The sequence below is a fragment of the Arvicola amphibius genome, chromosome 18, assembly GCF_903992535.2.
Source record: "Arvicola amphibius chromosome 18, mArvAmp1.2, whole genome shotgun sequence".
Taxonomy (NCBI): domain Eukaryota; kingdom Metazoa; phylum Chordata; class Mammalia; order Rodentia; family Cricetidae; genus Arvicola; species Arvicola amphibius.
Window position 1 is genome coordinate 2,657,249 of NC_052064.1, and position 144,179 is coordinate 2,801,427.

The window sequence follows — 144,179 nt, forward strand, 5'->3', positions numbered from 1 at the left end:
GGCTTCTAAAAGATAACAACCAAACATGACAAAAATAAGAATTAAGTGGATTAAACAAGAAACACCACAGTGAGGCTGGACAAAACAACCCAACAGAAGAAAATAGGCTCCAAGAGCAGGCTCAAGAATCAAAGACCTGTTGTGGAAAATTGCTTTAACCATATAAAAGTATGCTACATTTGTTTATGCTGCATTTGTTTAATTATATAAATATGTTATGCTGTTTCACCTTGCCTGCCTAAGGCACTTGACTGGTCTAATAAAAAGCTAAATGGCCAATAGCTAGGAAGTAGAGGGACAGAAGAGGGGTTGGAAGAGTTGGCTGGGAGAAAGAACAAGTAGAAGAAGAAAGAAAGGGAGAGAGAGAGAGAGAGAGAGAGAGAGAGAGAGAGAGAGAGAGAGAGAGAGAGAGAGAGAGAGAGAGAGAGAGAGAGAGAGGGAGGGAGGAGGGAGGGAGGGAGGGAGGGAGGGAGGGAGGGAGGGAGGGAGGGAGGAGAGGAGAGGAGAGAGGAGGGAGAAAGAGGGAGGATGGACACTAGGGCTAGCCAGCCAGGCAGTCATTAGGCAGCCAAATATGGAGGGAGCAGTGAAAGCAGTACATACAGATCAAATTTAAGGTAGAAAGCCCCAAGGTAAAATATAGACGAAGAGAAACAGGTTAAAATAAGTTATAATAGCTAGCAAGAAATAAGCAAACACTAAGTCTGAACATGCATAACTAATAATAAATCTACTTGTTATGATTTTGGAGCTGGTTGGTGACCCAAAAGAAAGTTTGCCAGAGAGATCCACTGGTTCACACACTCAGGAGTCCCATAAAAATATTAAGCTAAAATCTATAATATGTATGTAGAGTACATGGCAAAGAACCCTGTAGGCCCTGTGCTTGCTGCATTAGTCTCTGTGAGCTCATAAGAGCCTTGCTTAGTTGATTCAGAGTGGCCTGTTCTCCTGGTGTCCTCCATCTCCTCTGGGTCTAACAATCTTTCTACCTCCTCTTCAACAGGGTTTCCTGAACCCTTACAGAAGGAATCTGATGGAAACATAGCTATGTGTTTCAAGAACTCTCTCTTTCTCTGTGTAATGTCTGACTGTGGGTCTCTGCAACTCTTCCCATCTGCTTCAGGAGGAAGCTCCTCTGATGATGACTGAATATGATACTAATTTATGAGTATAGAAGAATATCATTATGAGTAATTTTATTTATATGTATATGTTTTTATAAATATAAACATATGTTTTTATATACATATGTACACATACACACACACACACACACATATAGTGTTTGGTTATTGTCCCTTTTTCTTGGACACCCAAGCAATCATTCTCATGGACTGGGCTTTGAGTCTAATCAGACATTGGTTTGTGCCACCAATACCCCAGCATATTTTATAGGCAAAACAGAATTTAGCTGAAAGGTTTTGAGGCTAGGTTTGTTTCTATGTATCTCTTTTGGTAGCCTGCAGAGTGTTCCCACACCAATGGTACTAGAATGTAGGAGTAAAGGTTTTATGTAGGCACCAGCTCAACTTATCTATGTTCAGCGAGTTGTGTGGTTGTTGTCCTCAGCAATGGTGCCTTGCTGTCAATTTGTGGGGGCAACTTATTGTCTTAGCAACAGTCTGGGTTGTTTGTGAATTTCCATGGGATCCTTTTGACTAACATCTCAATTAGATGAAATCAAGTCTGGATACTGGAAGCTTCATTTGTCGACAAAGGATGGCCAATTGGTGTTCTGTCGCTGTCATTATTTGGAAACTTCATTAGGGTTGCCTTTATGTATCATAGGAAGTTTACATTTCACTAAGTTTTTATACCAACCCTCAGATGTTCTTTAGCTCTTGCTGTCTCCTCCCTCCCTCCCTCAATCCCACTTCCGCTCTGCCTTCCTACTTTACCATACCCTCCCTGCCCCAATCCAGACGATCCACAAAATCTATTCAATTTTCCCCTCCCAGGGAGATCCATGTGCTCTCTGACTGCCAGTCCCTCTCTTCCTCTATGTGTAACCTTCTGGGTCTATGGATTGTAGCTTGATTATTATTTATTTAATGATTAACATCCAGATATCCGTGAATATATACCATATTTATATTTCTGCGTCGGAATTAGTCACTCAGGATGCTTTATTCTACTTCCACCCATTTGTTTGAATTTTTTATGATGTCATATTTTTTAAACAGCTGATTAATAGTCCACTGTACAAATGTACCACATTTTCTTTATTCATTCTTCTGTTGAGGGACAGCTAGGTTGCTCTCAATTTCTAGCCATTATGAATAGAGCAGATATGAATAGGGTTCAGCATGTGTCCGTGTGGCAGGATGAAGTTCCTTTGAATATATACTCCAGAGAGGTATAGTTGATCTTGAGGGAGATACACCCACATCTTTTTGAGAAACTACCTAGGCTGCATTTTAAAGCATATGCACATGACACTAAGAGAAAGCCTCAGTCAAACACAAGGCACTGTTTGCATGTAGTATAAAAAAGAAGCTGGAAAGTTGATATGAGCTCAAAGAAAGAAAGGCTTTGACTAGGAGGCTTTCCATAATACTCAATTTTATTAATAAGTCAAAAACAGTGTGTATTAAAATGGAGAGAAACATAGTTCCGGTTCTATATTAAGCATGTCAATCTAGATTTCAAGGGGTTGACTGAATTTCATCAACAATTTTTAGGGGAAGCTCAACAAAGACAAGAAAACAGGGGGAAAGAGATAAAACACCCTTTCAACCAAAAACTAGCAATGATTCAGAAAAAAAGAACTCCCCAACTAGAGATTCAGACAGGGAATATACAGAGTTCCAGATGGCCAATTTCAACTTAAAGATTCAGGAATATCCTCTTTCTGTGTCTCTGTCTTTTTCTCTTATAAAGCTTTAAGTAAGTTAACGGTTATGTGTTTGACTGCATTTCTAAATGTCTTGAATCACATATGACCTCTGAATTATATGCATCTGGATGAAGATGTTACCCAGCACGTACATTATGCAGCTTTCTATAACTACAAAACACATCTGTGATAACAAACTTCCAAAGGGAGAGGGCTTATCTTGACATATGGGTTTGGATAGATTGATTCCACTGTTTTAACTCTGAGGCAAGGCATCATGCTGGAAGCACATGGGAAAACGAATCCACTCACCTCTTATGCCATGCATTAAAGAAAACAAGAAAGGGCCATATCCACACAAGCCTCTTCTAAAGGACACCCTCATGACCTAAGGACCCCAACTTCTCCAAGATTCTACCACCTGTTTTCTAGCTACCCTTGGACAAAGAAATTTATACATGGGTCTTTGGAGGACTTTCAACAGCTAAACTATAACAATAGCTAAAGGGTGATAATTGATTGAAGAGAAAATGATGAAGCATTTGTTTTGGGCAAGGTGATCTAGGGGGTTGGATTCCCATAAGGGGCTTGCAGGCAGGCAGGTTTTTATATCATACTGTAGAAGAACATGTAGATAGGGAAATCTCAAAATCTCAGACAAGTAAAGCCAACAAGACAGAGCACTGGAAACAGGAAGGAAGCTCCCGTACACGGATACCTAAGTTCTAACACAAAATGAGTTCAGTCAACAGGGTTGTAAAATTTTAAAAATTTAAATTTATTAGGATGTATTAGTAGCACAGTTACACAGAGTAGACTTCAGGGATTCACCAATGATGGTCACCAATATGTGCTTCTTCGTGGTTTTTAAACCCTATTTTTCATCATTCAAATTTATTCAGATAATCGTTGAATTTCATACATAGCTTCACAATCTGGGTCTGACAGGTCTTCCATTAGTAAAAATGAATGGAAACATACATTTCATGAAAGGCACATAAAATAATCTAAACTAACACGGGAGGAATTTCGATAACCTCAAATTTCTTTACATTGCAAATAAGAAAACCATTTCCCCCAAAGTAAACCACGTGAATGCAATTCATGATTCTCCATACACTTACGTGTGCACAAATGTCAACAAGAAGACTAAGGAAATGGTAACATCTGAGCCAAGTGCGAAACAGCACGCTGGCATGGTCTATAGAAAGACTTAACTTTATAGGATGAGTCAAACAGGGGAATGAACTGGGCAATGTTTCTCGTTTTGCCAACACAAGGGCACATAGACACACTGTAAACGATTCAAAGAAAAATGGCACTAACGAAGTTTTCAATATGTAGCTCTTATGTAACACATATGTAAGCACACACATACACACTCACTGATCTTGTTAAATACTACTATTCAATTTCTAAGTATAATTGTCCTCTTAATGGCAGAAACCACAGTATAGCTTTAAATGAATATGAATTCCAGCGAGTGGAAGGAATTTGGAAATCTAAGGGAAATGAAGCAATTTTTGACATAAAGTGATAAACTTGAAACTAGTGAATTAAAAAGCTTGTATGCTATCAGTAATGGAGGGTTTTCTGGTTAGCTTCCAAACAAGGAACTATCATGTATGCTTAAATATGAGGGATTTGCCAAAGAAAATGCATAAATGAATGTCTCAAAATTCACATACTAAAAATTTTTACCCACAAAAAAATGTTTTTACCACTCACCTAAACTTTGTCATAAATAAACTATTGTTATTTAAGGGCATAAAATTAATCTGGCATCACCCAAAAGCAATGCAGAAATGCCATCCGGATACTAAGGTTCAACTGAAACAATGAGGTGGACTAAAATCGAAGTGTTTTTAAGTCTACGATCCTGTATCTTCAAAATTCTCAACCTGTAGCTTCTTCAGACAAATTTAAGGTAGAATCGTAACATCATGCATCCTGTAAAGAAAATGTCAATGCACACGATGCTTACTTAACCAATACAAAGGCAGTGTGCTAACTTCAGTAAGAACATCCCCGTGAAACACGGAACCTTTAGAGAACAACTCGTGGTATTAAAATAGTCTGTGCAATGTTTGTACAAATAACATTTTATGAATACAAGTATACATATAATCAAGGAAAGGGCCGTGACATTTCCTAATATTAATTATGGTACCTTAAATTTATAGGACACGAACGTAAATAAAGCAGTTTAAAACTGGCAAACACAGAGCTATTCTGTCATTCAGTACAAGGTACTTAATATATATGTTATTTCCAAAGCCATCACACTGGAATCGTAAGTTGCCACTCTTACAACCTAAACATAATATGGGAAATCAAAAGATATAAATACATCTTACATTTGCATATTTACACTTACACAGAAGCCATCAGTTACACTAGAGCCCAGTTTCAACATCATTCCTCCCTTTGACATTGCAGGACCCTCTTTCCCCTTTGAGAAAGGTCCTGGTCCTTCCAGATAAAGACACAAAACAGAACAACTTTGGTCATGACCAGGATGCATCTGCAGTACACTACATTCTGTGTGGCTGGGAGACTCTAGTCTAGAGAGATCCATATATAAGTACTCATTTGGTTTGAAAATGCTTTTGACTACCAACTGCGGAACTTAGAAGAGACCGCAGTCTTTTAGGTTATTCTTTATGATGACGTCTGTTACAGCGTCAAACACAAACTGCACGTTCTTAGTATCCGTGGCACAGGTGAAGTGGGTGTAGATTTCCTTTGTGTCCTTTCGTTTATTGAGGTCTTCAAACTGACACTGGATATACGCAGCTGCCTCTTCATAGGTGTTTGATCCTGAGATGGAGAAAAGAAGTATGCAAAAAGTTACAGTGGTATAGGGTGAAGTAAAGTGAGCTTTAAAACACGGGCCAGTTTTCTGCATATAAAATATAGGGACTCCATAACTCCACTTAACCCTCTAGAACAAAATGATTTTTTTTTTCCAATTGAAAAACACCTGGGTAAACTCCTCTTCACAAGTCATCTTTAACCTTAAGAACTCCTTTACATGGTAGTCTATGTTTCTGCTTAAGTTTCCAAGAGCCAGACCCCTTTCTACCATCTACATCCCCACGCTGGAGAATTCAAACCACCGAACCCTAATGGTGGCTTAGTATTATTGTGCTAATCCACCAGTGAATCGGCAATGCCAGCTGAATGCTTTCCTCCTCCCCTTCATATTTATTCATTAATTATCATTCTGTCATCATTTTTTATTCAAAACCTATATAATGTCTCTAATATGGTAAATGATATGAAGTTACCAAAAAAAAAAAAAGAAAAAGAAAAAGAAAAAAATGATGGCCTACTCCTACTTTTAGCTCAGGGGCTGGAGACTGTCTCTGAGCAAGAACAATTCAGAAAGGGCCTGGCAGAATCTGGGGATAAGCACACAAATACTCTGATTCAGAAATTCCAGTTGTTAGGTGTAGGTTCTGTAGAACTTTGTGATGGTCAAAGAAGTTCTCCAAGAATGCTAGCAGAACACGGCCTTCTACTAGAGGAAATAGGGACTGCAGAGAGAAATTTGGGCTGACAACATAATTTTGCCCAGTTAAGAATATATACGACTATGAAAGGAGAGTTTGCAAAAGGAATACAGGGCTGCAGACGGACTTTGGTGAAACGGCAGCTCTCAACGATAGGAGAGGAAGCGCATTGCAAGGCAGCAGAGGCAGGAAGCACCCAAGTGGCTGGCAGGGCCACTCAGGCTTTATCCATACAAAGCCATAACCATAAGATCCAGGCACTGATGCTGCGCCAGAGACAACTGAGCCATTTACAGAGCAAGTAAGTAGTGCAGATTTGAAATTATAATCTTAGCCTTTGGGAGATCAAATCATTATGTGATAGTCAGTGTTTATCAAAGACACTTCCTTTCTGCATCCAACGAGACTCTAATTAAAATCAGTTTGACTGGTGCAGCTCTGCAGACATTGCATGAAGCACTGGGTCGGAAGTTGGACGCTGTGGCTGCACCGAGCTCTTGTTCTTGTCAGAACGGGGTTCCCCAAGTACAAACACCAATAGGCTATCCAATGTCAGCTGTGTGAAGACACCCACTCAACACTCACCATCAACCCACTCACTGCAATGCTAACTCAGATTTTATTTAGACTTTAAGAAGTTCATGAGAATTTTTTGTTCTTTCAAATAGACTGAAGCAAAGGTTAAAATATTTATATTTAGAGTTCATACAAACTAATGGCAGTTCTGTTTTTTTTTGAAGAGAAAGGGGCCCTCATTTAAATATATATAATATATATTTAATTATATCATATTAATATATATTATATAATATATACATACACATATATGAAAACTGATTTACTTTGCTTGTACTTGAAGGCTGGAACAGCATGAGTGGGTAAGCATTTCTCTTCTCGGCACTCAGTTTTTGGTTTGGAAACAGGTTCTCAGATCCCCTGGTCTGTCTCTGGACTTACTTTGGAGCCCAAGATGGCCTTGAAGTGCCGATCTTCCTGCTTCACCTTCCAAGTCTGGGGCTTACAAGTGTCAACACCAGACTCATGTTCAATGGCAGCTCGGAATGTGCTCCAAGAAACTAAACCAAATTTCAATCAACACTTTATCCCAATTCCTGATCTTACAGATGAGGCACTGGAACCTAGAAAAGGTATCTGCCTTGTTCAAGATTGTGGATTGAATTTTGTAAAAGCTGGGTCTTCTCTTCAAATCTGCTCTGTTCTTGGAGCTCATTGGCCAGCGCATCAAAACTAGAACGAGCTGCCCTACTGGCTCCTCTTCCCTGGTCTGCTTAAGTCATGTCCATGAGGCTGGGTGACTACTATTGTTCGTCATGGGCTTATTAGCATGTGTGTGTGTTTGCCATGAGATAGCGAACAGAGGCAGATCTTTTCTTTGCTCATCCAATCTGTCATCAGCATATTGTATGAGCAAGTCAGTTGTTAAATTCATAAAGACATGGAGTCATCTTAGGAAATCACCAAAAAGCTTTTCCAGAAAATGGACAAAAGAAAGCTCATCCACATCTTCAGGAAGTATTTGTGTTCAGTTTGGAAAATACTATGTCCTCCAGTGTAAGAATTAGTAAGCCAATAAAATCAAGCCAACAACTGAAAATCATGCCTTCAAGGAAGATTCGCTTAGATACACATGATTTGCTAAGTTTATCCAAGAGTCCAATACCTGCATATTCCGGGTAGCATATTGTGAGGGGGCTCTTTTTGATTTTTTCTTCAAAGAGGTCCTTCTTGTTTAGAAAAAGGATAATGGATGTGTCTGTAAACCACTTGTTGTTACATATACTGTCAAACAACTTCATGCTTTCATGCATTCGATTCTGGAACATAAAAAAAATCATTTTCATGAACAGTGAAGGCTTTCAGGAAAATTGTTTTTATTTAATTAACATTTTTCCTTCAGTTTTCATACTGACCACAGTCTCCCATCACTCTCCTCCTGTTCCCCCCTCCCCCACACTCCAACTAGCCCCCTCTCCATCCACCTCCTCCTCCTTCTCCACTCAGAAAGGAGCAGGCCTCCCAAGTGCTTGAACACAGAACAGATAACATGGCACACCAAGTTGAGATAGGACCAAGCTCCTCCCCTTGTGTCAAGGTTTGCCAAGGTTATCCAGGATGGGGAACAGGTTCCCAAAAGCCAGCTAAGTGCCAGGGATGGGTTCTCATCTCCCTGCTAGGAGCCCCACTAACAGACCAAGCTACACAACTGTCACACACATGCAGAGGGCCTAGGTCGGTTCCATGCAGGCTCCCTAACTGTTGGTCCAAAGTCAATGTGCTTCCAGGAGTTCAGGTCAGCTGTCTATGTCGGCTCCTCTGACATGACCTTGACCCCCCTGGCTCCTACAATCCCTTCTCCCTTTTCTTAGTAGGGCTCCAGAGCTCGGCCCAGCATTATTTGTCTTAGTCAGAACCTGGAAACAATCTAGATGCCCCTCAATTGAAGAATGGATGTGGAAAATGGGGTACATGACACAATGGAGTATTACTCAGTGGTAAACATCAGTGACCTCATGAAATTTGCAGGCAAATGTATGGAACTAGAAAAGAATCATGAGGTAACCCAGACTCAGAAAGACAAACACAGTGTGTACTCACTCATAAGTACATATTAAGAGTAAGGTATAGGATAACCAGCCTACAATCCACAGCCCCAGAGAGGCTAGATAACACGAGAGGTTAGCTACAGGTTGCATGGATTTCACTGGGATGCAGAAATAGAAGAGACCTCCCAGGTAAACAGGGGTGGGGGCAGCGGATGGGAACTTGAGGAAGCAGGTAATGCGGGCTGGGTGTGAGGTGGATTGGGGGCTGGAAGAAGGGAGAGTAATGAAAGAGACATCTTGATAGGGCAGGGCATTTCGGGGTTAGGGAGAAGCCTGGTGCCAGGAAGGCTCCAGGGAATCCACAAGGACCCAGCTAAGACCCCTAGCACTAGTGGAGAGGGTACCTGAACTGGCCTTCCCCTGTAATCAGATTGGTGACTGTCCTAATTATAATCATAGAACCATCACTCAGTAACCGATGGAAGCAGATGCCGAGATGCACAGTCAGGCACTGGGGAACGGTTTTAAAAAGAACAAACGTTGCACCAGACCAGATCTTTGCAGCTGAAAACCATTCAACACCCTGAAGGACGTCCCAGCTGTTATCTCAACTCCAATTTTGTCTTACCCTGCTCTGTCTGAGTCACTTGGGCTGATTTCAAACTCAAGCAAAGAAAGCCTTAACCAGTTTATTCCCTGTGCTGAGACGGAGGCTGGCTCTGAGTGAAAGCTATTACCTCCTAATGGGAAACGAATCTCTCTTCTTTCCTACAAGCAACAACAATTTTCTAGAAGCCAGCAGGAGACCCTACACAACCAGGCCTGTGACAATGATCAAGTAGACTAGGGTTTGACCCAGACAGTGGAATGATGCATACCCCCCTCCCCTTGACTTCTGGCTTTTTCATCCTCATTTAGAATCCAAGAGCTTTTCTCACTATCCAACAAGCATCTAGGATGCTGAGACCCTGTTCTTCCGGTAAGGCTGTACTGAAGGAATAGCTTCCACTTCTTCCAGGCCAGTCACCTTCTAATTAGACTACAGAGATGACTGGTGGCCTGGTCCAGTTGACTGAGGCCACTATCCAGTCAGGTCTCCTGATCAAGAACTCATAATCATTCCATAGTCATACATTTTTGTCATTCCTACACAAGCACAACTTGGATTTTCGATAAGCTGAGTGTCTCGGCATCACATAATCACCGCTGGCTCAGTGCCCACTGTGTAATGTCTTATGCCTGAGGTCCTGCTGCTGCAGCATGTTGCAACCAAGGGGTGTTCATGTCAGAACCCATCAAAGAAATGTCACTGTCGTACAGATCACCTAGGCTGAAGAGGCAGGTGGACGCTTTGGAGAGTAATTATTAACTTGAGCAAACTGGAATCCAAGTAGGTCAACACTGTGGATATGAGCAAAGACGACTTCCAGTTTTGTTTGCTACCCTCTGAGGGGCTGAGTTCAAAGAGGACACTGCCGTATTTTACAGCGTAGGAATGAAAAAACGGATACGTGATGCTGTATTTTCCCTCCTGGGCAACAGCTGTTTGTACCTGAAAATCCTGAAATCTCCCCGAAATTTTCTTTGTATTTAAGGGCCAGAATTTTAAATCTGTATCCACAAATGCTTCCCCAGGTGAACGATACATTTATAAGATGCTATTTGAAAATTATTATTCTATAAATTATGAAGGGTAGCATACATCAAAACAACAAGCTATCAGAGTAACTCGGGAGAAAGTGTGAGCCTGAAGGGGATGCAGGAAATGCACGTGTGTGTGGTGTGTGTGTGTGTGTGTGTGGTGTGTGTGTGTGTATGTGTGTGTGTGTGTGTGTGTATGTGTGTGTGGTGTGGTGTGTGTGTCTGTGTGTGTGTGTGTGTGTCTGTGGTGTGTGTGTGTGTGTATGTGTGTGTGTGTGTGTGTGTGTGTGTGTGTCTGTGTGTGTGTGTGTGTCTGTGTGTGTGTGTGTGTGGTCTGTGTGTGTGTCTGTGTGTGTGGTGTCGTTGTGTGTGTGTGTGTCTGTGTGTGTGTGTGTGTCTGTGTGTGTGTGTGTGTGTGTCTGTGTGTGTGTGTGTGTGGTGTGTGTGGTGTCTGTCTGTGTGTGTGTGGGTGTGTGTGTGTGTCTGTGTGTGTGTGTGTGTGTGTGTGTGTGTGTATGGGTGTGTGTGTGTATGTGTGTATGTGTGTGTGTGTGTGGTGTGTGTATGTGTGTGTGTGTGTGTGTATGTGTGGTGTGTGTGTATGTGTGTGTGTGTGTATGTGTGTGTGTGTGTGTATGTGTGTGTGTGTGTATGTGTGTGTGTGTGGGTATGTGTGTGTGTGTGTATGTGTGTGTGTGTGTGTGTATGTGTGTGTATGTGTGTGTGTGTGTGTGTGTGTGTGGTGTGGGCACCTATGCCTCCCTGGCATCGGCATCTCTACCCTCCAGGCTGAAGCAGAGAAGCCACAGCAAACAGCCTGAACTTTCAAATACTTCCTCCCTAAGCCAGGATTTCTCAGAAAAGTCCTTGGCAACAGCCGCCGCTCCTGGCGTTTCATGTCGCGCCCGGGAAGCGCTTCTACTTGCCATTTCTTCGTCCTCAGCTAGAACCAGGTCGTAGTCACTCAGCGCCACGCAGAAGATGATGGCGGTCACGCCCTCGAAGCAGTGGATCCACTTCTTCCGTTCTGACCTCTGACCTCCCACATCGAACATTCTGCAAGAGGAAGATTTATGACTCGACACCACAGTCAATGTTCAAAAGCCCCGACAAGTTCTGCAACGCCAACAGAAATGCTCCGCATAGCTTGGAGACTGTGGGACGGGAAGAAAGGGACAGAGTAGGAGGGGAAAAATGTTACCAATTTGTTTTCTCAAAGGCCCGGGGTGGGGGGGGGGTTTAAAAGTTATTTTTTAAAATGAATTCTTTGATTGCAGCAAGGGTAACTCTAAACAAAATGAAAATACTCTTAACAAACAACACATATGGGCCCTTGATGTGTCTCAGAAGCCTGAGTTCAAGCCTTCGGTCCCTTCCACATGCACTCTGTGGCATGTGTGTATGTGTGAGTTCATGCACACACACACACACACACACATACGTACACACACATATACATACAAATGGTGAAAAATTAAAATTAATTCTTTAAAAGCACAGACATCCATTAACAAACATGAAAGCAGTTTGGATATCAAACCATCAACAGATTAATGGACCTCACTGCTTGTAAACACTGACAGTGACATGAAGCAGTGGAGGAAGCCAGAGACCAAAGAAAGCACACTCGGCTTGCCAGTTCCAAGCAAGAGAGTCAAAGGACAGGGCTCCCTGTTTGCCCTGAGAATTGAGTTCTGGCAGGGCAGAAGGCAGGATGTTGGAACGACAGGGAAACCATCTCAGTAAGAGGGTTATGAGACAAAGTAATTTTAGAAAATGACCAAGAGGTTTGTATAAATTATAGACTAAAATGAGAGAGAAGGGCGGGGGAGAGGTGACGGACTAATAAAATAAGAATTCCTCAATAATTATATAATATATAACCACGGACAACTGGAGGTTAGTGTACACGGTTCTGGCACAATCAAACAATATGATGCCAATGACCTTTTCTTCCTGTTCCTGGCAAGTATACGAAGTTAAGCCAAAGTTTAAATTTGCATAGACTACATTATACAGCCTAGAAATAGCCACTTATATAATGGAAACACTGTGTAAACAGGCACATTTTAAAGGCCCCATTTATCTCAATGGCGCACTAATTAAAACCACTCCTAGTTAATGCCCCACAGAGCAGCGGTGGCCTAAAACCAAATCTGAATCCGTCCTCCAGTGCCGTCATTTTTGTCGCCTTGGTTTATCTGGAAGCTGCTCGTTAACGTTTGCTATAGCAGAACGATCCTACCACAGCAGACATCAGGGCGGACCGGCTAGAAAGAGAACAGAGGGCAGAGGGGTAAGATGCAACCCACTGTAACGGAGGACAAAGGGAGAACCGATTTAATTGATTAACATTAATACAAGAATACAATCCGTAAACAATTTTACCATAAGCTTAGATAGTTTTTTTTTCACACAGCATGCCTCGCCCATCCATCTGGAACAACCCATCCCTTCCTCCACATTCTCTGCGCTGCTCTGCCCACTCCGTGACTCAGTCACTTACTAGTGCTTCTGTGTTACTGATGTGGTTGAGGTCTAGAGATGGCTGACTTAGTGTCCTTAATCAGCCTGGAGGGCTACAACCAAAGCTAGGGTTTCTCAGACAAAAGATGAAAATATCCTCGTGATGTCACCACAGCTTTTAGTTGAGCCTGACAGCCTGCTCTGCAAACTCAGGTCTGCCCCTGCCGTCCAACAACCTAATCATTCCTGCTCTCTGGAGAATACTGAGTGGTACGAAAGGAAGCACCAATAAAGGGGGCTACTGTAACACATATCTACAGATGTGAAAATGAGAAGGGGCTTGGAACTGGATACAAGAGGAGCATCTTGAAGTGTCCTGAAGCACCTCACATAAAAAGAAACAACCAGATTTTCTTGCAATATAGACAACACAATTAATTTTATTTTAAATTCAGTTGAAAGCAAAAAATCCCGGAGTTTCTACAGTCTTAGAGAATGCATAGACTGTGGTGAACAGCATGCAGATACCAAACTGCTTAGAAACAGTTTTAATGAGTTCTCGGAGGAAAGGGAAAAGCCCACTGTGGGGAAGGTGATGCTGTAATAGACTAGCAGAAGTGGCTGCGTAGCTTATCTGCATCAGTCTCTAAGTAGTGGACTTGCCTTCCTATAGGAACACAACAGCAGAAAAGCAAACTTGAGGAATGAACTCCAAGCCAAAAGGGAGTCCCCTCCCCCACACAGGAAAGAGCGACATATGACCGCACAGTTGGCGGAGGTATAAGCCAAGGTGTGCCTTGAATTGCCAGCAGCTACCAGACACTAAAATCAGGTCAAGAATATTCTTCCCTGGAGCCTTGAGAAAGAGCACAATCTCCCAACACACTGATTTCAGTTCTAACCTGAAGAACTGGAAGAACATGGATGTTTACTTGTTCATGAACCCATTTTTGGTCAATTTGCATGGCAACCCTAGGGAGTGAAAATATTATTTGCAAAGAATATTCTTTACTCGTAAGCTCTATTTTCTGCCTTAGCAATTGCCATCTCCTAAAAATTAAATATCTGCTTTTTTATCTGCCTTTTTTTCCTTAAACAGTTTAAAAGCAAACACTGTCTCTCTTTGCTTGTTTATGTCCCCAACATTTGATACACAAAGAACTCTATAAATACTTACTACTAAATAAGTAACCATGCCTATTGAATACTTTTCAACATTTTCAAGAAACAATAGACTAATGTTGTGTTTAAGATTTGGAAATACTTTCTATATCAGGGGAATGTTAAAACCAAAGAGATTTCATTATAATGTGACAGTCAGGTAATTTTAGTACAGAAGAAACCTCCTCAGTTTCTTTAACTTATGAATTATAAATGAATGATGGTCCTTCATCTATTGGTCATAAAGTGGAAAATTCACTGTACACCAGTGCTTCCCAAGTAGCATCAGTCAGAAACAACAATCGGGAGATGCTGAAGTCACTGGTCAGAGACTGTGTTTTCAGAAAGAACTTGAAAGTCAAGGAGCAACAATAGTTGTGACAGATTTTGTTTAAATTAATAATGATTTAAAGAGCTCAATGAAGATAATAACCAGATTAACTATTTTTACTACTCTTTTCAAATTCCATATAAATCAGAGTATTCAGAAATGTCATAATTATTTATTCATAAAATGTTAATTATTAATGTAATTCTTTAATATATTGTTTCTCAAAATTTGAGTATCTATTTAAACAATAAAAATTCCTCATAAAATCTGTTCTCCTTTATATGAAAAGGCTGTTAACAACTAGAGAATCAGGTTGAATTTCTTAGGTATTTTTGTAATGTAAAATTGAAGGAAATGTGTCCTGAGACACACCCCCTTAGCCTTTGAAATCATCTAGTACCAAGTGGCCAAGCCTGACCAGTACAAAATTAGCTAACCGTATATGACTATCAAGCTCATTAAGAGAACAGTGTGTCCCCAAATCGATTACACATTTATATTATAGAAAGGAAATGGCAGGTTTTCTTAAGTCATGTCAATTTTATGACAGAAAGGATACATGAAATCCATATCTGGAAATAGATAACCAGAGCTGCTCAATTCACTCATTAGACAAAGACCCTGACCATAAAAGCCCAGTTATATAGATAGATAATTAAACTCTATGAAATTCTCTCATAACTCATCTTCTATTTGCTAAGCCAATCACATAAAAATATGAAATCTATTTCATTTACTAGTTAGAGTCAGACAAAGAATTGTAACAGGAAATATACAGAGCATTACTGAGAGATTACCACAGACAATGGTTTGTAGTAGATTTATTCTAAATACATTTCTGCCCTAGTCCATTTCAGGCCCATTTAACACAGAAAAAGAAAAGTTAAAAGCATATATAAGCAATCATTATGATTTACAACCTCAAATCCAAAAGAAGAGCATTTACCTAGTGTTAGAGTAACCTGTGTTTATCTCTACGTCATTATATTAAAAGTGAAACTCAGCACATCCTATAACACTGTTGCTCAAGGGTCCTCGCCCATGGAGAAAAAATGGCTTCCTGGGAGGATCATGGTGACAGCCAACCTCATCAAATCCTAGAGTCTATTTGATGTTGAAATAACAACTTTGACAAAGCTAGAAACACACGCCCTGGTAGCAAACATGTAAGACTATCCTGAACAAAGTTAAAGTGCTTTCATACGGCCAGACTATCTTACAACCCTAATAATACAATGACATGCGCCACCATCACTTGTCATATTGGTGGAGTTTTATCTTTACTTAATTATTTTCAAAAGAAAAAAAAAGACTCATTTTCTTATTGCACTTCCGATTAAAGGCAACATGCTAATATTCAAGCATCTCATTGGGGTTTACCCAGCTACTTAATGGAGTAATCACTGTCCAAATTCCTTCTGATTTAACTGACATGCTTTCCAATTCCTCCTTAGACCACCCCAGCTAACAATCAGCCTTTTCCTCACCAAAATACACTTTCTTAGTCCATGATCACTAAAACTAGAAAAACTAGTGGGGTGACAGGACACCCTTTTAAATCCAGAACTGCAAAAGGCAGAGATGCAGGCGTATCACTATGAATTTGAGACTCACCACAGTGAGCTCTAGCCAGCCAGGGCTACAAGCTGAGACCCTGTCTCTAAAACAAAGCAGAAAAACAACAACAACAAAAAAAGAACAAACAAAACCTAAGTAGGCAAAATTTTTGAAAAATCAGACTTGAAGATGTTTTGTAGTTAGGCAAATACGTTTTAAGTCTTCAAACAATAAACATTTTATGATTAAATATCATCACATAGTTTTAACACAAATGGATATGTCTGTTGTGGGAGTCCCCTCTGTGTGCTGTGATTACAATTAGTGAATAAAGAAACTGTTTTGGCCTGTTGATAGGGCAGAACTTAGGTAGGCTGGGAAAACTGGACTGAATGCTAGGAGAAGGAAGGCGGAGAGATGCAATGGAGCCCCTGCCGCCGGATATAGACCTGCTGAAACTTTGCTGGTAGGCCACAACCTTGTGGTGATATACAGATGAATAGAAATGGGTTAAATTAAGATGTAAGAGTTAGCCAATAAGAAGTTAGAGCTAATGGGCCAAGCAGTGATTTAATTAATATGGATTCTGTATGATTATATCAGATGTAAGCTAGCTGGGTGGCTGGGAAACAAAAAGCAGACCCCCTGCAACGTATGTCCCTAGACCAGACACTGCATATGGCTACTTAATAACCTACAAATTTATCAGGAAGGCTACACAGCAAGAGATTCAGTAGGTAGGAAAAATATATCCACTATGAGGTGCAAAAAAAAAAAAAAAGAACGGAAGTGGAAACAATAAGAGTGAATTCAAAACCATTCCTACTAAATAAAATTTGTATTGAAGACAAACAGTCTACACCTCCACTTAAGACAGTAGGGAAATGGCCCCTCTTTCGAGGTAGAGGAGATTATGGGACATTAGAAATGAACTGATGTTCTTTGGGAATCACTGATAACTCAGTGACATTGACATGAGCAGGTACACTTCACTTAAAGCACACACACACGCACAAGGAGAGAGAGAGAGAGAGAGAGAGAGAGAGAGGGGGGGGAGGGGGTGGTGATGGTGAGAGATGATAGGTTTTTGTTGGCCTGGAGTATTCGTGGAGAGAGAGAGAGATTAGAGGAGGTATCATGTCGAGAAGAGAGAAGAGAGATCTGACGAGAGCCTGGCGGATGCTGTCGACGTTCTGAGCCCGGGCTAGCCCGCGGGCCGTAGGTGGGATCTCATTCGGAAGGCTAGGGTAGGATGTGACGGGAGGGGAGGACTACGGGTCGATGGATGTGGAGCGGGCTGCGGAGAGTGGAATAGGAGAGGGGCGAGGGGCTGAGCTAGGAAAGAGGAAGGGCCGCTCGAGGAGGAGCGCTCGGAGACAGAGCGAGGATAGAGAGAGAGGCAGGCTGAGGTGCTCCAGCTCCCCAGCTGGAGCACTGAGCCTTCATTAGGCAGTGAACTGACAATGGTTTGCTTTGCTAACAAATCTCCAACTGACAATCTCCGTGACAAAATTTCTTTAAACAAATCTGTTCCGTTGTCCTTATCATTTGAGAGAGTTGAAGCTACCTGAAGTACTCTAACACATGATTCATAGTAAAGCTTTCTTTTGAATGACAATCTTAACCCAGTGCATTTTACAGGCAAAGCAAAACAAAACAGAAGATAATTTCAATGACAACATAAACTAGCCCCTTTCAAACTGATGTGGACAGGGCTGTTGAACAGATGATACAGCAGTTGCGGCTAGCTTTGCCTTTTGTTCCTCTGTGCCTTCAACTTTTCAGATACTGTGACGATGGTGTAGAAGAAAAGCTAAGGGAATATATATATATATATATATATATATATATATATATATATATATATATATATGGAGAGAGAGAGAGAGAGAGAGAGAGAGAGAGAGAGAGAGAGAGAGAGAGAGTTTTTAAACAATCTTATGCCGGGCGGTGGTGGCGCACGCCTTTAATCCCAGCACTCGGGAGGCAGAGGCAGGCGGATCTCTGTGAATTCGAGGCCAGCCTGGTCTACAAGAGCTAGTTCCAGGACAGGCTCTAAAAAAGCTGCAGAGAAACCCTGTCTCGAAACCCCCCCCCCCCAAAAAAAGAACAATCTTATTTTCCATACCAATTCCAGTTCTCTCTCCCTCCGATCTTCCTGCTATCCCACTTTCTTTCCAGCCCTCCCCCATCCACACCTTAGAGAGGCTGAAGCCTGCATGGGGAGTCAAGAAAGTCTGTCACATCACTTGAGGCAGGACGAAGGCCCGCCCTCCCCCCTGTACCTAGGCTGAGCAAGGGATGAACTTTAAAGAGCCAGTTCATGCACAAAGGATAAATACTGGTTCCAGTGCTAGTGGCCACACAAACTGCCCAAGCCACACAACTGCCATGCACATTCAGAGGGCCTACATGGGTCCTATGTAGGTTCCCCAGCTGTCAATACAGAGTCAGTAAGCTCCCAGTAGCTCAGATCAGCTGTTTCTGTGGCTTTCCCTATCATGGTCTTGGCCCCATTGCTCATCATATCATTCTTCCCTCTCTATGTCCGGATACCAGGAGTCCGTACCAGTGCTTATGTGTGAATCTTTGCATCTGCTTTCATCAGTTGTTACTAGATGAAGGTTCTATGATGACAATTAAGGTAGTCATCAATCTCATTACAAGGGAAGGACACTTAAGGTACCCTCCCCACTATTGCTTAGATTCTTAGTGGAGGTTAGCCTTGTGGATTCTTGGGAATTTTCCTAGTGCCAGATTTCCTCTCGCTAGCCCCATTATGGCTCTCTATATCAAGATATCTCTTTTCTTGTACTCCTTCTTGGTTCTTCTCCCAACTTGACCTTCCTGATCCCTCTTGTTCTCCTCCTGGCTCCCTTTATCCCCCCCACTCCCCTACCAGCCTTCTTACTCCCCCCATGCTGCCAATTTACTAAAGAAATCTTGTCTATTTCCTCTTCCCAGGAAGGGGAATGTTGTGGGATAATGCTCTTGTACACTGTAAAGATTTGTCACTCATATTGGTTTAATAAAACACTGACTGGCCATTAGCTAGGCAGGAAGTATGGGTAAGGTAACAGACTAAAAGAATTCTCAGAAGAAGAAAGGCAGAGAGTCAGTCACCAGCCAGATGCAGAGGAAGCAAGATGAGAATGACTCACTGAGAAAAGGTACCAAGCCATGTGGCTAAACATAGACAAGAGTTATGGGTTAAAGTTGTAAGAGATAACTAATAATAAGCCTGAGCTAATAGGCGAAACATTTTATAATTAATATAATCCTCTGTGTGTTTCTTTGTGACTGAATGGTTGTGGAACTAAGCAGAACAAAACTTCTCCCTACAGAGGGATCCAAGTATGTCTTTCATTGAGTTCTCCTTGTTTCCTGTATTCTCTAGGGTTGTGGACTGAAGGATGGTAATTCTTTACATTATGTCTAATATCCACTTATGAATGAGTACATACCATGTTTGTCATTTTGGGTATGGGTTACCTCACTTGGATTTTTTTCTAGTTCCATCCATTTGTCTGAAAATTTAAAGATGCTATTTTTTCAACAACTGAGTAGTACTCCATTGTGCTAATGTACTACATTAACTTTATCCATTCTTTGGTTGAGGAGCACCTAGGTTGTTTCCAGGTTCTGGCTATTATGAATGATGCTTCTATGAACATAGTTGAGCAAATGTTCTTGTAGTATCAATGTGGATCCTTTGGGTATATGCCCAAGAGTGGTATTGCTGGGTCTTGAGATAGATTGATTCCCATTTTTTTGAGAAACCATCATACTGATTTCTAAAGTAGCTGTATATGTTTGTACTTTCACCAGCAATAAAGGAGTATTTTGCTTACTCCACATCTAATAAGCTTTTATTAGTGTTTTTGATCTTAGTCATACTGACAGGGGTAAGATGGTATCTCAGAGCTGTTTTGATTTGCATTGCCTTGATAGCTAAGGATGTTGAGTAGCTCCTTAAGTACCTTTTAGCCATTTGAGATTTTTTTTGTTGATAATTCTCTATTTAGATATATACTCCATTTTTAAGTTGAATTAGTTGATATTTTGATGTGTAGCTTCTTGGGTTCTTAGTATATTTTGGAAATCAGCCCTCTGTCAGGTGTGTGGTTGAAAATTATTTTCCCATTCTGTAGGTACCCATTTTATCTTGTTTACTCTGTCCTTTGCCTTACAGAAGCATCTCAGTTTCAGGAGGTCCTGTTTTTTAATTGTTGATCTCAGTTTCTGTGCTACTGGTGTTGTATTCAGAAAGTGATCTTCTGTGTCAGTGCATTCAAGGCTACATCCCACTTTCTCTACTATTAGTTTCAGTGTGGGAGGATTTATATTGAGGTCTTTGATCTATTTGGACTTGAGTTTTGTGCATGGGATAAAATATGAATCTCTTTGCATTCTTCTACATGCTGATATCCAGTTATGCCAGCACCATTTTTTGAAAATGGTTTCTTTTTTCCATTGTATAATTTTAGCTTCTTTGTCGGAAATCAGGTGTTCATAGGTATGTGGATTCATAACAGGCTCTTTGATTCGATTCCATCAGTTCACTTGTCTGTTTTTGCATCAATACCAAGCTATTTTCACTACAATAGTTCTATAGTAGCGCTTGAAGCCACAAACAACATAAAATATCTTGTTGTAACTCTAAACAAACAAATGAAAGACCTGTATGATAAGAACTTCTAAGTATTTAAAAAATATTGAAGAAGATATCAGAAAATGAAAAGATCTCCCTTGCTCTTGGATAGGTAGTATCAACATAGTAAAAATGGCAATCTTATAAAAAGCAATTCAATGCAATCCCCATCAAAATCACAGCACAATTCTTCACAGACCTTGAAAGAATAATACTCTACTTCATATGGAAAAAGAAGAAAACTCAGGATAGTCAAAGCAATCCTGTATAATAAAGGGTATATATATTTTAATCATGTACAGTTTGAATTTATATAAAGCAAACATAAAGCACTAAAAATAACCTGGAAAAGAAAATGTGTAATGCAAAACATAGTGTATGAATATCATGACAGTTTTCATAAGGAGGACTCATTATCAACTTCATCTCTAATCACTTCTGTAGTGACTAGTGGGGTCTTCTCAGTCTGAGTCATGGGATCTGTAGCGTCCCATGGGAGCATGAAGGCACCTGGATGGACTTACACATGAATACAGCTGCAGTGTCCCTAAACCTATCCTACTCACACTGGTTTAAGGAAACAACCAAAGGAAACCCCCGCCTGCTGAACCAAGGAAAATGATCCAAAACCCACGCAACACATTTAATTCCAGCCTTGTATCCTTTCTCTGGAGTTACTAATTAGCTGTTATGTATACGGTCTAGGGAACATGGCATTTAATACAGTCTGAGTAATCTACCGTCAGGTTTATGTGACGGGGGGCCCAGAAAGCTGTCCAAAGGTTTTATATCAGGATCCTTGCCTCTGGACACAGAACTGACACTTGGGGAATGTGCTATTTTAAATGAAATTGAATCATAAGGCGTGCGGTATTGAAAAACAATTTCCTCCAGTTCCTGCATAGAGCTTCAAAATACAGAAACGTGATATGAAGGAGGGAAGACTAATAATGAAAACCATAAACAAGTATATAATTATTTTAAACATCAAGTAACAGCACAGTGGTCTTGGGTTTCTATGAAAACACAGGCAGTTTGTTTCAGTAAAAGATTCTGTAGCCAAGTTATTGTTTTCAGGCATACATATTTATATGAAATAAGCAGCCTTGTTTCCTTTGATTCTATCGTCATTACCTAAGTGACAGTAAGGTGGACAAAATGAGGAGCAGCAAGGTGCATGCACAGTTGTTCTGACTGGGAAGGCAGTGGCTTAGCAAGTCGGGCAATACAGCAAAGAAATGGGGAATAAAAAATAAACATAAAAACTCCAGCAGCAGGTATCGACAAGGGAACACTGGATAAAAGAAACAAGCAAGGAGGCTTTAGGGCTGGAGGTGGACTGGCAAATTAAAATTTGGGTTTGGCTGTGATTCAATCCCTGTCTTTCTCATGTTTTTGGAAAGTATTATTTATTGGAAGAAGAGAGATACAGTTTTGTGAATGTCTATATGATGATTCATTGCCTTCCTCTGAAACTGGCTCATTCCAAGGAAGGAGTTGGGAGGAACATCCCCCACTCCCTTTCACTGCTAGTGCCCCATTGTGTGCCGCTCTTCATGCGCAGTAGTTCACACCCGAAGCAAACATTGCCCTCCACCAGACTTCAAATATCAGTTTGCTTCATGAATTTTTTCAGGAGAAAATTAAAAGGCACCTTTGTGCGGTGATATTTTGTTTCTGATCTAACAAATAAAGCCTGAAGACCAGAGTGCGAAGCGAGCCACTAGTTAGCCATAGAGGCCAGGCGGTGGTGTCAAACACCTTTAATCCCACCACTTGGGAGACAGAGGCAGATGGATCTCTGTGAGTTCAAGGCCACCCTGGGCTACACAAGATTGAAACATCCTAAATGAGAAATGGAGCCAGGTGGTGATGGCTCACACCTTTAATCCCAGCACTGGGAAGGTGGAGATGAGAAGGGATATGACTTGCTAGAGAGGGGAATGTAAGGCAGGAGGAAACAGGAGCTCAGTGCACTCAGTCTAAGAATTCAGTTTGAGGATTTTATGGACACAGGATCTTACCCACCCTGGGTCTAGATTTGGTAAAGGTAAAAGTCTCTCTAGTATCTGGCTTTTTTACTTCTCTGATCTTTCAGCATTGATCCCCTAATATCTGATTCAAAAATTTTAAGTAATAAGACGAATTAGAATTCACACAACACCTTTCTTGAAACGTGTTTTTCCAAGTAAGGACATATTCTATAACTAAAGCTTCCCATTTTACCTAAAGACAGACCGTGATGCTCTCATCAGACATATGCTTATATCTTAAAGACACATCTTCTGTTTAGTCAAAACAGCCAGACACTATTACGGTTTGTGCACTGGAAAAATAGTGGGCAAAGGGCACTTATCTGGTTATTTTTCCTTAAATAAAAGTTAAAATATTCTTCCGAAAAATGTTGTTCTCATTCATTTCCATACAATTATTTTGTCTAATCTTCTGAAAAAAATTTCCCAACAGTAAAAATGTCATAAACATTTATTACTTTGCCTTTTGTTTCCAAAGCAATGCATTTTATAACCCAGCTCATAAACAATATATTTGGAAGTTACTCACTTAAAATGAAGATCTTTAAAAGTGAAATGGGTCTCCACAATTCCTGTTGTTTTCACTCTGGTTCTCAGGACGTCCTGCTGAGTTGGGATGTAATTTGGCTGTGCTATTCTGTCCAAGTCATTCAAGTAACTGAAAACAAATACCAACCGCATTGTCAAGAGGGACGAGAGCCAAATAAGGGTGCTCAAAACAAAAACTACAGCAGAGTCTAATTATGCAGCATTCTGAAGTCTTCAAGGGTCTTCATGAGCATATAAAACAACCAGTTTAAGCCTCTATATCACATAGTTACCCACAAATTTTTTAGTGCCTGTTCAAATTTGTTTTCCAGTTATAGAAATTCAAAGGAAAGTGGCTTAAGAATGCCTAGACTGAAAACCATCATGAGCTATTTCTTGAAATTCTTACTTACACATTTTGTATAACGCCATGCTTGGGTCTATACGTTGCCCTCCGTTGAAGACTTCACAGGTCTTAATTGTGGAGGCGGTGGTAAGCAAGCTCAGCAAAGGCTGGGAGGGATGTTCTTTCCTCCTAGCCTTCTATTTCAGTGTTCTGTTCTCTGACTCAATGGCTCTACAAACATCGAGTCCCCCCAAACAACATAGGCTCTTGTCAGTGGCCTTACTTGCCCATCACAATGAAAGAATAAGACACCACTGTTAAAGGTGCCACACACTTCAGCTTAAGACATAGAAAAAGCAAGTTAGAAGAGTTTCTCCCTGAAGACAAGTGTTAACGTCCCAGAGGTGCTGTGCAGCTGCTAGGGGAGAGAAGACATCACAGGGCTGGTGAACCCTATGAATCAAACATCCAAGCTGCCAAACAAGACGTCCCCATCTTTCAACAGTGGCGCCACTCTCCTAGGGGTAATCAACTGCCGTCTGATTTTATTTGAGACCTGCTTCACAGTTGAGAATCTCACTAACAACCTTTGTCTGGGGGAGTCGTAGGCCCAACTATAGTTACTAAAGTGATATAACAGAAAGCTACTTTCTAAATATCTATGTTTATGCGCACGAACAAAAGCTACTCTCAGTCTTAACCAGAGAAGCCTCTTTTTACAGTAATTGATGGTGAACATTGAGACTCGTGGATGACTAATGAAGAGAGGAAGAGATGTCTGAGGGCTCAAACCTAAACAAGACACTGACACCACCCTCTTTAAGGCACAGAGAACTTAGGAAGAGGAGGAGGGTGTATGAGAGCCAGATCAGTCTTCTGAGAAAAGCAGAGTGAGTTTTTGAAATTTCAGTGACATTCTTGGAGGTAAACTGGAGAAAACCCTGTTCTATACAGTTCTAATTAGAGATTAAACATGAACGACGCTTTTTGGAAACATGAGTAATAGAAGCATTGCTACCACACACACACACACACACACACACACACACACACACACACACGACAGAGAAAGCATTCAAATACTGTCACTCAGGAACCATGAGTATAAGAACGTGCCAGGCAGTTCTCGAGAACAAATGACCTGGAGATAGATTTGTTAGCACAAGATGATTCATTAAAGTTGAGTTTTGAGTTTAAGCTGTGGCTACTTACTATGCTGCAGAATCATTCAGCTGGTACTCCCGGGATCTGTTGAAGCAGGCTTGCACACCGCTGTCTTTCCACAATCTCTTTATGACTCCGGCAAGCTCTGCCGTCATAAAGCCTTCTTCTGCAGCCCCAGCAAGCACGAAGAGTTGGCGAGCGTCATCCTGCACATTTGACAGAAGAAGAGGTGTTAGAGTTAAAAGATACAAATGGAGAGATGAGCAAGAAGAAAAACGCAATTGTGAATTTTCTTCTTGGTTTTTATTAAGGGCCATGGCTTTTCTCTATCTAAAGCACCACTTGCAAAGTTGGCTTATGCAAAATAAAATTATAAGCTTGTGTTACAAGCCTCTGCTTTACGGTACAGGTCGCAGCTATTAAAGCACCGGGAGCAATAAGAATAACTTCACGACATGTGAAAAGACCTTCTCTATCCACTGACAGAATGTTGCAGACTAAAGCTCATTTAAAACAAAAAAGATGGTTGATTCAGAAAGTCATTCTTCTCCAAAGTCTTTTAATCAAAGAAGCACAGCATCATTAAAGACTATCTAAAGCACAATCTAATTAAGTGTTAGCATTTTGATACAGTTTACAGATGCAAAATATTGTCAGGGCAGAGAGACATCAACGTGGAGAAAGCAACAATGGTTTCACAGAATAGTCTGAGGATTCTCACTATGTACACATATTGATAATCAGGAAGAGAGAAGCTAGAAGCACGGTCTGTTAACCCAGGCATTGGGAAAGACATCTGGAAGCTTTGGAGTAGATACACCCACAATCCATGTGAGGACAACACACACCAAGCTCTAAGCGAAAGAAGAGTGGATATAAAGGTGGCCTGGTTCTGCATTGGAGATGAAGCTGCTAACAGTTACTGAACCACAAATAACCAACCACTCGTAGTCACCGTGGCCAAAGAGAAACAGGGGAGGAGCCTCTGGGTGTGATCCAGGCTGCCTTACACAGCCATGTGCCAGGCGACATGAGCTTCCACTCCAAGTGCACTTAATTCGCACTGAGTCTCCCACATCTGGGCTGTAGTGTAGCACATCTTTACTAAGACCCGACACATATTCAAGTTCTGAGCTCTGAGTGTGGGTAGTAATTACCATCCCTGGTAGCAGAGTGGAGATTTAGGTAGAAGCAGTCTAAAAGAGAAACCTTGGTGTCACAAGTTACGACTTTATTCGGGTTATTTTTAGCTTTAGATGTGTGCTTTTGTTTAGTTGGGGGGGGGGGGAACACTGCTGTTCCCCAGGGCCATTCTTCCAAGCTCCAGCTGGCTCTCCAATCTTCAGGTTGAAGGTATGTGAAAAGCATGTACTGGGGAGGCACAGAGGCTTTAATATTTTGTTATTCTTATCATTATTATATGCAAAATGCTGTATAAAATCTATTAGCATATATGATCAAGTTCTTATTAACAGTAACCTAGAAATGATTTAATGCACACAGGTAAGATTTCTCTAGATTACATGTAAATATACCTTTTGGCTTTTCTAAAGTAGGTTTTTACTACACAGTCCAGACTAGCACTGAACTTGTGATGCTCCTGCCTCAGTGCCAAGTGCTGATATTATAGCAGGGGACCACCACATCTGGAAGCCAAATTATAAATAAACTTGATCACCTTCAGATTTTGGTATTTGCTGGGCTTCCTTGAACTAATCACCCACCACTACTGGGGGATGGAAGCATTGCAGTTGAGTCTTACAGACGGATGACGAAGTATGAGGAAGAAAAGTGTCTCAAGACAGGCTTGAGGAACAGACAAGCTGACGATACAAACTCATCCTACCACTACTACTTCAGGAAACATTTTCTTTTCAGCTGGAACTCATCATAGAAACTAATTAAGTTTCTCAGCATGGGAACACGTTATTCAAGCATATGTTTCCTTCCTTAGTAAACCACAAGAGAAATGCGCGAAAGTCAGCAACACGTACATGTCCTTCGTAAAGCTGTCCCCCAGACTGCAGCCACTCTTGGTACCTTTGACCTAGCTCCAGAAGCAATAAGGCCACCACCTTCCACGTAATAATCTATGCACAAACAACCTGCCATTTTTATTTACCGAACCACAGAAAACATAATTTTGTTTAGAAAAATACTTAAGTAGTTTTTAAAAAAATGCACTCCATTATGCAATCTCTTGTCAATGATTGTGAAGTTTTGGCAGAAGAGAACAAGACCCTCTAGGCTAGATCATCGGGTTGGGCCCCTTTCTTGCATACTTTCTAGGAAGAGGCCCTAAAGAAAACACGTAAGGCACTTTGGACGCTGTATTTATAAACTGCACTTCCCTCCCGAGGCACTCAAATGTCTCTTCCTTTTTTAGACTGCACACGTCAGTGAGACCACGCGATCCCTTTCTTTCCATGTCTGCCTTATTCGACTTAAGACGGAATGCTCCAAGTCAGAGGAAAATGTTGGCTAAATGTACAGAGGTAGAAAATTAAAATGTGCCCCCCCCCCGGAGGAAATGAAGTGGGTGAAGCAACAGGAAGAGTGTTCTTCAAAGGAAAAGCAGCAAAAAGCAGTTTGAGGTTAGGTAGTACAAGGAGCAATTGCACAGCACCTAAAGTAAACATTAAAGCTGCATTTTATTAGAATTATGCTAATTAAGCTCATTTTAGCCACTCTCCTAAATGTGAGATGATGGACATCTTAACTTTGCTTTCCTGTAGTAACTATGCTATTATCTTCTTCACAAAATGTCAAGGAGCAACTGGAAGCCTGGCACGGTGTGATGGTGGACAGCTGTGGTCCTGGTACTCAGGATGCTGATACAGGAGCATCTCAAGTACTAGGCCAGCCTGGGTAGCATAGTGAGTGCAAAGTGAGTCTAAACGACAGTGAAACGCTGTCACAGAAAAAGCTCATGGGATCTGAGCAAATGCTCTACTGAAAGATGTCTACCTAACCTCCTGTGCTGCACAAACCAAGGTGATTTGCCTCAAGTACCACGGCCCAGTAATCACATAGATCAGTACAGAAACAATCAGTAAGTCCTTATTGTCTGAAATAATTGCCTAGAAATATAAAATATTTGTCTAAAAAAAAAAGTCCTTTTCTTCTCTAAAACAAGAAAACAAAACCGTAGGATGATGACAGTGTTTATATTCCACTCTGGAACAAGGTATTTGCGAAATGTACATAAAACAAAAGTCAAAATCATTTGGAGACATCAACAGGAACACATGCGGTAAGAGATAAAAGGCACAGTGACCACAGAAGAGAGGACTGGAGTGAGTTAAGCCTGAAGCAGTTTGCAGGAGCCTGCAATGGTATTAAAAGCAAAGAAGGGCTGGAGGGCACAGCTCAGAGTTAGACTTAGTTTGATTTCCAGCCTACCTACCGTCTCCAGACCAAGCCACTCTCCACATACGAGACAGCATGGCTAGCAGCATGTGGGGTACAGATAATGTGTATCATGCCCACACACATACAAATAAATATACATTTTTTTTTAATTTTTCTTTTTAAAGACAGAATGGAAGTAAGCCAATTAAAATGTGACCTGAGAGTGTGAATCCTAGCTCATAACTGAGCTTTGGAGTTCCTAAAGAAGCCACTTCAGTACTGTACTAGGGAGACGGCACAAGCTTACCCAGGGGTAGCTAGACACTGGGCTGGGCTGTGCCTTTTATCTGAAACTATCTCATTCTCGAAAAGATTCAGAAGCCTCTATCCAGGATGGGGAAGTCTTTGAAGTACCAGGATGGTTGACTTTTGACATGCTAAGGTCACAAAAGGCACAAAAAGAGTATATTTCCTATTGGGTACAGAGCAGAAACAATGCATTTTTCAGGGCCAAATACATCGGGATTTGTTCAGAAGCTCAAACACTCTTTAGTAGTCAAAGCAATCAAATATGAAATCCCCAGGGGAGGCTTTTAAAGCAATGGCTAGATGAGTAATCATGACAGAGAAGACAAAATGCCAGTAATCTTTGCACAGAAAGCATAAAAAGACCCATCGAAAATACAAAGGAAATAATATGATAAACTAGATGAAAAACAGTGAGAGCGCTGAACTGAAGCTTATAAGGATAACTTTCGGCTGTCAGGTCTGACATATGAATGGACATCCCTTGTCCCAGAGCTTACATCATTTATAATATTTGTCAGTGATATTGGAAATCACACAATGATAGCTTATGTTTAACCTACTACATTCCTATAAATATGTGGCTATATATATAGCATATATATACTACATGTATGTACACACACATATATACAAATAATATATATAAACAATACACATATAAATATATATACAAGCAATACACATATACACAAAGAATAATAAATATTCATAAATAAATAATAAATAAAAGTTATGAAGAATCTTAATTGGACAAACAAAGAATTTGACGCACTGTGGCTCAGTGGCAACCTCAGATGATTAAGGGTTGCTTTAAGGAGCATGAAACTAAATTTATTTTTTCTACAATCAGAAGTAAGAATGACAAAAAAAAAATCGTTAGTCATTTTCTTTTGCCATAGTATATAAAAGGGTAAATTTTTAGGTAAGTCTAAAAAAAAATAAAAAATAAGTTAATTTTAATTCCATTTAAGATTGCAAAATTTTTTGCTAAATTTCAGTGAATTTATGAAGTATCATAAGCTTCATTGCATTAAGAAAGGAAATTACTGATATTGCCAGAGATAGTTTTATGTATGTTTATGACAATAAATATATCCAAATTCATAAAAATAAAATATACTGTCATTTTTGCTTTTCATGTGGATGTTCAGCAGTCAACAGAAACCCAGAAAGACATGATAATTAATAGCAAACTGAGACAAGGAAATAGCCTATGCTGGAAGAGCACATCACACTTCCAATTTTCCTGTCCTCCTCAGATGGGAACACATAAAACCTCGAGCTCCTCACCTCTCTGCTCTAACATCAAGTGGAACACTGCTGTGAATGCCTCCGGTGCTCATCTAGCAGGCCCAGTGAGGAAAAAATGCCTCAGGGACATTTGTGAAGAAATGAGATTCAGAAAGAGTGGAAATTACTGGCTATTAAAAACTTACAGTATGTAGAACAGTCTGAATTTAATACAAGCCAGGAAGATAAAAATACCAACATAAACTTGTATGATAGTGAAAGGAGTGCTTGTCTACAAACACTGATAGATAACAAGTTCTAAACAGGAAAGTACACACACACCTTATTCTATTCGTAATGGTGGCTAATAAGTAATGAATAGTGAAGCACAGATATGACATATTCTGTTCACCCAACAGAAAGTTCCAGAGGGACTAAGGAACAAACAAAGATACTGAAATTCACTGCCTTGCAGAACCTTTAAAGGGGGTATAAATATTTGGTAACTCTTTGGTCAACTGAAGATGTTCTAAATAAAACATAGCAGAAATAATACTGTAGAAAGTTTTAATAATGAAAAATACCCAACAATGAGATGAAGGATAATAAACAAAATATGAGAAACTAGTTACTAATTACTACTGGGGAACAAAAGGCTAATGCAAATGTACTTACAAACCAGCAAACAGTGGGTAAGCAAACAGGGCACAAGCCGCAACAGAAAATAATACATAATAAGTAAGGGTGTGAAAAACCATACTCCTGAAAGAATTTGAATTACACTGAGCTAGGACTCACTAACCACAAATCAGGCAATTCCCTTAACTTTGGCTGCCTAGGGTAAGAAGAAAATGTGTACTCAGACTGCTGTCAAGGTGAACTGCTAAACAGTCCTCAACAGCTCTCTTGCAAATCAGGCAGACAGACATAGAGTAACCAACAAGCTGATGAAAACAAACCACACCAGAATTCAGGAGAAAAGTGACCATCTTCTAAGGACAAACTGAGGCTGGTCGGGAAGATGCTTAGTGGACCTTGGGCAGGCTCGGGATTCCTCATAGCATAAGGCATGAGTGAAATTATTAGCTGTGTAATAATCCTTCATAATAATAAACATCCTAGAATACATACATAATAATATAAATAATAATAAAATCCTATATAATAATAAAGCTGTAATAATAAGTTTAGATTCGTTTCCAATTTATTTCAGATCTAATACTACTAGAAAAATAAAGTCCAACGATATATAAATTAAAACATCCTATCTTTAAAGCTAACTTAGCAAACATTCTCTGCCAATCACTATGAACCCATATAAACATGCTTTCTGGCTGTTCTAACTAGAGTAACAAGGGCCTATCATATGTTAACAGTTCTACGCAATGCTTCCTACCACATAATAATCTAAATTATCAATACTTCAGTATGTATAGATGGACCACCCTCACTCTGACAAAGATATAAAGAGACAGCAGCCATCAATTTAACTGTACTATGTCGATCTTGAGAATTATTTGCTGTGGAATATTCCTTCTGAACACTTTGAATATGTATTACTTTCAAGGGTTAATAAAGACCTGACTGGCCTATAGCTGGGAAGGAAGAGATTGGGCGGGAGACCCAGATTAAGAGGATGCTGGGAAGAAGAAAGGCAGAGTCTGGAGTAGCAAGCATACACAAAGAAAAGCAAGATGGAATGGGCATGCCATACTGAGGAACGGTTCCAAGCCATGGGAGAAAAGCATAGATAAATATGGGCTAAATTAAAATATAATAGGTAGCTAGAACAAGCCTGAGCTATTGGCAGAGCATTTATAATTAATCTTCAGCCTCTATGTATTTATTTGGGAGCTGTTGGTGGGAAAGAAACATCCACCAACCATTATTTTTATTTTTCACAAGTAAAATATATAATGTGAGGTGTGGCCACATCAATCTGAACACGCCTGACCTTGCCTACAAGAGCCAATGCATATACTCGGTACAAACCTGCTGATTGTAGAAATTACCATACATTGGTCATAACTTCTGAAAAGTCTATTCCTTTTCTCCTCACTCCTCAAGAAGCAAACTGCGTATTAAGATATAACCTCAACGCAGATGGGGGAAATCTCACAGGGCCCCACTCCTAGAGGAGGAGTGATAAGCAATGGACAATGGCTGAGGGAGGGCGGGATCATCTCCCATAAGGACAGCCCTCTTCCCCCATGTTATAGACGGATACATATTATCTATATAATAAATATAGGTTTATTCACTTATGTATATATGTAACGACATGGTTAAGAAAGGAGGCCTGAATTAGGGAGGGAGGGAGGGAAGGAGGGTGAAGAAAGGGAAATTATGTAATTATATTTTAAACAATTATTTAATTAAAAAGATATACTCCCCACAAAAACGACCGGGCTCTTTCAGTGTTTGTTTAGTTTCCACAGAATTAGAGAACATTAATTCTCAATACCTTTGGAACAGAAATGCATATTGGTCTTAATGTTTGATAAATGAATGGGGCAGTGTGACTGAAACCTACTAGGTGCCAATCCATCTGTGAAGCAAAGTAAACTGTGAATCTGTCAACAATATCAGTACAAGTATAGATATCAAAATCAACAATTCATTGAGATCTGTTATGTCCAAGGCATGTTATAAACAATCAGTACTTATTTTATCTTTCTTAAAATCCTATGAGGTAGATATTCTTATTTTTTCCTGTTCCAATATAATAAAACATGATCAGAAGAATTGAGTAACATAAAAATTGGTGGCTTGTCTGGGAAAGAAACAAAACTGTATCAGCAGAAGGAAAGAAGGGTCTATACTCAACAACCAACAGACTGTTAAAAGTGGTATTCCTGTGTCATTGGTGAATGGACTGGTTACTCAATGAATGGCAGGCAGGCAGGAGACAAATCATATGGCATATTTAGATCCTATTTAATAGGAAACACCACAAGTAGGTGGATACAAACATGTAGCACAGAAAAACCATGGTATTATAGAACTTGTAATTTTTAGATTGAGAAGATGGGTCAGTCAGGAAGTGCCTATACACAAGCATGTGTACCTAGCTCGGGTCTCCATCACTCAGGTAAGAAGCCAGGCATGGCATCTCTAATCCTAGTTTGGGGAAGACTGAGATAGGAGGATTCCTGGAACTCTCTGGGTAGCCAACCAGGCTGATTTAATAAACTCCAGGTTCACTGGGAGTTTCTGTACCAAAAAAAAAAAAAAAAATTAAAGTGAGAGCAATTGAGACAAAAGAGGATGTGGACTTCGAGGATGTGGACTTCTTTTTGGACACAAAATGCATAGGAACACATATAGTTACACACACACACACACACACACACACACGGGAACACACACACACATACACACACACACACTCAAGTTTAAGACCATCATTAGATCTACATTGGATCTGATGTCATTCTAGGATACACGAGACCCTGGCAAAACAAGAACAGCAGTAATCAGAGTGATTGGGAATATTGTCTATATATCAAGAGCAAGACAGAAGTGTTAGAATTAATTGCTAACAAACAAACAAACAAAAAAAAGCCAAGCAAGCAAACAGAAAACTTTTGTAAGGAGAAAATATTTACAACAGATGAAGGGTGAATGTCTCTAATATTGAAAGAAATCCGTTGCAAAAACAACCAATTTAACAAAAATTAAGAATATTTAGAGGAATCCATGATGGAAATGCAGATAAAATATTATAAAACATTCTCATCTTTGATCAGATGCCAGAGAAAAATGAAAAGGTGACCCTGATAATCTTCCCCATTTGTAAGCTGTTCAAAATTAGAACACTGGTAAAACTTAAGTCAGTGTGGCCCTCAGAAAACAGGCACTGACGAAGGCTTGCTACTGAAGAGTATCCACCATGCCTTCACGTGTGAAGCAGATCTGTGGTCCTTAGCAGAACTAAACGCCTATTTTTCTTTCACCTTATAACACTCACAGGGATGGTTACTTCTGAAAAGAGAATTTTCAAAGTGCCTTTGCATATACTATTCCTTGCTTGTAGAGTGCCTTTTTCTTCGTTTTTCTCTATAAACCTCTGACTCAGGGTACAATATTCAGCTCAGGTGTGTCGTCCTCATGGGTGGCTCTATTTAATTCATCTTTATATCCCTAAGAGCAGGTGTAAGGGCCTTGCAGTGGTTTAAATTCTATGCAGACGCAAGGCACCCTGAAATACAGGACAGCTAGAAGGGCAATAGACCCAGGGAGAACACACCCTGCGTGTGAAGCAGTAACCAAGGCAGGCTGTGAGCATCAGAGATAATGGACGGAGAGCAGAAAGGAACAGCTGCTGGGTGCAGTAGGGAGCTGAGAAGAGTGGAGGCACACACAGGTCCCAAAGCCACGGGAGAGCAGTTAGCCATAAACCAGAGCTAAGGCTAAGCCAACAAAAAGCGTATAAAAAAAGAGTTTGGAAAAAAAGAGAGAATTCCTGCAGAGAAACACATGAAAATCAAATGCCTTCTCATGAAGTTGCCTGCATTGTCCCTACATGCTCTCCCCGCACAGGTTTGAAGCATCTTTTCTTGCAGCCATGGGAAGATCTGCTTCACAGTGCAGTGAGTGTGGGCTGTTGCTGAGTTTGGTTTGGTTTTCGAAGATGAGGTTTCTCTTTGCAGCCCAGGTTGGTCTGGAACTTACCATGTAGGTTTCTGAGCTCAAACACATGACAATCCTCCTGCCTCAGTTTTCCCAAGTGTTAGAAGCATGAGACACTAGAACTCACTTACATAAATGAATTTGCCAAGTTTTCAATTGTCATAATTGGAATTGGTATAAAGTATGACTTCTGTTTACTTTTCCTCCTTAATCTCTGTGTGGATTCCATCTGTGCTGATCTTTTAAACAGAGATTAAAAAGTTACTGTTGCTGATACTTCCAAGAACATTTCAAAATAATTTTTAATAATTTATAATATTCCTCTAAATTTTCTTTCCTGAAATAAGATTTGATAATATTTAGAATATCTTATCTCATCTACTAATCATTCACTCTGTAATATACGCATTTATCATTTATTCCACTAACAAATGTCCTGAATGTACTAAATAAATGAAAAATACATTATTTAAAATTATCATGACCAAAGCCCCCAAATTGTTCCTTTGCTCTCTAGATTTCTTTGCTAGTAGAATAGCAAAGTAGTAGATATCTGCTACTTTGCTTACTTCCAGCCACACACCTTCATTTCCTTCCACTCTACCCTAAACCACTACTAACAATTGCTTTCTTTTTTCTTTGATACTTGACTTCCATATTTAGTTTTGATTATCATATATGTGAAACTAGACAGTACTTTTTCATCTGTCGTAATATTGTTAGGTTCATCCATGGGGCAAAAATGGCAGACTTTCCATTCAGTGGTACATGGACAAAAGACAAGCAACAATCCTGAAATAGACAGATGAAGCCTCAAATGGAGAGAAAGAAGGAGAAAAATGTGCCCTGTGGAATGGCCCAGGCTCTTTTCCACCAAACCAAAAGCACATTGGGGTTCAAAGGAGGGAGTCCAGCCCAGCACCTGGACCAACACTGAGCCTACTGCCCTCAGAGCCTGTGGCGATCCTGCCATGTAACCTCCTGCCTTTCCCGCTTCTCTACCAGGCACTGCCTTGTCTGCTGAAGTCCCGTTGAGCTCTGAAACTGTGATTCATGTCTTTAAACAGACAGTATTTTCCTATTCCAAAGATAAACAAACTCAGAGCAATCCCATTTACTCAAGGTTCAGTTATCATTGTTTTAGTCTAGGCCCAAGAACAAATAACTAGATCATTTCAGTGCTCAAATGTCTTGTTTTCTTGCTGTGTAGCCCAGGCTAACCCACTACTCACAGTGTGGTCCAGCTTGGTGTCATTGCAGCAATCCTCCTGCCTCAGCCTCTCCCATGCTAGACCTAAATATCTAAACTCATGGGTCAAAAGAAATCTTCCGTCTTTTTAAGCTAATTATCTCTGGGATTTTATTATGGTGGCAGCAGATGAGTGCTGGACACAGAGGCATCTAAATGTTATGGTCTGGAATAACAGGGTGGCAAATGTCCATGTGCTAAATGTGTAGCCCCTGGCTCATGGGTTATTGAGAGACGTCTTGGATCAGCAGTGGGGTGGGTTATAACATCATCAGTAAGTTAAACTGTTGGCAACTTCAGAAGTCAACGGGCAATTAGAACTGGGGCCTGGCTGGTGGATTCAGGTCACATCCTGTCCCTGGCCCTTTCTGTCTCTATCTACTTCCTGTCTACCATGATGTGATCCACTGTTCCATCTCACACTCCTGAAACATCATGCTATTTCAGCCTGCCCTTAAGACCACAGCCACAGAACCAGCCAACCACAAACTGAAACCTTTGATGATGTGAGCAAAAAGCAAGTTGTCTCCACTTTACGTGGGTTTGCTCAGGTGTTTTGTAGGATTGGCAAAAAGTTCTTAAGACTCTAATGAACCCATTATGTAGAAAATACTTCAGTGATTTCTGGACTGTCCAGATAAGCCAGTAGAAACAGCAGCAAGGCAGAAGAGTACACATCTGTGCTCTTCTCCTTGTACTGACTTCCAAGGCTCCTGATTCACACCTGTCCTCTTGACTTCTTATATAAAGCATCCCCAGTAGCTATCTGGCCTTAGTTATGTAGCTACAGCACTATCCCTATAGGGGATGAACTATATTATATAGGCCCATATTCCTGCATTGTCTGGTGGTCAGAGAACTCTGAGTGAGCCACAAGGCACAATTTGCACCTATCACACAGAAGGTGGTCGCCTAACCTTTTGACAGTGAAACAACCTGATGCCATCCAAAGCAAGTGGTCAGAATATGCTAATGTTATTCTGCTCCTTCTATTGCAGTTTAGAAGGTCACCTGAGGAAGAGGTGTTTTTCTATGTGACAAAATGGGCATGTGCATGGCCGTGAAGAAACAAGCATAGCTATACACATGACCTAAGTTTTTCTCCTAGCCACCTAGGAAACAGAATGCTAATGAATTTTCCCCTCAATTTACGTTTTGAAACAAAAGCTGTTTGGATAATAAATGCAGGTTATTTTCAGGATGTGAATTCGGGATTTCTAGAAGGATCACTGAAACTTCCTCCCTCAATAGTTGTGTGAGTTGTGTACTCATTCCCAGACTTCCACTCTGGTATAAGAAATGGGTTATGTCCAGGCTGGTCCCAGACATAATGGTGCCCAACATGGGGCCTAAACCCAACACCCTGAGATTCAGGGTCTCATGCTCTACAGTCAAGATACTCCTCAGACAAGCTCCAACAAAGCCACTGACTTACTGCCCGAGCAGAGTCTCCGAAGTCTATCTTCAACCTCCCCATGGCCCTGATGATGGCAATGATGGACTGGATGGTGTTACTGTAGACCACCGCCTTGTACTGTTTACACTCTTCTTCTGAGTAACCAGCTTCATGGATGATTCTGAAGAGAGCAGAGGAAAACAGGCTTACTTCCTGTACAGAAGTCACTCAGAGATGTGCAAACATGTCTAACGCCTCCGTCTACTTACTTCATTTGCTTCACAATCGTACTTTTCCCGGATTCACCAGCACCTGGAAAATAAAATAAGGATTTTCTCATTCAGTATCATCACTTAAGTATCTCCAGCTCCCAGTACACACACACACACACACGCACACACACACGCATGTGCAACACCCTCTGTGTCACTTATATTGAATCTTGTATTATATTACAGCAAGATACAAAGCAGAAACCATGGAGGATGAAGAAGTACAAAGACCAAAGGTATAAGGTGCATCTCACAGTCAGTAGGAAGTGATCTCAGAACCAACTTCCTTCCATCCTGACCTCTTTCTTCCCATTCCTTCCTGTGGTGCTAGAGATCAATCCCTGGGCCTCACATATTCAAGGCAAGAAAATGCTCTACACTAAACAATGCCTAGCCCTGTATTCAGGATTTTGCTAAGTAAGTAGATTTTAGCCATTCTTACCACTGGAGGAAAAATGGGTAATTGTGTGAAATGATTAATGTTAATTTTTTCATAACAGTAACCACTTTACTATATAGAGATCTCTTAATAGTATGTTGTACATCTTAATATATTATAAAACAATAAGTTATAAAATTAACTTTGCTTCCAAGCATAAGAATTCTCAAATTTAAGTCTATTTTTCTATTACTTCATAATATTCCTGTCAATGTCAATACACTCGGCTAAAAAAAAAATGTTCCTGGTATTGTATATTCTCTAAAACATTAAAAGTATTCAGTCTTTTGTAGGCAGAGACTGATCATTCATTCCCAGCTACATACCTGAAATAATCACAAAAATTGTATTAATAAAAACACTGCTTGGCCAATAATTAGGTGTAATGCTAGCTAGCTCTTATATCTTAAATTAACCCATTTATATTAATCTGTGCATCACCATGTGGCTGTGGCATATGGAGTAAAGTTCCTAGTCATTTGTCTCCTCCAGCAGCTATATGGCTTCTCACTGACTCTGCCTACTTTCTTCTCTATCTTGGCTTGGAATTCCCACCTTACTCTATTCTGTTCTTTGATTGGCCCAAAGCAGGTTCTTTATTCTTTATATTAATAATAGTATACAGAAGGGAATCTCACATCAGTCTTTGGCTGGGCATGGTAGCTCACAGTTATAAGCCTACATTTCTGAGGCTGAGTCAGAAGAATGACACTGTTTAAAGTGACCCTTGTCTACCTAGTGAGTTTCAAGGTAGCTAGTGAACCTCTATATCACAAAACCAAAACTATGAAAATAAAAATAAATCAGCTCTGATGGAAAACTGTAGTATTATAAATTGTTTTGATCATGATTTTCCACATTGGTAGGTATTTTAACTGTTGAACAAATATCTTAACAGTAACTTTTGGATACTTGGAAGTAGAAGGACACTGGTATAAGAAGCCACTTGAGGGACTGGAGTGATGGCTCAGTGGTTAGAAGCACTTGCTGATCTTACAGACACCCAGGTTTTGTTCCCAGTACCCACATTGGACAGCTAACAACCACTTCTAATTCTACTTCCAGGGGATTCAACATTTTCTTCTTGTCTCTGCAGGCACAGGGCATGCATGTGGAACATATTCATACATGTAGGTGAAAGACTCATATACACAAAATAAAAATAGATATTTAAAAAAATCCAGAGAGCATGGATTAGCAATTAGGAGCACTCCCAGGTTTGACTTTCAGCACACACATTGCAGATCACAAAAATCCTAACTCCAGTGCCAGGAGATTTGGTGCCCTTTTCCGATACACACAGGTCACAAGCACATACATGGTATACATACATACATACAAGAAGAACATTCATGTAAATAAAATAAATAAATCTGGAATAAGGAAGAAGAGGAGAAGGGGAGGGGGAAAGGGATAACAAATGAGGGGGCTAGAGAATGAGGAAGGGGAGGGAGGAGGAGATTTAGAGGATGAGGGGAGGGATGGAGGATCAGGAAGGGGATGGAGGAAGGAGCATCTATGTCCATGATAGCCACAGTCTCCAGAAGCTGTAGAGACGGCTCAGCAATTAAGAGAACTTGTTGGTCTTGCTTAAGACCCTGGATCTTAGCACCCACATGGTGACTTTACAGCCATCCATAACTACAGTTCCAGGAGATTTGACACAGTCTTCAGACCTCTATGGGTATCAGGCACACACATGGTGCATATACATATATGTAGGCAAAACACTCATGCACACAAAACAGAATTTAAAAATCCAGAACAAAATTAAAGAAGCTACATGAGAAAATTTTAAAGAGTAAATGTCAATAGTAAGGGCTCTGCACTGCCTGCCAATCACCGTTGCTAAAGACTAGCACATGGCCAACGTGCCCGGCTAATGCTAGGCCACAAGGTTATGCCAGACAATGCTTTTTCCATCTTCCTTTCTCAGAGGTCACAAACCCAGGAACCACTCTCCAACCTGCCCCCCCCCCAACCTGCCCACTTGCTACCTGAAAAAGGTTTTCTTAGGAGCCAAACCCTAGCTTTATGTGGTACTACCACATAAATACTAGCAAGGAAACGGGGTCCCCCTTCATCCTCATCCCACGCAGCAGGAGCTGCCCTTACTATCTTACACTAGACCAATTACACTTTCTATGTGCTGGGAACATCTGAGCACAGGACACAGGGATATCTGGCAACTTCACACATGTGTGCCCTCTTTGGCATAACCACGTGTACAGAAGAACTTAGTTCCTGTTTGAGAAAGAGCCTGGGTCATGTGGTTTTGTGAACCTCATTCTCCTGTTTCCCTACTGTTGTCCCCATGGTGTCTTCTGCTCGGCATTACTGAAGAGCATAGGCAGGAGAATGCCCAGGGCTAATCCCATTACAATTCTTCAGACACTATCTCCCCCGCCCCACACCCACCAGCCCTGTTCTGCTTCCTCTGGCCATCTGTGATCTTCTATCAACCACACTTATCTTCTCTGCCAGCCCCGCCAGAGTTCCACAGGTGATACGCGCTGCCTTTCTGCATCTGAGTCTACTGGGATTCTCAGCACCTGTCACCACAGTCAGCCAACCAGAAGGCAAGAAAGCTGTTATGTTGAAGACTTTAGAACTCACAGATGCTAAACTTCAGCACTGCCTGTGTCTTTTCCTCCTGTAGCGACTGACAGGCATAGAACACGCGTGTGCGCGCACACACACACACACACACACACACACACACACACACACACACGGCATCTGAAAATAAGCTGTAGTTAAATGACCTGTTTGAAACAGCTCAGGAAGAAACTGCCTAAGTTTACTAAGTGGTATTCAAGCAAACCTCATGTCAAATAGAAAAGCAGGCATTGAATAAACAATAGGGCTATTCTTTCTCTACAGACAGTCTTTGAATCTTTCGTGGCATCTGCCCATAAAAAACAATTCCAAGATAAACAAGCCATCATTTGCTATCAGTGACAGTGGCTTGGCTCTGTGAAAGGCACAATTGCAGGCCTTGTGGCTCACACATTTCTCTGAACCAGGGCTGGGTCCCCTGGGAGGTACAGGGTAGGCAGTCCCCAGGAAGGCAGTCTCTAATTCTGCATTTCTAGAATAGTGCAGCCGCTGAGAGCAGTGTGCCATGCCGTGATAGAACATGTCAAAACATAGGGTCCAACAGGACAGAGGGCAAGCCCACAGGTCCCCTCGTCTGTGCTGTTAGTGAGTCCGTTCCGAGCTAGAGAAGTCAGTGAGGTGTGACATCCTTGCAGAGGAGAAATCAGGGGACTGATGAGGTTGTACTCAGCCGACTCTGTACACACAGATTAGGACTTACTTTTGCTTGTTTTGTTTCGTTTTGTCTTTCAAGATAGGGTTTCTCTGGGTAGCGTTGGCTGTCCTGGAACTCACTCTGTAGACCAGGCTGGGCTCAACTCAGAGATCCTCCTGCCTCTACCTACCAAGTATGTGCCACCACTACCTGGATATAACTTTCAAACCTTACAGTGGAGGGAATTATTTTAATGCTAAGATCATCTCGAAATTCTAAATCATTTTTTCACACTCTCTGAAAATAATTGGTGACAGGGGGTACTTGGCTTTATTCTGTAAGGAGCACTCAGCCTGTTGTTCCTGTTGACATCAGCGCAGGGTTGAAGGGTAGAAGCAGCCGTCTTATTAACTGGGCATCTCCTCTTTCCACTGGTGACAAAATCTCTGGACAACAGATATCTAGAGGCAGAAACCCTGAAAACTGCTTTAACCCTTAGCAATGTATGCAGTTAGCTTTCAATTCTTGCTTCCATGCTGAGACAATACTAGCCTGAAAATTATAAATCCTTCCTGTTGCGGTGTCAGCATTCCAAAGAGTGGATATCCTGCCTCCTAACATCACGAAAGAAACAGTTTAAAGGTTGTTCTCTATAAACCTCAGTCAGAACAGTCGCGTTTAAGAGGCCAACAGGAAGCAACGTTAAAAATCAAACATGAAAACCTGTAAAGTGACAGAAGGAAAAGCCTGCTGTCCCCAGAAGTACTCCGCCAGGAGGCTATTACTATCCACTTACATCTCGAGTGAGACAAGAAAAAACAGTTGTGCAGACTCCACCAAGTGCTGCTTCAAGGAGAACATGAAAGGCTCACGTACAACATATCGGACAGAAAAGTATCAGGTGTGAAAGCATTTGGGTCATAGGCCCAGAAGCTCAAGGTTACTCTGGTCACGATGATATGAGGCTTGAGAGGAGACGGAAGGGGCAGTGACTCCTAGGGGACTGAGGATATGTACAGACACGCATAGGTCATGATGGGCCTGCAGAGCTCAAAGTGGAGGCACTGAGGGGAAGCCTCCCCTTCCCCTGGGCCTCCTTTTAGAAGGAAATGACTGGCAGAACATTGCATCTCTGAGAGCCCATGCTGGGCGCAGCATGTGTGTGAAGTGGAGCTTAGCAGAAACAGATGCTAGAGGAGCGGCAGGGACAATGTAGGAGCCCCAGGACACAGAGGGAGGGCCTTGCAGTGCGAGGTGCCACCAACATGGCAGCCCATCAGTGGGGCCACTGAGAATACACTGAGGACAGCTAGGGTGAGGGAGGGCAGTGAATGGAAAAACCTAAGCAAATGTGGGAAGTCCGTAGTCATTAACTACGCGACCCAAATTCCTTGAACATAAGTCCCTCGACTTCAGAAAACAAGTTGTTTGGTTTTGTTTATTTTTAAGGTTTAAGAGAGAGTCCAGGCTGGGCCTCCAACTCACTTGTAGCTCAAAGTTCTGATCCTCCTGCCTCTGCCTGTGGAGGTCTGAGTTCATTGGCACGCACCACCAAGCCTAACTTTATGTTTCTGGGATGGAAGCCAGGTACTGATCCAGCAATGGAACCAAGGGCTTCATGCTGAGTGATACCCCCAATCCAGCACCTTAGCAGAAAGTCATTTGCCCAACTCTGTTTGGAGCCATAATTCTCTGCTGCAGGTTGTAGGCCACCAGCAGCAGCAGCTGATCAGATGTTACCATGGGGATCTTGTCAGGTCACCGCAGTGCACGCCAGCCCAGTTTATGGAGTTCCTGCTTATATCAAATTTAACTTCTTGATTTACCTTGCGTAAAAGTAAACTAATGCTCACGTTAAAGTGGAATGCGGCTCCACCACGCAGCACCTAGGGATGGTCTGTTTCGGGGTGCTGAGGTGTGAAGAGATGGATATAGAAACACCTTTGCCTTTAAGATCAAAGTAAACAAAGCAGAACGCAATGGCAGCAATAAGTGAAGCATCAGGGGCTGCTGCTTCTCTTAAAGGCAAGGAGAAAAGATTCCCCTGCCTCCTTTCTGTAGAGAATTTATTTTAGAAATATTACAATTAGAACTATTCTCTCTTTGAAATACTCACAGATACTCTCTGTCTGTCTGTCTCTCACCCTCCCTGCCTCCCTCCCTCCTTCCCTCCCTCCCTCCCTCCCTCCCTCCCTCCCTCCCTCCTTCCCTCCCTCCCTCCCTCCCTCCCTCCCTCCTTCTCTCTTTCTCCCTCCTTCTCTCTTTCTCCCTCCTTCTCTCTTTCTCCCTCCCCCCTCCCTCCTTCTCTCTCTCCCTCTGTCTCCCCCCTCTCTTCCTCTCTCATACGAAACATGAACACTTGAGGAGATCGTGCTCCCAATCCCACAGTTTCAGTAGGAAGGCAGCTGCCTATTTTCCTCCTGTCCCATGGACAGATGTTGTTTCCCCCTCTAGACAGAGGCTGCTGAGCTAACACAGAGGGTCGCTGCCCTCACAGTTAGGAGGGATTGTGTGCAAATGGACGAAGGCCTGAAGACTCGGTTACGCATCCTCAAACACGCATCCTCAGCTTGGCTATACAATATCTTAGCAGACTCTATAATACACATTGCCTATCACTTTAATGGTTATTCAATAATAAACATACTCTAGTACATAGGGAAGGTTTCTGGGCTGGGTGATTTTGTTATTAATTGTAATTCCTCAACAGCTGAAATAATCTATAATCTTTTCTACTTTGTAATAAGAGCTCCAAATGTATTTAACTTATATTTACAATGTGCCTGATAATCTAGGATAGAAGGATAATTTGATGACTGTAACCCCAAAAGCTTAAGACACCAAAGGAATCCAATTTCTTCAATTAATATAAAATTATTCACCATGAAGAACAAGTATACAGGAAGCAAAATCATCCTGGCCCTGAGTCATCCGCAGGCTCACTACGGCACTAGTCTTATGGTTAAGATTGTCTATGAATCCAACTGAAGTAGTTTGAGAACACATGATGATGATGTGCATGCCCGTGTGCGTGTGTGTGCGCGCACGCACACTCCATGCACTTATGTGTGTACTTGAAATCTGTTGGCAGCAGATTTTAAATATCTTCAGCACAAAAAAATAACAGTAGGTATACAGTGATGGATATGACAATTTGATTGATTTAAGCACACATACACACATATACTCAACATAGCATTATACACTGTAAGCGTACATCTTTGCATCTATTTCAAACATACATGTATATTGCATGTCAAAAAGAGGGAGAAAGTGTTCCTACTAACACCTCAACCTTGGAGCTCCAGCCTCTAGAACTGTGAAAGAATAGTGTATGGTCAAAAAAAGAAAGAGTCGATGTGCTGGCTAGGGAAGCACAGAGAGAGAGGATAACATTAAGGAGAACTATGCAGCACTCTGCCCATTCCGGGCATCGCTGTGAAACACACCACAGGCAGGCCAGACAAACTATGGTGAAGAAGAATGGAGGACCAGATGCTACAAGCATCCTCCTGCAAGTGTCTGCAGGGAGTTTTAATCTAGCGGTTCTTTTTGGACAGCAATAATAACAGCTTATCCTATCCCATTCTGAGTCACTTTAATGGTTCCATGAGAGACAAACAATACCAAGGTCTCTGTCACAGTTTGTGGTTATATTTTCTTGAATTTGAATTTGAAACCTGCACTGCTGATGCTGAGACATGCACAGGCACCCCGTATATGGTGGTTCTGTCGAACTTGCCCATATTGGGTTTTATGGTCTACGTTGATGAGGACGACTGACCAGGTCTCTTCCTAATTGGGGTACCATATCTCATTACAAATGGTTGTGAGCCACCATGTGACTGCTGGGAATTGAATTCAGGACCTTGGGAAGAACAGGCAGTGCTCTTAACCACTGAGCCATCTCTAGCCCTTATATTTTCTTAGCAAGCATCAAATGCTGTGCACTGTAGTTGGTTTAGTTGTCAATTACCTATCCACCAACCTCCAAAGATGGGATTATGTATTTTGAGCTGGACCAGTGTATACTACTAGGACTGAACCTAAAACTCTTTAGGTTTGCAGGTCTTATACGAAGTAGTCCAACAAATGTCTACATGCAACCAAGAAAAATAATCTTTCTTGATACAGGAATATCTCCCTCCCCAGGATATTAGGTCCCCATTCCCTTGACATTAAGATTAGCTCCAAATATCAAGGTACTAAAAGGGTGGTGTAAAATTGAACACACTAAAATCACTTTGTATGATCAAATGGTGGCAGAAACAAGCATAAAAGAACAGAGCCAAAAGAGTCCCAAGAAGTTGAGAGAATGAAAAGAATCACTTATCTGCTCTGCTTATGCTTTGGGAGATGGGGCGGGGGAGGCTGGATGCTAAGACAGGTCACCTACAGCCTACACCAGCCTCACACTCCCTAGAGAGTCATAGCTAGGCTTGAACCCCTGATGTTCCTGCCTTGGCTTAGCATGGACTGGAAACACACGTATGCCTCCACATCTGGCTCTGCTTATGCTTGTAAACTGGAGTTAATTCATCACCATCGGGACTGATCAGACAAATCAGGAAACCTATCCCTCTAGTGTGTCACCAAGGATAAGTCTAACTTGGTATCCACACTTGCTATTAAAAACGAATATAGTCTATAAAGTAGATATAGCCCCATCAAGTAGTGAGACAAGAACTATGGTTTTACCCGCTGGCAAATTTCTTAACAAAAGATATCTGGATTTTCATAATTATTCATGCATTTAATATATTTCTTTGGTTGAAGAAATGCACAAAGAAAAATCAATTTCACAAGTTATGTAGTTAGAAAGGGGAGGGTATTTGTACATCATTTACTGATAACTGGTTGTCTTTGATTCCGTATCCAAATTTTTTGATGAGAAGCTTCTCTGTATTTATCCATTGGTAATTTCTTGTACAAATACAATACATGTAGATCATATTTACCCTGATAACGTCTTAAAGTTGGTAAGAACACAGAATCCTAAGCCATTTCTATGCACTCTTCATAAAATCCATCAGTTTATCTTGTTGTCTTTGAAGTGGGTGTTTTTATGGATGTCTATTCTAGAAACTAGCTCACTGATTTACACAGAACTGGATGCTGATGGATTTCATTATGAAAATTTTTAATCCTATTTTATTATACATAATTTCATCAGAAAAGGTGTTGTGGGAGGGGGGGGAGGCTACAATTCCCATTCCAGAAACAAGTTAGTTTTCTGTCTTGAAAGCTTAAATGTTATTCCTTGCTATACTGTTCAGTGTTTTCCCTGGATTTAAAGACTAAGGTCAGAGCCCCAAGTCAGAAGGACAATAATTTTCAAGCCCTGCAAGTAAAAAATGGTTTTCAAGAAAAGCATGGTGAGTCCCTATCATGATTCAGTTACATCTCTGCTTTCCGGGGAGCATCATTACATGTTGGGACACTGCAGTGGCACTTTGGGTGTGCTTCTGACCTAGTGCTATAGAACTTTAAAGAAGTGAGCCTGGGGACATGCTCTAGTAATCTCAGCAGTCCAGGCAAGAGAGTAAGGAGTTCAAGGACAACCTGGGCTACAGAGAAAGATCCTGGACAAAAGAATACCAACCAGATAGTTCTAGAGATGTGTGCAATTAAGAGTAAATAGTTAACAGAAAATGACTCTTAACTCTTATTTTTCTCTTTTAATCAGAAGGTGCAGGCTGTGGAATACAGTAATTACTAGTGCAATCTGATGTCACTGACTTAATTCCCTCTGCTGACCAGCAATCTGAACCATTATTGCTGGGGTACTGCTAGTACCAGGAAGAGCACAGCAGGAAAGAGCAAGGTCCTAAGAACATCTTATGAAATAGTATACTAGAATGTCCCACATCCAGGGTCACTCCGGTGATGTAATGTCTTCTTTTACCTAACTCACTACACTCCCAAAATAAAGAGAACCCACGTTTTTTCACCACCGTGAGATCCCACTGTATACTGCTGTATTTAACACACAACAGCAACTCAATAGATTATGATGAACTGGCCAGAGGGAGAGAAGAAACATCCCATAAAATATAAGAAAATAGAAATATAAGAAAACAGAGTAGATACGTGGATTGTGGGAGGAGGCAAATGTTTGTGGGAGAAGAATGAAGAGCGTGGTGGCAGCCTGTGTCTGGCTGCCCACTGGAAGAGGTTCCTACTCCCTTCTATTTGGGCAATTGCTGGGCAGTGTTGAAGGGCAGCGCAGGAACAATGCTTCCCTCAAAGCTCAAGGGCCTGAGTTTGGTCCTAGCAATGCAAAATATAAAGTAGGGAACATGTCTGTGATCAGCCAGCTGTGTCCCTCATGCTCTCTTACCGCTCAAAGGTAGTCATGTTACCAGATTTGTCAGCAAAACTCAAGTCACACCCATACAAGGCAAAAGTGGCCACGTGGCTTCTAATTCTTACCATTATATATGAGAAGACCTATTCCTACAGACTTGCTTGTTCTACAGTGAGAATTAAGGCAATGCCCAGGAGATAAAGGAGCAGTACGATGAGAGGAACTGGTCTCTGAATGACCGCAAGGCTGCCGCATGACTCTGGAGTGCCATAAGCATCTTCTTTGGTTTAAGTTTCTCAGATATAAGAACCTGACTTCCAGGAAGACTTTTTTTTTTTTAATTGGTCAGAATCTAAGTATGTTAAAAGAGTAACACAACTACATAATAGGGAAATGTTCATAAAGAATAAAGATTTAAAAAATGACTTTTTACTGTCATGAAATGTCCGTTGATAATAAAAAAAAATTCCAACAAATTCCAACATGAACAAAGTGCAGCAGCTGATAAGAAATTCTGGGGTGGGGGTTGGGGATAGAGCAATGGATCAATCACTTGGAACACTTTCAGAGTACTTGGTTCAGTCTCCAGGACCCAATTCTGTCTGTAATTCCAATTCAGATGTTCTCTTCCGGCCTGTGGTACCAGGCACAGTATGTGGCAAACATACACACACAGAGACACTTAGTCACACAAAATAAATCCTATTTTTTTTTTTTTTTTGGTTTTTCGAGACAGGGTTTCTCTGCAGCTTTTTTAGAGCCTGTCCTGGACCTAGCTCTTGTAGACCAGGCTGGCCTCGAACTCACAGAGATCCGCCTGCCTCTGCCTCCCGAGTGCTGGGATTAAAGGCATGCGCCACCACCGCCCGGCTAAATCCTATTTTTTTTTAAAAAGAAGTATCTTTAGCAGTGTAAATTATCATCTACTTCCCAGAAATAGTTCAGGACTCCAAATGATACACTTATTCAATATATACTGTGTCCCGGGCACTGGTTTAAACAGAAGAAATATAAATACTCATTGAGAAAAAGCCATAAACAAAAAGGTTTAAAACTATTTATAAATATATGCATCATAATATATGATATTTATAAATACATAAGGGAATATAAATATATAAGAGAAACTTATAAGGGAATATAGCATAATGGTATTTATATCTGAGTTATATCATCAAGCATGTCTGCGGTTTTCCCACTTTTTATATTGTACATAAAACTGAATCAAAATTATGTAATTTATTTAGAAAAATTCAGTCACATTTCCCCCATGTTTAAAACTGAATAAAATCATCCTCTTTAGACTCATTTGCATCTACCCACCTTCCCATCTCATCAGCCATGCACATAAATCTCACACTCTAGTTGTAGAAATTTACTTTTATTCTCAGAATTTCATGATCCTTCTTGCCTGCATGATTCCCTGGCCTCATTCCATAACTGAGCACTGTACCAAACTGGGTCCTAAAAAAGTAAACGACGTGGTTAGCACCGGAGCCACTGGGGGTTCAGTGTTCCCACCCAAGGCCATTCTCACTCTCAAAGGCTATGCTGCGTTGAGTTGACAGATGCTGAGCTGGTACATAGACCACCATGGTAGTAGAAAGGACAACGATATCCAAGCTACACAGTGCAACTGAGACTTAGGGGAGAGTTCAGGGCCACACTTGGAGGGAGCTATGACAGACAGGCTCAAAGCAATGTCGTGGAGCAACACCCTTTGTCACCCTCAGACCAAAGGAAGCAGAGCCTATCGGCCTATCAGGTGCAGGCTATGCTTGCCAAAAGGAGCTCAGGAGCTTACTGTCCCCCTCTCAAACCCATCTTCTCTCCCCCACATTAGCAACACAGAGCAGCAAAGAGGGGGAACAATATATGAAGGAACATTTTCCTGCAACATCACATGCATTGGCTGTTCAAATGTCTGGGCTTTATTAAGGCTCCCATGGTTTGTTTTACCTTTTAAACACTTGGTAGTTCTTCCCACTAATCAGCAGGTGATGATCTGATTACAAAAATAAATTCAGACGATATTTCTTTCCACATGAAAGCAATCATATGAATTAACTCCTGCAATCCTCACTATTCATTTCTAAGTTATAGATTTTGAAACATAATTGGAAAGGGAACTGGATATTATATTTTGACTCTCATCTCGAATGTAAGCTGACTCCATCTTTATATGAGCTTTGCAATGAGTGGGAAGAAGCACAGAGAGAAAATGGAAAAATAAAAAAAGTTCTTTCCTAGTAAAAACCTAAACCCAAAAGTTCCTATTGCTTCTAGTCACATCTCCATGGCTACAGCATACTGTTCCAACTGCCCTTGGTTTAAAGACTCTGAAATACACTCACTAGGTATAGGGAGATACATCACATAACAGGGCTGCTAATGGAGACCACCAGGGACTTTGCAGCGTGTAGAATCCTATTCTCTCCTCTGTCCCACTGCTTGCTGAAGTGAGTATTATGCAAGTCAATACATGCAGATTAAAAAGTTGAAACAATGTCCGGTATGGGTTCTATCTCATGGAGTGGGCCTACAGCCAAATCAGACATTGGCTGGCTGCTCCCATAAGTCTGTGCCACTGTTGCTCTAGTGTATCTTGAAGGCAGGACATCACAGTCAATCCAAGGGTTTGCGGCTGCTTTGGTATTTATATTTCTCTTTTAGGAGCATGAAGAGTACCTTCCTATACCAAAGACACTAGAATGTAGGTTTCTTTTTTCCTTCATTATGATCTTTGTCCTGTAATTTAAGTTGAATGCCTTGAAGAAATGAAAAATAAGGAAAATAACTTTTTTAAAAGCCATGAATTCAATAAGGGTAAGGCAGTGGTTAAGCACAGAACTTAACTATGCAGTTTGGAAGGACTCTTCATTCAGATTGTTTTCTGCCATTTAATTTTGAACTATGTCAAAGAAATAAAGGACATAACTTAGAATTAGAACAAAAGGAAAATGGAAACTATCAGCAATGAATCATAACAAAACAAAGTCATGAGCCCATGGAGAACACATCTGGGTGAGAGAATTTTCTCAACTTTTCAAGTAAGATAACTTTTGTTTTAATTTTAGAATTTCCTCTCAAGAGAAGTTGTTGTTGGCTGTCAAATTCTGATACCAAAAGACATCTCCTGCTTGTTAATTCAAAACTTAATTGCATCCATTTCCCACGAGAATGGGAACAACTGTACCAATTTTTTTCTGCAGCCTTTCAAACACAGTGCATAAGCATTCCACAACTGGATCCAAAAGCCTTCTAGACTCCCCTCTTTACATGCATCTAACTACCTAAGGCCACATATGCCTCTGCAATTACCTAGTCCACACAGTCCAGACACTGCGACCCCTTTTATCAATAACTATACTTTTAAACTCAAGCAGAAGAATGAAGGGTAGAATTTCCAAACTCTATGATCTTCAGTCCAGACTGCAAGGAAACAGAACCATTACAGTACCTTTGCATTCATTCAAAATTGTGGATTACGTAGCTATCATTTGATAGGCACACTGTGAGACACCAAAGAAAGAGACCACGAGAATAAGATTGGTGTTTCCTGCTCATCGAAGGGGGAGAACAGGTGGCAGGAAATACTTCACACTGAGTGGTAAAGAAAGGAAGTGATTAGTATACATGGAGCCTAAACTTAAATTACTAACACCTGCTATTAATGTGGATCAAAAACATACATAGGAACTCATCGTGAGAATTTAAATTAAGGAAAGGCAAGAAGTGACAATAGAAGACTATAAAGAACTCAGTATAAAGCTTGCACACACAGAGAGACAGCAAAGTTCGAGTTCTATGAGTCCCCTGTCATTTCAAACACAATGCTACAAAAACCACCTACTTGAAAGGATCCTGAGGGGGGACAAAGATTACACCCAGAAGATGGTATTAAAAAAAAAAAGACAATGTTTCCATGATGCGGCAGGAAACGTTAAGGAGGGAGATGGGCTGGAGGTAAATAAGATATCTGACGAAGAGCTGAAGATCCCTCACACAGAACATAGTACACCATGTGACACACGAGAGACCAGAACTAACAACGGAAACAGCGGTTACCGATATGGGACTGGAGCCAGAGAGACAGCAATCTGTTAATTATCCGATGGCAGAACATTGCCTATTCTATCGTTTGTCACAGACGTGCACTCTCCACGCCAGTCCTTTACTGCCACACGTTGCACTAGTGCCACCGGTGTGTGACTTTGACAGAAAGAGGAAACACTACTCACTCGCTGGCAAGCCTGCGAAGTACGGACTTTGCCTACCCTGATTCAGGCAGAGATCTGAAATTTTTAAGCTGCATATAAACATCAGCTAAACCACCATATCCTAGCCATAGCCAGGTCTATAGAAAATCAAAGTACATGGAAATCAATAAAGGATTAGACAGGCTGCTCTTCCTCGTCATCTCTCTTCCCCTGACTAGCGGGAAACTAAGGATGACAAATGGCGATGTGGCTTTAACTAAGCCCCTACATCTCCTCGTACCACAGACATCGTGAACTAAAGTCAGTGTATAACCATAAACAAGAATTCTTAGCACTCAATAACTTAATACGCTTCTCTTTTTAAGGAAATAGGAATTTTCTGAATTCTTTTGGCTTTTTTCCTTTCCTTTTCTCTCTCTTTTTATTTTTTTTCTTCTTAGAATGAGAATATTGTATCAAATTCTTTAAGACTGGCCCCATCATGGTAGAGTAAGAGCTACGAGCCATTCATTCAAAAAAAATTTGAGATGGTACAGCATAAATTATTTAATATCTTAAACTGGTAATAAGAGACAGAATTAGTATTAATCTGAGATTGTCAGATTTTACAAGTTGCCATAGGGACTAGGGAACCTAAAACAACAGACTTCTTATCTGTTAAACATGTTATTCTTTATAAAAATGCCTTTTCTATAGTGCTTTACATTTACTGTGAGATATGAAGGTGCTCTAAAGTGTAAAAACGTGTGTGTGTGTGTGTGTGTGTGTGTCTGTGTGAGCTAATGAAATATGCTTTGAATCCGCTTGATCTATTCCCATTAGTAGACGTTAATAGCAGGCTAATGCTTCCATTGGAGAGCCTAAAGTATAGTTAACTTTTAAGAGTAATGAAATCAATAGGCTTTAAAAGATATTCAGTAGCACTAGTGACGGGAGAAACCAATATCCAAATGACAGAAAGACACTGCTAGGACTTCAAAAATAAAGACAGCAGAATGAAAGTGAAACGTTGGGACCTGTGGAGTCGTCCTCACACAGTTCTGGGGGGAATATGAGCCAGGCAGTGATTTTTGAAAACACTGCTCGACCTGAAAGATGTTAAACAGTTACCATTCGACTGACACTTCCAGTCCTACATATATGAATCCCACAGAAATTAAAAGAAAAATCTGTCCAAATCATCATACATGGGTGTTCACAGAAGCACTGTTAACAGCACAAAGCTGGTAAGGATTCAAATGTCCACTGTGGGTGAGCAGAAGGCAGCTCATCCTTAGCGCAGAACTGCATGGCCACATGTGGGAATGAGGTTCACATTGGGTCTACTGCAACACTGGTCAATGACTGCAATATCAATCTAACTGAAGGAGAAAAAGCTAAAGTGACCCAGTATGCCACACGACTGAATATAAAATGTCTAAAGCAAGGAGTTTATAAGGACAGAAAGTAAATGAATGCTTTCCTTGGGGAGCGAGTTGAGGGTGGCAATGCGGGTTACTACTGAAGGCCACAGACTTGATTTTAGGAGTAATTAAAATAGTCTAAGACTGACGTATGGTGACAGCTCCACAATATTGTGAACAGACTCAGAGAAATATCAAACTGTACACTTGAAGTGAGTAGCTCACATGGCTGGTTAATGGGAGCTCAACGCCCTCATTGACGTTCATGAAACCGAATTATTGACGACAAGAGAACCATTGTGGTTTAAATGTGAACTGTCCCCGTGATCAAGTACTTGAACACTTGGGTCTCCAGCTGCTCGGGTTCCTTTGAGAAGAGAGGCACAGTGCTTGAGGTGGCGGGGATGGGCATTTGGGGCTTCAGCACGGTCACCCCTGCTCCCAGGGAAGCGGACTCTGGTGCTGCCACTCACTGAGCCTTCCTGCCCCAGGACAGAACTTCCTGAAATGGAGTCAAGACGACTCTCTTCTCCCTGAAGTTGCTTCTCTAAGTTATTTTGTCAAAATGACAAGAAAAGTAACTAATAAAATAATGAGGAATTATGTTCAAAATGCTGAACATACTGAATATAACTATATCACTGTTGTCATCCTAATTACCTCACCTTGAAACACTACCACCGTGTTCCTCGCACAGAGAAGACCGAGCCTCTCCGATACACAACCCTCACTCCCCCAGCTCCGCTCACCCAGCAGCCTTTCTAACCACAGTTTGCTCGCGCCAGCTAATTTCATACAAAGTAGAAGTTCCACGATTTTTATACACAGCAGGCGGGTGCTGTTTGATAAGAAGCTTGTGTATTGACATTCCTTCACACAATCCTAGTAAAACCCCCCTTTGCAGGAAACTTTAGTCTCTATGTCTCCAGCTTCTCAAAAGTCTAAAGACTTAGGCCACTGAGTAGACAAGACAAATCTGGTCCCAGTGGAACAAGCCTGTTGCTAGGTTTCATGAGCCTTCTTATTCCCCAGAGAAAGATGAGTGTGCTATCCACCCATTCCACAGCCCCATGACACAGGACAATCAGAAGTGATAGGGAGTCAAGTCAAAGCAGGAACTCAGTTTATTACTATGAGCGTCTGCTTATAAAGGTTAAGTGGCATCATGTGATGTAAGGGTACCTTCAGCCAATGAGAGGCAGCCAAACCCTCCCTCTGGCTGGAGGGGCATCTACCTAGATTTTGCTACCTAGATTTTGAGCCAGGCTTTTCTCTGTCCTACAGGCCTCGAGGTACAGGCCCTGAGATAATTTTGGCCAACAGCTTGTGACTACAGCTACTTGGGAGACAGAGGCAAGGAGGTCGCAAGCTAGAGGCCCACAATTGATCCACAGTGAGGCAGAAGCCAGTAAAATCCTGTGCAGAAATAAAAGAAGTGTGCACGGTTTAATTGCAGAACACTTCTACACTGGTGTGAAAGGGCCTAGGTTCAAAGTCCACAATCCCAAAAAAGAAAAAGAAAAAAACAAAACAAAAAACAAAACATGCACTGATATAACTATATTAAGGGGTCAGGAAGGCCACTGTGGGAGAGCACCAGTCATGTATGAGATATCCAATCATCCTGTAAGTGCCATCTTTCAAGGGATGACTCTCACTCTCTGGTCTGAATCTTAAAAATCTGAATTTTAAAATGAAAAAGAATATCATGATTTTAAAAGGTTGCAACAAATGAAGTAGAAAATAAAATAAAGAACAAAAGAGCAGAAAGAAAAAAGTGAGAAAATATCATCTACATGTAAAATAGGCTAAGATGAAATCAACACATCAGTACAGAATAAGAACACAAGAAACGAGACAGAAGCACAGGAGCTGACAACTGAGGCACACATGGGCTCCGTGCCCATGAAATGCCAGCTAGCTAAACTCATGCACTGTCAAAAAAATTCTTCAAAAATACTTCAGTGGGACCAGTGAGCCAGATTGCTGGAATGTGTGCAAGGAATCTGCTTGCTTCCTGAGAGCACAGCTACTGTAGACTTCCCATCCTAAATACAAACTCAAGCATCCTTTTTAGCAATTGGTCCTAACACATTTATACATTTTATCTCTGGGGAAAAAAAAATAAAAACAGCCAGTCGAAATATCCATGAATAGGGATTATATAAAGATCTATAAATTCAATGCATTTTTAAATGAATTACATGTGATGGTTGGATAGTCAACACAAAAAGTATACAGAAAATGCCATCACTTTCTAAAAGGACATGCATAAGGCTGGGACTAGTACTAGTTTTTATATTCCCAGCACATCAAAACCAACATGAGATACCAACTCACACCTCCTAGGATGGTCGCCATTTCACACACACACACACACACACACACACACACACACACACACACACAGAGGCAAGTAAGGGTAAGGCATGGGAAAAGTGGGAGTTTTTCCCACTAAGTGTGGGAATGTGAAGTTGGGCAAATACTAGAAAAAACAGAACAGTAATCTAAAATAAAAATGCTTTTAAATGTACTGGAAAGATGTGAAAAGATGGTTCAGTGGTTAAAAGCATTGGCTCCTCTTCCAGAGGACCCAGGTCCAGTGTCCAGCACCCACATGGCTGCTCACAAGTGTCTGTAACTCTAGCTGCAGGGAATCTAGTACCTTTAAATAGACATACATCTTGGCAAAACACCAATGTACATAAAATAAAAAATAAATCATAAAAAGTAATTCTTTTTGAAACATATATATTTAAAAATACAATTACTATATGATCTAGCAATCCTGGTTATTGATACATACATACAGGCATACATATATACATACATACACACATGCACATACCAAATCTATAGTCTCAAAGAGACATCTACCCGCTAAAGCTCACTGCAGGATTTCCAAAAGCCAAACAGTGAAGCAACTCAAGTATACATGATGCAGATGCACCTACCAACACAAATGAACCTTGAAGGCGTGTGATGCAAACAAAGCTAGGTATGAAGGCAAATATTTTTATGAGGGTTGAAGAGATGAATCAATGCTTAAGAACATTTACTGCTTTTTCTGAAAATTAGAGTTAAATTCCAAGCACCCAGGTAAGGTGGTTCAGAGCTCTATAACTCCAGCTCCAGAGGCTCTCAAGCCTCTCTGGCCTCTACGGGCATGTACACATCCACACACATGCAAATACACAAAACACACACACACGTGTGTGTGTGTGTGTGTGTGTGTGTGTGTGTGTGTTATACATTTATGATTTCACTATTATGACTTTCATATATGACCGTCAAATTCAGAGAAACACAGAGCAGGAAGGTGGGTTTCAGGAGCTGGAAGAAGCAGTGATGGACTTGAACTTGCTACCCAGGATGTCCTCTTCTTGACCCTCCAGCCTTCAGCTCTCAAGTGCTAGAATTACAGTTGAGAATTGCTATGCTAAAATTTTCCAAAATAATTGTAGAGATGTAGCTGTTCAAAAATTCATATGTAACATGATGGGACTGAAGTTAATCCAAATCAAAATTTAAAGTGACTAATTCTAAAGTGAAGGGTTCAAAATATCAATGCCAGTTTGTAAATATGCAAGACAGAACAGACTTTCCTGTTCTTCCAATAGCATTCCATTACTGTTTATATTCAAACACATGAAAACTCCCCGCCTCAAGCCAACACCTTTGTATGAAGGATGCATCCATCTGACGTGGGAATCCCCTCTGTGTGTTGTGATTACCATAAATGAATAAAGAAACTGCCTTGGCCTGTTGATAAAGAAGAACTTAGGTAGGTGGGTGGGGGGAGGGGAACTAAATGGCATGCTGGAAGAAAGGAGGCAGAGTCAGAGAGATGCCATGGAGCCACCAGAGTCAGCCAAGCCAAATCTTTGCAGGTAAGCCACTGCCATGTGGTGATATACAGATTAACAGACATGGGTTAGATTAATATAAGGGTTAGCCAATGAGAAGCTAGAGCTAATGGGCCAAGCAGTGTTTTAATTAATAAGAGTTTCTGTGTGGTTATTTTGGTTCTGGGCAGCTGGGACGAACAAGCCCTCCTCTCCCTGCAACATCCATCTACCTTTCAAAAGGAAACAGTATCTCTATTTTTGGGGAAAAATGTTTTAAGAGTTTGAAAGATTTGTTTGGCCCAATGATTAATTATCCAATTCGTGACATGTGTTTTGTGTAACACTGTAGTTTGATCCCTTTGGGACTCGGCCTCCTGGTGTGGACCCAGGGCCCCAGGGTCCCTATAATTATTCTCTTCCACCCCTTTCAACCGTTTCTAGCCCATCTTCATTCCTCTGTGATGCCTCACCTGGCCTGTAGAACAGTTCTCTCTATTAGGGACCCCACAGTCCCCCTGCATGGGTATGACTCAGGAAGCCCAGAGTTTCCATACTTGGTTGGAACCCAGAGACGAAACAGCATCCAGAGAACACAGATGAGACCAATTGTCTCCATGAAGACATACCTCAAGTGTCCTAAATCCAGATGCCTGGGTAGGTCCTAGCGCAGAAACACAAACACGAACCACCAGAAGCCAGCAGCTTCCTTCCTCATAATTTATTTCTTCCACCTACCTTAGCCATGCAGGAATGTGTCTCCACAGAGCAAGTAATAAACATCTTCCTTCTTGTACACTCTGTCTTTAGCATTGTTCCTGATGAGCAGTGGCAGCTAGCTGAACGTTTTCACTAATGCCCTACCGCAATTTCCGCTAAGCGCCCACTGTGTGGCCAGCACTGTGGAAAGCATTCTGCTTTCACCGTTCATTCATCCTGACAATCACGTCCTCCACCAAGGCACGTTTTCAGTGGTAAAATTGATGCTGCCCATCACCAAGGCAGAAACTTGCAGAGGAGAGAATCCCAGAGAGCATCTGTCTTTTTGGGTAGCTGATAGACCCTGCTCAGTAGCAACGTATTTTTTATCATTACTGTGAAAAACACCTCCAATTACAGACTTATTTAGCCAAAAGCACTACCTAGTGAGAAATGATCTGAAGGCGAGAGCACAGCAAAAAGAAAGAAATGTTCTGTCAAAACGTTGGAGGTAAAGAGAAAATAAAGGCCATCTTTAAAACGGAGCGACCGGTGTCCCATTGCTCTGAGAATTGCTGACATACCACAGGAAGTATTTAGGTCCTAGCTAAAGATGTGAGGCAGAGCTTTATTTCACACTGAAAATAGCCCAGCAGACTTCACGGTCACTTTTCCATTAGCAGATTCACGAAGGAATGCTAACAGGACTTTAAATGACACCCAGAGATGGCACAAGACTGAAGCCTGTGGAGCCGAGACTTGTGAAAAGAGCCCAAGGAAGAAAGGACGCGTGAAGGTCAGTGAGTCCCCGTGAAGGTCAGTGAGTCCCCGTGAAGGTCAGTGAGTCCCCGTGAAGGTCAGTGAGTCCCCGTGAAGGTCAGTGAGTCCCAGTCTGCACGCGGGGGCACTGCACGGCTTCTACCTCACAGCAGATGAAATCCAGTTATTTTTAAGAGAGTTTGGAGTGGAAAAAAAGTCACAACATTTTCAAAAAGTCATTCCAGGAAAGAAAACTATTTAGAATCATAAAATTCTACTTATACTCAACACAAATCCTTGAATGACAGAGGATAAATTCATTTCCTTGTTTGGTCCCTGAGGAATGTATACAACTTTTGGCTATCATAATCCAACTTCACATGAAAAATCTTTGGCTTTTTCTCTTCAGAGACAGATATGCCATCTTCAGCTTTCTCTCAAAGGGGCTTCATTTTCTCAACTTTCAAAGTCCTTCTCCATTCTGTCTCCACCTTACCTGTTTAGAGGCCCAGTAAAGAGGAGAGTAATATTTCAATGCACAGTGTCAACCTCTTTGGACATCTTTCTGGCTTCTCTGATTACCAGTACCTTTGTAAGTTTATCCAAGTAGATACAAAAAATCATGAGTTACGTTAACAAAAAGTTGAGATGGAAAAGCACCCCAAATGGAAAGGGAAACAGAAGCTAGACAAGGCCTAGAGTTGACTTCAAGTGATTTTGAATACAGCATTGTAAATATTTAGAAACGAAATTGCAAGAAGTAGCATGGGAGCATCAAAAATGCAAAACAAAACAAAATCCCAATCGCTTTTAGAAATGATTATTTGACAGGAAAAAAGGAAACTGTGTCCGAGACCTGCCTGGTTTCAGTGAAGCTTAATAATGTGTCCTATAATGCCACTGCACTCTATATAAGAATGCAAAGCCAAACTCAAGTCATTCAATGAGTTTGTATCTAGTGGTATAGCCATGCCAAATAACCCTTCTGTAAGAGTTAGGACCAACATCTGGATATGCTACCAAGTGAGAGAAAAGATGAGATGCCAGCTAGTTTCTTCTTGTCAGAAATTCAGTAATAATGACTGCAACAACATCTTCACACATACGGAATTTGATATAAAACATAAAACACGTGCTAAAAGTATTCGGCTACTTACATATGTACTGCGTGTTTGAGCTAAATACTCCACTAGTTCAATTAGTTAGTCAAGAGTGAAGAGGTCAGTAACGGAGAACCCACTATGAAGAGAGTTTATGGAGATGATATGTACAGAGCCAACCAAATGTTAGTACTCTTCAACGCTTAGATGGTAGCTGGACTTTGCAAAAGGTCTGCGTATGCTCACAGCCGGGTTACCAGGATCCTGAGATATGGGAGAAAATGTAATAAAGATGACCACATGGATAAAAGTATGAAAATAAATAAATTATTGATAAAATAATAAGACAATCTTGATAGAGGTCATTTTGTACTTCTAGTAAATAAACTCTTAAAGATGCTGTATCAAGGAGAAATGACAAACCATATTGCCACAGAGGGATCAATGCAAGTTCAGGGAGACAAGTAGGAAAGATATGCCAGCCTCTCAGGCAACAGTCTTGTAAACCCTCCTCTATAGAAAGTAAAGTACTTCCCATAAAATAATCTGGCTTTGCAAATTATTTTTTCAAAGATTTAACACAGATTTTATAGGGAGACAATGGAAAACATTTGCACAAGACACCAATCAGTGACTTGGGGTACTCTGGATTGTGAAACCCTCATGTCAGAAACAAACCTATCCTCAAGTAACAATAATTCTGCAGATTAACATATATGTAAATGTAATTTAATAAGAACTTATGGAAGGTTTTACTGGCGATCTATAATGACCTTCTGAAAACATATAACTTCTAATGAAATCCTCCATTGTTTTAACAACATTAGCAAGAAGTGGAAGTTTTCCACTAGCTCACCTAGGGGCAAACAGATGGCCCTCTTGAGATTCATCCACTAATCCGTATATTAATTTTAATCACCAAAGCCATATTCAATACTTCAAATACTTCTCAAAACAAGATACTGGTATGAGACTTAATTTCTTATTCTAAACACTAATTAACCCCCAAGCAAAGAGTAGGTATGCAGCTGTGGGGCAGCCATGACTCCTCAGAGGCACATGACCTGCCAGGGAGACAATGTTTCACAGGACCGGAGCATCAAAAGCTGTCCAAAGACAACAGCACTTTACCAGCTGCAGAGAACATATGAATGAGTCTCTCGAAACACTGACATGAAGAATTGCCAACACATGATCTGTGGAGGCCATGCTACAAAGTCTAATAAAGTATACATTACACTTTTCTTTTTGAGGATTTGTAAGAAGTTCTCCAATTATATTCAAAAGAAGACAGCAGCTTTAAAGCTTCAGCTTCCTTTAACTCAACACTTGCTAGACATAGTCTTGAAGCCTCTCTGCCATAGGACTCAACAGAAAGAATATAAAGCATATACCTCCTGATTTACTTAGGAGATACATTGTGTTAGAAAAATATCCTCCCCATTAACAGATTTCCTAATTGTTATAAGGGGTATAATATGTGTTTATACAGTCTAACACACTATTTACAAAAATTAAAACTTTTAACTTTTTAACCTGATAACTTCTTTAATGACATAACTTATAAACTTATTATAAAATTGTATTTTCACAAATTCATATGGAAAAACAAAAGTTCAGGATAGGTAAAATAGTCCTGAATGAAAAATGAACTGCTGGAGATATCCCCACCCCTGATTTCAAGCTCTACTACAGAGCTATAGAAATAAAAACCTCATGGTATTGGCATAGAAACAGATAGGTTGGTCAATAGAATTGAGCTGAAGACCTAGACATAAACCCACACAAAAATCCACAATTTTTGACAAAAAAGCCAAAATTATACAATGGAAGAAAGAAAGCACATTCAACACTTCAACAGATAGTACTGGTCAAACTAGACATAAGCATGTGGGGAAAGGCAAGTAGATCAATATTTATCACTTTACACAAAATTCAAATCCAAGTAGATCAATGACCTCAACATAAAACCAGGCACACTGAACCTGATCAAAGAGAACATGGGACTAGCCTTGAATGCAATGACCCGGGAGACAACTTCCTGACCAGAACATCAATAGTGCAGGAACTAAGATCAACAATAAAACACACCTCATGAAACTGAAAAACTTCTGTAAAGCAAAAGCCACCATCATTTGACAAAGAAGCAGTCTGAAGAATGGTAAAAGATCTTCACCAACTCCACATCCAATAGAGGTGTAATATACAAAATATATAAAGAACAAAAGAAAATAGATATAAAAAAAACCAAATAACCCAACTTAAAAATGGGGTACAGATCCAAACAGAGAGTCCTCAATAGAGCAGTGGTTCTCAACTTGGGGTCATAACTACTTTGGGGGTCCCATATCAGATATCCTGCCTATCAGATATTTGTATTATGATCCATAACAGTAGCAAAATTACAGCCATGAAGTTGCAATGAAATAATTTTATGGTTGGGGGTCACTACAACATGAAAAACTGTACTAAATGGTCTCGGCATTAGGAAGGTTAAAACCTACTGCACTAGAGGAATCACAAATGGCTGAGGAATGTTTAAGAAATGTTCAACATCCTTAGCCATTAAAGAAAAGCAAATCAAAACTATGTTCGCTGTGGGAGTACAGACTTTTACAGCCACTATGGAAATCAATATGGTGGTTTCTAAGAAAACTGGGAATCTACCTACCTCAAGACTTAGTTATACAACCCCTGGGCATATTCCCAAAGGACATCCACCACCAGAATACTTGTTCAGCTATGTTCACTGTGGCTTTATTCATAATAGCCAGAACCTGGAAACAACCTAGATGCCCTTCAACTGAAGAATGGATCAAGGAAATGTGGTACATTTACAGCAATGGAATATTATTCACTCTTTAGAAACAATGGCATCTTAAAAATTGCAGGCAAAAATCATCCTGAGTTAAGTAACACTGGTCCACAAATGCAATATATATTCACTTATAGGGAGATATTGGTTGTTAAGTAAATGATAATGATGCTACAATCCAGACCAGACCCAGAGAGGTCAGGATAATAGGAGGGCTCTTGTGGAGGAATGCACTGACCTCCTTGGGAAGAGGAAACAGAATAAATCTTTTGAGTAGACTGGGGATGGGTGGAGAAAGGATGGTTCAGGATCAAGTGGTGGAGAGGGACGGCAGGAAAGAGTGGGGAGGGAGAGAGCTAGAATTGGGGAGCATTGTGGTAGCAGGAACACAGTGCAGTGGAAACTTCCTGGAATCTATGAAGGTGAACTAACTTAATTTGGACTCCAAGTCATGGAAGATACAGAGTCTGAACAGGCCATTATTTATAGCCAGGTAAAACTTCCGATGCTGGGATTGGGTTGTATGCAGTTGAGTTATTGGCCCAACAGGTCCCATGGAAATCCCTAAACAATCCAGACTGATTCTAGAAAAGCAGGTTCCTCTCTGAAACCTGGCAATGGGGCCCCAATGATGAGGACAACATCCATAAAACTCATAGAACATAGGGAGGCTGAGCTGGTACCTGAATGAAGCTTTCTCCTCATTGTTCTAGTCTCTTTGGCACGAGAAGGCACTCTGAAAGCTACCAAATGAGAAACCTGGAGAGAAACCCAGTTACAAAACCCTTGACCTATAATCTGTCCTGCCTTTAAGATGTACTGGGGAAATGGTCGCTCAGAATATATGGGAGCAGCCAAACTTAGTTTAGTTTGAGGTCACTGCATAAGAGGAAGGCCCATGCTCAACACTACCTGGGATGGCCAGAAACCAGAGACTGGATAGCCCAGAGATATAGGTTAGAACCAAACATAACTGGCAAAGAAAAAAAAATCAATAAAGTAATCCCTAATGGTATTGTGCATGTATGTTATGGTTGTTAGCTTGGTATTTTGTGGGACTCCTAACAGTGGAAGCAGGTGTCTCTCTGACTCTCTTGCCTGTTCTTGGGACTCTTTTCCTTCTTTTGGGTTTCCTTGTCCACCTCCCACATGACGGCTTTTGCCTGATCTTATTCATTGTCCCTTATGTCCAGGGTTAATTACTGGAGGCCTGCTTTCTTCTGAAGAAGAAACAGAAGGGGAGAGGAATGGTTGAGGGGAACGGTACTGGGAGGGATGGAGAGAGTGGAAACTATGGTCAGGATGTATTGTAGGAAAAGAATCTATTTTCAATAAAAACAAATAAAACTCTGGCTTTGATTTGAAAAGAATATCACAGTTATTACTCTTTAAAATCTTTAGAAGCTAGGTCAATGTGGGTAGACACTGTCTGATCCATTTCCACCTGACCTCAGTGTGAATTTCCCCTGAATATTTATTTCAGGGCAGAAACAACTGACTCTTAGTTATATGCAAACCACCTGACTGAAAGACAAAATTGAAAAAAGTAGATCTCTCATAGGCTAATTTTTTTGGAACACAGAGAAGTTCTTTCAGTATCATTTGACTCACTCGTCTGATTTCTAGTTGCCAATGTATGGTCCAAAGAACTCAACTTGACTCTATTAAACACTATTTCTTAAGCTACGCTGCTGACTGTTTTATGATCACATGTGCAAACAGTTCCATTCACCTCCTTATCACTTTCTCAGTGTCTTCAATTACCCAAGGGACAGGGGAGTATAATCAACACAGTCTAGCTGAAAAGCAAAGGGCAAGCCCTGAAGTAAAGGCCTGAGCATGGTGTCACTCAGTCCAGAACACTGGGACTTATTCTTGAATGGAGCACAAAGGTACTACAATACAAAACTAAGAAAACCCCAAAGAAGTGACTCACAAAATGTGATGGGTAAGACACTAGAACTGTTGCTAGTTGCTATATCGCTTATTTATGTGGGGTAGGATAAAACTCTCAGCTTCATATTGGGAACATGGAACCAGAGAGACACAGCAGCCCCAAGCCTTGTCAATAGTGGGCTATGGAAAGCGGTGCAGATGTTGTACTAAAGTCAACTCAAAAGCTTTGAAAGGAACTTCAACCGGGCCACAGTAAAAGAGGGCAAATGATTAAGTGCACAGGAATAAAAAAAAAAAAAAAAAAAAAAAAAAAGAGTTCGAGGCTGATGGAGAAATCCCCCTTGACAAATTCCATTGAAGACTGGGAGAAACTCAAACCTGATAGAGTCCAAAAGTCAGTATCAGTATCTGCTGCAAACTGAGGAAATTGTGAGTTGACTGTTGTAACTTTTTACCTAAAGGTCACCCTTTGGTAAAAATTTTAATACATACTCAAAAATACTGTTAAATATTAGCATGATAATGAAATCTTCAAATCAAGAGTTAAGTTTAGCTAGGAGACTGTCACTGTCAGCAAATGGATTCTAAAGTTTACAAAGAAACAAAAAATCCTGAGTCGTCTTTGCCAAGACGAAGGATAACAACACTGGAACAGTTACATTAATTACCAGTCCTCAAGATTTATTGCACAGTGCAGCTTATTAAAACCATTTGCTCCTGGTCAGAGAACAGAGGAGAGCCAACAGTGGGCCAGAGTGAAAGGCCAGCAGGAGACCCACACACCGTCAGCTGACCTTGGACAGAGGCACGAAAGCAACAGAAAGGAAGCATATGGTCGCCTCAAATGTCAAGAGTACTAAAGCTAAACGTCTGCATGCAAGGAATCCAGGCAAGTGTTGTAAGTGAGTAAACAATAACTCTCCTGGAAGAAAGTCTACATGATCTGAGCTAGTCTCGACTTACTAGATTCAGCATGAAAGCACTGTGTGTCAAGATGGACCTTATCAAAATTGCACACTTCTGCTTGATGAAGGCACTGCCAAGACAATACTGGCAGAAAGTGTCCCCAACATATAGCATACAGGGCTATCATGTGAAATATAAAATGGTCTGGTCAGTTCCTTCCAGGACAGGCTCCAAAGCCACAGAGAAACCCTGTCTCGAAAAAAAAAAAAAACAAAAAAAAACAAAAAAAAACAAAAAAAAAAAAAAAAAAAAATAAAAAACCCTAAAATATAAAATGTGCATAGAAGTCTTATAAAACATATTAAAAATTAGACCAATGACCTTAACAAGGGACACAGGTAGTAAATTAGTAAGTGAAAAGTTGCTTCCCACTGTTGGTGGGAATGGAAGCAGAAACAACCAGTGTGGAAGGACCAGGCAATTACTGTTTTACTGCTGCAGAAACCAGCACCCCTTTCTGTTGACAAGGAGCTGGAAACAGGTCTATACGGAAGTCCTGTACACTGATGCTTACGGCAGCTTTATTCATAACTGTAAAACTCATACCACTCTGGAGACAGATAGTAAGAACACAGAAGGCCAAGCACGGATAGCTTATCTGGATATGGGGAACTCACCGTCTCCTGCTCAAATATTGATACAAATGCAAAAATGCTAGACTAAGAAGCCTATGCCTTTCAAGGGGTGGAATTAAACAACGATTGCAAACCTTCCCGCCATTCACCAAGAGATTACCACACACTCTGTAGCTCTGTCACCCCACAGAAGGCAATCCACCCGCCCCCCGTCGTCCCCACAAATGCTCTCTCACTGTTGGCTTTCACATCTTTAGACCAAGCCCACAGCATATGCCCAGTGAACACAGTGCGATGTGTCGAGCAGAGTTTGGGACGGTTCTACACATGAAGCAGCATCCTGAAAGAAGCAAGGCCTGCAGCAGCTCCTCTTCCTATCTCGTGCCACAGAGTGGAAAGGCAGCCTTGCTTGCTGGTGGGTACATTAGCTTCCTAATTGTCTGCTCGGTGACACGGAGCTTTTTTTCTTTTTCCCCCTGAAGCACCCAACTGCATAACTCTGCTATCATTCCTCCTGGAATACCACTGCTACTTAGAATTTCAAAACCTCAATTATAATCACTGATCTTTAATAATAAAGACACCAGCCCACTCACTAACTTTGACACCTTAATAACTACGCGTGCAGTCTTGAAAACCAGACTATACGAGATATATTTAAAGAAGTAAGCACATAGATTTTCTTTAATTGTGATAAAAAATCATCTTATTCCAGAGTAAGAAAAAATCTTTAATAACTAAATTCTGAAATGGTCAATTATCATAGGCCTTGCACACAGTAAAAAGATAATTTTATGCATAATTTTACTGTCTGTTTAAACTGCAAAATTAAACATCTCTTGAAACAAGTATAATAAACAAAATTGTATTTACTTATTTATACTACAACAAAGTCATTTTGATTGTAAGCATCCTTGGTCTAAATAGTAGGCTGATGAGAATGAACTTGGATATTTTGTTCTTCTTCAAGTAAAGAGACTATGAAGTGGACCAAGCATTTACTTTTAAAAGCACTAAAAGTTAAAAATGTACAAAATCCCAGCCATTAATGTGGAAAATCCTCTGCGCTTTTGTTACCGCTGTAACTAAAAGATGGACAGGACATTTAAGATGAGTTCAAAAGCAGAATAAAAGAAAACAATGCCCAATGTAGCAATCCAGATTTTCTGTAGTATCTCATAGCTATTTGTCCTGAGTATGTGTCACTAAGGTAAAAAGATACTTTATAGAAAAATAACCCACTTCAAAAAATACTCCAACTGTAAACTACTAAACCATAAATTCAAGTCTTTAACAATTATATTCCTCTCATCATTCTGGAACACAGCCCAGAACTGTTGATCCCAGAATTCCAGTTAGAACCATTGAAACCATCTAAGTTCTTGCTACTTGGGAATAATGCCATTCTCATATAGTTCTGTCTCAAACATAGAATCTATTCATGATTTCCTTTAATGTAAACAAGGATAAACAACTCTTCAAGAATAATGTAGTAATTAAATTATCTATCATCATGAGCCTATATAAAGGTGCTGTAGCAAATTCCCTTCCCAGCATGAGAATGTTGTCTTCCATATGGCGACCTCCATGACAGCTTAACTTAAATGGCATGGCATTCCTTCCTCCTTCTCTGTACCTACCTCCTACAGACAGCTGCCAAGACATAAAGTTTGTGTGACCTTGGGTTTTTCTTTATAAATAAACATCTAATAAATTCTCCTCAAGCTCAAAATAGTTATGTGTGTGTGTGTGTGTGTGTGTGTGAGAGAGAGAGAGAGAGAGAGAGAGAGAGAGAGAGAGAGAGAAATCTCAAATTAAAGACTAGTAAACTTCAGCCTGGAAGTTGGTGCTCATGAAGAGTATGCAGAACGTCCCTTCCACCAGCTTGGAGAAGTGCCACTAGACCCTGGGTACCAAGGCCAAACCTAGTTTTCACTGTGTAACCACATACAATCCATCAAATCCACACAGATACTTAAAAATACACCCTTAAAAATGCTCACAACACACCACTCTGGCACAAGACAGTAAGGGCATAAAATAATAATGGAAATAAAGTATCCCTTTCATTTATTCCCTGAAAAGATTAACTTAGTGGCTAACTAAAGCTGGTTTCCATGGGAATTTATGCTTGAAATATGTCTGGGTATAATTCAAAGGGAAATATAAGTCACAGAAGACAATACTGAGATAAAAAAAAATCCAGTAATCTACACACAAACAAGAACAGTGTCTTCTGTTGTTGTTTTTATTTTTGTTTATTATTTCTCTCATACATTAACATTACATCCCAAACACACTGTCACACAACTCCTCTCCTCCCAGCACCCACCCCACCTCCCTTTCCCAAAGGAGCAGACATCCCAGGGATTTGAAGCAAACATGCATAACGAGTTACAAAAGACCAGGCACAACCCCTCCTATCACGGTCATACGATCCTGAACATGCTCAATCTCATCTGTTTGGGTGTCTTAATTTCCCTCTCTTTGACAACAGAACAGAGTGTGGATCTCTTCACAATGGCATTTGGGGACAGATATCTAAGACTGTGGTTGGAATGCTAATGTCATTGACAAATATGGCCTCTCAAAATAAATTCAAAGGAAATATTCTTTCTATACCCCCATCACATTAGTGTTTGGGATGGCAGGAACATCTTGCCCCCGACCGCACTGGCTTCGCTGACAATAACCCCACTAATTTCTCCAATAGCACCACAGACACAAGTACATTCCCAGCCAAATCGGAGTTGGAAATGTCTTTTACTTTAATTAAGTTGTCAAAAATAAGTCGGTTTTCAAGCAAAGTCAGAACGTAATTAGAAAAAAAAGTCTTAATTTCAGTTTGCTAATTTTAAGATATATAGTTTACAAGGAGAACGTTAAACCTAGAATGTAAAACTTTATTATGGCCACAAAAAAGAAGGGATACAAAGCCAAAATATGTCTTTCAATCCCTTTGGAGGCTAAAGTCACAAACTTCATTAATATAATCTTCCTTCTTCCAGTCTTCCTCATAAAATTGGTAGAAGCCAGAATGCTAGGACATGGGTATTCCGACATTGTGCCAAGTTCCCACAAGTTCAGTATTGTCGTTTACTTGATTAATGGAAAAGTCATTGAGATCTAAAAGGAAATGTAATGGAACAGTCTACAGTCTATCTTCAGTAAGTACAGTGCATTAGGTGTAATTAACTCTCCCTTCAAAGACTCAGGACACAAAATTGCCTCAGGTTTTTCTTTTAAATAAATTTTACTTTTCAGTTGAAATATTTCATCCCTAGATACTGAAGATGTAAGACATGAGAGTAAATATACATATATACTAACTCAAGCTTTGTTCTGGAATTAGTTTCTCACATTATAGTTTTTAAAAAGCAACCCATACTGTTTTAATGCATATAATCTTATATATTTGAGATTCATTCTCACCTTTAAAAAATACAGATTAGGCATACGTTATTATTCATGTTAAGTGGTTTGTTTACTTTTTATCTATCATTATTATTAACTGATTCAGTAAATATGTGCTTAGTATTTATTCTGCCAATCCTTGTTTCCATAAGTAAGAGACCCTTCCATTCAGAGCTGCAATTGTCCATATTTTAAAAGGATGTAAGGAAACTTTGCTCAGATTCCAGTGTAGAAAAGTACTTAGAGGAACGACATCAAGAGATTAAAACACAGAAGTCAGAAGAAATGTAAGACCCAGTCTGGCAGCTCATATCGTGGGTAAATAAATTGGCTGTCAGTCTCGATTTCCTGCTTTGTAACATGACACTGACTCTATTTACACCATCTCTAGAAAACTGAAGAAAGGATGGAGCACAAAAAAAGAACAAGAAATAAATGGAAAAGCATATACACATTTTTAAAAAGCACCAAATGAAACGGGAACATATAGACAATATGCTCATTATTTGAAACAAAAGATTCACTTCATGTTTCTGTGCCTATGTGTTTGTGTATGTGTCTATGTGTGCAGATGCCCACAGTGGCCAGAAGAGGGCATAAGATCCCCGGGGGATGGAGTTAAAGGAATTGCGAGTTATCTAACCTAGGTGCTGGGAACCAAACCGGGGTCATCTTGCCTTGTACAAGATTCAGCCCCACTCCCCAGCTCACATCCTTTCCATCTTGTTTTCTTCGACATTACATTTCTCCAGGACAGAATCCACTCTAGACACAGGTTTGGATCCATATCACAACCCATGACTGACAGTAACTTACTTAGTAGTACTAACTGATAATTTGCATTCAAGCAATTTAAAGTCAGATACAGATGAACTGTTGTGTTTTTTTTTGTTTGTTTTATTTATACCCCTCCCCCAAGAGGTGATACTTGGAGCTGCAATAATGAGCCTTTTGTTTCCTATCATAGATGGTGCTTCAAGGAAGAATTCATTCTACTGAAGAAGGTGGAGCCACTCTCCAATAAGGATTTTGCAATCTGAGGAAGAGGAGGAGAATGCAGAACCGTCCAGCATTTGGGAGTAGGCGTGGAGCATGCAACTCAGCCTAGGCCTGTGTGACATCACACCTAGATGTCACAGAGCATATGGAGCGAGCCAAACTGCTCCACTTTGGAGTTTGTATGCAGTTGTTTGGCTTTGTAGTTATCTAAATCTTCAGTCTAATTATATGTTTGCATAATTGCACATATTCGAATGATGTTGAAATATATTTAAATCGTTATTAGGAATCAATAAATAGTAATTTATTAAGAATTCAACATTCAATATTGGGGAAAAAAATCTCAGATTTTGTTCTTGAATTTGCATAGTCAAGACTGGAGCAAGTGAGAGGGAAGGCACCCTGGAAAGAGGAATAAGACAAGGACACAGATAGAGATCCGAGCCTTCAGATATGCTTGACGTCATATTCAAATATGGGAAGGGCTAGAGAATGGCAAAGCTAAGTCATGGGAAATACGCAGAGGCAGAGTGGAAACCAAGCCCAGTGGAATCTTTCCTACTATGCTAACAATTAGGGTGGTGCTCTGAAAAGATGGGAACCACCAGGGACTTCTGAAAAACTACTGATAAGATCAAAGCTGTCAATCAGGAGGCCTGTAGGCTGAAGGCATGAAGGAAGAAAGACTGGGTAGGAGACAATTGCAGCAGATAGACTTGGGTAAAAATGGAAGAGATGAGTGGAGGGGTGGTGCAGACCACATTCCAAAAGAGGAGTAGCAAGACTCAGGGGACAGCAGGGTGTAAAAACACAGGAAGAGACATACACAAGTTGGCAGGTATTGGCCTACGATACCCAAGCCTGCTTTTATATGTGAAATAATTTTGCAAAGAAAACAAGAAGATAAGCATCTGAGTACCTGGCACCCTAGGTAAGAGTTGAAGCTTTACAACACCATGGCAACTCTTCTCCTCTTCGTATGAGCATGACCCTTGTAAACAGCTCAACACCAATAACCTAGGAATTTAAAGACAAACCCAGTAATATAGGCACAAAGTATGATCAAGGCAACAGACTACGCTACAACAAAACAGGAAGACCGCAATTGCTAACGTGAGACTGGTCACATAATCTGTGGAACTGATGATAATAAAGCAGGCCAAAATAACTAGACTCTTTGATTTGATGGCAAATGTTTAAACACTGTTTTCTCTAACTCTTATTAGCTTCCCAAAGACTGTTCCATTCCAAGATATGTGGAGCCACAAGCCATAGAGTTGGCATTCTATAAATATTTGTTAAATGAACTACAAGTGTTTAAGAACCAGATGTGGTGACTAATTTCGAGGAAGCCCAGTCCACAAATGATACTCAGGAATGAAAGGAGCTGAGGACATTGGGCTACATCTGATCATCAGTGCTTAAAATTAATAATTAGAAACTAAATCGTAAGCTCAAAATTCCCTCCTAGATGCAAAAATCCATGCCACAACTTTGGATTAGAAAAAAATTAGTTATGAAAAATATATGAATGACATACATGATCAATCGTTTCAAGTCCAGTCACTGTAATAAACATGTTCACCTGATTCTCAGCATCCTCACACTTAGCAAAAGTCTCAATTGGTTTGGGCTGCTCTGACACCCAAACAGACTAGGCAGCTTTGAAAATGAAGTATCTGCTCCTCCCAGTTCTGGAAGCTGGAAAGCTGTGAGGAGAAGCCATCACTGTCTGCTTCCACCCTGTGATGAAGGTCTGATGCCCCTGCTGAACTCCAAACCTTAGTACCTCCGATAGGCTCCATGCTTAGTTATTACATGGGAAATCCAGATTTTAGCAAGAGCTATGGGAAGACACAGAATTCAACCAAAGAGCAACTGCCCTATATTTACAATCAACAAAGGCATTTCATCACCAACATCAATAGAAGAAAACAGTCATAAAAACATTATGGGGGCACTTTCAGCCAGACTTGAATGATCTTATCATCAAAGGGACTTCACTTGAAAGCTCTTCCACACATAGAAATAGAAGATGGATTGTCACTAATTATAATTTTGGGTCAGTCTTCAGAAGTGCATGTTTCCATGTAGGAAACTATTTTCCCTCAAAATGTCCTACTCAAATGAGTCTTCAGATTTATATCAGAAATTTATAGAGTAACAACAATATTTAAGCATGAGAGATATTGACAAATATGCATGTGTGCATATGTGAATGCAAAAACATAATGAGGATTCACATTATACACATTAAACCCAACTGATAACGATTACATGAAGTTTCATGAATGTGGCAGAGAGAGAGAGAAAGAGAGAGAGAGAGAGAGAGAGAGAGAGAGAGAGAGAGAGAGAGAGAGAGAGAGAGAGAGAGAAGAAAAAGCATGAAAAGACTTATGAGGAGGATAAATGTGGCGATAACAGGAGGATCATTTTCTTGATGGTTGCACACTTCATAATATGGACTGGCTGTGGGCCTGTAGCACCCAGATCCCCTGGGAATTTGAGGGAAAAATGCAGACTCTCGGACCGAACACTACACCTCCTGAGTCACAGTCTGAACCCCAGAGCTCAAGCACATCTCTGCATGCTGTAAAGTTAAGAAAAGCAGTCCTAGAAAAATCGAGCTGGCACTCTTGATATAGCAGAGGTGGCTAAGGGGAAGAATTTCAGAAGAAAAGGATTGTTAAAAAAAATAAAGAGAAAAACCTAACTTCAGAGCAGGCAACAGAAAACGTAATTTTCAAGGGCTGGAGAGAGGGCTCTGTCAAGGGGAAACTGAGTTCTATTTCCAGAATTCACATTAAGTGTCCAATAACAACCTTAACTCCAGCCCCACAGGGATCCACTGAAACCTACATTCCGACACACATACCACCAGACATACACACACACACACACACACACACACACACACACACAAAATATATATAAATTTTAAAAGAAGATGATGTTTGTATTGTTTAGAAATATGCTGGTCTGCTGGTGGTTTCTTTCCTGTTTTTATTTTTTGTACTTAGAAGAATAATGGGGAAAGAAGCAGACATGAGTGTCATCCAGATGGGAGATTGAAGAATATCCAAGTGGCCTACTTTCCCAAGCAACCTTTTTGGCAAAGGCTACAAGCTTGGGAGGTAATCAGTAGCAAAGGGAGAAGGCAGATGGGGACAAGCCAGGCAGAGTCAGACCTCTCTCTTCGTTTCTCCTGTGGGCCAAAGTTCTCGGAGTAACAGGCAGCCCAGGAAGAGGTTCCATGCAGACTGGTGGAGAAGGGTTGCTAGGAAAAGCTGAACTTGGAGCTTCCAACCTCACAGAACCTGTGAGCAACGAACACAGTGTGTGATTCTCCGGAGGCTTGAAATGACCAGAAAATGCAGAGCATTCTAGACAGTTCAGAGCTTGGATCCCCATACAGACCTTGCAGCAATAGGATGCCTGAGGCAAGCAGTAACTGGGAAGAAACATAGCATACACAAGACAGTCAGTCAAGGCAGCCAGAAAAAATGGGCCAGCCGAAACAGAAACAAGAAACAATGGACTAACAGGTGCAGTGAAGATTCAATGGGGTTTGCCATAAGATAAGAACTATCTTAGGGTACTAGCTGCTGTTAATGGAATCTCAACATGAAAGTCAGTAAGGATCCCCAGGATAGTACCAGAAACTTCCACATTTTCGCCTATCAAGAATTGATGGGCCGGGCTGTGGTGGCGCACGCCTTTAATCCCAGCACTCGGGAGGCAGAGGCAGGCGGATCTCTGTGAGTTCGAGACCAGCCTGGTCTACAAGAGCTAGCTCCAGGACGGGCTCTAAAGCTGCAGAGAAACCCTGTCTCGAAAAAACAAAAACAAAAACAACAACAAAAAAAAAGAAATGATGGTACCATCAACGATGGAAGGATAAAAGGGGGAGGGGAAGTGTCTAAGCAAAGGGTGAGAAATGCTGCCTTGGACACATGGTGTTGGGAAACATAGAAAAGGATCGACTCGGGGGTGGGACCCTGCCAATATTCACAAAACTCACACATTGCCCCATGTGCATTCATGGGAAGGAGCCTCAAGGAGACACACTCTATGGTGGGATGACATCAAGACACTTTGAGCAGCAGACCACGCAACTTTTCAAACTACGCACAGTAGACAGTGATTAAAACTCTGGAAAATAAAAGAGACAAATAAGCAAACTTAAGAGTTTAGAAATGGTTTCAAGAAAATGGTTTAGATATGACAATGGCACCATTAAAAGGTCAGCACTAATATAAATTAATATAAAAAAGTAGGATAGGATGTCAAGGAGCTTAATAAATGAGGATTTGAAAGCAGCACAGAGAAATATGGAAAAGTCCAACTGAAATATAAAGTATTTCATTCAAGAGGTGAGAAATAATACAAGAACTATCTCTTTAAAAAAAAAAAAAAACACTGATAGGTGTGGTAACATGAATGTCTTTTATTTTCCTCAAGGCTTCCAAATCTGTGAAGAAGTCTTTAATTTAAAGTCACTTCATTAAAAAAAATCCATAATGTAGGGAGATATGGTGGTATTTTAGGGAGGCTGAAATAGGAAGGTGGCGAGTTCAAAGCCAACCTGGGCTATTGGAGACCCCAACCCAATAAAAGAGAGGGAGAAAAAAGTTTATATAGGGATTTAATACTGGTACAGAACCTTGCTAAGACTCATGAACGCTTCAGTTCAACGTGCAGTACCACCAAAAAAGAAAAAAAAAAGTAAATCGATCTTTAATGGCTAAATTATGATTTATAAAAGCAAACCAGAACTAATCTAGCATTATTTAAACGTTTTAAAATTATTAAGGAATACATGAATGGCTTTCTTTGTCTCAGATTACTTTAATGCCAGCACGAGTTGAACTTGTCTAAGGAACGGGACACAGGAGTGTGAGGACACCAGAAACCATGGCGACGAGAGGTACAGCCCTTGGGGCAAGTGAGGATGAATGAGGGTCAGAAGCAGAGTACAGTCTCCCATCTACAGAGCAAATTCACCAACCAGTCATGATACAAGCGCTCCAAGTGACTGCAAAGACTTGTGCAAAGTCAGGCCGCTAGCTATGTTTATGACATATAAAAATGAATTTTAATTCTTAAAGTTGGATTAACATGGGGACCACTAAGTCAAAGAAGAGGCTTCTCTAGATCCCACTCTACCGTGATGATCTCAGTGCAGCTCTACGTATCTGACCCGCGCCTGCAAAGCACGGTGATGCATAGAACTGGTGTGTTTTAGATAAAAGGCAACTTTCCAAGAAGGAGAATTACAACACAGATTAGGTAAATACATTCCGAAAATAAAAGCTCAGGACCCTAGTTTAGGAAGGCAATGCAAGCAGAAAGCATTCCTTATAACTCCTGGCTAAACCTTAAGGGGCTCCAATGACTGTTTGTCAAAAGGTACCAACACAGAGCTGGAGAGATGACCCAGTGAGTAAGAGCACTGGATGCTCTTCCAATGGACCCAAGTTCAATTCCCAGCACCCACATGTTGGCTCACAAACATCTGCAACTCCGGTCCCAGGGGGTCTAAGGGCACCAGGAACACATGTGGTACAGACACATGAAAACAGAAAGTCCATACACATAATCTTAATAATTAAAAGTTAAAAAAGAAAGAAGCTGGGTGGTAGTGGCACAAGCCTTTAATTCCAGCACTCTGGAGGCAGGGGCATTTGGATCTTGTGAGTTCGAGGCCAGCCTGGTCTATAGAGCAAGTACCAGGATGGTTCCAAAGCTACAAGAAACCCTCTCTCGAACACTAACAGTGTTAATAGGTTATAATTTAAAATAAAGCCTACTATGACTTTTCAAGAGATGCATCTCCTCTTCCAAAAAAGCAAATTTAGAATAGGTCTAGAGTTTTATTTAAAAAAATCCTGGGAATCAAAAATATGGTAACTTTTGGAATTATTTAAAATGTTTTGGAATATAATCAACTTCCCCAGGGTAAAGCACATTCTTTTGAATCTGTCCAAATGATGTTTCATAATGTAGTCTTACAGGTTTCTTTTATTCCAAAAAAATAAAGAGAGAGAGAAATATAAAATGAAAATATGTAAGAAAATCACAGCATTTATTTTATTAGTGAGTCATACAATGAAAGAGAAATACTGTAAAATGATTTTTAAGAGTCTTCGGACTTCAGAATTCTAACCAATGCACAAAATCTTCCCTGGTATAGCATCAGTAAGGGAACCTGAACCCATGAGGAATCTGTGGTAGGAGCAGCAAACAGTAATTGAAATTGATTTTTACCTCCAGAAGTCTTTGCTATGCACACATCTTTGCTAAAAAAAAAAAAAGTCAACAAAACTATTAATATCTAATACAGGAAATGGCTGAACTTATAAGGCGGGCGGAAACTACAGTGTCGATAACCGTTTCTGTCTATTAAGAACTCATGTGTCCCCTTTGCTCATATTATCGTTCCTCCCTCTCTATGACTGGACCCCAGGAGCTCAGTCCAGTGCTTAACTGTGGATCACTGCTTACGCTTCCATCAGTTACTGGTTGAAAGTTCCATGGTGACAATGATTACCAATCTGCTTACAGGGGAAGGGCAGTTCAGGCATCCTGCCACTACTGCTTAGATTCTTAGCTGGGGTCATCCTTGTGGATTCCTGGGAATTGCCTTAGTGCTGGGTTTCTTGTTAACCCCAAAATGGCTCCCTCTATGGAGACATCCCTTTCCTTGATCTCCCTCTGTGTCCTTCACCCAACTTGACCTCCCCAATCCCTCATGTTCACCTCCCCCTCCCCTTCTCTGCTGCCCACTCTTTGTCCCCTCCCTACTCTCATTCCCACTTTACTGAGGAGATCTTGTCCATTTCCCCTTCCCAGGGGGATCCATATATGTCTCTCTTAGGTAATGGGTAAACCCTCAGAAACAGCTGACCCAAGCTAGTGGGAGGTCACTGACTCTGGGTGACAGCTGGCACATGACCCAACTAGACCTCATGGTGGGTGACAGTTGTGTGTGTTGACTTGGGCCCTTTGTGGAGCATCTGGACTTAAAACCCGTATTTATCCCTAGTGCATGAACTCGTTCTTTGGAGCCCATGCCCTATGAAGGGATACTTTCAGTCTAGATACAGGGAAGAGGGCCTTGGTCCTGCCACAAGTGATGTGACAGACTTTGTTGACTCCCCATGGGAGGCCTCACTCACTTTGAGAATAGCTGGGGAATGGGGTGGTGGAAAGATGGGGGAGCAGGTGGAGGAAAGGGATCAGGAACTGGGATTGGTATATAAAATTTTTAAAAAGTTAAAAAAAAGAAAAGAAAAAAGAAAAAAACAACTTATGTGCCTTTTTCTGAGAACTTCAGTATATTAAATAATTCTACCCCTAGCCCCATAAGCTAGATATGTTTATTATTCAGCATTTATAATTTAAAAAATGGAATCTTAAAGAATAGGAACAACCTAAGGCCTCAAGCAAAACAATTGCCCTGAGAGTTCTCATTCACCTGGCCTTCATTCTGGTGACCACCTTTACAAAGCTCAATTAACCTAAGAGGATAGAAACTATTTACAGACAGCACAGGACCCACTAGGATGCTGGACCACACAGAGCTCACAGCCAGTTAGGCTCAAATATGCTCAGAAAAAAACATGACAGAGACTGGTGAATTTACAGGCACAGGCATTCTGGACACTAAAAGCCTCCAAACTAAAGTTCATTCCCTACTGCTAATTCTATTCTCTGACTCCCCCTTTTGCCTATGGGAATTTTGATTTTTTTTTAATATAAATATGTTATTTCTCTAAATGATCGGTAAGCTTAAGACTAATAACAAAAGCACAGGGCATACTTTATAAATGCCACCAATAATAATTCCTACTGCTTGAGGACAAGTGACTCAAGAAGACAGTGTGGGTGAGTTTTCAGCATACCCTGTTGGTGATCATATTATCCTAGGTGACACACAGCTGTGATAGTGCATGACTCCCTATGTGACTGCATCCAGTTTTACAGAGTCAAATGTAAAGAAGCCATGTAACAATCCCGTTCAAACTATCTATCTATCTGTCTGTCTGTCTGTCTGTCTACCTATCTATCTATCTGTCTGTCTATCTACCTACCTATCTCTATCTATCTATCTACCTATCTATCTATCTATCTATCTATCTATCTATCTATCTATCTATAGATATAGATAAATATACACACATGATAAATAGGGATATGCTAATATACTGGGTAAAAATGTGTTCAAATCACCCCAGATACAACACAAATGTGTCAATTCTTTCCACATAAAACTTACTAGTTAGTCTTAATATTGACTCACATATGTAGTCACTTCACCAGTAATGAAGAGAAGGGTACTACTGGCCACCCCATCAGGTGGTAAACAAGTCCCACGGGATTCATTCTCTGAGAGCCAATCCCACAGAACAAGGCAACTGTCATTTTTTCTTTTAAGTCTGCGATTTCAGTATGGTGCAATCAGGAAGAAAGATTAATTTAGACTTGATGATCAAGAAAAACCTCACCAACGAGGAGAGGGAGGGAGAAAAGCTACCTGCATCGTGTTATACATAAGATTCCAGGGGAGATACCTGACAGAGGCAGTTGCTGCACATCTGGCAGGATACAGTCACATTGCCCTGGCGTGCTCAGGATGCACATGACCCTGAGCTCCCTCAGAGCAAGGGCTCAGAAGAAAGACAGAAGCATGATCGCCTTCAAGTTCTCATGCACACCCTGCTGGGACACACGGGGAACTGTGAAGGCAGCAAGAACAGCATGGAAAGGAAGGCCATTTGGTTAGGAGCAAGAGTAACTCTGTTATACAGAGTGAGAGACTCATGTGAGAAGCCAACTTGAATATTCAAATGAAAAGACTTCGTGTTTTTACATATTATAATAATAGTAACAGATAGATATTGCAGTAGTGTAGATGCAGTCTGTTTGAGTTAGCTTTTTCCTCCTTGCTGAGTATGAGCAAATGAAAAACATACTTCTCACATGTATGTTGTGAAGAAAATGAAATAATGCTCTAAGACCATCCAAACTCTTTGAACAAGAAACTAAATGACATCACTACCAGCTGCAAACGTGTGTGCCCATCCCTTAAGGAGAGAAGACCAAAGGGCAGAGCGCAGCATCTCATGGTCCAGACCCTCGGCAGATCTTCATGGACTGGAGATCTGGTGGCACTTGGGAGTGATAGAGAAGGACTCTTTCCTCCTGCTCCCTATGGACTCCATTTTAAATTGGTGTAGTGGGGGCGTGCCTAGATCTCATGGCCTCTTCTTGTCCTGACCTTACATTCTGGAGCTGACAACCTGTTCATCTGCTTGTGTGGCCAGCCCACAGACTGCTGATCATACCTAGACTCTCACCCACACACATTCAGAAGCTTAGGCATTTCCACGGGTGCTGTGAAGGGCAGAGGCCCTGCAGACATTTTCCATGCAGAATAGACTTGAATTATTGGGAGCTACACACTTGGCTTGTTCAGTGAACACCAAGCCCCAGCCTCAGAACTTGTGAAGGTTGCCTTATCTGGTAAAATAAATGCTGCAGGTATCACTGTAAATGCTAAGGTGGGTCTGTCAGCCTGGGATCTGGAGGTGAGTCTGATATAATCATAAGATTGTAATAAATGAAAAGGAGCAGGGGAGGGGACCCCACTGGCCCCCGTGGGGTCTGAAGGAGGAAAGGACTTTTCTAAGCCAATGAAAACACGCAGCTCCCTCTAGATCAGGTAAGGAAACAAATCAGTCTCCAGAACCCCCAGAAGAAACAACTTGCCCTCGTTCTTCTTAAACTAGTGCAAACCCATTTGGGAATTCAGTCCTCCAGGACCCCAGAGTAAATATAGGCAGCCATTTAATATGAATTAATAAACATTTAGTTTAAAATTATTTCCTCCTACTTGTGTTAAGATTTCTAACTATCAGCCGGGTGGTGGTAGAACACACTTTGAATCTTAGTACTCAGGAAGCAGAGGCAGGTGGATCTCTATGAGTTTGAGGCTAGCCTATTCTACAGAACCAGTTCCAGTTCAGGCTCCAAAGCTACAGAGAAACTGTTCCTGCCTTGGGGAGGAGGGGCAGGGGGATGTCTAACCATCATTTAACAAACCATGGCAAAGGTGGCCTGGGCATTACCAGATAATGGATGCTCTGTTAATCTTACTTCCTAGGGTCCAGCACCACCTGGGATATGAACCTCACTAGGACCTTACCCCGTGGAATCACAGACTTGGTAAATCATGACAAGGGACACATGACCGAGGAATGTGACCAATACACTCCATTCCTCTCACATGAATGTGTTGATGTTAAATGTTCCCAGGAAAAGAGAACAAACAACAAAATAAAAGTTCAGATTCTGGCTGGGTCGTCAAATTCTTGTTTAAAAGCTTGCAATCGATGCTTTCAGGCTTTACTAAAGTCCTTACAAAATTCTATTTCCTAAGTCAGTCACTAAATCCTGTAACATAGGCCTCATAGTTACTGCTCTTGATACATTTTACGAGTCTCGGGTTCTAAATGAAAAAAGCCCAAAGAAACACTTAAGCAGAAGATCTACTTCTACCAAAAAAATAAAAAATAAAAACAAATGCACCTAGGTCACCAGGGCAACTGGAGCAATAGACCCTGCTGAAATAAACTGCCAATGTCACTTTCTAGCATTTATTAGATTTATCAAACAATATGGCAAGTGTGGAGAATTAAATATTGCAGCATTGCTCTTGCTTCTGGATACCCTTCATTTACTTTGGTCATTTCATATTTTCAGGAGTCCTTTATCTTTAACACGGGCTGCAGATACTGGAAATTGATGGAGAATACATTCCAGCATAATTTTACACGACTTAGCACACATTTACACATGGCAGAGTAAAGGGACAATTACGAAAGTGCGGAACACAAAGAAAACGTAAGGACTTTGCACCCTGCTGTGCTCACAGCAGTTGGACCCTAGTGAAAGACTAAACATTCAATGTCAACACCTCCAATATGCTTGATCTGTGTTAACTCTTCTGTGGGAGGAGGGGAAAGGGGAAACCCTGGGGAGATGAAGGCAGAGGGGACCCGGGTCTAAAACAAAAGTTTATCCTGCAAGCAATGGAGAAGGCAAGGAAGGTTCCAGATGGAGTAGACAACATGGAAGGGCCATAGGGAAAGGCAAGAAGGAAGAGGCAAAAAATCTTTAGTGAAAAGGCTGTGTGAGTCAAAGAGACCTGTGGTTAGAGGGTGGGTGGTGGGGGAGGGGGTTATGTAGAGAACGACTGAAGAAAAACTCAACATATCCAAAACACACAATCACACAACCAGTGGCTTCCATTAGAATCCTTGCTAGTACAGATAGAGCAGGGACAGAGAAACACACAACCCAGTTAAAACGGCAGGTCCATTTGTCCAAGGAGACAGACTTTTTGATAACTAAAGTTCTAGGCCGACTGTTAGGAAATAGCTAAAGCAATGCAAAATTAAAAGTCTGACTAAGCCATAACCTCTCAGCTAGGGAAGTCATTGTGGAAGTCTAAAGGAACTAGGAGATCGATGCTGGAGGGCAATGGTAAGGAGTCCATCAACAGAAGACTCCAGATCTCTCGCCTGGTTTCTCCCCAGGCCTGTAATTTTAGCTATACTAAAGGATGGGGTGGGGCCATGGGTTTTGATTTGCTTGCTTGTTTGTAAGAGTGGGTTCAGCGAAGAAGAGGTCTGGCGTGAAGGAGAAAAATGAACCCAAAGCACTGCAACTGAACAATCGATTCAGGAAAATTGAACTTCCTTAATATAGCGCCTTTTATCTTAGAAAAATCATCACCAAATTTAATTTTTAAAATACCAGGAGTACAACGTAGTCTAACTGAAAGACATCGTAGTTATACTCATAGTCCCCTTAAAATTATGAATTCCAGAATCCCAAAGATGTAACAAAAAGGCACTTTCCTCTGAAACAATTATCCATGCACAGTGGAAAAAAAGCTAAGCACACACGCGTTCATGTAAACCTCTTAGCTTATTCAATTATTAAATGCTGAAAACTAAGGTGAAAGAATCGAGTAATGAAGCAGCAATGCAAGTTCTCTCAGACCAGATGAGGTTCTCTCCATTTGCTTAAGACCAATGCACTGTACCTAAAGAATCATGAGACACCTAAAATTTAAATAGTCAATATTAGACACCCAGCACCCAAATAATTACTTATTATTTCTAAATCTCATGCAAGAATCTCTCACTTCAAATGTTTAAAACAACGTATGCTTTCATGAAGAACTGCAACGTAACCGGACAGATAGACTTCTAAATTATTTTATGCTTTAAGTATTTTTAAGTAAATTGTTGGGAAAAAAAAACTGATGATGAAGATGTCTCTTAAAAAATCGAAGTGCAATTGGTTACAGGTTACCTAGGTGGCCACTTTAAGTCTCACATGACCAGCTTCTCCTTGTTAGAGGGAGGATACCATGCAACTACTTGCACACAGCCTTAGATATCCAAACGTAGATCAATGGTCAAAATTCACTGCTAAACTCTGATATGGGGGAAAATGTTTCAAGTATTACAAGAACTAACATTTGTGAAGTAAGCACACCAACGTGTGTGTGTGTGTGTGTGTGTGTGTGTGTGTGTGTGTGAACTAGTGTGTCAGAACTCTGGCCAAAGGATAGGGCAGGTTAAGACAAAGCAGTAGAGGGTAAGAAGAACAGCAATGCACTGGAATTCTAGAGCAAGAGTCAGTTGTAGGGAAAAGCAAAAACTCAAAGCTAGAAACAACATGTAAGGAACCCATCTGCCTTTAGTTCATTTGCTTCTCATCATTTTCGGACTTTTCTAAACCTTTGTTTAGAGGGGATAAGAACCCCATAATTTCTGAAAACCAGGACTCTGGTCTGTCTCTCATTGCCTCTCCATAGATGGTTAGAGATCAACTTTAGTTCTCTGTTGAACACTCAACTCCATTATTCTATTTAATTTTTTCTTGTTTTTTTCATATTTAATTCTTAATCTAAAAGATTAAAAATGTAGCCTTCAGCAGGCTACATTTCTGCCTCCAGGGGGCATTTGGCAACGTGTTGGGAGATTAGAGCCAACCGTGGGGCATCCATTAGCATTTAATAGGCGGAGATCAACAGCATTGCTTGTCATCCTACAGCACACAGGACAGCCAGAGCTGACAAAGAATTATCAAATTCAAAACGTCAACCTTGTTAAAAAGGGGATACCGTGCCCTCTGAACCCTGCAGAAGCAAAAACCCTGCTCCCCAACCCTTTCACAGTTGTCTAGCTAAAGGTAGGCCACCAAGGGCAGCTCCTTTGCAACTGCTTTCAATATGGTGGAAGGCAGCTCCAACTGAGAACTGCAACCCATTAAGATATGCCCGGCAGGTGCACCGAAACCACAGGAAAATAATTTTATACTCGTTTTATGTCATAATTACTGTAAGTGGCCCAACGGGTCTCTACAAGGTTCAGTACCAAGTTGTGTACCTTCTTAGGTCAGTATTCTAAAAACCCACCGGCCCCATGAACACACAGTATCTTTTTAATACAAAAACTCAGGACAGTCCTATTTACAGAGAAAGATTTATGGGGGAGGCCGTGGAGGGAGAAAAATACCACCCAGCTCCTTAAAATGCAAAGTTATTTCACAGTTTGCTTGCAAAATGACTCAGATCGTTATTACTTTTAGTCATGCCAAGTTTGCTGCTTCTAAGCCTACTAGTAATGGGGAAAGAACGAAATAACCACCATCTTCCTGCAGTCGTTAAAGCAATGAAACAGGGGCTTACTAAAAAGCAGATCCGGGCAGTAGTGTTTCTCTTTTTATAACAACTGTTAGAAAAAGACAAGCAATCGCTGGAAGTGCAAATGAAGATTCTAAGAAATCTGTCATCTGCCTAAATACCTAGAGCGTGGGAGGCAAACAAACAAAAGGAAACCCCGACTCACAAATCTGAAAGCCATAACCTATAGATGCTTTCCTAACATATGGCTCAATCAAATTCCGATTTATTCTCCCACCCCCGGTTCAAAAAATTGGAAGAAGGACCTCCACATCGGCTCTCAGCTAAACAGTGTTAAGAATGAATTTAAAAAAGAAGCCTGATGCACCTGTCAAGCCTCGCTGGAGCAAGCGCTGCAGCGGAGAGACGACCCTGTCGTGGAGGATGAGACCCTCGCACCTGTCAGGGCTGTTTTCACTGCGAAGCATCTTCGCCTCATACTATGCGAGCAAACGTAAGCCAAGCCACTTTGGTAGTTTCCATCCCCACCCAGGCAAAATCCAGCATCCAGCGCAGCTCTTATTCTTTACGCAGGAAAATCTACTCAGCGCTCTTTTTCTACTCACTGAGTCGCCACATGAAGTTGACAGGCGAGACAACCGAGACCCCCTACAGAGGCCACACAAAAAGGCGCCCCGAGGCCACCCAACGTGACACTTTCCCCCCGGCGTGGGCAATTACAACGCGGGCAAGAACACCTCTCACCGCGGGGTGTCCGCGCAGAGGGGGTGCTCGGCTTTTAGGTTCCGAATTATCCCTCATCTAGGGAAGGCAGAGCTCAACTTCCAAAATAGGGTTCCCACGCGTCCGGCCGCCCAGCCACGCTGTGCGTTGCCCGTGGGGTCGCGCGACAGTCACCACCATGGCCGAGAAGCCGCCTGCGCTGTGCAGGGGCTGGATGCCGCGCCGCGCTCCCCCACCGGCCCCCGGCCCCGGGCCCCGTCCCCACGGCCCCGCTCACCCAGCAGCAGCAGCTTGACCTCCCGCGCCGCCTTCTCGCCGTCCTCCCGGAGGTTGCGGTCGATCATCTTGCTGCGCTCCACGGCCGCCTTGTCCTCGGCGCTCAGTGTGCAGCCCATGGTGGCCGAGCGTCGCCGCGCCCTCGGCGCCGGGGCCGGCTGGCAGCGCGGGGAGAGGCTGGCCCGGAGGCGGCCCCGCTACGTCCGCAGCTCTGGCAAGCTGGAGACAAGGTCTGCGAGCCCGCACGCCGCCGCCCCGGGCGGCCGTCCCCGCCGGCCGGCGACACTCCGCGATCCGCACCTCTCGCCGCCGCAGCCGCCGCTTCTGCTGCCGCTGCTGCCGGTGGCCGAGCCGCTGCAGCTCACAGCCCGCGTAAGCCCGGCGTCCGCGCGCCGCCGCGGCCCCGCCCCTGCCCGCCCCGCGACCACTCCCAGAGCGCGCTCCCGCCCGCCCGCCCGCCCGCCCCCTCCCGTGCACGTGCCCTGTGACAGCGCCCCCCCTCCGACGGCCGCGGTGCCCGCGTGGTCGCCGCCCCGGGCGCTTCCCGCGCGTGCCCCCGAGGTGCCCAGCGCTCGCAGCCCTCTCCGGCCCAGCCGGGTGGCCCCCAGCTCCCATTCGCCACCTCTTGAGATCCACAGCCGGGATCAGTGCGTACCTGTCCCTTATGGGTGCGGATGGGACGGTTGCCAAAGTTGCCAGCAAGAAAAGAAAGGCAGGCCTAGGCATTTGAGCATGCCCGGAGCTTGCAGCCAAGCACGGGTTTGCAAATGTGTCGGCTTGTATGAAGCTCCTTTGGAAGGGAGTGAAATGATCGTGGGGCGCTGGGAAACCCGAGGTGGGGACCGTAAGCAATCAAGAGGGAATTGTGGAGGAAGTCTTGGGGCTTCAAATGTCCACATCCTCCTTGCCACTTTCTTTTCCTCCAGTTTTCCCTTTAATCTATTGCTCACCTTCCTTTTCATAAGGGAATGCATTTTGAAGAATTCCTTCCCAGCTTGAGAAAACGTTTTGACAGAAAAAAAATCAAAGAATGTATTTTAAACGGACAAGAGTAACAAGACACACAAACAAGGCTGGCTCTGTGGTAATGGATAGCCTTTAGGGCACATGTAAGTTCCTAGTCAAGCTGTGTGGCCATGTTTATGACCGTGAGGGAACTTCAGTGCCAGTGGGCATGTTATTCCGTTTTGCAGGCCTTAGCTTTTTTGCTGGTAAATGATCAGTCTATCCACTCTACGGTCCTTTCTTCTAGACCCAGGCCTAGGCCTTGGAGGCTTTTTGACCGTGTAAGGAGACAGGCATAGGTTTTAAGGTCTGGGCTCTGCCTGTCAGTTGCTCTGCTGATTATAGAGGAAACAATGACTAATTAGAAGATGGAGCTAGGAGCAAAGTAAATACTTTCTTTGATGATGTAAAAATTAAGAAATTGCTCTGTGGCTTCCTTTTAAAAATCATATTTTCTAAAAATCATTTGGAAAGCTGGTCTTGGGTTTGAAGGGGTGTCTGAGCTGGCACAGGATCCCTCGGAGCTGGCAGGACTTGTGGGTTCCCATTTTGTGAAAGGGGTCAAACCTGCTGGGCACGAGATATGCAATTTTAAGAACTGGCCTCAAGCTTTCTACGATTTCTCAAACTAAAACAGTAAAATCTACACACTTTTGCCACTGGGTCACCAAGCCTCTATCTCCTGACATGCTAAATGTTCATCAGGAAATTTCAGAGTTAATGACACCAACAGTCCAACCCAGTGTGAGCTAGCCATTGGAAGCTGTAAATTAGACATCTCTCCTGAGAGCTGGAGGCTCAGATGAAGTGCAGGGCCAGCAGCTCAACCACAGCGGAATTAGGACTGAGAGCTGGAGGGGATTAGGGGGGATTGGGAGCTGGAGGGGGACTCGGGAGGACTAGGTGATGGAGAGGGATTAGGGAGGATTGACTGCTTGAGGGGATTGGGGAGGATGGAGTGGTGGAGAGGGATTAGAAGGGACTGAGTGTCAGAGGGGGACTGGGGAGGACTGCCAGCTGGAGGGGACTAGGGAGGATTGGGAGCTGGAGGGGGACTAGGGAGGACTGATAGCTGGAAGGGATTAGGGAGGTCTGCCAGCTGGAGGGGATTAGAGAGGATTGAGAGTTGGAGGGGTCTAGGGAGGTCTGCCAGCTGGAGGGGACTAGGGAGGATTGGGAGCTGGAGGGGTCTAGGGAGGACTGATAGCTGGAGGGGATTAGGGAGGATTGAGAGTTGGAGGGGTCTAGGGAGGACTCACTGACTGCTGGAGGGGGACGGGGAGGACTGAGTGCTGGTGGAAACAACTTGGGTTTTGCTGAAATGAAGTTGTAAGGAATGACATGCATTGCGCCATTCCTTTGAAAAGGTTGTCCAGGGGGTGAGGAAACAAAATAAATGAATAGAAGTGAAGCCAAACTTCTAAGATGACATAAAGCAATGGGGTGGGTGAACAGGAAGAACTTTTGAAGGAAGTGATAGCAGGGTGCTGGCATGGGCTTTAAGGGGTACGTGCTGGAGCAGTTGCCATAGCAATGTGTGGTGATGAGATGTCTTAAACAAAGGGATGTGTTTCTCACATTTCCCAAGCCTGGGAAGTCCAAGATTAAGGGGCTAGTGGATCGAGTCCTCCCCAGTGAGGGGTCTCTTCCTGGCTTGTGCAGGCCACTTTTCCTAAGTAGGAAGAAGTAGAGGAAGGAGACCAAGGAATGAGAGAGGGGGCAGATTTCTGTCTGGTCTTTCTCTTCTTATACCGGCATTGACACCCCACCTTCAGGACTTCATCTGTACCTGTGTCCTCCCCAAAAGCTCTGCCTGCCGGTACCATCTCACCAGGCGTTAGGGCTTCAAGCTAAGAACTTTGAGGAGACACAAACACTCAGTCCTGAATAGGAAATATTTTGTTTCATGTAAATATCTAACTAAAAGATTAATAGGCAAAGAATGCATAGAAGATGACAATAGTTTTATGATTGACCTCACGTTTGCTGTGATAAATGAACGGTTTATGGGACCAATTAAGAAGCTTTGTAAATATAAAAGTTGGATGTGATGCAGTGAGTTCTGTGTCCCTACATTCTCGAGAGTTAGGCAATAGGTGTATAAAAGGAAAAATGCTCCCTTGCATCATATGCAAAACAAACAAGCTACCAACAAGTGGTGACATTAATAATTCAGATATGAGATGGTAGCCCACGCTCAGCTAATAATTTACACAAGTATGATGCTGTGAAACGCGATTCAACAACCTCGTCGTGGAGAAGGGAGCAGACTATTATTAAACTGTGTAATTTAGAGAGTCAAAGAGTGAGACTGGAACGAACACATGTTAAAACAACAGCTTCTGAATATGCTTGCTTTCTTTGGAACATCAAGGCTGTTTTTAACAGTGATACTAATGTAAATCACACTCCACAACATCTGCCCATTTGAAGTGCACAGTTCAGTGGCTGTTAGTGTAGACACAGACTTCTACAGCCATACTATTTATAGGACGTTTTGTGGCTCCCCCAAAGAAGCCCCACATCCTATAGCTATTGTCCTCAATTCATTCCATTCCCCCAGCCCAAGAAAATCACTGATCTCATTTTTCTTCTATTGCCTTTTCTACACATTTACATAAACAAAAGGAACCATATACTCTTCAGCCTTTTATAACTGACTCCTTTTATTTACCCCCATATTGTTATTGGTTTCCTCTGTAACTTCTTCCTATTGCAAAACTGAGCTTCATATGCTAAGAGAAAGGGACAAATATGTCAAGAGAAAATTTGGACCATGTTTAATTAAGAGCATCGGTTTAAAATAACTAAACTGTCATATTATTATCACATACATTATCTTTGAAGGGAAATTTGTATATTTAATGTAGAAATGCTAAGCCACATGTATCATGACTGTTATTTCTAAATGAAAGAGGATAGGTCACAAATCAGACTCACTGTGACTTTAAATCTAGAATTATGGAAAGAATGCAACCGTAGAAAAAGCTACCTTGGTGTAGCAGGAAGGTAATGTGGGATGGGGATGTCCTTCTGTATATGTGTTACTTTTATTGGTTAATGAATAAAGCTGTTTTGGCCTATGAAAAGGAAGAATAAAACCAGGCTGGAAGAGAAATATAGAGAAGAATAAATTGAGTCAGGGAGATGCTATGTAGCTGCCAAAGGAGACAGATGCCTGAACCCTACCAGTAAGTCACAGCCTCATGCCAATATACAGACGAATAGAAATGAGTTAACTTAAAATGAAGAGTTAGTTAATAAGAAGCCTGAGCTAATAGGCCAAGTAGTGCTGTAATTAATATAGTTTCTGTGTGATTATTCGGGTCTGGGTAGCCAGGAAACGTACGAGCAGTCTCCGTTTACAGGAAGGGACACACAATTCCTGCAAAACGCAATCTGAGAAGCTCACTCATCATTCTCTAAGTCTTAAACTCTAAGACATAAACATCTAGGTTGAGCAATCTAGACCTATATGAATTTTTAAGATTTTGTATTTTTCAAACATCAAAGAGACTGGAGTCAAAAATGAAATTAGCAGACCCCAGAAACGATTTCTGGCACTAACACTTTCCTACTCATAATAATCTCAGAAAAATAAACAAAAGTTCCCTCAAATGTTGCTTTGAGGGCTCAATGGATTAGTATGTGGAGGAGGAACACAGAGAAAATGAAGTCAGGATACCTATAGGTTAGGATGTAAACCAGGAATGAGAGAGGTCTAAAAGATACCATATGTCATTGGCTATAATGTTAACGGGGGCGACTAATGAGCCCTGCACCTTTAATTGCATTGATTGAGCTTCTACTTAATAAATCAGAAGAGTTTCGTTTGGACAATCGTTAGGAATATTAGGAATAGGTGGGGGGAGCCTGGCATCTGCTTCCAATTAGAGATTTACAGCTCCCGAAGTGAAATCCTTTCATGAGAGGTCATGTGACTTTCTAAGCAAAGATTGGTTGGGGGGAACCCTATTGAGTTGACGCAGAGGATGTGATCATTAGAGTTAATGGTCAGCTTGACAAAAACCTAGACCAGTGATTCTCAACCTGTGGGTCGTGACCACCTTTCCGGGTCACGGATCAGATATTTACACAATAATTCATGACAGTAGCAAAATTACAGTTATGAGGTAGCAACAGAATAAAGAACTGTATTCAAGGGTCTCATCATTAGAAAGATGGAAAACCACTAGCCTCGACTCAACTAAGAGAAGGACCTTTGGACGTGTCTCTGGGGAGTTATCTGGAGTACACGAAGTAAGGCGGGAAGAGCTGCCCACTGTGGGTGGCAACTTTCACATTACTCTTTCATTATAAGAGTTACAACATCATGATAATAAAATGAGATGCTGGTTTTTCTCTACACATAACCATCCTGGCATGGAGGCACTAAGGATCATCTACAGGCAGCTCTTTGGGCGTGGGTAGTTCATGTCCATGATGGACCTCTTCCACTGCAATGTTCAGTCTCCCTCAAGAAGCTTCACGGACAGTGGCCACAACCAACGGAATCTTTAAGAGTAGGTTATGGAGTATCTGAGACAGTATCATCAAGCAACAGACGAATTTATGAGTGCATATGGATATTGAAGATGTCTTGAAGGACTCAGAAATATTGGGACAATTTTAATTTTTTTCCAAATGAAAATGAATTTGGGAGGTTTAATTTCCTGCTGAAGCTAGTAGCCAGTAATTCTTGAAGTTCTTGTTGGTGAAGCCAGGAGGCAGAGGAGAATGAGGGAGAGATTTTAGAAAACAAATAAATAAAAGAAACATAAGATGCTCTTTTTAACTGTTGCCAGGAACACACATGAAGAAAAAGCACTATCAAGACTGGGGAGGAGGAATGGGCTCTAGGCCTGTGACCAGCTATTCTTGAGGCGGTTCAGAGGTTTACGTTCAATTACATACATGTCTTTAAAAGTTACAGGCTCTTCTAACTGCAGAATTCTTGCGTGTGAACACAAATATGGTGAGTTAGATCTTCTGTGAGGTTCTGATTATTGTGTATTTTCATGAGCTGTCATTTCAATAGGACAGAAGCCTTCTGATATGCTCTTATGCACAGAAGCCTTACTATGCAGGATGAAGTCGTGAGCAAATACTGGGGACAGTGGCAGGTGAATGAGGAGGTGCCGGAATTTCACCTCCAGAATGTGGTGGGCACGTGGAGTAGCACATGAAGACGTGGCTTGAGGACTTTGGCTTTCCTTCCACCTAGACTCTTAAGTGCTTACACAGGGAGGGTCAGAGCCCACTGTGCTCCGAAAGGAAGAACAAGCCTTCCGTATTGGCTGATTGCACCTGCGATCTTCTCACTTCTGCGACCTATTCACCATCAATTTTTCAATCCAGCAGAAATCTTCCAGCCATTAACTGACCATATTTTATTTTCTTACTCTCTCTGCCTTGCCATGGGTTAATTTCTTGCCTTAATCAATTTAAATTCTACTTTCTACCAGGACAATTGTTCCTTTGTAGATATCTACTCCCCCAACTCCGCGAAAAGAAAAAAAATTAAAACTTCTCCATTGTGTTCAACAGGGAAAACTAAATTCCAGCTGAACCTAGCCTTTGCTTGTCTATATCTGTACTGGCTAAAAGTAAGTTCCACTGAAGGAAAATATTAATCAACAAGTCTACTTTTCATTTCTTGAGGTAAATACTTGATTTGTTTTCTTTTTCCTCAAGGTCTAAATGTTCCAACTGTCAAAAATAAATAATTCCTAAAAATTCTACTCTCAAGTATTCCCAAAGTAATGCATCTACACCAGTGTACTCCAATCCAAGCTATCTGCGGAGCCGTTCCCCAGCTCCTCTCCTCTGTGTCCACGCTTACCTTCTAGTCCTTTCCACCCAGCATCAAGAGTCAGCCTCTTAAGATGTCGGTGTTACCCGGTCACTTTGTAACCTGGAGAATATTCTATCTACATTTCTTAAAATGCCTTCCAGGGTTTGCTTGATGCACTGTGTCCACTCCTTTCAACCATGCTCCTGTCTACCTTTTCCCTGTTTTCTCTCCATAGCTGAGCCTCTCTGACGTCTCGGCTATTGCTTGAACTTTCCAATGCATCCCTTCGTTGAACCTTTGCACATCCACCTACCTAACAAGAACATCATTCAGCCTGAAAGTTGCTTAACTCACTCTCTTATTTTATTCCCACCTCTGGTCAAATGTCACCTTACCAGATGGGGCACTGTCTCTGTCCACCCAGACATCGCTCTTTATCCCTTTACTATGTACAATAATTTCCTTAGAACTCTTACCGTATAGTGCACATTTTTGTGCTCGCTTATCACCTATCTTTTCTCTCCAAAGATGCATTCAAAAGGGCAGAAACTTTGTCTCTCTCATTTCCTGTTTGGCGTTCATGGCCTCCAATAGAAAAAGCTGTGGAAAGAAGCTAAAATCAGGAAATAAAACCCATTGTTTACTTAATTCAAAAATAGTCTTTAAAGACCCCTATGAACTCAGAACCATTCTTAGCCCTGGAATAAGGTAGATAATAAGACAGGTAGCAATAGAAACCATGGCAGTCGAAGGAGGAAAATGTTCTAAAATATGTAAATGGATAAATGAAATGAAATTAAATAAAATAAGTCCTCAGACTTGAGGACTGATATAGATTTGATCGTGATTTATTATAAGTGCCCAGGAAAATCAAAGGCAAACGTGTTCAGGAACAGACTGTGAGAGGCCTCAAAAGGAAGCCGCTAAGAAACACAGAGAAAAGACAAGAAAGGCCTAAGGGACCTATACTCACTATATTCTGTGTAGATATTGCTCACTGAAGGAATCCTGCATTAGGCAGAAATGAAAAAAATGTCCAGCATTTGATGTCACCACCATGCTCAGGCTTGGTTTGAGGCAGACTTGTTAGCTAGGGAGAGCCCAGACCGTGAATTTAAAATATAGCAGGTAGAGCTGTCAGCCAACCATACTCTTCGGAAAGCTGACCTGAGTGATGAACCTCAAGAACCAGTTAGTTGAGGAGGGAACTTAGAATGTTTCGCCAAACATTCAGGGAATTATAATATATAAGAACTAAGAATTCGATAACAAGAAGAAACAATATTTGAATGGAAAGATTCCAGTCTCTATGGCAGAATGCAAAGTCAATAGACTGGAGCTGAGGCTGGCATGGTCAAGGAGACTCCACGTTAGATTGATTGGACTGTAATAACGACGAAGCAACAGGTAAAAAGTAAGAAGGACAAAGGCTGCAAGTCAGGCAAAGGCCAGATGGTGACTTGTGGAGGCCATTCTGAGAGGTCCAACTTTCCCCATTCTTTTTAATAAGCTATGGTGGTTTTCTCCGTTACAATGGATGATCTCGGAAGGATTGTGATGATTAAATAGGATGATGTGTAAAGTTGGCCCATTGTATGTTCATGATTACAGTGCAGTTACTGAGATCAGACTAAGACGAAATTAGAGAAAGACACAAAGATGGAAGGAATAGTCAAGGACTTCGAGGGCCAAGATTAAGAGGTGTGGATAAGAGCTAAAGAGGCCAGATTGCTTGATAACCAAATTCAGAGTGAATTATCTACTTGTAATTTGTTAACAGAAAGATTATATGTGTGTGTGCATGCCATTCACATTTTCTCTTCTCTCTTCCTTCCTTCCTTCTCTTTCTTTCTTTCCTTCCTTCCTTCCTTCCTTCCTTCCTTCCTTTCTTTCTTTCTTTCTTTCTTTCTTTCTTTCTTTCTTTCTTTCTTTCTTTCTTTCTTTCTTTCTTTCTTTCTTGTGTGTGTGTGTGATTTTCAAACATCAGTTCCTCTCTTCCACTTCATCAAATTTGACTTCATCTAAATGCCAAAAGTGTTGTTTTATTAAAGAATCGAGCCAGCCTTTGGCAGAGCTCATTGCGAAGACTAGCTTCTCAGAGCTACCTGCTCTGGGTTCCGTTGGAGTCTGTTTACTACATGGGATTTAAAAACAGTTCTGTTGCCACCACCCCCTCTGTTGGGCTTCCTGCTGGCTCAGCTGTTTCTCTTTCACTGCAAGGCTCCAGTGAAGCTGTGAGGCTGACAAGTGTGCCTCTTGTTCTTCTCAGCAGGACAATGACAGAAGGGCGGGTAAAGGACAGATGCTGGGGACAGTCCAAAGGATTCTGTGAGGCACTCAGAGCTTCCCTTTCTAGGTATTGTTGGTGGCAACATTATTCCACACACAGGTATTAGGGAACTTAGAAACCTTTGCTGAATATCAACACCTTATTAGGCTACATAGGAAACGTTTTAGGCTACATATGGAATAAAGGGGGAAGACATATTTTATATTTTATATTACAGTTATAAGACATAAGCTCTTCTGTCTTTTCCAGGGTGGGCGGACTCAACCATGACATCTGTGTGAGTTTCTTCTCTGTTTGATGTAGCACCTGGGTAGCTGTACAGGCTGCAAGCCTTCCTGTGCTACAGTGTTTGTCGTGAGCCCAAGCACACTGGCCCACATATTTCTAACTTGGTTTCTTCAGAAATGAAAGTTGAATGTAAGTCATACATTATTGTTTAGTCTTTCCCCCTAATTTTAGGATTCCCTTTGGGTCAAATTATTCTTTCTCGGAAAGCAAAGGACAGTCACCTATCCAATAGTAGCTAGACAGTAGATATTCAACCACAGAAGAAAACAGGGGGAGGGGGTACGTTAAATATACTTTAGTGGTTTTCATGAAAAGCACAGAAAGCCTTTAATTATAGGAATGCATTTTTGAAACCCATGCTGCCGAGACTTGCTACCTCAGTTTGATCTGTCACTAGCAGACGATTTAAAGCAAGCAAATTTAATACAATAATACAGCCCAGGAGTTGCTGTCTGTCTGCCCTTGCTTGATATCTGCTCTGAGGCTCATTCGCAAGACTTTGGGTCAATGACTGTAGTTTCCCCGTCTGTCAATAGGTAACTGGATGGGGTTGTAATTAGTTGATAAGCTCTTGGGTGGGAATATAGAAATAAAGGTTGATAATCCCAAGTCAGGGGTTGCCTATGTTCCCCAGGCATTCTGAGTAGATTAGATTCCACCTCTGCCTCTGTTTTAACACACATTCCTTCCATCCCAAAGGGATTTGGTCATTACATGTAGAATTTTCAGAGACACGGACACACTCACACACGGTTTCTCATTTAGATAATGTGTACAGAGAAAACAAATTATACAGAAACTAAAAATGGCATAAGAGACATATTCTTTCCTAAAAACTGTAGGGTGTAGAAGAAGAGATAGCACACAAGCTAAATGTGTGCACTGCTCTTAAAGAAAACCCAGGTTCCATTCCCAGCACCCACATGGAGTGGCTTACAGTAACCTGAAACTCCAGCTCCAGGGGAAGCTGATTGCTATGGTCTCCTTAGGAACCTAAAGTTATGTGCACGTGTGAGCATGCTCATGCACACACACACACACACACACACAGACACACACTTAAAAGTGAAAAATCTTTAAAATAAATAAATAAAACTTGGAGGAGACGTTGTGGAACAAGATTCTGTACTGTGGGGAGAGCTCTGTCCATTCTCTCTACTCCAAGCAAATTTCCATGGCCCTGCACTTCTTGGGCTCTGCCTTCCCAGCCCCCTCCATGCCTTGTTTTTGCTCTCCAGACCCCTCCAGGAAGAAGGGCAATGCCTTTCACTTTCTGCAACAGAGAATCCTGAGCCTCTTTTGTTCTTGTAACTTCACTAGTACAGATGCCCTCGAGATCTCACTTCTCTTTCAGGCCCTTCTTGTCCAAGTATCTTATTCCTCTCTCAAAGAAAATAGCTCTGTCCTTCAGAGAAATCCCTGTTTTTATCTGTTAGTACAGGGCTTTTCTTTTTCTTCCACTCTCATGGGAGGGAGCTGTGGAAAGTTACAGAAGCATTGGCTCCATAAAGAAGTCTTATCCCAACAAATCCATTTTGAGGGGGAAGGGCTCTCTTCAGGGCAAAACAACAGTCTTCACCCCACTCTTATTGCATTTCTCTTAACCTTGATCATTCCTAATCTTGCAGGACAGATTCCCTTAGAATCTGTGTTTGAACACGAAAGACAAAGCTAGAATCTTTACATGACTGCGTCTGCAAAACGCGTTCTGTGGCTCCGTGGGAAGCCGCGCCATTTCACTTATGAAACAGGCAAAGAATCTGGCTTTAGGGTTTTTTTTTTTCTTTTAGTTTTTTTTTTTTTTTTAATGCTTCTGACAGAGAACAAACAGAGATGAAAGGAGAAGCAGTTGGTTCCAGTTCTTTCCTGAGAACTTGGTGTGTCCCTGCGTTCAGATACCAGGGAACTCTTCCCTGTCCTTACCACGCTGTCCTCTCTCCACCTTTTGTTCCCCTTCAGCTAATTTGAGTTGATTTCTATTGCTTGAAATCATGTGATTCCTAATATGAGAAACAGTAGCAAAATGAGGGCTTGTTAGGGTTATTATTGTTAAAATCGTTCTGAGCTTTCAGAAAAAATCAATCTTTCTCTCTCCCTGTTCCCGCTTCCCTCCTGCCCAACCTGCCATCCCAAGATACAGCATATAGTTCCGTCTCATTTGGTACTCACGGCACTTCTGTAAAGTAAATAAATTGTATTTATTGTCCTCGTATCAAGACGAGGAAATGGAACTTTCATAAAAATTAATTGGCATGTCTTGGTTATATAATCAGCGGTGACAGAAGCATAAAAGAGGCACAGAGATTGTAAGAGCACAACCCCAGAGAGTTCAGCGTGCCTTCTCAGTGAGCTTCCCAAGTGTTTATGGAAAGGGCTTGTCTCCGAGTGTGGGCGGCCGTGAGGTTCTCACTATTCATAGACAGGTGGTGAAGTTATAGTACCCGTCCACTGCTGGACAGAGTGTCCCCTCAGTGCCCGAGACAACAGCCCTGATATTTTACTCGCATCGCACATAGCTTGCAAACATCCAGCTTGAGGTAACAGCAGCAGCATCATGAACCTAAGCCCTGCTCTGCCCAGGTATGACCAAGCTCCTAGAGAAAGCAAAGCCAATGTGATAGTCATACCAATGTAAATGTGGTGTGCCAATCACTCTCAAGTGGACTCTTAAATGATGCTGCACATTATAGAGCGTCCTTAGATAAATTTTCCAGCTTAGCATAGGATTGTCCTTTCCTCTTCCTCAAGGAGCTACAGTCCACACTCCTCACATTGCGCTTCAGCCTTTACATCCCTGAAAACAGACTCTCTGCTATCCTAAGGTCTATCAACCCTGTTGCTGGGCCTCAGGAACTTTGGGCCAGTTATTCTAGGCTATGATTGGATTTTTAAGAAATAATAACTGACATAAGATCCAAAAGACATTTTGAGACAAGTTTAAATATCTATTCTCTCAATAATAACACAGGTAGAAAATAAAACAAAAATGCCATACATGTATGTATGAAAATGCCACAGTGAAACCTATTATTTTGTATACTAGCTTAAAACGTAAACTTTCAAAAGTATTTCCTTTTCTATACCTGTGATTTTCTTCACACTAATCATGAAGTTTTGCAGTGTAGAAATGTAGCCGTAGCCTGAGACACAGAAATGTCAATATTTGGACATATGCTGGGTATGCAATACTGAATTGTTGACCATATGGTGCAATCAGAGCACAGAGTCAAAGGTAGTCCCACCCAGTGAGCCTTCCTCTGATTTGAGGGGTGTTATGCTTCTGTAGGGCCACTGCTTGTGGATTCTGACCACCTGCTCAGTGCCCTTTGGACCTGTCCTGGAAGTATTTCATCCCTGATCTTTGCAAACTCCTGAGGGATCCTCAATAGGAGACATGAGCTTAAAAGTGACACACACTGTCTCATAAAGTCAGAGGAAGTGTTCCTGTCCATGTGCCTTTGTCTTCTAAAGCTGAACACGGCATCTTTCCAGAGGCAGGAACAAATGAGAGAAAATGGCCATAGATTGCAGCCACTTATATTATGGGCTTACATTCATTTTTCCTTTTAAAGAATAGCCTTGCATTTGCCTAGGGTTATTTTTTTAAAGTCTTCTTTAAAAGGAGGTATTATCATAGCAATGTATTCACAAAGTTAGAAGTAAATCTCAGCACTATAAAAAATGTGCTCTTGTTAGAAGTCATTATTATGTGCTCCATATAATGAGTCAACCGTTCTATCTAAATAACAAATTTTATAGTGTATAAAAATGTTCTTCCAAAAGTTTCTCTTGGGTCCCTCAACTTCTTGACCATTTAGCACAAAAGACATGTGGCTCTTATAACTATTCTTCAATAGCAAATGTGTCCTTTAAATTCTATTTCCCAATGTTGTATACATAAGTAAAAAATAAAGTACCCATTTGACTTTCACTAATAAATAATGTACTGTTCCACAAAGCTAGATACTAAGCAATTGCTCCAAAAGGCTAAATTTATTGCCTTCAAATGATGATTTAGTCAAATGCTCAGTCGGATAAAAAGTCCATTAAAAAATCTTCATTTTAAATGTGTGAAAGTATATATATTGAATAACCATCCAATAGAAACAAAGTATAAATCATTTACATAATTAAAATCTCATTACCCACTTAGGAAACTAAAAATAAATTCATTGAATATATCTTTGTATCATATTTCATTTTTATATCCAAATTTTACTATTTTAATATGTAAACCATGAAAACATTATCTTTTAGGTTCTTTTTTTTCTTATCTGCAAAATATCCATGCATCTCTGTTCTGAGATTATAGTTTTAATAATTATAAGTGACAAGTATCCATGACAAAGTGATGTTTGCAAGAAAAATATTAATCGCTTTAGTCTTATTTTATTTTATTTGTTTGATTGTGGTTTTGTCTTTTGAGACAGGGATTGGAGCCTCTCCTGGAACTCGTTCTGTAGATCAGGCTAGCCTCAAACTCCCAAGTGCTGGGATTAAAGGCTTGTGCCACCATTGTCTGGCCCTTAATTTCATTTTTAATAATTAAAAATAACATAAAACCTAAATTTAGTTCCTCATATGTATAACCATATTTCATGTATTCAATCAGAATATTAAGATCTCCATAGTAAAACCTGTGAACTGTATAATAAAATTGCAATTGGATTCCAACTAGATAAAAGGAGTTAGGTACTTATCGATTATTTTTAATTAATTGTTAAGTGAAGATGAAGGGCTTTCTCCCCAAACTGAATTCTCTTTAATGTCATTGTGCTGTTTTCTGTCTTCTAGAATTCTTTGGTTTGTTTGCTTGTTTGTTATTTTTCTTGCATTTTCTAGGCAATTGGTTGTTGAATCTAAACTTCTCTTGGATTATATTGTGATGTCATTCAGCTTCACAGTATTTGTGCTCATCTATAGTATGTACCGAGTAACCAGACAGATGTAGAGTCTGTCTAAATACTGTACTTGGTTGACCATATACTCACCATACTGCTGCATAGCAAGTGTTGTATGTTCAAATATTCCTCTAGGCCTAAGGAAACACAACATTGACATGGAGAAAAAGATCTCTGTTTATGAACAATGGCCATTCGAGTAGACAGTCAGACCAAGAGGAGGTCACTAATGAAATACAATATTGGAGTCACTAGAACATAAAGGTTAGTAGACAGAAGCCATTTTAAACACTATGGAGGAGAAGACTCTTCAAAATGAGGGAATCTGAGCTGAAAGATGAAAGATGAGGGTGAGGCAAGAGAAGGCAGGGGTGAAGGAAGAACCTTGGGTACCATAGGTACTGAAGGGCAGAGTGAAGGCAGGGGTGAAGGAAGAACCTTGGGTACCACAGGTACTGAAGGGCAGAGAGAAGGCAGGGGTGAAGGAAGAACCTTGGGTACCACAGGTACTGAAGGGCAGAGTGAAGCCAGGTGGGCCACATGCAGAGTTGGGAAGTAGCTAGTTAGCAGGACCTACCAGCGTCGCAGAAGAAAATGAAAGCAGGATCATGACCGTAGAAAGGTGCACCGGAAACAACATACAAAGAAGAAATTGAATAGCATGCAAAAACTGATGAGTGGCTAATGACGGTAAAAATGAGAGCTAATATGATCTCGTGGCCCTTTAGGGAAGACAGAAAAAAAATATTCCGAGCAGGACATGACTGTTGGCAATTGATTAGTAGAAAGTGTGGTCAAATGGTTTTTAGGGATAGTAAGGTGGAACAGGCAAAATCCAAGTGTGACTTCTCCAGAGTTTTCTTTTTGTTTGGGGATAGGGTGTGAGTGTTGGCAGGCCATTTAATATGCTAGAAAAACAATGACAGAGGGGGTTAGCAGAGAGAATCATGACTCTCCTAAACTTTTCAGCCCAATAAATACTGTGAATTAATAAGAATAAAGGTGTCATAGAGGCTTTTGAGCCCATGAATCTAGAATTTATAAAAGGAGGGTAAGTCTGAGCTCCAAAGAGAATCAGGGCACATGAGCCCTGGAAAGCTACCTAATATTAAAGTCAAAAATGATCGGAGAAGATGTGGATAATTAAAAGTGAAGTGAATTGCTGGGTCACAAATAAGATCAGGACTCGACTCAAAGTTTGAGGTGACTCTGAGATCGGAGGAAAAGCCATCAGATGAAAGAACGTAGAAGCGCATTGTTTTCAGAACAGTGTTGGTAACATAAGGTTACTATGGACAGGTCAGGCAAGTTTAAACATGGAGAAATTCCCGTTGGAACTCTTGACTCTGACCTTGGTCAGGAGAAAGGAGAATAAAATCAAATGTGTGTTGTTTGATTGATTAATTAGTGAAATGAAATTAGAACAAGAAAATTGATTGAGTGGAAACTACTGAGAAGACTAAAAAAGACAGACGGTAGCTGGTGGAGTCGAGAATGGGGGAATCGCTTTTTAAAAATGGAAACTGTAGACGTTATTCGTACGCACAGGAGAACTGATCTGACGGGGGAGAGTGGAGTTCTTTCCGGGCACATGTGTAGGGTTGCTGCAGGAATGCACAGACCTCTGCAGTAGTTTCCAGGGAGCAGTGAGGCCAGGCGTAAATCAGCTAAAGATTAGATAGAGCCTGGGCTGAGTGGAGATTCACAAATCACAAAGAGCTGAGTAGCTGGAGGAGAGGTGGGTGTGATATAGTCTCACCAGGAGCAAAGACAGGATGCTGGTTTACCTTACTCTAATGTCATAAGGAGTGAGTTACTTTTAAGGCATGAAGCGTTTAAAGTGAATGCCATACAACTTTGTGTTTTCAAGGAAAAAGAGAAAGAAAAGAAAATGAGCCTTCATGTCAATTTTAGAAGTAGTTCTCTGATAATTGTTAAGAATCTAGTTGACTCTCTTTTCTACTTAACTGCCTTATTGCCTGTTCCGTGTTTAGTTGTCTGAGAAGAGCTTGTCTTCTATAGGCAGTGACACTCAACTAAACTATGGTAAAGTTTAGTTGTTTAGATGTAAACGTCTTCAAAATAGGAGGTGTTGAGAGTCCCTGAGATGGAATTTAGATTCTAGATGCACTTATCCATATCGTATCGATTAGGGAGTGCTGGCTCACTGCAGAATTCTACATCACATCTTGATAAGATTTTTCTAAAATACAAAAATAAACTCATGTGCAAAATTTATTTAAAGATAGTTGAGAAATGACTAAGATAAATTAAGCAACAGCATATTATTAGCTCTTGAAAGACAGGAAAACACAGAAATATGTTATAATAACCATGTGTGATTATGCTAACAGAGAACCTAATGAGTGTTGAGGTGTTAAGAAATGTCCTGCTAAATAAATCAGGGCACTATATCACAAACCACATTAAAATTCTAGAATAGTCCACTTTCTAAACCTTCAAAGTGCAAAACCAGCCAAGTTGTGTAGCACAGGCCCTCAGAAGGCTGAGGGAGGAGGATACAAATTCTAGCCAAGTCTAGGCAACATAATGAAGTCTAGGCAACCTAATAAGATCCTATTTCAATTTTAAAAAAATGGAAAGAAAAGGAGGGGAAGTTTGAGGATACAGTTCAACGTGGACCTTTTGCCTGTTACAAGTGAGACCCAAATTTTAATCCTCCATATCAAAAGCAGGTTTTATATATGCCTATCAAACTGTATTTTCTTTCTTATTAATTTTTGATATGTGTGAGTATTTTGATTGCATCTATGTGCACATCTATGCAGTGTCCATGGAGGTCAGAAGAGGGTGCGGTACCCCCTGGAACTAGACTTGCCAACTGTTGTAATTCTCCATGCAGGTGCTGAGAACTGAACCTGGGTCCTCAATGATAGCCTTTGCTGGAGAGGATGTGGAGTAAGGGGTACACTCATCCATTGCTGGTGGGAATGCAAACTTGTGCAACCGCTTTGGAAAGCAGTGTGGAGGTTTCTCAGGAAATTTGGGATCAACCTACCCCAGGACCCAGCAATCCCACTCTTGGGAATTTACCCAAGAGATGCCCAATCATATTACAAAATCATTTGTTCAACTATGTTTATAGCAGCATTATTTGTAATAGCCAGAACCTGGAAACAACATACATGCCCTTCAGTGGAAGAATGGATGAAGAAAGTGTGGAATATATACATATTAGAGTACTACTCGGCGGTAAAAAACAATGACATCTTGAATTTTGCATGCAAATGGATGGAAATAGAAAACACCATCCTGAGTGAGATAACCCAGGCCCAAAAAGATGAACATGGGATGTACTCACTCATAATTGGTTTCTAGCCATAAATAAAGGACATCGAGCCTATAATTCGTAAAAAATCCTAGAGAAGCTAAATAAGAAGGTGAATCCAAAGAAAAACATATAGTTATCCTCCTGGATATTGGAAGTAGACAAGATTGCCGGACGAAAAATGGGAACTTGGGGGTGGGGTGGGATGGAGGGATGGGGGGATGGGGAGGGAAAAGTGTGAAGTGGAGGATGGGAAGAGCTTGGGGGAATAGGATGGTTGGGATATAGGAAGGATGGATATGGGAACAAGGAATTATATATCTTAATTAAGGGAGCCATTCTAGGGTTGGCAGAGACTTGACTCTAGAGGGGTTCCCAGGTGTCCAGGATGATGCCCCCAGCTAGTTCCTTGGGCAGCTGAGGAGAGGGTGCCAGAAATGTCCAGATCCTATTGCCATACTCATGAATATCTTGCATATCACCATAGAACCTTCACCTGGCATTGGATGGAGAAAATGACAGAGCCCCACATAGGAGCACCGGACTGAGCTCCCAAGGTCTTGATGAGGAGCAAAAGGAGGGAGATCATGAGCAAGGAAGTCAGGACCGTGAGGAGTGTGTTTACCCATTGAGACGGTGGGACAGATCTTATGGGAGACCGCCAAGTCCAGTTGGAATGGGACTGATGGAACAGGAAACCAAACCGGACTCTCTGAATGTGGCTGACGGCGGAGGAGGAGGAGGACTGAGAAACCAAAGACAAAGGCGATGAGCTTGAACTCTACAGCATGGACAGGCTCACTGTGAGCCTTGTCAGTTTGGTTGCTCACCTTCCTGGACTTAGGGGGAGCTGGGAGGACCTTGGACTTAACATAGTGTAGAGAACCCTGATGGCTCTTTGGCTTGGAGAGGGAGGGAGTGGGGGTATGGGTGGAAAGGAGGGGAGGGAAGTGGAAGGAGAAGGGGAGGAGATGGAAATTTTTTATAAAAAAAAATAAAGAATTAAAAAAAAAAAAAGAATGGTAAATGTTCCCAATTCCGGAGACATTTTTCTATCCCCTCAAACTACAGTTTCAATTAAGTATCATCTGGACTGTGATCTCAGCATATTCACTGTGTGTATGCTTGTCTACGAGTTAGTGTTTGCATGAGGAATCAGATCCATTGATATGTAATACGAACATATTATTTTTATCCCTTCATTGCTCTTAATTATGGTAGGCTTATTTTTTAGCTGAATAATACATTATGATTTCTAGGTAAGTGTTATTATAACATCATTTCTATACGTTATCTTATGAAACTCTCCATTGATCAGTCAAGTATCAAAGAAAATGAAAGTATTTTCTATTGTTTACTACTCGGTACCAGTCTATCAGCTGAAAGTAAATGTAGAAAATGCTTATGTCTCCTCCATCCACTCCAAAGGACAATATTCGGGAGATCAAATGACTGTAACTTTACCTTAACTAAGAGTAGTGTCCCAAAGGTCCAGTCACTTGGGATATGTCCCTTTCATATAGCATTAGCGTCAGACTGTTGAACCTTCCTTCCACTAGAAAACTGGTTTCTTGGCAAACTGCCGCTTTCTGCTCTTCATTTGTTTTTATTTAATTTTTTATTTCATTTTACAATCCTCCCTTTCTTCTACCTCTCTTCTCCCCCCGCCAGCCCACTCCCCGTCCGCTCCTCTCATCGTATAAGGGCTCTCATGGGGAGTCCAGAAAGTCTGGCACATTAAGTTGGTGTAAAGACCAAGCCCCTTGCTTCTGCATTAAGGCTAAACATGCTATCCCACCATAGAGAATGGGCTCCAATAAGCTAACTCATGTACCAGGGACAGATCCTGGTCCTACTGCCAGGTACCTCACAGATAGTGCAAGCTTCACCACTGACTCCCACATATGGAGGACCTAGACTGGTCCCATGGAGGCTCCACAGTTGTAGGTCTAGACAACACGAGTCTCCCCGAGCAGTTCTGCAGTCTCTGTAGATTTCTCCATCATAACCTTGACTTTCCTTGCTCATATAGTCCCTCCTCCCTCTCTTCAATTGAATTCCCAGAACTTTGCTTGATGCTTGTTTGTGTATCTCTGCATCTGGTTCCGTCAGGTGCTTGGATGAAGGCTCTATGATGATAGTTGGGTATTCATCAATCTGATTACAGGGGAAGGTCAGTTCAGGCCACCTCTCCACTATTGCTAGGAGTCTTAACTGGGTTCATCCTTGTAAACACTCCAACAATTTTTATTAATTCCATTAAGACAAGTATCTGTTAGACCAATTAGTCCATTACCCAAGTACTTTGACCAATCAGACTATAAAACCCGACAGCGTCTACTTCATATTTTATTGATCACTTTTTTGTCTCTTAAGAATTTTAAAATTTTATTTTTATTTGTGTGTATATATTTATTAAAATTGTGTCACTACTAAATAGCAAATAAAACAAGCATGTACTGCTAAGCTAGAGTGTGTTTTACCTGAAATTTTTATAAATATTACCTATAGTCCATCCATCTATTCTTTGAGCATGTATGAATTATATTTCAACATTTCTTTTTTTTTTATTTTTTTATTTTTTTGGCTTTTCGAGACAGGGTTTCCCTGTAGTTTCTAGAGCCTGTCCTGGAACTAGCTCTTGTAGACCAGGCTGGCCTCGAACTCAGAGATCCGCCTGCCTCTGCCTCCCGAGTGCTGGGATTAAAGGCGTGCGCATATTTCAACATTTCTAAACTCTGTCCTTACTATCATGTGTGATGCTGTGGAGATGTAATGAACTATGTAATATCGCAAGCCAGTGCCAAGTACTTTTATCTGCTTTGAACACAATTTTACCAAAAAGATTTTCAGACTGAATGGCCTGTTCTGAGTCTTTGCATTCTCCTTGATGCCTCCAGGCTCACTCCAAGAAGAGAGGCCTTCCCTACTTCCTGGCTTCTTTGGCCAGTGGAATTTGGACAGATGTGGAGATGTTCTGGCTCAGCCAAGGTTTAAGAGGCCTTCAGTGCTTTCCTTCCTCTCCCAGGCCCTTGGCATCACCACAATAGGGTCACTACCTCATCCAGGTTCCTGTTCCCTTGAGAAGGATCAGGATCATATAAAGAGGTATGACAGGTGACTGAAACTCAACTTAGTTGGCCTATGAATAGTCTGAAGCAAAATTAACCCATGTACTCATCCATTCCTCTCTTATGACTCCCCAAGTCATCATTTCCACCCCAACTCAGTGCTCACACCTACACTTGGGTATCACACTCATTCACTAGCTGGTCCTTCAGGTGACAGATACTCTCATATCTGTCAGAAAATGAAACCATTGTTTTAACCTCCAGATTTGGGGTTGATTTGTTATCAAACATTAATGTAGTAGTGGTCAATGGATATAACAGGCCTCTTAAATTAGACAATTTAAAAAAAACACCAATCCTTGACTTACCAAATTTGTAATCATGTACCATCATAAAAAATAGTGTATCACCATTGTTAACATGAATACATGCATTTATGTGTAGAAGTTAGAGAAACACTATTAATCTATTCTCTCCTAACACCATGTGGTTCTGAATATCCAACTGAGGTCAGTAGGTTTAGGGACAAGGGACTTTTCACATCGAGCCCAAATGCTGAAGTTCCAAACTGAATTCATAACATTGGTATAATTTTCTAAAAGTCAGATGTTCCACCCCCAAAATTTTCACTTCTGGCATCATTTTGAACCCTAAACTTAATGTCAAAATAACTTTAATGTTCTTTGAATCAAGGTTGTATGTTTTCTTATTTGAAGCATCTAATAGTACTTAAATAAAAATGACATCAGAGCTATTTCCTATAGTTTCTAGGTGGCAAAGGAAATTTAGAACTGAAATAAATTATGTTATTTTTAAAGAATCCCTGTGGTGTAAATGAAAGCTCACTCTTAAAAATAGAAGGCATGAGTCTAAGTGTCACTGAGGAAATCCCTGTGTGTGTTTGTCTGGTACAGGTGCACTTGTAAGTGTGTGTAGGAAATCCCTGTGTGTGCATGTGGGGTACGGGTGCCCATGCAAGTGGGTTGAGGAAATTCCTGTGTATATTTGTGGGGTATGGGTATACATGTGTGTGTAGGAAACCCCTGTGGGTGCCTGTGGGGTATGGGTGCACACGTAAGTGTGTGGGGGTAAAAGGTGTCTTCTTCCTATTACCTTTCTTTTCATTTTTAAAGACAAGTTCATTTACTGAACCTGAAACTCACAGTTTTAGCTAAACTTGCTAGCCAGAGAGACCCCTGGATCTGCTTGTACACACACACACACACACACACACACACACACACACACACACAGACACACACATGTCCTGAGGTTACAGAGGTCACTCTGCTACTCTGCTATGCCTGACTTTTGTTTCTTTATTTGTTTCTGGCTTTGTTTTTAATCAGCTAACTTCTTAGAAACTTAGATCTTCACGCTGCACAAAAAGGATATTTTCACTGAAATGTGTCCCCAAATTTTGAAAATTCCTTTTGAGAGTAACTAAAGCTTACAGGCTTAAAATGGCCAGAAGACTAATTTAATAAGAAAAATTAAACTATTAATTTTGAAATAGTGATTGATTTGTGTCTTCTTCTAGTGACAATTAGCTGCACTGTGGTCTCTATGGTGAGCAACAAACACAGACACATTTTGGGTTCCGTTCCTGTTAGCTCTCTACTTGTTTGAAAAGTGATACAACTATTCTTTTTCCCTACACATGATTTTTTATGTTTTGAGTTGATTACCTCCAGAGGAGTCTATTTAAAAATAAGAAGCTTCAATGAACAACAAAATAGATGTTTATGGATTTACCATATTTAGCAAATGACAGAACTATTCTGACAGGAGATTGCAGAGAATTTTCTACATTATACTGCAGCAAGAATCGTATATCTGTCTTTTTACTTTATGTTCTCTGCATTCCTTTCACAACAGGCTCTTCTTCCAAGTGTCTGATAGCAGCCACTGCTTCCGAAGCATCTCTGAAGACCACTTGAAACCCTAGCAGTACCTAGCCTAGGCTGCTTATCTCTACGTGTAGCTGATTTTGTCAGAGAGCCTACTGTGTGCTTGTTCATCAGATGATCAACATTAGTTATGCTGAAATTAGAGAGGCTCAAGAAAAAGTCGATGGTTATTGAATGTTGTTCTTAGTAGATATTTACATACTGGACATAGAGCAGATGGCAGAAATACAAAGGCTATAGCTACTGAACTCGGGATTGATGATGGTAATGGGAAAAATTAACGCTAGTATTCTGATTAAAAATGAGAAACTCTGGACAAATGATAAATAAGTATGAACAAATAGGTATGGTGTGCTCTAGACAAGCTAGCAACTGAAGACAAACACGCACACACCAGGAGAGTAATGGATTTCTAACTGGCCTCTATCAGTCTGTTTTCCATTCTTCCTCCAAAGGAAATAAGCCAAGAAAGAAAGGAGGAGGTGGGGTAGGGAAAAAGACAGAAAGGGAGCTGGAAAATGTCTATGTACCAATGAGAGGACAAGGCGCTGTGAACAGTGAATGTAGCATCTATTCGATGGTCTTAGTACACTTTATGCTGTAAAGCAACATGGCCATGTTTGGACTTGATTGTTCTAGTCATCATAGCCATCTCTGGTGTCTTCGGTTGTTATAACTTTCTTTCTGGGACATTGCTTGAGATGTTTTTCTTTAGGAAAATAATGAGAGTATCAGCAAACTAAATATCATTTATGTTAATGATAAAACTTTTAATTTACAATTAATTGGCTTTTGGCTGTTAAAACTAAACAGATAAAAGTATCTATAGCTTTCTTTTCAGGGTTTCCCTGTATCTTTTCCTTCCCTTATTTCAGGAAGACATTATTGCATCTGGTTGTAGGATCATTATGAAATCAATGTTTACAGAGGACCTAGCACACATAGGCAGAGCACCCTAGTGCACTCACGTAGAGAGAACCATCAAACAAAGAGGACCTAGTACATGCAGGCAGAGCACCCTAGTGCACTCACATAGAGAGAACCATCAAACAGAGAGGACCTAGCACACGCAGGCACAGCACCCTACAGCACACACGTGCAGAGAACCATCAAACAGAGAGGACATAGCACATGCATGCACAGCACCCTAGTACGCTCATGTGAAGAGAACCATCAAACAAAGAGGACCTAGCACATGCATGCACTCACATGGACAGAACCATCAAACAGAGAGGACCTAGCACACACAGGTACAGCACCCTAGTGCACTCACATGGAGAGAACCATCAAACAGAGTAAATAAACCTAGCACATGCAGGCGCAACACCCTAAGCACACATGTAGAGAGAACCATCCAACAGAGAAGACCTAGCATATGCAGGCACAACACCTTAGTGCACTCACATGGAGTAAGCCATCAAACAGGACCACAGATATGTTGAGTACTATTAAAACTTTAATTTAAAATGTTGAAGAAATTGACCAGTAAGACATATTACTATAATCACTTGTTATTTTCTTGCTATTCTAATAAAAAATTCAGTAGAAATAAAACAACCTTTTCTACTATATTCTGAAATTTGAATTATACCCATTTGCTTACTGGATACATTCAGTGGTTTAATTGCAATATTTGGATTGCAATAAGAAGCCAAGATGTGAAAATGTAACCCTGAATGTAAATAGGATTACACTTCTTTGGAATTTATTTTCTTCCCTTCAGTACCTAAGACTTCTAAACTTCTCCACCTGTTAAACTTTTTTCCCCTTGAGCATTTGTGCGGTCATTAATGTGCAGATTGGTAACTGGTAATCTTGTTAATGTGCAAGTTAGTGCCCCACAGATCTGACTCGAGGCCTGACACTCTGCTTCCGGGAGGGAGCTAATTCAGGTGCACCCAAGGGACAAGGCCCAGAAAGACAATCCCAGAGGCCACTCATCAGCCACACACTGTTGATAACAGCATTGCTGGAGCTGCCAGCAAAGCGGGGAGCTCTGCAACACCAGGGTTCACCAGGATCCACCATGGTTCGCTTCATCAGGATTCACCAGAGTTTAGAGTACCAAATGGCAGAAATGAACTGTGCATTTTCACAGTTGAACTTGACAAATTTCTAATGTAATCTTCTATGCATTATCCAATGCCAGGATGTATAACTGTCAATCAACAAAAGCAATAAAGGTAAAAATTACCTAGGTGTTTTGCTGAAAATACAAAATTTGTTTGGCAAACTGCATTTATGGCGTTTTCTTTTTCTTTTCCTTTTTTTTCTGTGCAAAATAAATTTTTATTGAGGGGACGGGTCCATCCACCCATCTTAGCAGCGGCCTTCCCTATGGCTTTTGGTACCTGTGAGGGTCCCCACCCTTTTCTGTAATAGGGCAAAACAGTGCAGAGGTTCCTTCATCTTGTTTTCTTGCTGAGGCCATTTCAGGTTTAAGTAGAATTTGATCTCCTTCATGGAGAATCCCATGGAAAATTACCAAACTGTTCTAGCAACCTGAGGTCAGGATGTTCTAAGCTAACTTATCTTCCTTTCTGCCAAACTGCCTGTTTGTGTGGAACCCCTCCAGCTAACTAACCCCTTATCTTAGCTTCCATCAAACTGCTTGCTTATGCAAAGCCCCACCTCACCCTTTCCCAGGTCGCTGAGTAGGATGCCAGGACTTAGCTTGCTCAAAAATCCTGTCCTGGACATTTAGGGCTACACCCAGGTCCCCAAAGATTTGGATGTAACCCTAGTCAGCTAGAATAATGACAGTCAGTTGGCTATTAACTGTGTTTGAGTGGTCATCTCTGGTGGACTAACCATAGCACGGATGTCTTAGAACACTTTGAACAGCTCTATGACAGCAGTTTGTAGATTTTGAAGCCACACACGTCATAGATCATGTCCCACACATGCCTAGTGTGTGTGCTGAGGACCTGGAGTGCCAGTTGTCCTTGGGCTTGCTGATCTTTGTCACTTTGGGTCTCTTGTAGGCAGCGTAAAGATGTGGCTGCTGCCCTCTGATGGTAGCCACATCTGGGAAGCTATCAAATATTCATTCTTCACATTTGAGACAGAGCTCTGTTTTCTCCTACACATTCTACATTGATTTTAAGGACACAAACCCTTGAGTCGGCCTTCTCAGTGCTGGGATTGTAGGTACGCACCACTCAGTCAGGCAACAAGAGCATAGGATCTCTCGTATGTATGGGCTCTTGCAAGTATGGGCATATTACTTGACATGTTGCTCTAATATTTGTTACTGTCCATTTTCCTTGAATGTTTATGTAAAAGAACGCCTATTGGGTATGATAAATGGTTTCTAAACATGCATCTGCTGTTGTAGAAGAGAATAATAGAACTAGCATAAAGGTGAAATTTCATTAGTGCAGTGTTTGTTATCAATTGTTTCACTGACTGTACATAGTTTCTCAGACTACACACCGCTTCTTCTAGTCTGCAGTAACTCTTGACATGCTTTTATATTAACCCGCTATTTTAAGAAAATGGGCATTTGAAACAAAACAAAAAAAGTTCTATTTCAGTGGAAATCAGAACCCTCAATTTCTCTCTGAATTTTGAATTAAAAATAGCCTCATTTGCATGACTACAATGAAGGTTTTTAAAATGTGGCTAGGATCATTTCCATAATTCTATATTTTCAGTTTTCCCTTAGAATTCTAGAACCTGACACGGCACTATAATTTGCAAAGCTGAAATCCATTCAGAAATAATTCTTGGTAGAAAAGGGATTAACTAGAAAGGCAGGTAGTGCCTTCGTTGCAGCATTTCTGGGTCTTGTTAACCAGCTGTGGGGAAGCAGAGCATCTCAAACCCAAGGGCAGCTTGCAGCCACTGGCTGGAAAGGGGCAGCTTCCTCTGAGGTTGATTGGCTGATACATAGCACCATGGGACTTCACCTGGGTGTGGAAGTTGGCAGGTGCAGGCCCTGAGCACAAAATGTACTTGTGAGCTGCATTCTTCTCTGACTGCAACACCCTTTTATGAATGTTAGATGAGAAATTTCACAAAGAAAACAGGAATGTTACAACACTTCCCTGGTACTTTTTAGATTCCTGTGTTTCACCCTTGTCTCTAATAGCTGCTTTTGTTCATTTATGAACAACAGGCTTATTCTGTGTGTGTTCAGTTGATTAAAGAGATTTGTTTAACTACATGCTTAACTGAGGAAAGCATCCCTTTCTTGGTTAAAAAAAAGGGGGGGAGGGGGAGTTGGGAGTTTGATGTAAAGCATTTCTTTATTGTATTGATATTTAAATTTTTTGTCAGGGACTTTCATTTTATCTATGGGAGCTACATCTTTTTTTAACCATTTCCCCCCGAAATAAGAACAGTGTTACTACGAGGAGTTAAATATAATTCCCCCGGAACTTTTTATTACACCCTGAACAGCAAGCACTTAGGCGTGTAAAGTGAAACCGTATCTCATAAGCCACATCCTCAATAGAGATCTTTCAGAGGAAGCCTTCTTGTTCCCCCAATCGAAACATGGTAAGAGATTTAGAGCCTGAACAGATAAAATAGAACCTGTTCTGCAGGTCTCGGTCCACACCTGCACCTGCCATTTATTGTTTTATAAGTGAACTAACTAAAAATACAAATTGGATGGGTTACGTGGAATCCATAATTTTTGTAATTGGCTCAGTAAGAAGTCATGTCTTAGGTCCGGAAGTCACTCCATGTTATTTGTGTGGTTTAAAAGGGAGCTCTTAGTGAGCTTGCCTATTTTATTCTTATTTTGAAGTTAAAGTAAAATAATAATAAAAGATTAGCAAGTTTAGCATGAATGTATGAAAATGCTCAACACATAATTTCAAACTTTAAAGCAACAGAAAATCAAGGTGTTATTCCTTTCCCTCTTCCTGGACTCCTGAAGAGCAAAATCACTTCTTTTATTCCTCTGCCTGCTCTAAGACTATGCTTATGTCCAAGATAATCACAATGACACAAGCTGCTCTCTGGCTCAAAGTCTCCTGCCTACTCAAGAAATTGTCTGTATAGCCACCTTTCTTTCTTTCTTTCTTTCTTTCTTTCTTTCTTTCTTTCTTTCTTTCTTTCTTTGTTTCTTTCTTTCTCTCTCTCTCTCTCTCTCCCTCTCTCTCCCCCGCTCTCCCTTCCTCCCTTCCTTCCTTCCTCCCTCCCTCCCTCCCTCTTCCTCTCCCACTGTCTTCTTCTCCCTCTCCCTCTCGCTCTCTCCCTCCCTCTCCCTTCTTCCCTCTTTCTCAGTTGCTATTTTTCTCTCCTTCCACCCTCCCCTCACTGTTCTTCCATTTCTTTCTTTGTCTCCTGTTCTTACAGCTTGTGTGCCAAAGCCCGTTTTTACCAGGCATCTTCCTTTCCTTTCTGAATGTAAACATCCTCGTGTCTTCAGTTCTAAAAATATTGTAGTATAAGTGGCCCCGTGTTTCCTTCCCTTCAAAGCCAGACGACTTGAGAGAGCAGGGCACTGCACACCTACCCATTTGCTCAAGTATAGTTCAGTTAGGAGCTGTGTGTCCTCTCATGTCCCTTTTAAGGAAGCAAAGGCATCAGGCGCTCACCCCACTTATACTGCTTTCTGGACAATGTTTTGCCAGAGTTGACCGTTCTGTCCAGAACTCATTCCTCTCTGGCTTGTCTTGTTTTCTACATCCCCCTTATCTCTCACAATCTTAAAAATATTTTAGTGGGTTATTAGTGGATGAAACAAATCTCTAAGCATAAATGAAAAATTAATACCCTTTTTATTGTAGGAAAGGAGGGCAACAAACTACTCAGGTAAAATTATATATAAGAAGTGCACTTATATGTCTAATTAGTTTAAATACATAAAGCTATGATTTTATCTTCAGTTGTCACGATAGGAAAAACTGTCTTCTTCTATCCTCATATCATGGGTTGGAAGACATTGTTTCTGCTGCCTGAACTGACCAGGCCAGGAGAAGTGGCCATTCAGGGAGCAGGTACAGCAACTGCCTCCATGTTCCCATGATTTATCAGAAAAAAGTGCTAACCTGGGAACTGCGACCAGTTTTTATGTCCTAAAAAGATGTGGGTGGGCTTCAGCATACCAATATGAGATATGTTTTCTGAAGAAACAAGCCACTCTATTTGTTCTTGCAATATTCTGCATTCAGCCTGATGGAAATCTGGTGAATCTCTGTCTCAGAACTGTCTAGACAAGGAGCCAAATAGCTGTGACTTGTCCCACACATTTATACTCTTACAGCTCTGGGGGATAGGAGTTGAAATCAAGGAGTAATCAAGGAGGCTGGGGGTGGGGGAGAGAATTTGCTGTTCTCCCATACACTGCAAGTGGTTGCTGCCAGACTTTGCTTCCTCAGGGTATGGATTTGCTGTTCTGACTCTGCATTCAAATCCCATTGTTGCTACATGGGTGTCTTCCTTGTAAAAAATGCCATTATTTTCTTAGGTAATAGTCACTTTGGGTTTAGGGCATGCTGGAGTCCAGGATGACGGCATTTGCAAAGACTTAGATTTCAGGTTCCGAGTAGGCATGGATTCTAGGCTAATGCTGGCTGAAGTTCATCTGGTTCCCCCTAAGAAGACTTTACATGCTTGCCCCCAGGGCCAGCATCACAACTATCTCTTCAGAACGTTGTGTAAGACGATGAGAGATAATGTAAAAGAATGAGACTTTGCTGTTGTGCCTGAGCAGGGAAGTACTAGAGGCACTGGCTAAGCAGCAATAGATGGTAAATACCACAGCATTAAGAAAGGCATGCAAGTCACAGTACGCTGCTTGTTAGGGAAGAGAGAATATTTTCACGAGCATAATTATTTATCTTCTGTCTTCCTCTGCAGAGCCTCGGGGGCACCTTTCAAATCATACAATATGAGTAAGCGCTGGCATCATTTAACTAATAGTCAGGGTACCTCTACCTGTTGGGAAGCCTGAAAAAAATGAACCCTCATGCTATACGAGTGCTAAATTCTAGCTGGTCACAGTGTAACACGCTTTGAAAATGTTTAAGCTGTGAAGTAGGAATGGAAGTATATTTATTTCTAAGACAGGAAATTGAGGAGGAGCTGCACATGCGGGTCACGGTTAGCCGGATGAGGATCTAACGTTGAGGTCGATCGGCAGCATGAATTGCACCCCTGCTACTGTCTGCACAATGCCCATAGACGATCGTTGTGGACCTAGATAAAACTCTAAGACTCAGACTATTATAACTGTGTGTTGAAGCAGGAGTGGGGACCAACTGTTTCTGTTTCCCAACAGTCTGATGCTCTATGCTCGCATCAACATCTATTGTGAAAAGATGATTTTTCAGAAAAATGAAAAATGACTCCTACAGACATACAAATACGCATACATCACGAGCTTACTTACTGATACCATAGGAGCATATGAGATGGATAACTGGTACAAAGGAGTCATAAGGAAATCATAAACCACCACGGGATGAGGAAATACTGATAGGAACTTCAAACGGAGACAGAGCTAATCGTCTACAGAGGAGAATCTAAGTCAGTCACAGCCAGGCACAGCATAGTGGCTTACCAACAGTTTCCTACAAGGCTCTAAAGCTTTTGAACTAGCCCACGGAAATCAGGGTTATCTTCTGATGGCCCAGCAGGCTCTGTTGTTGAAGATATGTGGTTTCCCACAAAACACTTAAACACTTTAGTCCACTCTATGTATTTACTCTTCAGAAGAAACTGAAGTTTAAGAATTGTTTATACCTATCTATATAACTTGTAGATTAGAAATAAAAATGACTTTTTCTTGTAGCTTCAAGAGCTGTTAACAGGTTCGATTGTATTTTTCCGGTTGGAGATGATATTGCCGGTTTACTAACTGAAGTTTGCTCATAGCAGAAGGATTTTGTTTTCTGGCATTTTCACCTATAAAGCAGAGGTTTTTAAACCTCCAAGTGGCTGTAAAGGAGACACAGACTGGAAGTTGCTGGAGAAGCATAGGAAGACACCATCTAGGTGTTTTTCCATATCGTACAATCTGCACAGCTCCACGGAGGCTTCTCTCTTCCCCTTTCCTCTGTCTCCTCTTCTGTGCCCCGCATCTCTAGTTCCTTTCTGCTACTTAAACGCTAGGCAAGTGGTTCTCAATCTGTGGGTCACGATCCCTCTGAGATTAAGTGACCCTTTCAGGGGGGTTACCTGCGATCATCAGAAAACAGATATTTGCAATCATAAGAATAGCAAAATTACAGTTATGAAGAAGCAACAAATTAATTTTATGGGTGGGGGTCATGACCGCATGAGGAACTGTATTAAAGGGTCACAGCATTATGGAGGTTGAGAACCACTGTACCATGGTACTAAAGTGGACCTGGATGAACTTTGCTAACTTTGGATGCAAACTTAGTATGACAAGCATAGATAAGGAAGGCGAGAAATAGGCAAAAGTACTGGTCTTTCCCCATGCTTGCCCAGTACTGTTTCTGGAACATTTAATTGGCTGGCGCGTCAGGGTCCCTCAGCCTCCGGAGGTAAAGGACCCCGAGTGGCTGGTTTTTTAAAAAAATATTTATTTATATTATGTATACAATACTCTGTCTGTGTGTATGTCTGCAGGCCAGAAGAGGGCACCAGACCTCATTACAGATAGTTGTGAGCCACCATGTGGTTGCCGGGAATTGAACTCAGGACCTTTGGAAGAGCAGGCAATGCTCTTAACCACTGAGCCATCTCTCCAGCCCTCTGGAACATTTATAACCACCACATAGTACATACAGCATCCAGAGAGGGTGTGGCACAGCTTCTCATGCCCATATTCTTCTGCAGGAGGCCACAGAAACTATAATACTACTGTGTGTACCAGAGCCTCTTAGAATCAGCAAATACCTGATTGGACATGTAAATCAAAGGAGATAAAGGAGTAAATGTGTTCAAATTTGTCCTTCAGTTAGGTTTTATGGTTACACATCCATGTATTTTTAATGTATTTATTATATGTATTACATGCCAAAGCTTCTTTCCAGGTTGTTCAAAAATTACAGGGATCTTGGGGGATTAATTAGTTCTATTGAGTCATTAGAGACTAATAAAATATGAAAATTTTAATTGGCACCGTTGGCAAATACCATCGTCTTCCATTCAGGTCACAGCTTGAGGAGGTAGATACTTGGCACGGTGAAGGAACAACCCAGTCCAATCAGTGGAACTAATCACGGGCAAAAGCATTGCAGCCGCCTCCTTCATGTTTGCATACAAACCAAGTGAAAACGTCTTCGGAAGACTCATCAGCAAATTTAGGAATGTTTCAGATGAAAGACAGATCTGCAATAGAGGGTCATGTTGTCCATACGTTCCGTGTCCTAATCCATAATTTAGAAATGTGATTAATTTTAGGGAACAATGTCTGGAAGCTGCTGTGTCCTGATTACAGCACTGACTTATGCTAGCCCCATAAACTGCCTGGCTGACACGGAGATTCAGGGGCAGAATCTCTTCCCCACTTCTTTACTCAGCGATACAAGTTCTCTTGGGCTTTTCCAAGGTGGCAAGGATATTTTAAAATAGACTGCTTGTCTAGTAATCAGATGAAAGCTGACAGAGGTAACTTCATTTTAGAAACTTTTGTTTGTGTCGCTTTACGTGATAGGCGTAGGGTAACAGACTGTGGTGATCTTGTGGTAGGTGCTTTCCTGTGATCAACACATCTGATACTTCAGCAACTGTGCCCTCACCTTCCCCTGGCTGGGCTAAACACGCTGGAGCCCTCGAGTGAGAAAAGGAAATCCCGATGCTGTGTAGAGCCTTTGATTGGGTTATAAAGTCTGCAGCTTCTTTGGGGGCTCCCTGTTTCTCATTCCACTTGTTTATACATATGGCAGTAGCTATAAAGGAGCCTGTCCAGTGAGAAGGTGAACTCTCTAACAAAGAGAAAGGGAAGCTTGCCAACCATGTGTGAAAGAACTTGCAAGCAGATCCTTCACTTCCAGATGGGACTGGAAAAGGCAGGTCCCTGGCTGACAGCGTATCCAGAACCCTGTGATGAGAAATCTTGCACCAGAACAGGTCAGCTGCTCCGGCCTTCAGAAACTGTGGTCTGAAAATAAGTGATGGGGCTGGAGGGCTGGTTCGGTGGTTTAGAGCATTGTCCGTTACTGTTCTTGCCAAAGACTTGAATATAGTTCCCAGCACCCAGGTCAGGTAAAGCGCCAGTTCCATTCCACCTAGCACCTCTGGCCTCTGATGGTACCTGTACACATGTATAAACGCACACAGACAGACATAAACAAAAATATTAAAGTTAAATCTTTTGAGATTCTGAAATTTTTCTGCTGACAATTTTGAGAAAAAATTTATATGGCAATAGATAACTAACATAAGATCCTGTATATAATGACATATCAACTTGAATATGTAAAAAAAAATCAGATGGTAGCTTGTTAGGTGTCTTTGTCTAATTAGATGATGGCTTAACTATTTTAGTTATCTGGGTTAGAACTGGAAAACCCTTTGTTCTATTCAAAGGAATGCCTTATAGATTTCCATAAATGACCATGTGTAGAGGGGGAAGTTGTGGCATTATGCTAGACCAAATGTCCATCAGCTCCTTTTGACACTAAGTGATTGTATTCATGCTGATTTATTTAGGTTTATTTTAGGAAGCAAATAAAAATATAAAATATGTCCTTATGTGCTACCATATTTATAAAAATAGCTCTGACCTATATGGTTATCAGTAGATTGGACACTTCTGAATGTAATTTCATTCTTTTCAATGTTCACATGGACACACTTAGAGCCGAATTAGTATCCATGGCAATTACTGGATTAAGCAGATTTACTTTTACTTTCTGTAAAATATTGCTGTTGCTTTCTGTGCAACCTTATTTTTAACACCTTATAAACCATCACGTAAGAAAGGTAATTTGAATCCAAGTAAGAAACTTTAAAATATTTATGCAATATATTTTATTTCAATTTATATAGTTATTGCATCACATGCATTCCAGTCTTCTAAGGTTTTGGTTTTAAATGATTGATTTAAAATAGCTCAGCTTTGACAACCAAAGCTTTTCATTCATGTTGGTAAATTCTTTGCTTCATAACTGACTTTATATTTCATGTTTGTGTGCATATGACTAATCCCAGATAAATATAATTGTTGTGATATTTTTGTCTCACGTTAAAATATGAATAAACTGGAAAATAAAGGTAATATAAATTATTGATTAATGATACGATCACAAGGGATGTTTATTTTGTTTTGTTTCACAAAATAGTGGTACCTAGTGGTCTGTCCAAAGCATAACTCCTGGTTGTTCCCAGCTGTCTTTGTAGCTTCAGGGTTTCCAACACTGGCTTGGTTCTCACTTACAGTTAGGAGAATCTTTTTGTCTTACACCTTTTGTCATATGAATCTGACCTATTTTTTAGTTGTGTGCCTTGAGTAATGGCTTACTATTGGTGCACAGTTAGTCTAACGTTGATCCTCATGCATAACTAGTGTTAATGAGCTATCTTAGGAAGCAGACAGATTACTTTTACAGCACCAAACAAAAGACTGCCCTAGAACAAAGGGTTATAGAAGAAATGCATGCGGGGGTGGGGGAGGATCAGTGGGGGCGCACATCTTTAATCCCAGCACTCGGGAGGCAGAGGCAGGAGGATCTCTGTGAGTTTGAGGCCAGCCTGGTCTACAAGAGCTAGTTCCAGGACAGGCTCCAAAGCTACAGAGAAACCCTGTCTTGAAAAAAGAAAAAAAGAAAGAAAGAAATTCACTTATAGGTGAAATAAAGTTTGTCCTTGCTTCCCTAACAGGACAGTCATGTGCTGTGTTATTATTCTTTATTAGTATATAGCTGAGTGTTCTTTATACATATTTACTAAAAGTTTGTAAATAGGACTACGGGGCATTTATGTTTTGAACTTTTTGTAAAAGGGTGTTACTCTGTGGCCTGTGATGGCTTGGGCTTCACTTGTAGCCTAGCCTGGCTTCAGTCTTGCAATGGTCACCCTGTTTCAGCCTCCCCAATGCTGGTATTACAGACATGACCTATATGTCCAGTTTTGAACTTTCTTAAACACTGTTTGCAAGTAGAAAAAATTGACATTATCTTCCTTTTTATATATTATCAGCAGCTAGGTTTGGGAAAGACAAAACATTTTTATATAGAAAGAAATGAATGTAATGATCGAACACAACCTTCTTTCAAAACTGACACTTTTATCTGCTTAATTTATCTACCTGATGTTATCTACAAAAGACAAAGTGATAATGATGTCAAATACCAGAATATAATTCTGTGTTAGAATAAATAAGTTCACTCATATATATTAAAAGTGAAATTTAGATAATTATCATTACATTCTAGAAGTGGTTTAAAATAATTATAAGTTTGCTCAGAAATGAGTTGAACAGAAAATATTAATTTAAATTCGTAGTCACACCTACTTTCACATTTGCTACACAAAACAAGGAAATTTTGTAATAGTCTCATGATTTGGAGGCTGATTATATCTTGTATAAGTTTATGTCACTGGATTTGATACTCTTCTGACTCACTTAGTCTCTGAATATTATATATAACAGATATATGCAATTGAAATCGATATTAACAACTAGAGAATGCAAAAATTGAGAATTTTGTAGTTTTGATTTTATAATCAATAATGGAAAAATTCAAGCCTTAAAAAGAATCTTTAAAAATTTAATTATCTTATTTTGAGTGTGTGTGTATATATAAGTATGTGTGCATGTGTATGATATGTACATATAGGGGTGATTGTACCATTGCACACATGTGGGATGTAAGAGGACAACTTGTGGAGACAATTCTCCCCCTACACTTTTTTGCCAGTGCTCAGAATCAAACTCAGGTCTTCCATCTTTCCTTGTAAGGAAAAGAGATGAATGAAATAAGACACAAAGCCAGAGTTTAATTTAGTAAAGAAACCTCACCTGAAACAATGCTGGAAAAAAAAGCCTAGTAAACAAAATTAAATCCTCAGTGGAAAGTCTCAGCAACAGGCCGGATCATACCAAAAAAACCTTGGAGACTGGAGACACAGTTAAATAATTCGATCACTCAGTGAAGGTCAAAGAGAAGTTTTAGAAACATGAAAGTAAGTGGAAGAGTTTTAGAATATCATGAAAGCATATGTCCTCTAAAGTATTGGCCTAGAAGGTACAGAACACCATAGTAACAGCATAAAAGGTATCTTCAATAAAGCCGCAGAAGAAAAATTCTTAAACCTTGAGAAGGAGATGCATATCCAGATACAAGAGGCCTCCAAGAAACCAGACAAAACCAGAAAAAGAAATTCTCCATGACAAACCAAAATTAAAACATTAAAAACACAGAATAAAGTAAAGGTATGGCAAGATGTAAGAAAGAAATGTCAAATCACTTACAAAAGCAGGACAATGATAATAAATCAAATTACCTGACAGAAAACTTTAAACCCAGAAGGACCTGGAAAGATGCACTCCAAGTCTTGAAAGACCAGAGCTGTCAACACCAACTATTGTATCCAGAAAAACTAACTATTTAGATTAAAGGTGAAATGAAGATGTCTGTGATAAATTCAGGCTAAAGGAGCTTATGACTACTAAGTCACCTCCACAGAGAATTCCAAAAGAAACACTTTGATCTTGGAGAAAGATAAATACACTCAAGATGTCTCAAGAAACAGACAATACTAGGACAAGTCAAGAAAACACAACAAAATCAACAAAATGACAGGAATTATACACATCTTTCAGTAATAACTACAAATTAATTATCTTTATAGCTAGCTGCTTTTCTATTGCTGTGACAAAACTCCATGAACAAGGCCACTTAAGCTAGAAAACATTTAATGGAGCGTATGGTTTCATAGGGTTAGAGCCCATGATGCTGAAGCAAAGACACACGGAGGCAGGAATAGGCGAGAACTCACATCTCCAACAACACGCAGGTGGAAGAAAGCTAACTTGAAGTGAGAAGAATTATTTGAAACTTGAAAACTCAGCCCCAGTAACCTACCTGCTCCAGCAAGACTGTGCTAGCCAATCCTCCCCAAGTAATTACCCACTGGGATCAAGTATTCAAATACCAGAGACTTATGGAGGATATCACATTAAAGCCACTACATAAGCAAATGGATCTAAGACACAGACTGAGCTATTTTAAAATCTGACAAAATCGTCTTTCTACCAAAACTAACCAGAAGAGATGAGAAGGGACACTTACTACTTATTACAGGAAAAAAAAATCTACCTACAGGATTTTATAATCCTAAACATGAACCTGCCAAATCCAGGTGCACACAATTTCACAGAAACGATCACTATTGGCTGTAAATATGCAAATTGACCCCCAACACAGTGAGAGTAAATTATTATTGAGGTACATTTAATACAAGGAGTGTCACAACACAGCCACAGCCTGAAATAAAATTTAATGTCCAAGTAAGTTTTCTAACATTGATTCCTTTTTAAAAATTTGTTTAGCTCTCTAAACTCATTAACAAAATATTGTTTTATTTCATGGCCACTTAAAATAGTAGAAATAGAAATGGAAAGGATAAGATTCATGCTAGAATTCAAATAGAAAATATGAAAAAATATTGCTTTGTGATTAGACATTAAAAAGCCATGTAATTTAGCTTAGTGAACAACATTACAAGCATCAAGCAAATTAAAAGGTACAATTGAAGTAAAATTGTATCATGTAGTTTCTAGTTTCAGAAATAATTTAGAAAATGACTCAGAAACTCTAGTTGTAAATATTCATGAAATGATTATCTGGTGGATAATGCTTGTATGTTTTCAGATTATTTCAATATTATAAGGCATATCATTAAGATACTATTTATTTACAAATGAACAAAAGTATTTCTGGATGATTATTTTCTTCTTACAATTAAAATATGGTTCCAAACTACTGGAGTGCAGCTTCAAGAAGAAATGATGTCTCCCCATGTCTAGAAGGCCTTCTCCATCAAATCTGGGGGAGAGAACACAAGAGTTTCTCAAACATTGGATCTCCTCAGAGCCTCCTGGCCTTGCCTAGCTGATAGCATCCATTGGTTCCCATAGACAACAGGTTCGAAACAGAGACACACAGAAACTCTTCTTATGGAACAGACTTTGCCAGTAGTCAATAAGAAACACAAAAGTGACCAGCAGACAGTTTTCTCTATGTTCTTCCCACTTTGGTACTGTTTTATTTCATCAGTTTTAAAGGATAAAATAATGACACCCCACCCAATGACATCATTTTGAATTTCTTTCTAACTTCTTTGTCTTACTTTTTCTCTCAATAGTTCCACGAGAATGTGCCGTCTATCACTTAGTACATGGACAAAAAGGCCCTTCTTACCTCCCAAAAGAGTACAAGATAGGGATTTTTTTTGAGCTCAAGTTGTATATGGAAAATTTCATATTATCACGGTAATTTAAAAAACACAAAATCTTTTATCTTAAAAGAGAATTTTTAGTGCTTTTAATTTGAGACAGAATCTTGATATGTATATAGTACAGGCTAGACTAAGACTCAATAATTCTCCTGCCTCATCATCCTAAACGCTGGGATTACCATAAAAACTTCAGTTTTTAACAACATCTGTCACAGGTACTACTCTTTAAAATACGACTTGATATAGTTAGTGCTGTCTGAGAAAAATTGTGAGAAAAATTTTGTATTGTTGAGAAGGAAGGATAGAGCATGAGTTCAGGTTTGGACATTAAAGCTTGAGGTGACTTTTGGACTTCGGCATCAAGAGAGCAGTTGGTATAGATGTTGCAAGGGAGTTTCAAGATGGAGACATTGCATCAAGAGGACATACCATGCCAGGAAGTTAGAAAAGACTGCCAAAGTGGAATGTTGGTATAAATATATGGTCCTAAAAGACAAATCACTCAATTTCTGAGTTTCAAGGAGACTGACAGTGTCCAAAATATTTAAGAGAGAAAGCGTGGCTTTTTTTTTTTTCAGGAAAAGTGTCACCTAATATGTGCACTGACTTTGAAAGGAAAGGAAAGCAGTGACAAAAGACAAAGGGACTTAGACTACAGAGCCCAGAATGAATACTGAAATGCCATCACTTCAATAGGAACATATTTGGTGAAGTGGAGAGGGTGAAGAGTTGATTAGAATATTCAAAAGAGAATAGGAGCAGGGAAAGTGGGTGTAGAGACACATCATTCATGGAATTTTATGGAGAGAAGAAGAATGAAAAATTGGGAGCAGGAGGAAGCAATGAGGTTATAGAGAGGATTTCCATCAATGATTTTCAGAAAAATATTCTTTAGGGTTCATTTAGTGGACTCCGTGTGTAGTGAGACAGGCAACCTACCGCACCAGAGGAGAGCACACAATGATGCGGATGGTTGTACACATTGAGATTGTAATCCCCTTCCAATATTTTCTGACTGATGTTTTCTTAAGAATTAGAAATGAAATTCTTCTTTTTCTTTTATTTTCTGTCTTCCTTTTGGACATGGTTTCTCTGTGTAACAATTTTGGCTGTCCTGGAACTCACTCTGCAGACCAGCTGGCCTCAAACTCAGAGATCTGTCTGCCTCAGCTTCCTGAGTGCCGGGATCAAAGTCAGGAGCCACCACCATGTGCCTTCTCCTCCTTCTTTTCTTTTTGAAGCAAAGTCTTAAATTGTAGTCTAAGTTAGTACAGGACACAGTAATCCCCCTTACTCAAGATACTGAACAGAAAATAAAAGACTTAGCAGGTCATAAAGATAGAAAATAAATTGCAGAAGAGGGCCTGAGATTATAGGAGAGAAGAAACATGAAGGTGAACAAATGAATTAATGACCTGTGGATTAGCAAAACAAGATTCAGGATCATTGAGAATGACTTGGCTCCTCTGGACTGGCATTACATGTGGTTATACATTAGATATGAGTGCTGGGAACAGAACTCAGGTTATCTGCAAGAATAAAAAGTGCTTTTAGCCGGGCGGCGGTGGCGCACGCCTTTAATCCCAGCACTCGGGAGGCAGAGGCAGGCGGATCTCTGTGAGTTCGAGGCCAGCCTGGTCTACAAGAGCTAGTTCCAGGACAGGCTCCAAAGCTACAGAGAAACCCTGTCTCGAAAAACCAAAAAAAATAAAAAATAAAAAAATAAAAAGTGCTTTTAACGTCTGTGTCATCGCTCCAGCCCAATTAAACAATTAACTTCTCTAAATCATATGACCTTGGATGTGTATGCATGTATCGTATTTGTGCATACGGGCATGCATGGTTTTATATATGAAACCATACATGCATGGGGTGTACTTTGTGTGTGAGCACTGTGTGGAGGACATTTGTTGGCATTTGGTACCTTCGCCACTTCAGCCACTTTACTTACTGAGCCTGGGTCTCTCACAGAACCCAGAGTTTACCTACTTAGCTAGTCTACTGTATAGCTTGCCTTGGATAATCTTCTCTCTGCTCCCAAGAGCTTGATTTCAGGTGAACCAAAATCCCTAATGATCATACATTTTTATGTGAACATTGGAGATCTGAACTCCAGTCCTCACTCTGTGCAGCAATCAGTTTACCCACTGGGTCACCATCCCAGACCTAATGTGTTGTGTAGGCTACTTTTTTTGTTTTGTTTCATGTTGAAAATGTATTCGCATATACTAAAGTCTAAAAACTATTAGAAAGATTCTTTCTCCCTTAAGCAGGCTATTTATGATAGCACATACCCTGCCTGTGAGTGACTATGGTTGGGGTTAGCCTTTTGGTTCATCCATTAAGTGAATATTAATTATGGTGAATAAACCTTTAAGTCTACATAACCCAAGCCTTAAGACTCCACTAAGCTTAGCAAGTATCTCTGTATGTACTCAAATAGTAGTAAATTCTTCAGACTTGAGAGCTGTTATTCTCTGTTGAAATCACTCCATTTCAATAGTGAGGATAAGATCAGCAAGTATGTATATAAATGAAGAGCATAGCTGTCTTTTGATAATCATTCTGTACAGTAACAATGTAGGCTGTTAGCCAGTCTTCTAGACTGTCAATGTGGTTGTCTGCATTGTGAATTTTCAGATCAGAGTGAAACAATGTCTTGAAAGTGAGAGGACTGCTGAGGTCTTTCGGTGGATGGATTGCCTGAATTCTGGAAGCCCTGGACTTGAATCCTGAATAAACCAGGCATGATAATGGAAGCTGTATTCGCAGCACAAGGGAGTGTCAGACAAATTTCTGCCTCTGATCTTGGTACAATAATGAAGATTCTAATTATAAGTCATTGAAGTTTTCCAGATCAGATAATATGGTCTATGTCCACCCTAGGTTTAGGGACTAAATCAAAAAATCCTCTTTGGACTGGCCCTTCCTTCCTTCCTTCCGGAAGCCGAAGGAGGAAGAAGGAAGGAAGGAAGGGAAGCGAAGGAAGGAAGGAAGGAAGGAAGGAGGAGGAAGGAAGGAAAGAAAGGAAAGAAAGAAAAGAAAAAGAGAAGGAGAGAAAGAAGAAGAAAGAAGGAAAGAAAGAAAGAAAGAAAAGAGAGAAAGAACGGAAGAAAGAAAGAAAGAAAGAAAGAAAGAAAGAAAACAAAGAACGAAGAAAAAGAAAGAAAGACGAAACCAAACACAACAGTACGTCCTACCTGTACTCTCTCTCTCTCTCTCCCTCTCTCCCTCTCTCCCTCTCTCCCTCTCTCTCTCTCTCTCTCTCTCTCTCTCTCTCTCTCCCTCCCCCTCTCTCTCTTCTATACTTGAAACAGTTATCTTTTAATAGAAAAAATAAGTGGATCTTGACTAAGGCAAAGCTGCAGCAGGAAGTAGAATGGACATCGAGGGATTTCTTCATTACAGAAATGTCCAGAGGGCAAAAAACAGAAGGCAGAGACTCAGCATTTTTACTTGTTGTATCAAACCGATGGACTGAGTGAATGGATAAAGTGCAGGCGCAGGAATAAAAAAGAAGGATCACCTAGGAAAGGGATTAAAAATACACTGCATTTTAAAACCAGCTCTCAAGCTACTTCCTGATACCCTGTCACGTCTCCTTTATAAGGATCTAGCCTAAATGCTTGCTTCATTCCTGCTGGGAAGCAAAGCAAGTGTTCTTCAGGAAGACATTTGTGGAGGAAGCAGCTATCTAATAAAGAGTCTATTCTCAGACATTTACACTCCTGTCTTCTAAACAGTTGTTTCTCAGAAAATAGCTAAGAATAGATAAATATTCAAAGTTAGCATGTTTAACCTGACAAGGCTTTGAAAGCTGTAGTAATTATGAGTGCTTTGTCTAGGGTTTTTTATTTATTATTTATTATTTTCTCATATACATTACATCCTGACTGCAGCTTCTTCTCCCCCCTCCTCCCAGTAACTCCCCCACCTTCCCTCTCCTCCAGATCTGCTTCTCCTCTTTTTCTCATCAGTAAGGGCAGGCCTTCCGGGGATAGCAGCAGAACAGGAGGGCATATCAAGTTGCAATAAGACTAGGCGCATCCTCCTCTAGATTTTTAACTCTGGTATTTTCTCTGTACCTGTTACCTTCTCTTTGCTTTCTAGACTGGTCAGCCACCTCACCCTACTGATGGGGGAGTCCCCTCTGTGCGCTGTGATTACCATTAATAAATAAAGAAACTGCCTAGTTCCCTTGATAGGGCAGAACTTAGATAGGAGAACAAGCAGCCTCCTTGCAACACCCTACAAGGCCAATCTCCCCATTGTCTATCTTAAAAATAAAAAAGAAACATTGTGTTGCTGATGCATCTTCTCTTATCCCTATAGCCAGAACAGTCGGTCTGCTTTCTCTACTCTCCAGGGACACTGAAAACAGACATGTACACTGTGCCTTGCTCTCCATGGACACTGCAAACAGACACGTACACTGTGCCTTGCTCTCCATGGACACTGCAAACAGACACGTACACTGTGCCTTGCTCTCCATAGACACTGCAAACAGACATGTACACTGTGCCTTGCTCTCCATGGACACTGCAAACAGACATGTACACTGTGCCTTGCTCTCCATAGACACTGCAAACAGACATGTACACTGTTCCTTGCTCTCCAGAGACACTGCAAACAGACATGTACACTGTGCCTTGCTCTCCATGGACACTGCAAACAGACACGTACACTGTGCCTTGCTCTCCATGGACACTGCAAACAGACATGTACACTGTGCCTTGCTCTCCATGGACACTGCAAACAGACATGTACACTGCCCCTGAGTATACCAGTGGAATCATTCCTGAGCACCCACAGATACCAAAACCGTGGGCAGACAAACCCCCTGTATTAAATTGGAGTGTTTTCTTGTGATCTGCACAGTTCTCTTATATTCCTTAGATTATGTCTAGATTGTTCACAATACTTAATACATTGTTAATTATGTATGTGTAATGCATACATGTATAATATGTAATAGTATATATGTAATGCATCGTTGCTGTACTGTATCGTTTAGGAAATACTAATAGGGATTTAATAAGAATTAGGACTTTAATTGACAGTGGTGACCTTTTCCCAACTATTTTGAGCATACAATTGGTAGAGTCCATGGGCCAATGACTGGGCCGTGCATGTGTGGTCTTGTATGACTTAGAGCAACTGTGAAGGAACTGCTTTTCACATCGCACAAAGAACGCATGCTGCTGTTCACATGCTAACACTCTTCTGTGAAACTGGCATTGGCAGGTGGTTAAGTTCTCACCCTTTTACCTACTCTTCCTAATTTAAGCTTGCCTGGCCATTTACATATCTAGTTATAGCCAAAGGGTCACAGTAACCATGGAACTCATAGTAACCTGAAACTAAAGCTATTAATTGGGAGCCATATTATATCAAATACAGCATCTTTTAAATATATGCTGAACTGCATTTTAACTAAAATATAAATGCATAGAATATGGATAGACATATGGTAATATACAATAAGATGGTCAATGTGTTAGTGACCCAGCAAGAAATTCTGCTGGATATTTACCAGGGCATAGTTTGTATCTGCTAACAACATTGCAAATCTGCAAAGCAATGCTATCAAAAATATAAAGTATGTCATAATTAATATACAAAGGAAATATTTAAGACCTTCTGGAAAATTGTAGACCTTAAAACTAAAGTTAAATTTAAAAACTATATTAATTTTATTTATTTTATTTTTGGTGTATTTGAGAAAATGACACTTTGCATCTCTGGACTGGAACTTTATGTGGCATCAAATATGTCACCCTATGCTGGCATTATAGGCATGTGCCACAAACTTGGGTTAAAATTAAAAATTTAAAGGTGGATAATCATTCATGTCAAATTTTGTATTCATATTTTGTAATGGTAATGCTTAAGGATCTTCCAGTTCAAATGTCTGAAGTGTGATAATAGATCTTAAAAGACTGATGTGTATAATTTTCAATGATGTGTTTGATATTTTCAGAGTATTATTTATTTCTCACAACCAAGTGATGTGTACGCGCTGTTATTTGTACAATTCTTTTACATTGAATGGAAGAATAGAGGACTTTGTATTCATGGAGATATTTGGAAGCCTTTTCCAAAGATACAGAATTGCTCTCAGAAAACACTGGGAGAAAACAGGCCGCATTGTTCTTCTCAGAGTACAAAAGGCAATCAAACTCCTGTAGCAGAATATGATAATTACTAAGAATCTCGACAGGACTCTAAGACTAAACCAAGAGATAAATGCTTTTCTGTGGATGCTGTTTCTGAACAGTCTAGTAAGAGACTGGAGGGTTGATGGTGGCAAACTTGTCCCCACTCCACAGACAACAATCCCTCTGTGTAATCTTCCAAATTGTATTTCATGAATTTGTGTATGGAGCAGGGAGGCACAGTCAGTTGTCGGAGAGCTAACAAAACACGGCGAGAAGTGGGGGAGAGAGAGTGAGCGAGCAAGAGAAAGACAGAGATAGAGAAAGAATGAGAGAGAGCAAGGGAGAAAGACAGACGACAGAGACAGAGACAGGATGAGAGAGAGAGAGAGAGAGAGAGAGAGAGAGAGAGAGAGAGAGAGAGAGAGAGAGGGAGAGAGGGAGGGAGGGAGAAAGCAGCGGAGATGAAGCTAATACGATGCTATTTGTAGAAGTGCTTTAACATGTCAGGATTTGAATAAGTAGAAACCCAGTTATTCAATCTAATTTACAAGGCAACCTCCTCCAAGGAAGATGAATTAAAAACTCAGGAAACAAATTTCCTTCCTGTTCATTCTGTCTCCGTCACACCTGCTCTCTCTCAAACTGCCTGAAGTTAGACAGGTTAGAGGCAGTCTTCATATGCATGTCTTAGTATTCTTAAAATGTACTTTTCTCTGCTACTTTTCAGATACTGATAAGTCTGTAATTTAAACACCCAGAATGCTGCATTTTAAAAGAGATCTGACAGAAGGAAAAAAAATGAAATATTAAACATAAAAGAAATATGGCAAAACCAATTCTTATCCTCAATATAATTTAAGCTAACATCCTTTTAATCAGTAATTTTGATGGCTAAATAACATTATTAGAAATTATATTCACAGCTCTAGAGAGACAATGACCCGGGTCTTATGGCATGCTTTTGCTCTGGCTTTAAATGTCAGATTTTTGTTGATATTTAGTATATTAAACTGGGAGAGGCCACCCCTGAATTCTGAAATATTGCTAATTTAAATTTACCTGATGATTTTTACCTTCACGACCTTCTATTTTTTTCAAGATTAAGGTATTTATGATTTATTTTAAACTAGTGATCCACTGTGCTACTACCCTTTCTTGAGGTCAGTGGGATAATGTATTTTATTTCTTATTTAATACTCGCGATAGAAGACCTATCAAGAAGTCAACATTTTTCTTTAAAAATAATAATATATCCATTATCTTAAGCCATCTAGTTTATGTTATATAATAATTATGATTATTAATATATAATAAGAGGAATAAGGGATGTGCTAATGATAGGTGAGGATTAAAAAGTGTGTTGGGCTCGGGGATATATACATTTATCAGCACAGAGTGAGCTGTCTTATTTCATTGAGTGAAACCATAAACAAGTTTATTGTTGGACCTCCCACCACCACGTTACTAATTGAGTAGAATCATGCTCTTCCTTGTATTACAGGAGTCCTAAAGGCCACAAAGGAAGGACTTCTCCTTAGTGGAACCTTCCTCTGGTTCCAGGTGGAAACATGATATTCTGAGCTGCTTTAAGGATTAGAACACTATAGAACATGTCTCTCCCTTCAGAGTTACTCCACTGAATTTTGTCAGTCGCTGAGCCAGCTGAGAGATGCTCCCTCAGGAAGGCTGATCCACCTCTAGATACGGTAATGTGATGGAAAAACTAAGCTTATTTTCTTTCCCCAAACCCTTTGTGGAGCTGCTACCCTGCAACTCTTTTGACGGTGTCTGCTTTTCTGAGTCCCACCTCAGTCTCCCCTCTGCCTTTTCTGCATGCTCCTGCTTCCTGGTGACTGCTGAGAGTCACACTTTCTCTTCTGTCCTGGTGACTACTGAGGGTCACACTTTCTGTCCTGTCCCTGATGACTGCTGAGATTCACCATTCCTGTCCTGTTGTAGTTTTTCAAACGCTAATAAAATTGGTTCAAAGCTTCCCACTGGACTCAGTTTTTAAATTTTTATTATTGCAATGTCAACCCTCCTCCCAGTGTCTTCCCCATCTTAGTAGCAGAACATCTGCTTCAGTCTCTCTTTCCTCCCTGACCCCATCCACGACAGATAAAAGAGATCATTTCCAACCTTCCTTTCCCCTGCTCATCCCATGATGGAGGACTCTCATTGGTTAATAAAGAAACTGCCTTGGCTTTTTGACCGGGCAGCATTTAGGTGGGTGGAGTAGATAGAACAGGATGCTGGGAGTGAGGCAGACACCTCAGGCAAATCGCCATGCCTCTCTTCTCTGAGAAAGATGCCTTGGAGCCAGCCACCAGGTCAGACATGCTGAATCTTTCCCGGTAAGGCACCAACCACCTTATGGTGCTACACACATTACTAAATATGGGTTAAAGCAAGATATGTGAGAATTAGCTAATAAGAGGTTGAAACTAATGGGCCAGGCAGTGTTTAAGTGAATACAATTTGTGTGTTGTTATTTCGCGTGTAAAGCTAGCCGTGTGGGATCCGGGTGGGATGAAAAACAGGCCTGCTAGCCTCATCACTACAATCCCAGGATCCCAGCCTCCAGGATCATCAGGCATTCCCTGGGAACACAGCAGCTGAGCAGGTCAGGGGGACTGGTGAGCTAATGAAAACTTTCACCATCCTCCACTCTCCTCCAAATCCAACCCCCAGTCTCAACCCCAGTTGCTGCCTTCTTCTCCTTCTGCCTATATCTCCTGTGGAGTCCACAGACCTAGCCTCCGTGTCCCAACTTGTTGCTGAACCCAGCCCCTAACTCCAGCAGACACTCCATGCTAACCCACAGATCGAGGGAAGAAGGTATATTATTTGTAGATATTCCCCTTTCCTCCTCTTCCTCTAGATCTAGACTCCCCAGTCTCAGCTCCAGTGCTTTAGCAGATGAATGTTTTCACTGTCTCCCCCATTCCAAGGAGATGAAATAAGTAGACCATGGCTAATGCCTGATCTCTTCCCTTCTGGAAACCCCATAGAACTCCTAGTCTTGCTCCATTCCTAAGTGCCAGCTCCCAGTACCCAGAAACATGTTTTACCTGGAACCCCCAGTGGCCACAACTATCAGGTCCAAAAAACTTTCCTAGCAGGCAACAAACACATAGCAATCACACTCTCCAAATGAGAAAACAGAAACCAAGAACAAACAAAGAAACAAACAAATAAAAACAAGAAATAACCATGCACCCAACAAGAAAAATCCAGAAATTAACAGCTAGACCAGCTAGACCTATATTGAACCCAATCTGAGAAGACTAATCACACACAACAGGAGAAGACAGCAAGAAATAATAAAACTCAGGGCTAAAATCAATAAAATTGAAGAAGAGAACCATACAAAGAATCAATAAAACAAAGATTTGGTTGTTTGAAAAAAATCAAAAAGATAGGCAAAGCAAACCCTTATCCAAACTAAAAGAAACACAGAAAGAATATTCAAATTAACAAAATCATAAATGAAAATGGAAACAAAATAATAGACACTGAGGAAATCCAAAGAATCAAAATGACATATTTCAAAAACCTGCATTCCACCAAATTGGAAAATCTAAAAGAAATGGAAAATTTTCTCAGTAGGTACCAGTTGCTGATACTAAAGTGAGATCAGACAAGCAATTTAATCATACCTACAACCCTAATGAAATAGACATAGTCATTAAAATCCTCACAAACAAACAAATAAAAGAATACTGGGTCCAGGTGGTTTTACCACAGAATTCTACCGGATTTTCAAAGAATAGCTAATATCAGTTCACATCAATTTAAAAACAGAAGAAATATTATCTGATTCATTTTATGAGGTAACAGTTACCCTCAATATAAACCACATAAAGACTCTACAAAGAAATAGAATTACTGACCAATTTCCTTTATGAACATACATTCAAAAAAACTCAATAAAATACTTGCAAACTGAAACTAAGAAGACATCAAAAAGATCACCCACCATTGTCAATTAGGCTTCATCTCAGATATTGTGTGCATGACTCAATATATAAAAATCAGTGAAGATAATATACCATATAAACAAACCACTAAAAAGCACATGATCTTTTTGCTACATGCAGAAAAGGCCTTTGCCAAATCTAACACCCTTTCATGATCAGGGACCTGGAGAGATTAGAGATACAGAGACATACTAAACATTATAAAGGCAGCTTAGAGCAAGCCAATAGCAAGCATAAAATCCAATGGAAAGAAACTCAAAGAAATTCTACTAAAATCAGGAACAATAAAAGGCTGCCTACATTCTCCACTACTATTCAAGAACCTTGACGAGAATGGGAGAGAGAAGCCTGTAACGTGTGGTAGGAACCCAGTGTAAGAGTTCTGAGAACATCCATGCTGGAGGTCAGAGGTGCCAGAGGAGAGTTCTGCTTCCTGATGTCCTTCTTGTCTCTTCTAAATGTGTGCCTCCACCTGAAAGTTCCATGACAGAACCTGGACACAATACTGATCAGTATTGAATCACTCTTCACACGTTTCAGAAAGCTTCTCCAAAACTTTCCACAAACTGCATCTCAGTGATACTCCACGTCCTGGAGACCTCCCTGCCATATAGGAGCTATGGCTCCCCCTCTCTCCAACTTTTCTCCACCCCTTTTCTCTAAACTTGAAGAGTCAATCAATCTATAAAGAGAAATTTCTCCCTAAAAGTTATCGTATATTGTCTGTGGACTTCATGAGAAAAGAAGCCACTGGCTAGGTGAAGTTTTGCTCCCATTAAACTTTCCCAGACCCCCCCCCCCCCCAAGTCACTTCAACAAGATCTGAGAAAGGATCCATTATTCTCAAAGACACTTTGATATACCTATAGAAGGAAGTGCTCTGGGGAGAGCTGATGCCCAAATGACTGAGAGAGTCCCATATAAGTTTCAAAAGAAGGGCTGAAAGATTCCTCAACATATGTTTTGCTGTGGCCTGCACTACTTTGTGGTTGACCTCACTGGGCAATGAAAGAATAAAGAAAGGACAAGCAAGCAGACAGACACATAAAAGCTTTGACTGGGCAGGCTATGCACTCTGGTGAAGAGAAGCCAAGAGCAGGCCAGAAGCTCCATACATTCATCACACAGTCCTGAGAGAAAAGGCAGATTTCTTGCATATAGGTGAATGAGAGGTGGGCTTATTGCACACAGATGAAGCAGATATAGCCAGTCTTAATAGGAGGTCTCTTATGTAGCCCTTTCTGCTTGTAGTCACTTGAATGGAGAATCATGTGGTTCATAACATCTGCATACACTGTTAACATGTGCACATGGACAGGGGAAGGCTTTACCCTTGGGTCTGAGGCATGGGGGTCCTTGGTATGGCCATGCACATATGTAGAATGTGTCTATAGTACACATTCACTCAGGACCTCATCTGCTCCCTGCAGTGATTGAAGAACTGTACACAGTGGATGCTGTGGGATATCTCTGATTCCGGGGTCATAAGAAGAAGGGAGGGGTCTTACCCTTTAAGGAAGTAATGCACTGTCACAAATGGAATGTGTCTGAGCCCACAGAAGTGGGTCTGCTCCACCTTGACTAAAGCTCAGAGAGTTAAGGCCTATTCTGGCTCCGTCAAGGTTATTGATGGGAGGTTTGACTTAAGATGTGGCTACCAACAGAATGTCTTGAGCTAGGGTGTGGTTACTTGGTGTTTTGGGTGTTAAGATAGTAATTACTTTGTTCCTTGTTTTACCATGGTAAAAAAAAAAGTCTTGCCTTCTTCCTCCCTTTTGAATTCAGGTATTTAATGTTCATGAGAAAGAAACACAGGCAGATTCAGTATTCACAGGGTTGTCCTCCCAACTCTATGTTGTGTTTTTGTTTATTTCTTCTCTGGATATCTCTTTTTTTTTTTTTTTTGCCAAATACATGCTCCTACCCCAGAATGTACAAACCCATCGAGACTGGACCCTGACAGATGACCTCAACATGGGGCTCATGACAGGAATGTAGAGGTGTTCCTCCATGGACTGTCACAAATATAATTTGTTACCATTATTTCCTGGTACAAAGGAGTCTGTCAGACTGTGATTGCTGCAGAAATTCACTTATCATAAATACAGAGCTGCGTGACTTCCAGTTTATGATCTAACAATTTCAATGGCAAATACTATTCATCAGATGCAGGCTGACCCAAATCCATACCTCAGGGAGGGGTGTTTCTGAGCGTTCCAGGGCACAGGTGGACAGCTTGCATTCCTGGACTTGAAGAACCGGGTTTTAGATCATCTTGTCAATGATCCGGGGCTTTTAATAAAAAGGGATTTAGACTGGTTCTCTTTATCATTCCTGACTATGTTATATCAAGGTCAGTTTTGATAACATGGTAAGAAACTGTCCAACAGACACTTCTTCAAAGGAAAAAACACTTCTGAATCCTCAAATAGAACTTTTCCAGTCAAGATTTGCCAAGATATTGACTTAGCCATGTTCAACAGTACACAAAACTTGAGGCCTGAATTTATCCACTTTGTTCATTGTTGTTAGTCCCTAGCTGCTATATACAATACAAGTTTTAGTAAAGAACCTGATGGTCAAATGTGTTAGTGGGGAGAAGCTGTGTCACAAGGGCCTCATGAAATCAATTCCTAGATACCATGAAGTGGCAGGAATGAAGGTCCTCTAATCTTCCCAGAGACATGGAGCATACCTGCACAACACACACACAGACACAAACACACACTGAAAAATAATTATTTTTTCAACAGGGTCTGAATGAAGGAATAAACCAAATGTCTATAAGATAAAGTTCAGAAACATAATAGCTTTGAAAGCTCAATTTTGTCTTTTATGTTGCAAAAGAGAAGTCTTAATGTTACTCACAGGAATGAAGGAACAAAGTGTCAAATGGTCTGTGGTAATGTGGCAATGGCTTGGCAAGGCAATTTCTTTTTTGCAAAAGAAGAATGTACAGCATGCCCCCAGATCAGGTTAGTGAGTGGCAGCATGCAGTTCCTAGGTGGCCTCTGTATTTTACCAAAGTTCAAGGGGAAGATTGGTTGCTATTCAATGGCTAAAGTTCAGCATCTACCTGATTGGCTAATTTAGAAAGCAATAAGAAAATGGGACAAAGAGAACAACACGAATTAGCAACATTGAGATGTTTTCAGGAATTCCAGGAAGCTGATTACACTTGGTCAAACAAGTTTAACTAGCAGAGCATTCACAAAAAAAAGACTCTTGATGAGAAGGAGGCATAAGCTAAAACAGATTAGACAGCCACGAAAGCTGTTTATAAGAAAAGATGACACCATCCCTCACAATTATAAATTTGTAACATGCTGCTCTGTTAACCCCACATATTGGAGGAGAAAGACAACTGGCCCAATCCATGGCCAAATTGAGTAAAGAAAACTTTTTTTTATTCATCTACATGAGCCACCTCTCCCTAAAATATGGTTCATGAGATCAGCATTGGACATGGGGGAGAAAAGGAATTTTATAGCTCAGGAGTAGGGGCTTTCCAAAAGGAAATTTGACAGAGAAGTAGGTGGGGTTACCGAAGCAGAACATAAGTGTAACAAATTAAAACCTCCTAAAACAAAGAAATGGTTGCAAAGTAGTCACAAAAAGGTAGTCATAGGTAAGTAGTCATAACGACTCTTTGAAACAAAGGCATGGTTGTCTTTTCCTGGATAAGTCCGAACAGAATCATTTGTAGTTAAGGGTTACAGGTGGTATGATAGCTCAATTCTTGAGAAATGGATTTAATCATAAAAAAGAATGAATCCAGTTTATTTTTGCTGTAGATGGCTTTCAAGTCCAAGATGGAGATAGGCTGGATTATCAGCTCCCTTTTTGGGGGGGTTGATGTGAGTATCAGTTCTTGTCCAAAATATGGGCTCTGTTGGTGCCAACGTTATTTTTAATAAAAATTATGGGGCTAAGTAGGAGTGTATCCAGAAATGACAGCAGCCAATAGGAAGAGACAGTGATAGTGGAAAACATTTTGGGGAGTAAAATGATTCACTCATATAGAGGAAATGGTGAGCAGAAAACTTCATAGAACGATGGCAAGATCTGAATATGACTCAGCCAAGGTGAGCTGGAACTGCCGTTATTAAGAAGATACTCACAGATATTCTCCTTGAGAGTGTTGGCTTTTTATTTTATGTTGCTGTCTAATAATATATTCATTCTTCAGTACTACTCAGCAAAGAGATGTTGAGAATACTCTGAAGGGAAGTCATATACAATTAATTTTTTTAATTGCAAGCAAGTCTTTGAGCCTTGGTAAATTTATAATATTTCAGATTAATTTTTCAGGCCTGAATTTAGTAATATTTGAAACATCTCAGAGGCTATTAGTAATATATGCAAATTTTAAAAAATACATCTATTGAGAAGAAGCTTTCTTTATGCAGTCTATAAAATCTTTTCTTTCTCTTTTTCTGTTGTATCAAAGATATCTGAGATTTAAACAGAAAATGGTTGGCAAATGATCTACTGGATTGTACACCTAAAATGACTGAATCAAAACATTTTGTTGTAAGTATTTTGAAAAAATTAAAAATTGTATCCCTGGATATTAAAGGAATACAGTACTGAGCACAACTGTGTTAGGTCGTGGAACTCAAATTTATTTAGAGGGCTTAGGTACAAGGGGAGGTTGTGAGGTAGAAAAGGGAGAGAGAGTACTGAGGTCTACACACTTTTCCTTTGCTCCAACCACAGCTCTCAGCATGTGCTCCACTGAATCCAACCTTACAAGGCTCAGGATTTTAGCCTTTTTATTTTATAGCTAAGCTAGGGACCTTATGGACTACATGTGCTTATCTGGAATAGAGGAGTCAGTCTTTAAGGGATACCCCAAAGTTCTGTGTAATGTTTTGTTGACACAGACCCAAACAACCAAAGCAGACTTAAATGCTGGCATTCTTGCTCATGACAACTGGTGTGTGTGTGTGTGTGTGTGTGTGTGTGTGTGTGTGTTATTTACACGTTATGCAGGTGTACATGCCTGTCTTAGTATTCTATTGCTGTGAAGAGACACCATGACCATGGCAACTCTTATAAACTCTTTAATTGGAGATAGCTTACAAATTCAGAGTTTAGTCTATTATCGTCATGGTGGGAAACATGGTAGCACACAAGCAGACATGATGCTGGAGATGTAGCTGAGAGTTCTACACCTGGATCAGAAGGCAGCAGGAAGAGAGAGTGTCATGGGGCCTGATTTGGGTTTCTGTAACATCAAAGCGCATTCCCAGTGATCTGCTTCCTATAACAAGGCCACACATACTCCAACAAGATACAACTCCCAGTAATGCCAGTTCCTATGAGCCTCTGGGGGGTCATTTCACTCCAAACACCCTAATTGTCATTTACATGCACAGAGGGCAGTTGAAACCACTAAATATCCTGCTCTAATACACTGCAGTATATTCCCTCAAGATAGAGTCTCTCACCGAGTTTACAACAGTCAGCAAGTTTCCACGATTCCCCGTCTTAGTTCCCCCACAGCGTGGGCAGGTGTTTCACAGGTGATGTGCAGATCCCCACCTTCCTGTCTCTCTACACAGATGCTGGGGATCTGAATTCAGTTCCTTCTGCTCTTGCCCACCAAGTCCCACTTTTTTTTAATATAATAAAATTTGAGCCGTAGTAGAAAAACTAAATCAAACTCTTTGGGTTCTACAACTCCAAGTTCAATGGAAGCTATTTAAAAATCATATAAATAATAACTAATAGTAATTCTCAAAAAATTATCTCTTCAAGACTCGTTTTCTACATGGAGGAATTTTTTTTTCTTCATTCCACCCCCCTCCTCTTGTAGAAAAGCAACTTTGTGCTCATTTTCACATTTGCACAAATATTCCTGAATTATGAATGGTCTGCATTTTGAATTCTCAGTTGGAGTCATTTTTTTTTAACATCTCTCCAGTTCTTTCATTGATTTTGAGCTAAACAGCATTTTTGATACCTCTTCATTTTTAAACAGACATGAGAATCATGATTCTACTCTTTTGTGAAAGTGGCATATTAGCAAGGACGAGAGAAGACATTTATTGGCTTTTCGCAGAGGGAGAGGAAGAGTAAGTTTTAAATTGTGCTATTTCATTTTGTTTAACCAGTAGAAGTAAGCTTGCATCAGAAATTGCAATCTTTTTTATATTCTATATTATTAGCAGCAATGTGCATACATCAAAATTTTGACAATTTTTTTTTTCAGATCTGCTGCTGCCTTTGAAGCCATTTCTAGTAACTGGGATTTCTCTTTTGACAGCCAGTTTCTGAATAAACCCTCATAGGCATAAATTAATTAAAAAACTTGGCTGATGGCTCAGGGTTATTACTAATTAGCTCTTACTTTTAATTTAACCCATTTCTATTATTTTATATCTTACCATAAGGTTGAGGCTTGTTATTTCACACCTTGCTTGGCTGCTGCCTGCATTTCACAGATTCCACCTTCTTTTTCCCCTTTACTTTGCTTGGCGTTATTTTCCTGTGGGTCTTGCATGTCCAATTTATAAAGCATACTGTCAAGCAATCCAGGCAAGAGCAGTTTCTTGCCAAATCGATAGCTTTGCCAAATTGAAAGCAAACTTCATAAGGAGCTTCTTCGATGTTCATTATTCTCTTTGAAGTAATTGGTGCTGCCAGGAGAAAACACATCTCAAGTTGAGAAAAGTCTAAGTTATTAAAACATTTAAAATGCTATATTCTGTAGGTATTTAAAATATTTAATGATTACGTATCCATTTGAAGTATATCTTTGCATATCTAGAAAACCTAACAAACAATTTGACTATTATAAATGACTATTAATTTGTATTTTTAACTATACATTACATTTTAAATGAGTTGCATAAGTATAATACTTTAAACCAGAGTAGAAATATATATAAAGTAAAACAAAATTGACCTTATATTTGTATCAAAATCCTTATATACAAAAATCTTTTAATCAAGAATAGAAACCTAGATACAATGTAACAAAATTAACTTTAAATTTGTATCGGCATAAGAAAGTCCGTGTCAGTGCAAAATATCTGAGATTAATAGTTGTCTTTTTATCCTATATTCTTATATTCCCCTAAATAAAACAAACATCCATAACCTACCAAATAACCTAAGCCCATTCATATGCCCCAAAGCTCTTGGGAATGTGGACATAGTTTTCTCCAAATTACTTCCTTCTGTGTGGGAGCAAAGTATCTTTAGGATTCCTGATAAAATTTGAGACAATGACTGAGTCCTGGGAGGATCAGTGGTAATTTTTGTTGATAGATAGCACCTGTCAAGTTTCAGGCGGTCCATTGATCAAAGGTGGTCCACTTTAACCTGAAATAAGTTCTTAGCCTTTTGTTTCTACAGGAAATAAAACCTCTTTCCCAAAGCAGTGCATCTTTTAAGTTTCATCTTACAAATACATTTTTTGATATCTGTTTTTTTTAATTTTTTTTATTAGAGATTTCCATCTCCTTCCCTCCTCCTCCCCCTCCCCTCCCCTCCCTTCCACCCATACCCCCACTCCACCCCTCTCCAAGACAAAGAGCCATCGGGGTTCCCTTCACTATGTTAAGTCCAAGGTCCTCCCAGCTCCCTCCAGGTCCAGGAAGGTGAGCAACCAAACTGACAAGGCTCACAGTGAGCCCGTCCATGCTGTAGAGTTCACGTTCATTGCCGTTGTCCTTGGTTTCTCAGTCCTCCTCCACTGTCAGCCACATTCAGAGAGTCCGGTTTGGTCCCCTGTTCCATCAGTCCCATTCCAACTGGACTGAATGACATCTTGAATTTTGCATGCAAATGGAGGGAAATAGAAAACACCATCCTGAGTGAGGTAACCCAGGCCCAAAAAGATGAACATGGGATGTACTCACTCAAAATTGGGTTCTAGCCATAAATAAAGGACATCGAGCCTATAATTGATATCTGTTTTAATGTTAAGGGATTTTAAAAATATTTAGGTTGGAATATTTTATCAGTCTCTCTTTCAATCCCATCTCTCTCAGCAGTGGTCTCTTGACCTCCAGCCATCCGAACGTTTAAATCAACACAATTCTATACAGGATCCAGACCTCCTGTGGGTTTTCCATTTTTACTTGGGTTTTTTTCTTTTATATTTTTTTTTACTGTCTTTTTAAAGACTTTGCTTTAGTTTTTAAAACTCTTTATTTCTTTTTATAAGTATCTAAACTCTTTTTACTTTCTCGCCCAAGCCTATGTACATTTTTTAAATACACTGTGATCCATTTAGAGTTTTTTCTTTGGTTGGTTTTGTTGTTGTTGCTGTTTTTGGTCTGAATCTGTCTTTATTGCAAATCTGTAATCATTATTTAATCACTGTTTTAAACTGGTAAGTGGGCATGGCTAGTACCAGAACAGCCACTTTGACTGTTGCTTCCTGCCTGGTCTGCTTTTGCTAAAAGCCACAACATTATGCAGTAAATGCTCAGCCATCTTTTCACGAGAGACTTATCATAACCAAGGGATCTGGTAAAGGCTAAACCAAAAGGCAAGGCTTTTGGTGTTATTGCTTTGTGAATATAGTGGCTGTCATTTGCTGTAGATTTTTTTGCTGTAGCTAACTCCCTTTCTATTACATATTTGAGGATTAATTCCCTAGTTCAGAACAGTTTCCCAGTGCCAGGTCTTGTCCCTCTCTCCTAGGTAAGCACAGAGATCTGCCTTCCTGCAACTATCTTTAGCAGCAGGCATTTAGGTCCAGGCTAGAGCATCTCACTTAAGATATTCACAGGTCTTCAAGGGCATAGAATCACTGTCTTCCCAAGCTGCTGCTCTGGTTTTACCCCCACAACACCCATAATTGGAATGGCTGATGACAGCTTAGCCCATAACTGATCATTTAGAGGCCTGGGTCTCTTCTTCACTTAGAGCAGTAAGAGACTTAGGCCCGTAGAAACTACAGTGTCTGGTGTATGTGCTATCTGATAAAGAGCCATTAGCTTCCCCTACGTAGCCTAGTAACCTCACAGCCTCTATGCATACTGGGAGAAAAGAAGTGGCACACTTATTTAAAATATAATCCATGCCCTATTCATAATTGTACTGAAAATAACCTTCAGCTCTTTTATCTATCGCCTAATAATGTAGTGCACCAACTTCCTCCCTAAGAATCCTCTGATGATTTAATTCCTTAACTAATTTTCTCCATTATGGGGTTCACCAGACATTTATTAGCCACTCTTATGGATCTCTCTCTCTCTCTCTCTCTCTCTCTCTCTCTCTCTCCTCTCTCCTCTCTCTCTCTCTCTCTCTCTCTCTCTCTGTGTGTGTGTGTGTGTGTGTGTGTGTGTGTGTGTGTGTGTAAACTCTTTTCTGATTCTCTAGGGTGCAAAAGAACTCCAGCCCTGGAACCTGGTAGGTCTGTGGATGTTTGTAATGGGTAGAAGGAAGGACAGTGTAGAATGATGCAGAAAAAAGAGCAAGAAGGAGCAATAAAGAATTGATGAAAATGGGAAACGAGAAGGAAGAAGAATAAAGAAATAAGGATGGATGATTTCTGGTGTGAGTAGATTTCTTCCCCTTTAGATCTTCACCCCCAGGTTTGTAGCCCCCCTTTAGCTATTTGTGGTGTCTTTTACTGAACCCTGGAGTCTTTAAAGGCTCTCTAAAGCGGAGGTAACAACGAGTGTACACTTACTCACGCAACGCTACTGTCAGGTAGCGTGCATCCAACCCACAAGCGTTGCTTGTCTGCATGAGCAAGAGCTAAATGCACCTCACAGTGTGCAGTTGATTAGCCTCTCTGTTTCGAGGCCTGTTTGAGTCAGCAAACCCCGCAGCTTAGCTCATGGGAGCTGATGCCCTGCTCCATCCTGCAGACAACATGTCTCTGCGCTGCTCCTGGCATGGGACTGTGAGACTTGGAAGCCCAGTGTGGCTTTGTGTCTGTGCGTTCAGAAACTTTCTTTCTTGGAGCTTTCTCAGGCCCTATGGAAATTCAAGAGCCTCTGGGTTTTATGCCAGTTTTAACTAGAGGTTTCTCTTCTGTCTGCCTATTTCTGAATATATACTCAGAGACCTAACTTAATTATATAAGTTTGGCTGAAACACTGTATCAAAAAACCAAAACAAACAAACAAAACAAACAAACAAAAAATGAGGTAATGGCTCAGACTTACTAAGGAGCTCTTACTGTTCTTTTGCTTCGTTTTGCTTTTGTTTTTCGAGACAGGGTTTCCCTGTGTTGTTTTAGTGTGGCTCTTACTTTTAAATTAACCCATTTCTATTATTTTATTTTATTATTTTACTGTGAGGCTCATGACTTGTTACCACGCATCTTGCTTGTTTGTTCGCTGCTGGCATCTCCCAGACTTCATCTTCTTTTTCCCTTTATTTTTGCCTGGATTTCTCACCTATCTATATTCTGTCCTGCCATAGGCCAAGGCAGCTTCTTTATTAGCCAATAGTAATAAAACATATTCTCCAGAAGGGAATTTACACTGTAGCTCTTCTTTAACTGAAATGCCAAAGACCATGCCAACTATTCACTGGGAGCATCATCTTTATTTATATTTTGGAAACATATACTATAGATTTTAGCCATAGCTGGTTAACTTAAATTTAAACACAACTTCATAAAATATGATCACAATATTTTATTAAACAAAAAAAATAAAAACAAAATATAAATCTCTTATTCTCCCTTAAATATTTACTGGTGGTGGAAATGTGTGTGAGGGTGTGTGTCTGTGTGTGCATCTGTGTGAGTGTGTGTGTGTGCATGTGTGTGGCACTAATGTGTGCAGAGGATCCACTAATGTGTACTGAGGATGCATGGAGCATACTTATGAATCCTTGAATTTCAAAATGCATGGCTTAGCTTTTAGAGTGTCTTTAATAAGCACTTTTGAGATGGATTGAACATTTCCTTAAAAGTGTAATGCTGCAAATATAAAAAAAATCAGGTAACTACTGGGATGTCAGGGAGAAGTACAGTCTGCATTAGATGTTCTTGCGACAAACAAGTCTGTAATTTGATTACCCAGGTACCCTGGGTACTTAGGCCTACCAAAGCTCCTACATATGCAATTTTACCACATATTCATCCAGATACCTCGTGGCACTGACTGAGTTAGCAAATGTTAAAGATAATCTATAACAGCCCTGCTCAGTAGCTGTGCCTTTGTGGGAGCTCTTTCCAAGATCTTTTATTCTCTCAGTTTTCTCCTAGTCAGGTGATTGTATTATTCAGTGTTCATCAGAGAAATTGAATCAGTTCAGTAGTGGAGATATACCTATCTTTCATCCATCCACCCATCCACCCATCCATCCATCCACCCATCCATCCATCCATCCATCCATCTAACATTTGGCTATCATTTCTTTATCTCCACAAAAATATAAAGTACACATGTCTATAAATAGGGGAGTCTGTATGGATTTAAGTGACATATTTTCATTAAGGCAAACAATCTCCTTGTGATCTGCAGTTGGCAAAGTGAAAGTCCTGGATCAGCACTTCCTTCCGAAGGCTAGTAGGTGCAAGATTCAGGGAG

General features: G+C 40.8%; 1 protein-coding gene across 2 annotated transcripts; it reads right to left on the reverse strand.

Annotated features, from left to right (window-relative positions):
* Positions 1–3,596: 3,596 nt before the first annotated feature.
* Positions 3,597–84,986, reverse strand: Gnai1 (G protein subunit alpha i1). Of its 2 annotated transcripts, none has more exons than XM_038315321.2 (8): positions 84,649–84,986; positions 37,233–37,275; positions 37,003–37,144; positions 24,845–25,002; positions 23,288–23,416; positions 11,486–11,615; positions 8,036–8,189; positions 3,597–5,659 (listed from the first exon to the last, which is right to left on the reverse strand). In XM_038315321.2, the coding sequence occupies exons 1-8, from the start codon at positions 84,764–84,766 to the stop codon at positions 5,469–5,471; spliced, it is 1,065 nt and encodes a 354-aa protein (XP_038171249.1). In that variant the 5' UTR covers positions 84,767–84,986; the 3' UTR covers positions 3,597–5,468. The 2 variants fall into 2 exon arrangements, with proteins under 2 accessions (XP_038171249.1, XP_038171250.1); XM_038315322.2 differs by lacking the exon at positions 84,649–84,986 and adding an exon at positions 73,947–73,965.
* Between the last annotated feature and the right edge of the window lie 59,193 nt (positions 84,987–144,179).

Bases quoted from the DNA above. Each gene is read 5' to 3' on its own strand.
- Gnai1 (XM_038315321.2), bottom strand. From the start codon at position 84,766: ATGGGCTGCACACTGAGCGCCGAGGACAAGGCGGCCGTGGAGCGCAGC. The intron at 37,276-84,648 runs GTGAGCGGGGCC...TTTATTTTCCAG, and splicing joins GGTCAAGCTGCTGCTGCTGG to GTGCTGGTGAATCCGGGAAA. The intron at 8,190-11,485 runs GCAAGTAGAAGC...TTTATGTTCCAG, and splicing joins TAGCTGAGGACGAAGAAATG to AATCGAATGCATGAAAGCAT.